Source organism: Sprattus sprattus (genome assembly GCF_963457725.1).
Source record: "Sprattus sprattus genome assembly, chromosome: 9".
Lineage (NCBI taxonomy): Eukaryota > Metazoa > Chordata > Actinopteri > Clupeiformes > Clupeidae > Sprattus > Sprattus sprattus.
In genome coordinates this window covers 21,752,938-21,897,116 of record NC_137928.1, presented here as the reverse complement: position 1 = coordinate 21,897,116, position 144,179 = coordinate 21,752,938, and the positions used below count along the sequence as shown (strand labels likewise).

Here is a 144,179-nt window from a genome sequence, read left to right as displayed (position 1 = left end):
AGTGTCTAGCCTAACAGTCTCCTGCTTTGTTTGATGTGCTCATGTGATCGCCAAGGAGCAAATTAGGCATAATGGGGTCAGTGTGATCCAACAGATGCAGATTCCCCAAATCTGACACCATATACACTTACACACACTCACACACATCAGAGGCTAACCATCTGTGCATACAATTAGATGTTAAGTTTCTTAACACATGCCTCTGTTGTGTCCTGTTGTGTGTCTTTGTTTACAGCACTAGCGTTAGCTTAGCGATGGTGTTATGCTTAATGAGCACATTGAGTTATGTAATGCTAACATATAGCGGGAACTAGCTGGGGACCTGGGCAAACAGATGCTGTGTAGGGAGGATGGGAGGCCTCTATTGTATAATTCCTGTTAAGATTTGAGGGGAGGGGGGGAGTTCTGTGCCTATTCAGTTCACTCACTGTTATATACACAGACTTTGGCCCCCTGCTGGAGAAGTCTGCCTTGGAGCTTAGGGAGTGGGTGGCGGTGGGCTTGAGTTTGCATGATCAACATGGTGTTACTGGATCCTGTAGCATAGCCACCAGCTGCCATCAGGGTCATTTCCTCTGGTCCTAAACCCTTGACCGCAAAGAGGGTGACAAGTTTAAAAATACAGAATATATGGTCAAATCTGATCGGTGGCAGGTGAAGCGCGCGTGTGTGTGTGTGTGTGCGTCTTATCACGTTTGCCAGATGTGCTGCCAGAATGATTCTATCAGAGTCATATCTGGACCAGAGCATTCAATCAGTTCTGCCACTTCAATCTGTAGTATAAATGGATATCTGTTTCTCACTACAGTCCTTTCTGTCTCCCTCACAATTAAACACACACATTATACTGGGCGATATGGCTAAAAAACACATATCTCGATAAGCTGAGGAGAAATAGCGATGTATACAATACATTACGATATAATACAAAAAATTACAATGTTAAAGTTTAAGTATTTATTTGTAATATCCAAAAGGATAACATGGCATGCTGGCCTACATCTAAATACTTGCATACAATTGAAATAAAAGAATAAAGACAAATTGCAAATTACAAAGACATCGTAGGCCTACACATAACATAGATAGAAAAGCTACAATCACAACTTCCCAACGATCACACTTGAAACTAAAATTTTTGCTAAGCAACCATACAGTTTACCATGATCACAGGGAAATATCTTTTAGCAACTGTGAAAGCAGTGTAGGATCGTAGGTTTCATTTATTAGGATTTACTGTTTTATGTGGCACTGTCCTATAGCATTTTGAGATGAACTGTCCTATAGCTGAGGTACATGGGTCCAAATGTTTCCCCCAATTGTGTTGGTAAATAGATCATTCCAAATTAAATTGTATGTGGGGGAAAAATATGCTTTTAAATGAAGGACCATTCTGAAAAGCACTTGTTCATGAAAGTTGGGCAATTTATATATACGGTATATATATATATAGCGGGATAAAGTTCCAAATAGATGATGGGGTATTTATAAATTGCCTTAACTAATTTATTTTACGTGTTTGATATGCCTTGTAGATTACTCGGTTGTATAAAGGTTGTGAGTAATTGAGAGGCAAGGAGAAACAGATAAGGCAGGACCGGGCGCCCTTGTCATAAACTGCGTGATAAACAGAATCGTTTAGATGGACCATATTTCCGTTTAATGCAGCCGTTACCATTTTTGTATAATGTTTGTATGGCTCAGAGAAGGCTTTAGCCACGGATGTTTTGAGATATTACTCCTGCCTTGTAGCAATAGAACAATTTGATGGTCACCATACACACAGAGGTTTATGCGTGCGACAGAGAGCTGCACTGTTCTTCCCTGTTAAAATGTGGTCAGTTTTAAACGCACACAGATGGTGACCTACATGGCCAATAAAAGGCATACTTGATATTACGAATATGGTCATTTCTTTTATCTTGTATAAAATAGCACTGTTTATATCAATATTTTTGATGTACCACCCAGTCTTAATGCTCACATTCAGATGACTCATAGTTGCACTATGGAGGCTAGGGTGGCTAAGCTGCTGGATCACTGCGCTTAAATTGGTTTGAGGCCCCCTCCTTTCACTAGAGCCAGCTGAAACTCCTGAGACCAACCCCCACCCCAACACCCCCAAAAAAAAATCCGTGTGCAGAGTTCTGGATAGTTCAATTGATGGACAGATAGAATTTGACATGGGGGAGGGAAGGATGACTTAACACTTCCATGAATGATGAAGGAAGGGCTCTTCTTTTCACCCTTCCCCCCTCAGACGTCCAGCCTTTCTTTCCCTGATGGAGGTGTTGGATGAAGGGAGAGAAAAGAGGAATAATTGGCCACGATGAGTGAAAGGAGGTGGGGTTGGGGGGTGGGGGGTCCATCCCTGACGTGCTGCTCTTGTTGTGGCCACCGGGGAGGGGAAGGACTCCCCTGAATGCAGTCCAGGCATCTATTCCCCACATGTGTTGGTTTTGCCTCAATTGTCTGAAGCATAATGGTCTTTACAAAGCAGAGGTAGTGCTAGGCTGAAAGGCGGCTTTAAGAAAGAATGGGGCTTTGCCCCCCCCCCCCCCCCCCCCCCCCCCCCCGACCGGTGAGAGGAATGGTCCAAAAGAAAGCACTCGAGTCCGTTAAAACAATGGCATTTTTGCGGAAGGGGGTGGAGGGTGGGGGGGCACTCCCCACTCATCCTCCAGAGCCCCACCCTCTCTTCATTCAGGACCCATAACTCTGGTGAACTCTAGCATGGCTCACTTGTTGTTATTGGCCTAAAAACACAGGCACAGGCCCCAGCTCCGGAGAGAACACTGGCCGCCAGTGGTCAGGCAGCGTCCCCTTAACACTGTCCTTGACTGGTGGAATTCAACATGGCAGGCTTGAGAGTGATGGACACTTCCATTATTACAGCCCACCCCCCTTATGTCCTTAAACACACACACTCTGTGTGAGCATGGCTGGATTTTATTGAATTCGAACTTGAGAAATTAGATCTAGTGGAGGCCCTAATTTGTCAGGTGCAATTAAGTAGTCACCATGGACCCTTTGGGTGGAGGGGTGTGATTGCATTAGACTGCATTGTGCTCTAAAGTGAGAAACATCACACGAGAATCCACGATTGAAATTCGCTTGAGTTCATCTCATCCCAGCCTTCAATTTCAGCATTTACTGCTATCCATACAAGAGCGGAAGCTGTTATTTGATGAGAAATTTCTGACTGTTTTTCTACAAGCACTGACCCACGGGTATAAAAGTATCGCACCAGCTCCTGTGCCTGCAACCTGGGTTTAAGCTTATGTCATCCACATATAGGTTAATACTGTTAATAAACCTGCCCCCTGAAACTATCCTGACCACAGTAATCAGGACACAATACCCCAGCCCCCCCTCCCTCTCCAAAATAAGAAGCAACCTACATTGTACTTATTCATTACTTAGGTACACGGAAACAAAGGCACAAGTGTTCTGTCAGGTGAAGGGAAGCCATGACAAAGGTCCACGCTCATCCTTTCTGGGGAAGTAACAGCTTGCTATTGCTTTTTGACTGATTGACTATTTTGATTAAAATCCAGAAGCTGAAGTCTCTTTTTAACGAGTAACATTGAATGTCTTAACTATTGCAGTGCAATGACATTGATGCTGGCTGACAGCAGTGATTGTGGGAAACAGATGACGAAGAATTTCAGTTGTGGTTACACAGGGAAAATGGGCATCAGCATCTCCCAAAACGTTGCCATTATGTTGATTGCACGCAAAAGGGATATTGTGTAACAATAAAGCACTTATATTATAGACAGTCTTTACTTTATAGTTTTTCCGAAGCATTTTCTGAGTTGAGTTTAGAGAAGCTTAGAATGTCTAAGCCGACTGACTGTGCCGCCTATGAGCGAAGGACACTTGCCTGTGGCCCCCAGTATTATAATTCTAAAGCTTTAGAACTGAAGTTATCAGTTTCACTTTCTCTTTTTTCGGAATAGTTCTTCAGGACCCCCACCTCTGTCTCTCAGGGTCATTCAATAGGCATCAAAGGAGGTGTGGCAGCCTCCTGCAGCTGGGACTGGAGCGCGTGCTGAGGTACTGCTGTGTTTCGTTTTTTGGCCGAGGTTGGGGGTGGCCAGTCCCGCGGCGTGCCAGTATGCAGTGGACAGGAACTGGAGCCAGCGCGGGCCGCCGTCTGCGTGCCTCTGCTGCTCCCATCCCCACTGTGTACACGAGTCACACAGCAGGGACCCGCTGCTCCTCTGCTTTAGACTCTACTGAGCTGCTGATTCACACACATAGACTCTCTCTCTCGCTCTCTCTCGCTCTCTTACATGCCCAGGATCCAGAGGGACTTTAATTATTCAGGTAATGAGAGCAGGAAGTGAAACAGTCATCTCCCCCCTTCTATCCTGTCTTTCTGCACTGGTGTGTGTGTGTGTGTGTGTGTGTGTGTGTGTGTGCGTGTGTGTGTGTGCGCGTGTGTGTGTGTGCTGTGTCCCCGAGTGCGCTGAAGGAGAGAGGGGGTAGTGATAGCTGATGATAGCAGATTGGAGTGACAAGAGGAAGCTTTTTTTCATTCTGATACACGGGTATTCCTGTTGTGTCAGGTCAAAACTCCTGCAGTCATTCTACATAAAATGGCCTCCATCCCTCCATCCACCCCCATTTGAAATTGAGCAAAGCGTCATAGAAAGATAAAACGAGTGCGAATCGTTATCATATATTATCAGTCGTTCTTAGCTCTCATGACAGTGAATGATTACAATAAGAGAAGAAGGTGAGGGTGACATGCGGAGAACAGAGAGTGGTGTTGACTTTTCACAGCCACGATAAGATTTATGGGAGAAAGATTACATGGTTTACCCATAACTGCAAGTGATGGATGAATGATGGACAGACACTTAAGAGATAGTCTGTGTGTGTATGTCTGCATGCATGTCCGTGTACTGGTCTCCATCGGCTTTTCCTACCATTCAAAAATATGCACCGCCATTCTTATAATATGGGCAATCCTCACAAGCTCTGCAGTTTCAGCCCACCCATAAGCTCCTGAAACAGATGGGTTCTTGCTCTCAGTAAAGGGCCCTCCTGGCCTGGATGTTCACGTCTGCTTTCACCCCATCTCTCTGTCTCCCTGGGACCTACGCCTGTGGTCTTGCCCAGGGGCACTTTCGCTTGCTCCTCCATGTTCGCTCTGACGACCATGTTTTATTCACAGTGTTTGTATACTGCTGGGTTCCTTGTTTGGTGTGTGTGCGCTTAAGCATGTGTGTGACTGTGTGCGCGTGCCTGAGTCTCAGGAGGAGATTGAGGGAAAGAGGCCAATCTTACTCTTCATCTCCACAGCCTTGTCTGGCTGCTCAAAAATCAAAGACAGATATCTCTTCACCAGTCCATTTTACCTCAAAACCATGCTAGTATGTACGACACAAAAAAATCAACAAAAACTAAAAACCGCTAGCTTTGCTCTATGGTGTTGTCTTTGACTCAACAACAGCACTTTTGAGTTTATTTGTAACTGATATGTGCTGTCTCCATGGTGACGATCCAAGTTTGGCATTGTGGGTGTGGTGGGGGTGGTAGACAGGTCATGAGTTCTGGCGCACCTGGCTCACACTTATTACCGGCGCATACACTCCACCTGCTCACACACTCAATTTGGAGCAGTGTCAGAAAGCAAGACCACACTGCGCTCTCCGCTAGACAGACTCAACTATACATTAAAATGTTCATGTACTGTATAGGTTTCAGGTGGTCCGAGAAATTATGCATCACAGATTTACTTTTAGAAACAAAAGCCTTTAGCCATTAAAGCTCGATTTGTCGTGACGTGAGAGCAATGCAAAGGTTATGGGTTGCATTTAGAGCTAATGCAAACTGTGAATTATTTATGTAATGCTCTAGCAAGTGTAACCAAATGGACGTAAATGGATGTAGGTTAAAACTTGATTCATGTATGTCCAACCATCAGTGGATCAAATATTTACGAAGAGAGAAAGCACACACATAGTCTACATTTTTGGGTAGGGCACAGGAGATGGGAACGTTATGTTCCGCCTAGTGCATAGCATTCACAATTCATTCAGTGTGTTATACATTTTGTTGTGCTTCTTGTCTAACTTAAAACACGATTGCTATTGCACTTCTACTATTTTTTTTCTACGGGCGTATGCGTCAGAATCTGTAAAATGCAGTGTATTCCCTGCTACCAAAACACGTCATCTAGAAGAGACGCACAGAAGACATTGGTTAATGCCCGAGCGCACGCTACACGCTACTTGAATGTATAATTACGAAACTAGGGGCTAAAATGGACGACACCTCTTAGCGTCGACTTTTTTAAAAAGAGGCCGGTGGATTGTGTAACTACAATGCAAACACAACATTTGTGTTGCCGTTACTGCTCCTGCAGCCGAGAGGAGCTCAAGGGCACTGCAGCATTGTTCTCTTCTGCACCACCAGATCTACGGCGATAAAACCGGAGAGGGAAAGAGAGGTTATTCATAGAAATAGGCAAAGGAGGAGGGAGCTAGAGAGCAAAAATGGCGAACTGGAATGCTCTAGCTACTGATGTGAAATGGAGGCAGAAAAAAGGTGGTTATTGATTGAGTGGGTGGATAGAGAAAAGGGAAGGAAAGCTTGAAACGAGAAAAGGAGGGGGAGGGAGAGAGGTTGGTATGAAGACAGAGAGAGAGAGATATCACAATCACTAGCTGTGAGATGCTGCAGCCCCCTCCTCACACACTTGCAAGCATGAAGCACCATCATTGTAACTGTCTTATCAATACTCTCTCTCTCGCATCTCTTCCTCTCCCTTTCCTATTTTAATGAAGCCAAGCCTCTCAGCCCCACACTGCAGGTTCTGTGTATATGTCAGAGCTCATGAAACAGACTGGCATATCTGCACATTAAAGTTTAAACGCGTACCAGTTCTGTTCACACAGACGGGCGGCCATTTTGCCCTCCCTGCTGCTCTCATGTGAGTGTGCCTGTAGAAAGAGAGCTTGGCTCCAGCCTCTGACCTGAATAACACTGAAGCCACTCCACTGGCACCCTTAGGCGCGCTGCCACTGATGCCCGCGGTGAAGGGGAGAGACTGTCTTGGTGTCCAGTATGAATAGGAGCGTTCAGCTACTTAGGAGGTAGATTACATTTGTATTGCCTTTGAAGGTATGAACTGTTAATCGTCTCAGTCTGTTAGATGTGTATGTGTGTGTGTGTGTGTGTGTGTGCTCTGCTCCCTATTGCTCCTATCCCTAAAAAGTGATATTGGGCTTTGTGGAGGTATGGCAACTTTGATTCCTTTCTGTGTGATCACTCTGTACGGTTAGTGATGAAACACCTAGGGCTGCATGCCTAAGTCCTTTTGCAGTTCCCCACCATCAAAGCCATATACATGACAGTGTTCTCATGGCAAGGCAGTTTTTTTCTGAGGAGTATTTCCAGAGGAAAAAGTGCCTATTGATTCATCTACTCTGGCAGAGTGGTAAGCCGAGGGCTGTGCTGCTGGGCGTGCGGTTGGAGAGAAGAGAGAGTAGGCAGCGTTCTGTGAGCGTGCCCGCAGTCTGGGCAATTGTGTGGAGGTGGCAGAGGAGGAGAGCTGGATCTATATTTATAGGCACGATCCATTGCCCTCAGGCACTGTCTTGTGTGTGTTCAACCCTTATTTCAGTCTATCTTTCTCGTTTCCTCTGTCAATGTCCTTATTTAGTGTGCTGTTGTTAGCTTCTGTTAGCGTCCTACTGGATGACTTCTCATGAAAAGAACAATAAAACACAAGGAAGGCATGGTTATTGATATGAGTAGTGTATTTCAGTGTTGTCCGAATCCATTTTGGAACCACTGGTATACACACACACACACACACCTACACACACACACACACAACCACAACCCCAACCCAACACAAGGACACACAGTACCCTGAGACAAATATTTTGCGGTCTGGCATGCGGAATCAGGTTTGGGAGTTTCTTTCACTGTTGATAACCACTGTATGAAAACAGTTTAAGGTGGGGGGATGCCAGCGAACAGCTGAAAAGAAACTGAGATGATGTAATATAAAACACATGGTCCTTACATTAAACAATACAGAGGGATTCTTTAGCAAAGACTTTTGCTAGCTGTTCTGCTTGCATTTTAAAGCATGCATGTAGAAGGCAACACATTGTGGTGCTATTTCCATGTTGCAAACAATGTGCAAGTAATCAATATCAAGTTAATCTTTGCACAATACTGGAATAATCAATGCTGACTTGAGCCCCACATAATGAACCTGCTCTTAATTATATGCGCTATTATTGAGAGCCTTCAGGTCTCACGACACCAGTCATCTTCCCCAGTCATCCTGTAAGCCTACACAGCTGAGAATATTAATAGAGGCACAGCGGTCAATCAGCCATATCTGAGCATGGTTTCAGTATTCGGGGGAGAGAGAGGGGTAGAGGGAGATGCGGAGAGAAAAAGAGGGGCACCTTCATCCTTCACAAACAGCACAAGGTGATCCTGTCAGGGGCTGATTAATCACCCAGAGTCCTCGGAGCAGAACGGGAGCTGGAGCGGCCAATAAACACTTGCGCACGCACACACACATTAATACCCACCCCTCCTCTTTTTTCTCTCTCTCTCTCTCTTTTTCTCTTTCTCTCAATCTTTTTTCTCTCTGTGTTGGCCTGTACTCTGTCTGTCCCTCTGTCTCCCCACAGTCCACCATCTTTTCCCTCTGTTGGTGTATCGGTTATTCTCTTCCCCCTTTCCCTCTCTCTGATACCTATGCTTTCCATCCATTTGCTTTTGTACTTTCCCACTCCTGCAGTCCTCATACATGTTTTATATAATATGTATATCAAATATTCTGTCACTTATGTTCTCTGTCTCTCGCTCTCTCTCACACATGTTCTAACACACACACACACACATGTATGCTCTTGTCGACGACAGGATTGATACATCTAGTGACAGGCATGCAGATTGATGGTGAAGCCTGAGACTGTGACCATCTGTACCTTTCCTTGATGGTGACTCTCCATTGGTTTCTGTTAACTGCTTTTTTGCCTCCACGTCCCAGAACCACTGTTGACTCGCTGGTCTCAAAAGTATTTTTGACGATTTTTAACTGCATCTTTACAGCCGACATCCTTTGTGTTATAATATGTGTCAATGAGGTAATTTCATATTACATTGCCATACTGTGTGCTTGACTTTTAACATGTACGCATATACTATATATGTCACTTTCATAAGTTATGTGTTGTGTGCTGTAAACTCTGTTTAGGTGGTGGCTGACATAGCCACTCTTGTAATTTGAGATGTATGGCCAAGCCAAAAACTCGGGCTGTCTCCAGAAGAGCTGACAAAGGCTCCGGAATGCAATCGTAGTGCATAGCTGCTAAGAAGTTACATAAGCCCCTTTCACATAAGAAAACCGAGGATGTATCAGATAAAAACAATATGGAATTATTATTATATGGAATATGGCAAATTTTCATACCTGCTCAGTCTTCAAGGCAACAGTGCTCGCACATACTCATACACACACACATTTGGTGTGTAAACTATACCATGCTATAACTGACCAAACGCAGTAGCAGGTGTTGCAGTAGGCTTCTGGTTCACACTGCTGGTCTGGTCATGCTGCTCCTAGCATGTCACAGTATCTGTATTGCTGTTTCCTCTGCAGTTCGATCTCTCTTGGCATCTCTCTCTTTCTTTCTCTTACTCTGTCTACCTAGTCCTTTCAATCTCTCCATACCTCTCACAATCTAGTGGGATGCTAGATTGCTATCTCTCATCTCTCTCTGACCTCATCTTTTTTGGCTGTTTTGTATGCCTGTCTATTAGTGTCTATCTATCTATCTATCTATCTATCTATATATCTATCTATTTATCGATTGATCTATCAATCTCTCCATCTATCTATCTCTCTCCCTCTCTCTCTCTTGCTATCTCTCGCTCTCTCTCTCACACCTCTCTTGCTTGTTTGCTTTGCTTTGCTGTTGTGATATGTCATATTGTTGTTTTAGCTTTTGCTGTTGCTCTGCTGTTTTTTGCCTTTTATGATCTGTCCGTTATAATCATGATCTTGCATCCGCTCTCTGTTTCTCTCTCTCTCTGTGTCTCTCTCTTTATCTCCCTGTCTATCTGTTTCTGTACTTCTCTCTCTTTCTCTCTCTCTCTCTCTCTCTCCCTTTGCTCCCTTGTTTTCTGTTGATCTCGTTGCTTTGGTTTTTATTTTTCAGATTTGCATATCCATTCCTTCTCCTCCTTCATTAGCCTTTCCTCCCCCCACTGAGAATGGCAAGCGGGCACCCCACTGACAAATTCACTTTCTTGTACCAACCAGACAGCAGTCAGAACCTGAAGAGGTTAGTGTAGTGCACGGCACTCCACCGCACCGCACCGCACTACACCACACACACACAGACCTCCACGCACACTCACACACACACAAAGCATTTGTCACTGCTGGTCATGATGCACTCTGCTGGATTGGTTGCTGGGGAGATAAATGTGGGTAGGGGGCTTTGGTCATGTGACGTGGAAGAGGAGGTGAGTCCAGACGCAGCCTCCAACCCTCAAGCCCCTACCCCATTGCAACGCACACGCACTCATTTCCACTGCACCAGTGCTAACTGCAAAGGGACAGTGTGAAAAAGGTGGAGTAAGTCAAAAGTACATTTACTGTATATGGGTTCTCTCTCTCTCACACACACACACATACTCTGTCATTCTCTCTCTTTTGCTTTTCTGATGCCTTGGTCCTCGCCCTCAAAAAACAGTATGAATTTATCCCCTCAGCATTGCTAAATTACCTTTAATTAATTGAATTTGATTGACTGGTTGAATTTATTGATTTAATTGCAATACCATTTGCAGACCTGCAGGTTATTGCGAGCAGGTCAGAACACAATCTGCACACATTTAGAAATCAACACTCTTAAGAGGTTTACCCAGGACCTTGGCCAATGGAAAAAACTGAACATTATCTGTACACTGATAACCTTGATTTCTCTTTGAGTTCCAGGCTGACTGTTGGGAACTAACCATTGTGTTTCAGATTTGGTCTTGGTTCATGTTATGTATATTGAATATATGTGTGGGTATACCTTTAAGAATGCCTCCCCTGATAATCCCTATTACAATGATGAAAATGTTAGCTCAAATATTTGTTCTAAAATACTTCGCAAGGTTGTGTGTTTGTTCGTATGTGTTTGTGTCTATTGTTCATGCTCTTTGACATATCACCTTGCCCACTCAAAAGTAGAGCTGACAGGATAATCATGTGACCAGCTGTGTCTCACCACCCCTGCTCCATATGCCCACCTCATGCCCCATGCTAGTGCCAGGGCCAGCACCTTCCATTGCCACATCCCACACTGACTCAAACACAGCTGAGCTCCATTCCTGCGTGCGTGCGTGTGTGTGTGTGTGTGTGTGTGTGTGTGTGTGTGTGTGTGTGAGTGTTTCTCTCTTTCTATCCCTCTCTCTCTCCCTCTCTCTCTCTCTCTCTCTCTCTGGGTTTTTAGAGTTCAGAGGTCTTGCCCTACATCAGCCCTACATTGCTGATCCTGAGCACAGGGCTTTTGCATGCAGGCTCTGCCTTGGCTCTCCTCTGTGTTTCTTCATTCCCTTTCTCCCTCCCGCTTTTTCTTCCTTCCTTGGGGTGCTGTTCTTGCAGCTACATGTGTCTCTGGGGTGTCAGCGTGCAAATACACACACACACACACACACACACACGCACACACACACGCACACACACGCACACAGACACGCTGCATTCACATAAATGCGCACATGCGGTGAACCCAGCTGGTTGCTATGGTGCCCCTGTGATAGCTGAGGCTTGTGGGATATGCCTTTGTGTGCTTCCTCTGTTTGTTTTCAGGATTAGTGTATCCTATTCAAAAATGAGCAGAATCCCCCCCCTTTGGCTCAGTTCTTAGATTGTTATTTAGCAATACGCCCAAAATCCAGTAGCATTTTCAGAGGCAAGGTATGCACATTTCTCCCTGAGACAATGTGAGGTGTGTTTGTGTTTGTGTATGTGTGAACGTGTGTGTACGTGTGTGAATCTATGCTTGTACGTGAGTGGTTAAATGCCTGAAGATGAATCTTTATGGATGTGGGTGTCTGTTTATGTGTGTGAGATTGGTGTCCATGCTTATATGAATGGTAGGAATATGCGTTTGTGTGATGCGTGGATATTGTGTTTTTTATGTTTTTTCCAGGTTATCATTTTAAGTGTCGGTACACAAAGGAGTTCCTTTGGAGCAGAAGGGACTTCAGCAGAGACTGTTCTGTTCTGTGTCTTTATTTGATTTCCCTCTCTCTCTGTCTGTCTGTCTCTTGCAGTAAGAATAGACTGTCTTCCACTATGAACCCCGTTTATAGTCCCGTCCAGCCCGGGACACCCTACGGAAACCCCAAGAATATGGCATATGCCGGTAAGTGTATTAAGCAATTTGCACACACAGCCAGACACACACACACACACACAAGCATTCATACATAAAAAGAGAGAGAAACCGTTACCAGGTACATTATCTTATGATCTTTCTTTCCCAAGTAAGTCACGCATCACCAAATGAATCCACCGAGATACAAGATTAATGTTCATTCATGTCTATTTTGATGCTATCTCTCTGACGTGGTGTAACTCAAATGATACCCACTGCATACTTATATTTTTGGCTTTTAATTTATTTATTTTTTGATTCTATTTGTGAGAACAGCAGTATAGAATGCATGCATAGAGGCAAATTAGACCAGCTTTTATGAAAGAGAATCAACTGATCACCATCTTAGTAGAGTCAACTTAGCTTGTTACCACATTATTTATTTTACCCGGCAGTATCTTAAGACTTTCTACAGTACTTCAATAAGAAAAACTGTGGCCACTGAGGGTTTGGAGGTGGTTACTGTAAGACTAACGACATTCAATAAATTCAATCAATCAGCTTTCAGTAGTCTCCCTAGATTAGTGCATTGTCATCATGCATTTGCGAATCTCCTGAGAAGGTCCCTGGGAAATGCAGACACCCAGAAGTTAATTGAATAAATACCATTTTGGCTGCGCAAGCCGAACACATGGCCTCATTAGAGTCTCTTAACGATTCTTTTTAGAAGTTCTGCTGAGAGGGGGAAACACACTGTGTGTGTGTGTGTGTGTGTGTGTGTTGTGTGTGTGTGTGTGTGTGTGTGTGTGTGTGTGTGTGTGTGTGTGTGTTTGTGTCTGTGTCCTTGTATGAACGCACCGTCCTGTTCCAGTGTAGCAGTCACTGGAGTGCTTCCTGTTTGTCTCCATGGCAACAGCCTCACTGCGCTCTCTTTTCCTCTCACCCCCCCTTGCTCCCTGGCATGCGTGGGGGGATCTCTTCCTGTGATTCAGAGCCTCACTACTTCGCTCCCGGAACCTCTCACACATCTCCTCACCCTTTCCTCCCCTCCCTACACCTCCCCTCCCCCTTCCCCTCCTTTCCTCTCCCTCTCTCCTCCGACCAACCTGCCACACCACGAGCTGAATGCCCAGAGAGAGAGAGCAAAGAGAACACCACTTCATTACTGTCTCATTAGTAGTGTTATTCTAATCTAATGGTGGAGAGGGTGATATTGGTGCTTTGTTAACAGGAAATTGGAATGGTGGGATCTGTGTGCACCTCTAGTGTTGGTAGTCTATGTTAAAGGCAGCTGCAATGACCAAACAATTAAGGCATCAGGACAGTTGTCTTATGCAGACCTCAGTGTCTACCAGCTGAGAGGGAGAATGACAGTGAACACACGCAGTTTATTTAGCTCAGAAAACAACCTTGAGAGAATAATAGCACGCCATGTCCATAGTCAAGTGATTCTATGAGAGGTGCTCACTGTAGGACGTATTTCTGGTGTTAAGTAGGCTCGTCATGTAGAGCTTTTCCTCTGATGGTGTTTGGTGGGCTGGATTAATTCTCAGGGTGCTCTTGAGACGGATGTGAAGGATGAACGATAGCGGCTGAGTAGAGTGCAGGTGGAGAGGTATAAGACCTGAACCGACACGAAACTACAGCTGAGTAGGAAAGACAGAAGAGGAGTTAGATGAGAGGGGTATCAGTAAAGCTGTTCCTCAGAAGATAAGTCAGAGCACATTTAGACCCCTGAGATTCTCACAGGCACTTGCTGTGAAGCCCCAAACAAAAGAAGATGATGGATGGCGAGAAAAGGAAGAATTTGATGGATGTTTAATTGATGGGGCTGCCTGCCTGTCTGTGTTGGTTTCGCCATATTCGGTACCAGTGCTAATCTTAGCCGGGCCTAGTCTATCAGAGACGTGTTAATCCCCGGGGCTACGCAGAGATGGGTTTATTTGTAGAGAGTGAGCAGACCCACATGGACACATGGCCAAACAGCAGGAGGCCTCCCCCCTCAGGCAACACATGCTGTCTGTGGTTCAGGCGCTGTTCAGCATCGCACAAAACATCATTTTGATGTTTCATGATTTCACCAAAGGCTATTTATAAATAACTGTGTTAGGGATAGACCACACTCACCTGCTCCTTAAGTGGTGATGCGTTGGGTACTGATAGGCCTTGATCCATCTGCAGTATGTTCAAGTGCCCCAGGGCTATTCGTTCAGCTCAGAGAGAGAAAGAGGACATGATGGCATTATTTTAATTCAAGGCTCAGGGAGGTGTTTGAAACATGCAAAACAGGCCCCCATAGTCATCTGAAGGGGACAGTTTTCCGGAGGTTTCCTCCATACAGTGCACGCACACACACACACAAACATACACACACACATACACACCGCGGATGCACTCAGTGAGGGGGAGGTGTCAGTGGAGTCAGCCGATTGTGTCATACACGGGCAGACGATTTGTAATTAACGCCATCTGTGCCCGTCCGGCTCCGCCCGCGCAGTGTCTTGCCCGCACGGCACTCCGCTCGCTCCGTCCACAAGGGTCCAAAACCACAGCCCGTCGTCCCCGCTCGCAGTGTGGCCTAATGACGGAATGAGGAAAAACGGGACCACTGGCTTTATTTGAGCTGGGAATTTTGAGGGGCCCGAAAACTAGCGCCAACCAATCAGAGATGAAGAATGACTTGGAATGAATCAAAACACACAGGCACACAGATGCACACAAGATGGCCGCCTAGGAAATCGATCGTGTAGCAAAAGAGCGTGCAGTGGAATGCCTGTGGTGTTGTGTTTTACAGCGACACACGTGCACTCTGTGTCTCTCAGACTTTTGTGTGTTCAAAAATCTATTTTTGTTTCTAGGTTACCCATCAGGCTATCCCACCGCAGCTCCTACCTACACACCTAACCTCTACCAGACAGGGAGTCCAGGGTATCCACCAGGTAAGAGCACACGCACACACACACACACACACACACACACATGCACACACACACACACACACACAGACCTGCATGCCATATATATAACATTTCATATAAATGTATACTTAGCTCCGAGACGACACAGTACAAACTGGCTTTGTATACATTCATGCCTGAGCCAGCTGGCATCCATAACATTAACAAGGTAAGACCACACACACACACACACACTCACAGAGAAATGTACCCACCCTCCTTCACCAGAATAGTCAAGATGTACACACACACGTGTACACTCTTGCTTATGTGCCAGTGTCATCGAAGTACATTGCCCAATGACAGCAAATTAGGTGTTTTGTTTGTAAAAAGAGCTAGCACAAAGGAGGCTAATATGTAGCAGCCAGATGGTGTGATGGTAATGCTAAATCAAGTATTTATATAGCAAATTTGTATATGACAAACACAGACTCAATGTGCAGCATAGACTCAATGCTCATTTACTGAGCATGCAGGAGTATCTCTGCAGCTACCTCAGACGCAGCTTGAAGTGAGGACAGTGGAGTGGATCAAAGCCTCTGAACTGTACAGCTATTGTGTAAACACTGACCTGTTTGATAATAGAATTGAACACTGCTAAAGTGCCAAATTTGAAAATACAAACCCAAGCAGCCCCTCTGGTACCAAAGTGACTTGTAAATAGCCATGACTGAAGTCTCGGGGCTAAGGGAGTCTAACTGAAGACCCGGCAATGCTGTGAGGTCACGCTGTGGCGTCTGGAGAGAGTGTCTGTAGCAGCAGGGCGTTTGGCTTCAGCCCTTCAAACGCTGTTCATCTCAGCCAAACAGATGGACCCTCAACTGCCTATCCTGAACTTCATGGTTGTAGACATGCTGCTGAAGCTCTGTCTGAGGGGCCGCAAACACACAGTTTCTACTGCATTTTATTTTCCTCACGTAGCAGTATTACCAATGAATAATAAATTATTGCACCATAAAGAAAGCAAAGCAAGAACTCCCGTACAACAAGAACATGATGGGAGTGGCAAGGAACATCTCTCTTTCAATAAAAAGAACATGGCAAACCTATTGAAAAGAAACATGGCCAATCTGTCCAGTGATGAGGAGAAAGACACAATAGGAGGACTGAACATGAAGTGATATATGTGATGACACATGTACGTACAGGAGCACAGACAGCCCTTTTTTATCATGTATCAGTAGTTGGGAAGTATTCATCATGACACCTTGCACAAAATCATGTTACCCAGTAAGCCTCGGCAGTTGTGAATGCCACATCTCTCTGTATCACCTTGTTGTTGTATATGTAACATCAAAGAGCTGCTGAAATCGATAAAGAACTGAAGTGAGATGACAAGTAGCTGAGTCAAAGGGGTAGGCAGGTGGGGTGCACATCGCCGTGGCTGCGTCCATCCGGAATCGCCCTTCTAGAAAGAGCCGACAGTAGACACCCTCATCCTATGCACTGATGCACACACACACACACAAACAATCATCTTTTACTGTGTGTGTTCCAGTGCTTCCCCTTTAAACATGATCAGTTTTTATGGCTCTCTTGATCTCCAGTAAAGTCTATTTGTAGGCTTGAAAGCCACCACAGGCAGATGTTGAAATGTGAAGCCGTAAAAAAAATGTTAAGCCTTTTTTATTAACTGGAGATTATGATCCAGCTGAGTTTAATGTAAGCTTGCAGCCGATGAGCTATCAGTACTAGCACTCAGCATTCATCACTTGGACACAGGCATTATGAAGAGAATAATGGCCGATGGCTCGCAACGTAAAGGGGAAGATGGACGAAGTAGCATTCTGTTCTCATCTTCTGCGTAGATTGATTGCTAATGGTGCTTCCCTTGCTAGCATTAGTGGTGCTGGCAGTCAGTGGATTCTGAGTGCAGTTCTCTCTGCTGTGGAAGTGATGCGTGAAGGAGGTGCTTGATGACGTGAGGCTAAAATGTTCAAAAGATTTAAAGGGGTAGTTCACCCAAATGCTCTCATTGTCTACATATCTACATGCCAGTAGAACTTTTGAATAGGTTTAATTTTATTTAAGGTTACATTTTCATTCTGCACTAATGAAGTGAATGATGACAAGTTATTTCTGTGAAGTTATAACACATTTTGGGCTATATTGTCAAGAATGTCATTGGGTGGCTACTGACATGTTGATCTTGTTAACATGAATCTTTTTGTTATAACCATACAATATATATTTTTCTTATAAAAGAAAAATATAAGCCCGTTGATGTATGCGAGCAGCTGGTTTTGCTGTGGGAAGCCTGCCAAATACGCACAAAAGCTATGCTTTAGTTATATGACTCAAAGGCTGTAATGGCGTAGTCTATCCTCTGAGTGTGCAGAGAGCACAGAAATGGCCCCTAGGCTTTGTTCCTTTCTTCTCGTGGCTGTTTTTTGTCTCATCATCAAGCAGACTGTGATGGTTGAAGGGCTCCCTCTGGTGGAAGACTTGGTAGTTGCACTGCACAATGCAGCCAAAAAGTGGTTCAAGGAATGAATGAATACATGCACTGCGCATTCACCACTTAATGGCTTAGAGAAGAAAGAGCTGCTTCACCTTAGAGAGGTGGGGGCAGGGGAGGGCCCGAATATTGATATAAGGAGAGAGTAGAGGAGAGGAGTGGAGGCAGAAGCTGTAGCGTGCCTTTCTGTGCTATGTGTGTAACCACCCTGCCCTTGTTCTGTTGTGTGTGTTGGGACAGTGCTGCTGGTGAAGCAGAGCTGGCCCCAGAACCCTGCTGGCCCCGGGGCCACAGACGGCTCCTATGACCTGGCCGTGGACGCGGGCTCTGAGAGCAGGCAGTACCAGGCCTCGTCTGCAGCATTCAGTAAATATAACCCCTATCTACTACATAACAGTTCCTGACGACAAGGCACTATCATCACAAAACACACACACCCACACACACTCACATTTGCCATTAAAGCTCATTTGCACTTGTGATTTGATACATGTAGGTCTTTGCATATCTTGGTATGCTAGTTTACTCCACCAATTCCACAGCTTGATTTCAGCACAGTGTAAATTGTAGATGGACACATGTGGGCAGATGAAGTATACCTATGATTGCTTACCTCCTTATTTATATCATTCCAACTACACTTGAAAAGCACAGAAGCACACATACATACATACATACATACATACATACCCTCAATGCCAGCAATAGGTCTCAACCACAGCATGCAGCGCAAGTACACCTCATGGCATATCACTCTGCTTGCTCCAGTGAAGAGTATTTTGGCAGCTTAACGTGCACACAAGCATTCTTTTTTTTCTTTGCTCTGTCATACTCACTAACTGACTTGAGTGAATGAAACAGCTCAGGCCTCAGGAGGCTTAAGTGGTTCAGATGTGGCCCAGTGGTCCTGTCTGACCACACTGTACTCTTCCCTGTTTGGCCAACAGATGCTTGAATGCACTTCATCCAGAACAAGACACTAGTGTAGCTGGTCCTCGGGGAGTCAGCATAGTGTACCGCAGGCCATTGAGTAGAGCTAATGTGCCACTCCTCAGAGGATACTATCAGCTGCAGAAACCTGCTGTCATCACTGGAGGACTCAGGGGAGGGGGAGCATCCATGAAATGCCACGTCCTGTATTATTTCAGTGGCAAGGACTTAAGCATTGTCGGAATTGACTCAGACAGTAAACTTATTATCAAAGCACTCAGTCAGTTAAATCAGGTCTAGTGGTATGCAGAGACAGAAGTCCACGGTCACCAAGGGCCCCTCAGGGAACACTTGAGAAGGCCAAAGAAAGGTCACCATGGCGATTTAATGTCATTCCACGCGGCATAACAGAGACGCATTAATCATGGACATAGAGATTCTCAGGAAGTGGTGTCTCTTTTGACTTGTGGACTGTGTTTGTGGGAGCTGATTTCATGAATGTTGTTGTTTTTTCTATAAACTGATCCATAAGCTACATTCATTGTTTTGTCTTAAACCTCATTAAGGCCATGCTGTAACCTAAATGTTTTTGCTTTTGTCTGTGTTGTGGCTGTTTGTGTGTGTGGGTTTTGACCATGCGTCTGTCATTCAATAAACAATGGTGTGCTGTTTCATAGAGATTGCATGATGGTCTTTAAGACATTTGTTGGCATGATATTGACATCTAATAGATCTAATGCTCTATAATGTGTGTGTGCTCAAAGTGCTGGCTCTATTTCAAAAATAACACTGGGCTATGAAAGAAAGAATATGGCGCTAAGAGTTTGTCTCTAATGGTTATATTGAGGCAGTAAAACAGCCCTTGCAGTATCCTAGCTGCTGAATGACAGTGCAGACAGCGCTAGACAAATTCAGATTGAGATGCTGAAGTTACAGGGCTCGCCACTGGGGGGAGCACATGATATCAAGCCATCCAAACATCCAACTGACCGGACATCGCTTGACAGCTGTGAGCCATCTTACTCCTGTCTTTATTCCTTTGCGTCCGCCGCATGAACTCACTCTTGTCTCTTCTCTCTCGTTCCCTCTTTTCCTGCGACAGGATATGCTGCAGGGACGCAATATAAAGTGCCACCCACCCAGAGCAATGGAGCCCCTCCACCTTACTCCCCCTCCCCCAACCCCTACCCCGCTACCATGTACCCCATCAGAAGTGCCTTCCCCCAGCAGAACCTCTATGCTCAGGTAAGTCACCCTCCTCTGCACTCTTATGGATGGATATATGTGCACATTCTTGAGAAATTCTTCTGATGGCCAGCATGAAGACAAACACATCTGTAGCTGACATAACATACACATTGACCCATGTGTATGCATATCATGACCAACTGTCATCCACTGCCTGTCAGTACAGGCATCAGGTCCCTGTCTCAGGTATTAATATGTCATAGAAGCAGGAGATAGTAAAGAGTACAGAACAGGGATCAAAATGTAACCAAAGCACAGAGCTTAAGGAGTCCAACACATTGCCACATAACCCTAGAATGTAACAGAATTATGTTTGCCATAGGGATTTAACTAGGATATACAGTAAATGTATTGTAAGCTTATAGTTAAATATACTGTACATTCTTGCCCTTGTCTTGTATTTTAAAACTCTATATCATGTTATTTAAAGCAGCAATAAGGAGTTCTGTTTCAAAACTAGCATTCTAACCGGATGCAAAACCGTGCAAAAAAACAGCCCAGCTGACACTGATAAAAGCTTGCCAACACACTAACTGGTGTCTTATGGCAGTATAGCTGTAAATGTCATGCTGTGAAAGCTTTTCTTCCATTTTTGCAAGGTGTTCCAGCCAGGAACCACCGAACTACATAGTGCGTATCCTGGATGGATAGTGGGAAATACACAGGTGTTTATCTGTCCTTCACATGAACATATGCTATCAAAATGAATGTGAGGATGTTACCAAAACTAGCTGCCTATAAAACCATACCACAAAAAGTGTCAAATTGTTGCATAGTGTTACTTTCAGCAGATAAGCAAGCATGGAAATGAAAACACTGCAGGTGCACATTACATGACTGGCTGGATTCTCACAACTTTGAAAAGAGATCCGTGCCGTTATTAAACACAATCACTCCAGCACTCAAACGCAATGTCTTTCTGAAAGGATCCCTAGGAAACAAACTTACTGGCACGGACTGGGCCATAATCAATCCCAGCCAATCAATACAGTGCTTCAGCAGCACGGAAGGGGTGTAATTTGAACAAACATTAAGCTGAAATATCCACAATTCCAAAACACATATATATTTTTCTCATCTCTATTCAACCTCTGTCTGAAATAGAGCTCCTGTGTATTTAAGCACCCCCCCCCCCCCCCCCCCAACAGGGTGCTCTGTTTGGTCTGCTAGGTGGACAGTAGGGACTGTGTTACTGGATTGCATCATCTTGTAACAAAGGAAAAGGGCCGGAATTCCAACAAGGTGTTTCAGGCAGCTGAAAAAAGTGGTTCTTGTGGAAGAAAGTTTCTCCCTCTGGCATGTTCTTTGGGCTTTGTAACTTCTACATGCACAAAAAATATATAACATACTAAAGGAAAGGGGAAAAAAAGCATAATGGCGTAAATAACTTTAATGAAATCCAATTGCTGTCCAGTCTACACCTCCTACACTTGAGATGGCTACACAGTAGGTGCTCCTTGTAAAAGGTATGCTCACTGATTAGCTAAATCCATCCACCTGGGGGAAGTAAGACCCAATGATGGTAATCGCCTGGCCAAAGCTCAACTTTATTTACAATGTAATCATCTGACAACAGATTTCCTTGAAAAGATGTTGGATGATCACTGACAGTTAAGCTCATCACTTCCTACCCTTTCAGAAGGAGTAGTGCGATACCTTCTGTGTAATCATCTAGCAATTGCATTTCATTAAGGCATTTCACATCTCTGACAGAAATGCAATGCAGACTGTTGATTGTCAGGTTAAACATGATACACAATGGAATGCAATGTGGCTTTGTTTGTTGTTTTACGAAGCAAGTTCTTAATACAGTGAAATGCAACACAGAGTTGATTAAATTTGTGTTTCAGCATGATTTCTGCACTTGATAACAAAACATTTCAGCTTGCACGGTGGCAATGCAGTACAGGTCATTGCATTTCATCATGGCACATTTACCGTGGATCCCTTCAGAAAACGACTTCCTGCAGTTGATTGGGCTGGGTATTGGCACAGATGCCCCGGTTTGATTTGATACTGATTTGACCATTTGATCCAGTCCAATTCAAGACGATTTGATATGTTGGGGGTGATAGTTGTTTAAAAAGCTCAAAAGTAGGGTGTGCAGTAGGTGTGTGCGGTACCTACATGTCTATTTGATCATCAGTAAATTATGTTACCATGCATAAACTGTGTACCCATACCCATCCCATCCGGTGACTCAAGTTTAGTCGGGCTTGGAAGTGCCTCTTCCAGTCGTCTCTGTCTTCCATGCAGCTGGCCAACTCCTGAGTGCTTCCAACCCCTGCATCCTTCATAAGCACGTCGACTAAGCTCATTTTGGGTCGACCTCTGGCACGGGTCCCATGAGTTGTTTGCCATAAGATGGGTTTCCATAACCCTTGTCTTATTGCTCTTAACCCTGTTATTAAAGTTTAAGGGAGAGGAAATACATGAAAATCCAATCTGATGTGCTTTAAATGGTGGCCAAAGACCAGGGAGGCTTTTTGGCAGTGTGTTGCTGTAAATTGCAAGGCTATGTTGTCTATGTTGTCAGTTTCATTCATATTTAATATGATTGAAATGTAAGGACATCTAGAATAGTCTAGCGAAATATGTAAAAACTATTTGGATAATTAAATGATAGCCTTCACATTGACCTGTTACTCACTCTTAATGAAGTACTTTGAATTACACTGTTAATTAAGTACTTTATAGTAATTAAGCCTCCTCCCTGGGTTTCATTTATGAGTGTAATGCTAAGGGGTGAAGAATAACTTCATTCTAACAATAATTTCAACTGCAACCCCAGTGGAAAGCGTACTGGCACCAAGTCAGGGTTAAATTGAATATGTTTATATCAGGTGGTGGGCTAAGGAGTAAGCCATCGCTAGGCCAATAATGGAGAGGGTCTTTGGGGAATCAGTTTAATTTGATTTGTTTAGATTAGATTCAACTTTATTGTCATTGTGCAGAGTACAGGCACAAATCCAATAAAGTGCAGTTAGCATTTAACCAGAAGTGCAAAAAGAGAGTATTATCTACAGATAAGTGCAGGAAAAGTTAGTACTACAGCATAAGTGATGCTATATCTTACAGCATGTACAGTGATGGACAGTGGAACGTTACAATATAGAAATATTATATATGTAAATATTTTAAATATGTTTGAACAGAAAAGAGGAGGACAGATTTAGAGAATAGAGAGTGCAAATGGACAGTTGCATGTACAGTATGAACAGCATATGTACAGTTGGTTATATGTATAGTAAGAGTGTATGTGGTTTAGACTGTGCAAAAGTGTGGTTGTAAATGACATGGTCATTAAATAGATTACTTTAAACAGTGCATCCCTGCCGGCTGTCTTGGATGCTCGGATCGCAATATTTTCATCAAATCGTGCAGTCCTAATTAGTATCAAAGGTCATTTGATATCCATGGAAGCAGACATTATTTGGATCATTAGTGAAGCCCATTTCCATCGGTCATTAGGTATGCATAGGTCCACTGGGGTGTAGATTATTAGGTGATCAAAGGAAATCAAAGGAAATGGGTGGATATTGGTCTCTTGCTGGGCTGAAAAGTGCATGAGTTAATGGTCAATGGTCAATGGTCAAGATGTATGTGAAAAACAGATGCAGCAAGTGATCCTTTGTTGCTTTCTCTCCGCAGGGTGCTTACTACACACAGCCCATGTATGCGGCCCAGCCGCATGTAATCCACCACACCACGGTGGTGCAGCCCAACAGCATGCCCTCTGCAATCTACCCTGCACAGGTCCAGGCCCAGCGTTCCAATGGCGTGGCTATGGGCATGGTGGCCGGTACCACGATGGCCATGTCAGCAGGTAACACTCTTGCCAACTGAAGCTCATGAAGACAGACACAGTCTCTCACACTTAAACACAAACACACAGACACTAAAACTAAACCATTCACACCTAGACAGTCTCTTAAATTAAAATATATATACACAAAGACAAAGTCTCTCAGACCAAAGCATATACACACATACTGTATGTAGACACACTCATACTGAGACACACAATCACCCAAATGCACGCACAATTAGATAAATGTTTGAAATTTAAACATAACAGTATAGTATTCTAATCTCACATCTGTAAAACGAGGATGAATGAGCCAGTTGTAATGAGCACTGTATGGACTGTGAGAGTGACAGGATCTTCCAAGTGGCAGAGGGGTTGATGGTCCTCTCTTCTCTCCTCCAGGCACTCTGCTGACCACTCCTCAGCACAATCCTATGGGAGCGCATCCCGTTACCGTGCCAACATACAGGCCCCAAGGAACCCCTGGGTACAGCTATGTGCCACCTCACTGGTAGAGCTCATCTACCATATCATGTAAGGATGTCACACACACTCATTCACACACATGATGGGAAAGTGTGAAGAGAGACTAACTGAGTTTGATTCCCTGCCATCTTTACATTGCAGATCTGGAGTCCAAACATCGTATGCAACTACTCAAGTCTTACATGGGCGCTCTGTGATCACCATGGAAACGCCACGTCTGTTTGCAAGAACAAAAGAAAAAAAAGTGCAAGGGTCACTTTATGCATTCTTGAGTGTTTTTGTAAAAGCTGCTTTTTTATTTTTTTATTTAAAGTTTTGTTTCTGAATTTTTTTTTTTTTTTTTTTTTGCCTATCAGTTGTTGCAGTTTATTTTTACAATCTTCATCATTATTTCCAGAGAAACTCCAGAATGATTTTGACCAACCACAACTCTTAAGTGATCTGTTTATGTTCCGTAATGACGCTTGTGTGTAGGTGTGTGCTAAAGCGCGCAATGTCATCACCATTATGGTTATCATCATAATCATGAACTTATGCTGCCAAATTTTCTAACTTTTAGATATTAGCACAGGTTTTTTTTTATTATTATTATTATTTTCAGTTTTTTTTCCCTTATTCTCTCTCAGAGTGGTCTGCGAAAGATTAAGGTATTTTGTTTTAAACCCATTTTTATTTTACGTAATTTTTTTTCCCCCCTCAGATTTCTGTTCATCTTCCAGTACCGATAACAAGGGTGTCTTCCAGCTTGTAGCTGTTTATTAGGTAGATTTGTATTGAATATATTCGCTGTCTGGCAGTGCAAATCGTGGTTTTCAATTTCATTAGGTATCGGAGTACTTAGTTTTCACAGAGTAGAAAGCATTTTTGAGTAAACCAGTTTGTTTATTAGTCAGCTTCTAAATTATAACGCGTATATATATTTATAATAGGTGTGTGCATGTGTGTGCTCATGCTACGCACGCAAATTGCACGTAGGCACACACATTCATGATAAAGACACACACGGCCCCCCACTCCCACTCTTGCTACACACACATTACACATAACATTCTCATGTGTATGGGTGTGCAGTGGGTTTAAGGGTTGAACATTAAGCAGGATCGGTGTGTGTGTGTGTGCGCGCGTGTGTGTATGCGTGGATATGTGTGTTTGTGTGTGTGCGTGCGTGTGTGTGTGTGTGTGTGTGTGGCACTTAACTGGACTTTCAGGTCTGATGTCAATCTAATAATCAAAAAAGTGAATTTAAAATGAGTGCCAAGCCCTGTGAGGACATAAGGGGGAGAGTGGGGGTCAGGTTAGATCCAAGAACATTCAGGAAAACGTGTCAAGGAGTTAAAGGGATGCCAGTGGATTTGGGGGTGTTTAAAAGGGGTTCAGAACAGAACAGAAGCTCAAGAACAGATTAAAGCAGAGGCCCACAGAGAGGCACTGAGGGAGACCCGTGACCCTGCCCCCTCTCCTCCTCCCAGGCCAGCCTTGCTGTTAAGACTAGTGGCACAGCAGCACTGACCCAAGTCCTCTGAGGGATGGTGGGTTATGGGTGGGCTTTGTTGCACAGGATGAAATGTGTAGCGGCTGAGATCAAACCAGTTCTTCAATGCAATAATAAGAAAGCCTGCCTTACTGGCCCATAACAGTAATGACATTTTGTAAAAACAAAAACAAAAAAAAAGCAGAACGGGGAGGGGAGAAAGGATAGCAATTCTGTGAACTATTCCAGGATATCCCAGTAGTCTACCATAATATACCCAGAAATGACTATAGTACAGTACATATCATAATAACCTTATTCAATATGTGTGAAGAAGCATTGCACAATGACAAATAAGACAATAAGTTCATACAGTACATAGGTACAAGGTACATTATTTTATTTAACGAAATGTTAAGGAAAAAAAAGAACAACTCTTTAGTACGGTACCCTTTAGTCACAATAATGTGTTTGTAAGTAATTCTCAGCGACAGCATCAAGTTTTCTTTTTAATCATTAAGGCAAATTAACCACTATTTCAATATCTCAAGCTCAAGAAAGTTGATGTTTCTCAGTGGAGTAGCCTAGGCGTACAAGTGAACCATATTTGTCTGTAACATTGCATGGGTCATGCAAAAGAATGCAGTATATATACTCACAAAGAGCACTTTTGTGCGCTCTTGCAAAGCATGGTTGCATCAAGTTGGATTGCAGCTTTGGGTTGTGCTTTCAAAAATCTTTCCCGAGCAATCACATTCCCTCTGAAGCTACAAGAGTAGGGTGGAGAGAGAGAGAGAGAGAGAGAGTGTGTCAAAGGGAGGGTTGATATAAAGAGGCACTATTATATATGGAGTATGTAATGTTTTAAAAACATTCCTACTGAATGGGAGCACTTTCCGTGAAAAGAAAATGGCATTCCAGTGGCTGAAGAACAATGACAGTAATGCAGTTTGATTAGTTAAATTCTTTTGTTTGGGTTTCTTTGGGGCCTCAAATTATTATTCTGTGCAGAATGGGTTTAATTGCGGGTGATTTCTTAGACTGTAGAGTTTGAGCTGCCTCACCACTGACGGTAAGGATTCTACTCCTACCAACTTGCGTAGATCTCGTGTAAGCATTCTTCATTTCAATGTTCCTCTTTTGCCTGAACTCTTTGACATCCTCTCTTGACCATTTCTACCCGAAATTTGGGGTGGTCAAAACCACGAAACAACAAAGGCATTCTCCTCTCACATCAGTATTAGAGGGAGCATTCAAACGTGTTTAGTGTGTCTTTGCTACTCATTGATTTGTAACACTAAGACTTGAACAATGCAATTGGTTTTTGATAGATTCTCTGGCCCAGTGACAAATACATGGAAGGGCCAGATCTAATTCTGGTGATCCACAGTGGATTTTCAGACCTCTAAAGATTCATCCTAGGATTTGGCAGTTGTCATCCAGTATATATTTTACACTGAGAGCTGAGATATATATAAAAAAAAGACAAAATAATTTTCAAATGAATAAACAGGTTGGTTTTAAAAAATTTGAAAGGAAATAACTTAGGATTTGCGGAAGTCCATTCTGACATGTGATTTAAGCGCTTTTTACCATAAGTGTTATTTAAGGTTTTAATGATGATTGATGTTTATTATTCTTAAATAGAGGATCTTTATGGTTGAGCTGAAGTGTGATGCGTCTGTGCGGTTCGTGGGCATTTCAGAGCACAAGTCTAAAGGGGTTCTCTATCTCAAGTACACTAGAGTCTTTCTTTGCCGTCTCTCTGTACCCCTGTAAACTTTAAGAGGGGAGGGGGCACCATCATGCTTCTATAACTCTAAAAAATGTAAGGGACTTCATATTATTAACTATATTTGCAGCAAGGCGATGATGTTTATTCACAGTTATATAAACTCAATTCAGTTAAAAAGCAACAAAGAAGATCTGAGCTTCAAATCAGCATTAGAATCAGAGCCCATTTAAACATTAGCCATTGCCTAAATTGAACACTGACATCTGGACAAGATCCAAATGTCTCTGCTTCAGCTTATTCAGTCATACATATTTCAATATGACAGAGTGATAATAAACAAGCCAAGGTGACGTTTATGAACCTGGAAAACTTGGCCAGTCATGGGTCGGCTATTGATTGTTGTTGGCAGGAAAACCAGGATGCAGGTATAGAAACGTATTTTGTGTTGCCATGACTTTTGCCAGAGTGGTAGATTTTTTTTTTTTTTTTTTTTACCCCATTTGTTGACATCTGTTCACATCACATTCCATGCCACAATTAGAATTTGAAACCAACACACAACAGAAAGTGGTGTGACGATCTTGTGCTTGGTTAGAATCAGAGAGAAACACAGTGTTTCCACTAGCACCAGTCCAGTGCATGATGGCACAAAACTATCTGAGTCATTCTGTTACAGATCAAGGGGGCCCTGAATTGACAAGAACATGATTTGATTTGACTACATTGACATAATGTCACATATGAGAATATTGGATTTTGCATACATAATGTTTCTTGCTCCCACTTCCTTCTGTCGTTCAAAATGTTTAGATGATCCCAAGACTGAGGTTGAACCCTGTAGTTTAAAAACGCTACTGTGAGGGAAACAGTGAGTTCATTGTTAATAGGAGATTTTGATTTCAAAGTGTAGGGAAAAAAAAGAAAATGTGAAACACTAATTGTAATGTAAGAGTCCTTGTCTTCCAAGATATATCCTGAGCATTTATAGGGACATCCCCCACCTAAGAAAACTGTAACCCAGCTGACACTGTGTTCTGGTAATGTTCCTACAATGTTGTGGTTAGATCTGGGCATGTTTTTCACCAATGTTTTGAGAATCGTAGAATGTCCAGCATCACCTAATGGGCTTGTGGAGCAGGGAGACCCATGTCAGGCTTGTGATATGAAGTGTAAATCTGTTTTTTTTTTTTTTTTTTTTATGTTTTTGTTCATTTTTATTTTCTTTTTTTTTGAGGATCAGTTAGTGATCTCTGTGACATAATTAAGCCAAGTTTGTAATTGTATAATATTTACTGTAAGATGTAGAACATTCAATAACTATTAAAATCTTTCCCAAAAAAAAAATTAAACCTCTGTCATAATAGAACATGTTGCAATACAAAAACAACAACCACTTTTCCCTCTGACGACTCAAATGACGCCCATGTTGTTGCGCAATATTTGAAGTCTTCACAGGCTTCCTGCCATCTGCAGGAAAGGTAATCTGCAGAGCTTTTCACTTCTCTGTCTGGGATGGAGACGTCCGGCATTATGAAATCAGGCCCACACAACTCATCACCGCCCACTCCACCAGAGCTGTCTCAATCACTGATGGCATATATAGAGCATTTACTCTCAGTTGAAGACACAGCGTCTCATGGAATTATGGGTAAATCATCTCAACCTTTTCCTAAGCCTACCCTTACTATGTGGACGTATATAGACTAAATATGTCCATCATTTATATCATGCATGCAATCTTATTGAGGTGTTTTATAGCAGATGCATGTGACTCATTCCAATAGCACTCCTTTGAAAGCCACTGATGAGTCATGTCAAGGCTATACAGCCAGTTTCCTGCCTCCTCTGGTTCCAGGTCTTACCAGTTAGCCACGCCCAGGACGGATCCAATCTAATTTGGGTAGGAGTTCTGTGAAAATCAATTAGCCAGACCAAACATATAGTCCTTTGGGAAGACCTGGCTGCCAGTGTGATGTTCCAGAAGCTATGAACCAGCTTGAATATTGGAATTGAGTCTTGGGGATATTTGACTGTTCTTCATTCAAGGACTATGCTGAGGATAGCTTATCCAAGCTACAGAACTATGCAGATGTGTAACATACCTATGCAACTGGTGTAACCTCCTCAGTTGACTATGTCATGGCTTATGAGAAAGATGAGATAAAAGTGGAGGACAGACAGCAATGCATCAATGGTGCTACAAGAGGATGCTTTGAGATATTCACCATGAGATTTGGCATCATGTAATTGCTCCATATGCACAATGTGGAAGATCCCAACTTCCATTTGGAAAAAAACTGATAGGTGGCAGTTTAAAGTCAGTTGGTTCAGCTGTTAAAGAGTCTTAACCGCTAAAGAATAAACAAAGTGACGGGCCAAGTCTGTTCTGATTAATGCTGACTTGGTGCTAATCAGGCCAGGAAACCTTGAAATGTCACATCCAAAAGCTGGGGGCACTCAAGTGTACAGAGGAAAACAAATAAAGAACTGGAGGAAACCTGTCTCCAAAATACCTGTTTGGTGGGATATGACTTTTACAAAAAGAGGTAAGATAGATTGGTACATCTTATATTTTCAGCTCAGTTCCTTACACTGCTCAATACAGAGACGCACACACACAGTTATGCTTTACAAGCAAGTGAGAGATGAAATAAGAGATGTTGCCACAAGCTGTGACTCATCAGAAATGGAACACTTAAACAGGTACTGCACACTTAAATGTGTTTTTTGAGCTGTAAACTTAATGTGACTGAACTGTGATGAAACACATCCATACTGATGTAAATATTGACAAAATGGCTGTAGCTATGAGGAGAGTCAAGGCTTCTCGTTGGTACTCAGGCTATTTAGTCGAAGGAAAACTTACCATATCCAGAACACACAGAGCAGTTCACAACTCATCTCTTGATTAGGCGTGTCCTTTTTTAATTTGCATAATACCGTAAATGGAAACACACATTTTTGATTTGACCTGACTTTTTTGCTTTCGCCGTATTTTCATAAATGTGCTTAAAATAAATAAATGAGTTGGATGGGAACCCAACTTAGTACTAGTGCTATTTCAGATTGGTCTTCTTCATAATGTCGAATTCGCAGGCATTGATGTAATAAAAATGACCATGGGAATCATGTGGGATACAATGGTTATTACTTCCATATTTTAACATGTATTATTAAAATAATGTGTGTCAGTCAGGTGTGAACTGTCGATCCCACATTTAATTACCTTTTGGTGAAAGTTAAGTATAGGCCTCCCATAGGCTACTGATGTCCCTAAGGATACAGTGCCCTCCACAAATATTGGCACCCCTAGTGAATATGAGCAAAATAGGCTATGAAAAAATATGTCTTTGCTGTTTATCCTCTTGGTCTTTCACTCAAAATATTCACAAAAATCTTTTTTTTTTCATTGAAGTAAAATTATTGAAAAAAAAAAAAATGTAGACATTAAATAAATATTTTCCCCCAAAACATGTGTGCCACAATTATTGGCACCCCTAGAAAAATCTTGTAATATAAATCTAACTGAAGTATAATTCCAGTCATGTTTTACATTTTTAAGTTCACCTGTTTGATAAGGAACTCCTAGAGGTCAACCATGACTTCCTGTTCCACTGGCGTACAAATATGAGGTTATACAGGCCAAATTCCATTAGTCATTCATCGCTATGGGAAAGACCCAAGAACACAGTGACGATCTGCGACGGAAAGTTGCTGAGCAGCACAAATCAAGAAATGGACACAAGAAAATCTCTAAACAGTTGAAAATACCCATTTCCACTATCATGGAAATAATTAAGAAGTTTAAAGCGACAGGAGATGTAAGGAATCAGACTGGAAAAAGGACCTGTCTGTAAATTGACCCCACGCACCGTGAGGAGGATGGTTTGACTGCTAAAATAATCTCCACGGATCACAGCTGGAGAATTGTAGAGGTTAGTTGAGTCTTGGGGTCAGAAAGTCTCCAAAACTACAATCAGACGCCACCTACATCACCAAAGGTTGTTTTGTAGGGTTGCCAGAAAAAAGCCTCTGCTGTCAATTAACAACAAACCAAAGCGCCTACAGTTTGCCAAATATAAGTCAGACTTTCAATAGGACCGAGTTATGGTCAGATGAGACCAAAATAAAGCTTTTTGGCAACAAACATCAATTGTGGGTTTGGCGTCGACAGAAAGATAGCCATACATAAGAGCACCCCATACCCAATATGAAGTATGGTGACGGATCTTTGATGTTGTGGGGCTGTTTTTCTTCCAAAGGCCCTGGACATCTTGTTAGGATATATGGTATCATGGACTCCATCAAATACCAGCAGATATTAAATGAAAACCTAACAGCCCCCTCCAGTAAGCTATAAATACGATTAATTCGCTGATTGATTCACGGGTGCTGAGGTGGAGAGTTCCATCAGGAATGAAGGGGCGAAGTATGTTTGTATTTATTTTTGTTAACTTATTTTGGATCACTGTAAACAGCATCCTAGAGATTCGTTTAAACTTACTTACTGCAGGTGATCCCTTACAGAGAGCAGCATCAGACGTTTGAGCCAGGAACAGCGACGGCGCTACACCGGGGCTAAGGGGTGCTATAGCCCCGGCAAAAAAATGTGTAGCCCCAGTTAAGCCCCTCTAGCATTTAAGCACTGTTTTGCAAATGTCGAGGATGATTTGAGAAATGTACCAAGGCGACTGAGAAAAACTATAAAGGTTCATACGTAACGTATGCATTCTGTTCCAATACAATCCATGCTTGCGTGTTTGTACTGCGCCTGTACCCCGTTTGCCCTGTGCTGTGTGTGTGTGTGTGTGTGAGAGAGAGGGGACAAGAGGGGGGAGTAGGCCGTAAGGTGAACACTGTTTTCGTTTCAACCCGTTCCACTGTCTGGCATCTACACAATCTTTAGCTCATAAAAAAGAACGAGTCCTGCTAACCTACCAAAAAAAAGTTCGTCGCTGAAGTTCCAGTCGATTGTCGATACGTCTTTGTTTTATGCAGAACTAGAGTCTTCAGAGCGTAATACGATTCTGGATGTCCAGAAGATCCAGAAGATCATGGACTCATTTGCACTTAACCACAGCAACAGACGCATTGTCCTAGCCTACTGTAAAACAACTCTGGTGATTTTTTTTTGTTTGTTTTTAATCATTCAAACAAGCTGTTCGCACTTCTCGTTGCGGCTGCACTTGTAGCCTATGTTATGAGTTTTACTATTAATGTAATGTAAGTTATGATGTTGTGATCCGAGACAATATTGTCAATGCATAGTTGTTTGTTTTCATTTATTATGCATATGGAATAAATACTTGTTGCATGTTGGATGTATTGTCTGGTTATGGGCAGGCGCATGGTCGCTGTCCGGAGCTGAACCTTTGCACGCACGTGAAACATTTCCGCCATTGCCGCTTGTATTACATTCTCGTGCTGTGTATCATAGCTGCTTTTATTGGGGAAAAAAAACAAGAACCTCTTAATAAAGTAAGTGACGTAATGAAAATAAATTATTTTCTTAGCTACCCCACGTATCGGTCAAGCCCCCCCTTAGCACCGGGAGAGAAAAAAATCCTGCCGCCGTGCATGGCCAGGAATAGACTCAGAGTAGCCACACACACACCCACGCACACTCAGACACACACCCAAACACCCATCACTGACAAGCTCTTCAGGTGATTGACACACTGTACCAAACCTAAGTCAAATGAATGGCTTCGCACGGATCAGATTTTGGATACCCTTTAGATTGCTTCAAGGTTTTATGCTCTGTATAGGAATTGCATTTTCAAGATTAATGACTGAACTATGTCATTTGTGGCATGTGGTTCAAGAAAATAGGAGATGCACCAACTCGTCTTACCGCAGCGATAAGGGCAATCTTCACGACTGATATGCAAGGTGCGGAAACTGTAAACACACTCTGCGATATAGTCCCACATCAAATCCTTACATCAACTCTGTCTGCCACGCTGGCTAGCAATGACAGTCAGCATTTGCGCACAGTGTTAAACCTACTTGAGGTGTTGCGAAAACTAGCTTGCGACAACGGTTACCCGCAAGTAAGCCGGGGGCGTTTAGAGAGTGATTTGGACGTGGACTTCAACGCGGGAAGGCAAACTAAAAGCAAAAGAGGAAGCAGAGTGTTTCTAAAATACTCACTCAATGTTACTTGCTTACTGAAGCGTGGCACACAACAGCGTGGTACAGTTCTAAAGACAGTGTTATTCGTAATAACTTACTTGTTGCGTGGTGTTGGTGGCATGTTTTGCTACACTACTGAGCACAACGAGAAGCCCTTTAACTTCAGGTCCAATAACCCAAAAGGTAAGCAACAAATTCGCTCGGGATCAAAACTAACCCAGATCATAATATAGTGAATTATCATGAAATCCATCTGACTCGAACTACCAACATATTGTCATACACATGCTACAGCACTTTAAATAGCACTCATGTGGCTCAGTTGAAACTGGATTCCGTTTCGTTTGTGGATCTTATATGCATGTTTTGTTGAAGCAAAATGTTTCAATGCCATGTGCAGAAGGATTTAGGATGGAATGCTGTTTTTGACGTTGACTAAGTTAATTTCCATGGTCTAATATAGTTATTTAAATATGTATAGCCAAATTGTTGCAAGCCTTAAAATAATTTGAGTTAGAGTTATTGCTCTGACTCAACTAAACAAACGCTTTCTTATAGCCTACTATTTGTTTATTTTCTTTCAAAAAGCGCTGCTGTTGCTTTACTCCGTGACTATGTTTTGTTTGTCAGGGATTGTTTCACCCTTTGCAATGATCACCTCAACATAATTTATGTGGCTTACAGTTTCAACTTCGGTACAGTTTGGCATCAGTTTATGTAAGCAATGCATTGTTTTCATATTGATATTAGGCTACTGCGACTCTATCCATTTTTAAAAAAAGCTGGACCTAAAAAACATCATAGACTTGGGTCAACAGAGGAGCCCATTTGCTATTTAAAAATGTAGGCTAAGTAATGTGGATGCTAATGTTGTATGTTAAAAGCAACAGCCACAGTCACATACCTTTAGTGTAACCCACGGTGTCAGTGCTGACATTAAGCTTTGTCTCATCTTGCACGGCTGAATGCCTGTGAGCTCAACTGGTAATTGGTTGCTTTTGACAACAAGGTAGGCACCGTCAGAAAGGAGCTCTGACGATCTACAGCATATTCTTTTGAAGTACTTACCTTTGCCTTGATCCAGACCATGTGGATGTACTACAGAAATGTTAATTGTGCATCTGGAATGTTTTTTCAGCATGTATTCATTTGATTGGAATGGACCTCTGGGTGTGGAATTCTGGATAGTCCTGATGAACACTGTTTTCTCAAAAGATTCCACTGACTTAGTGATGCCAATGTGAATGTCCTCTGGTTGCTATGGATTTAATGGGTTTCACTGCTACTCTACAGTGATGGGACTAAGAAAAAAGAGTGGTATGGCAGAGTGGTCTGTTGTTCATCAGTAGCTACTTGAGACAAGATTTAGGAAGAATTGAACAAGATGTCCATGGGAAAAAACACGTAGATTTGTTTGTTTCAGACACCGTTTACCTTTAAGGTACAGCAGTCTTTTCTTTGCAATCTGCCCGTACAGGATTTTGATACATCCAGACTACATCAATCTGATCAGCTGATTAAACATGAATTATTCCCTAACATGAGTGTCGAAGGGCCTGGGCATTATGGGCTATAGCCTATGGTTATAATATAATAGAATAAAAATACATTCAAAAAAGTCCCGACTCTGACATCTGTCATTCCGATCATGCATTTAAATTCCTCAGAAATTATAGCATATCGTGCATCGGAATCGCAAGTACTGGGTCCTCTGTGTTTAATTCAAGCAGCAGCCTAGGCTACTTCACATTAGCTGGCACGCGCGCATTTTGTGTGAGGACGAGAGAGAGGGAGAGCGCGCACTGCATAAAGGGCTTGACATTGTTCGCATCTGGTGGTAGGTAGCTAGCTAACTGACTTGCAGGACTTGAAGGCTATGGATAATAGACGTTTTTCAAAAAGAAAAAGAATCAAGGCAACGCATGCAAGACGGAGGAGGAAGAGTTATCTCCTGTTGCTGAGCATTCGGGAAAGAGCAAGGTAAAAAGGAATCAACTTTAACATCCCCCAGTTTAAAATCTGTCACCAGACAACACTATACTAAAACTCGTTTAACCAAACAAGGGCTGATATTCAGACAATATGATGTTCACATGTAAATTCTGTGTAGAGATAGCCTACCTCGTAAATGTTTTCTTCATTATCAAAACACGAGTTTATGGGTAACCTTTGACGATGCCCATGTCCCGTGTCAATGTTATCAACAGAAAAAGTGTTTTCATACAAGCAGTGTGGTATAATGAATGTGGTCATGTTCATGCGAGTCAGACGACAGGTCTCGGATGCCATAGCCTGTCTTCAGGCGTACAGTTGCTGTCTTGAACTGCATGAAAACGGTGCCTTTAGCTGCCAGAATTAAGAAATGGAAGCCCCGAGGATGCCCCCGGACCCCCAAAGGTCTGGTCTGGGAGAAACCCTGACCGTTTTCAACTGCTAGCAGCGCCCCTGACACGATGAGAATGAGTGATTGATCTCTGTTGAAGAGCATGACAACCCTTCATAATGTATTGATGCTGATAAGGGAATCACTTTTAGTCTCTACAGTCTACATGATCATACAAATAGACAACATGGACACATTGTCAGATATATGCTGGCAAATTTCTGGGATTTCATATTTTAAATGGTATTTCATATGTACTTTATATTCCTTTTCTATGAGTATAATATGATTCATATTCACATAGTTTGTCATTTACCAGGTTATGAGGTATCTTAGCCATGTCTAGAAATTCAACTGCAGAAAAATTAGTTTGCACAACATTTCATTTTCAACTTGTCCTGTCACTGGTAGTCCTCTAAGGATTTTACTGCACCAATAAACTAAGATGCACACCTCTCCCAATGTATGGTCAGGTGCAATGGTGTCATGGTCAATCTCAAAAACGAGGAAAAAAGAAAATGACCCCTGACTTATTCTAGCAGTTGTTTGTTGCAAGTCAGTGTTTGGCCAATCTCATTTATTTCAGTTATCTACAAGAGGAAGTAAGTATTGGGGTGAGAGATCTTTCTTCAGGGGAACAAAGAAGAGAAACTAAAATGCTACAAGTTAAACATTTTGGCATAATAGCTGTAGAAAATGACCAAAAGTACTTTGCATATCAGATGTATATTTAATGGGGGGGATTGATTAAGTTGATATTTTCTACTGTGATTGTTGTGTATTGTTTTTTAATTAATAGTATTACAATCTTCATTGAACATGTCAGTGGACCACTAGGCTTATAGATTCTGTTTCTGCCCACATATTCAGTAACAATCCACTCTATTACATTGAGAGGTTGTTAATCCTTTGATTTTCTTTGTCACTGTTAGGTGTTTGTGAAGGATTCCACCCTAAAGATAGTGTAAAAATCTATTATCACCCTTTATCCGAAGTTCCTGGTCACTGATGGCTATAAATTATTATATTAATTAATCATTATCCTTTTATAAGTGTGCAGTATTGATGATCAGATTAGATATTGTGGACATAATGTGACCATTGTCTATACATCAGTATTTCTCTACAAAAACAGCGCTAGTACTTGATAAAGTGGTTATCCTGCAGGATCTGAGTAACCCGTCAGATTGTGCCTTGGCCTTACTGTTATTGGTGTCAGTGTGGCTATGATGTCAAGACAGTGAGTATGCACATTCAGGGGAAGCATATATCATAGCCTGTCTACTGCCCAATCACAGAAATGAATCATGAGGGGGGAGTAGGGCTCCAAGTTATTACTGCACAGGAGGCTGAGGCCTCTCCTCTCTCTCTCTCTCTCTCTCTCTCTCTCTCTCGCTCTTCTGTGTGGTGTCCTGTTCCTGGCACATCACCGAGCACCAAGACAGGGTGACAGGAAGGCAGCAGGTTTCTAAATTAAGGCCCTGGCTTCATATGCCTCACACTTGGTGGGCTGTAGCACACGTGAGGAGAGGTTTCTCTGGACCAGTATTTACGTCTCAGGTTCTGAAGAACATGTTCCCACACTAGTTAGATTTTGAAAGGTCCATCTATTCCATCTACGTATATCCACTCATGTCACTGATACCACTCATAAAATCTCTAATGCACAGACACACACACACACACACATTACACTATCTATCTCTATTCTACACTATTCTATCTCTCTCTGCCTGTCTCTGTATGTCTCTATCTGTCTCTGTCTGTCTGTCACTCTCACACACACACACACACACACACACACACACATCCTGGATAACAGGACAATGCATGTATAATTATGGACACACAAAAAAAAGAGAGCAAGGTGATTGAGACCTGGTTAGCACTTTATGGACCTGGGTGCCGATAAGCTCCCGGGCCACAGTGATGGCTGTTTGTTCAGCCACATGATAGATATCTGCCTCCTCATCGTCCTGCTGTGTAGCTGACTTCATGGCCTTATTTATGGAGTAGGCATAAGGGCCTATAAACTAATCTGTCTGTGTCTGCTACTAGAGACTCAAGATACATTTAAGGGAAAGCAAGTTCAAAGAAACAGATGGACTGTGTACCTTGTAAAATAAATAAAAAATAAAGGTCCTTTGTACACCCAGTGTACTTGTAGTGCTCAAACTCTATGGACATGTGCTCTCAATGACAGCAGAGGGCTTAATTTACTGATATTTAAATGGAGGAAGTATTACAGTTTTTCTCCATTGCTTTTGCCCAATTGTTGAAACAGAAATTACATTCTCAAAGCTCTAAGTGCATTTGGCAAAATAGCCTATATGGTTCAGCATAACTACATAGATCACCTTCAAAAGGTCATATCTCACCTAAAACAGTTAGCCCAAGCTTCAAAACCAATTGATTTATTCATATGAATTGTCAATGCCCCAAAAATGAAAGGTTCCTTCTCGATTGTTGTGGCTCAACTCTTGAAAAAAAGAGCACATCCTCAAAGCTTTAAATACATTTGCCAAAATGACCTAGATCAGGGATGGGCAACTGGAGGCCCGGGGGCCACATGCGGCCTGGCTCCTCACTCAGTGTGGCCCTTAGATAAAACATAATTAATTAAATAAATAAATAAATAATGACCAGATTTTTCAAAACACTACTGAATTAATCCTTTGTAATTATACTGTTGGCAGATAGAGAACACTCCCATTCCTTCCGAATCAAACCAAAATATCGGCAGTCAGTGAGCAACGAACTGCATCTCAAGCTTTGTAAGTTGCAGTCTGATCCCTGGTCATGTGGCTCACCGATGGTGGCGATGAAAAAAATGTGGCCCTCCGTATCATGAAAGTTGCCCATCCCTGACCTAGATGGTTTAGCAAAACACTAAGGCACACCTGCAAAAGGTTATATCTCTCCTAAAACAGACAACTCATCAGTCAAAACTAATTCCTTTCCTCATACAAATAGTCAGTGCCCCCAAAATGAAAAGCCCCTTTGGCATTGTTTAAACTCTGCAGGTCAAAACGATTTGATGTTTTGTCAGTATGGCAGTGGACCATAGAAATATCCCTCATGTGCACATTTCAATATTGGCTCAGTCCTTTGACACTGAATGTTTACTGCAGTAGATGTTTTCTTTCCAGGATAATTCAAGAGCCTACAAGGTAGCACTCATACTGCCATGGAAATTGTTACAGTTATTGCCATACATCGTGGTTACAGTAACAGAAAATGTGTCATACAATAAGCACATCAAATATAAAATGATGTATAGCCTAAACTAACAACACATACAGTAAGAAAGTAAAGCAAAGCTGGAGTTTCACTAGTTGTTGTCCTCACTCTCCTGCTCATCCTCACGCTCCTGTCTGTCTGGCCACAGATTTTCATCGACATCACATCTCCCTCGAACTCCTCGACTGCACAAACTCCTCGATAGGATTGAGTATTTGGGGAGTAAGGTGATAAAAGCAACATCAGGATTCTTGGATGGGCAGTAAACCACGCCCTGATGAGTGGGCCACGATGGGAGCTTACATTGTCCCACACAGTGACAAATGTAGGCAAGTGTGGCCCTACCAAACCCAAATAAGATCAGAGTGCAGGCAGTCCAAAAACACCTGGAGCTTCTGGGTATTGTATGCGCCAAGACTGGGAATGTGGGTGACTACATCATTCTCTGAAATGGCACCACACATGGTGATGTTGCCCCTGTGCTAGCCTGGGACATACACCGTTGCTCCTATTCCTCTTCTTCTTCCTCCTCTTCCTCAAACAGGAAGCATTTATACTCCTGGATAGGACCTATCAGCTAACTAAACTTACTGTGTGGTTGGTGATCGGATGTGTGAATCTTCCCCTTGATTAGTAAAGTTCTACTTGCAACTGAAAATTAAGCTGTTGATCCAAGAGATCCATATTACAGTATATAGCATGATGTTTTTCATGGTATTATGTGCCTGAAAGATTTTGACAGTGGAGTGAGCTATTGTGCAGGCAATGATGTACACAAGGACATTATGCCAACATGTTTTGCAGAGAACAACAACTTGACTGAGAAGCAACAGTCAGTTTAGACCAGCAGGATACATTCAATTTGTAATTGGGCTAATGGAAGGCAAAATATGTACTACATCATTTGAAATGTGTGCAAACTGTAAGCAATTGTACTTGTCATTAACAAGGATGTGCTAATACAATTGCAATATGATTAAAGGAATGAGAAATTCCAATCGGTTGTGAACAAGTGCCCAGAGGTTTGGAGGCTTGCACGTGTTGTTTTGAGAATGTCATTTCTGTTTCGTGAAATGATCCGAAGCAATGGAGAGAAACTGTAATGTGAAATTGCAGCCATTACATAATGCAGTGTTAAAGAGTTTTAAAATGCATATACTGCATAGTTATGGAGTCCATGCTTCTGCTTATACCCTGGCTGCTACGCATTCATATGTTAATTTGCAGACATGAGTTCTATATTTTTCTCACTAAAATGTTTGTATTTTTAGAATTATCACTTTCACCAGTCCCTCACCTCTTTCACAAATTCAGCTTATATACAAGTAATGACGTAAACCATAGACTGCCGTTACTCAATCTCTTTACCTAGACAAGGCTTCTGCAAGAAAGATGTTCTTTGGATAGACCTGCTCATTTGATTTGATCTTAGCAAGCCTCTGCCTGCTAGCTGTCTGCGGAGCTGAGGTGAGATTCCTTCTGGTTTCATAACTGTTTTCTGATTGTCGATTGTAACAATACATCCCCATTTTCTTCTAGTGAAACTCACTTGATATGCAAAGGTAGTATAGTTATCAAATCTGGAGCTTCATACCCATGTCACTTTATGGGAATGAATAGACATTCTGACAAATATGTCACAGATTGTTATTTAACAAAGCTGTTGTGTATATATAGCAAGATAAAAACATTTATTTCACAATCGTGATGATGAGTGCTCTATGGCGTTCAACAGACAGCTGGGAAAACCAACATAACAAGTAAAGTGAGATGCCCTGATATTTAGTTTCAAATATTTGCAACTGAAAACAGTAATTTCACCACTAGCTGCCTGTTCTTATGAAAAATAGAAAAAACATCTGGGTTCCCATGGTCAAGGAAATCTTTAAAAGTTCATTGGAGATAAAGATCATAGAAAAACATCTGGGTTCTCATGGTCATGGGAATCTTTAAAAGTTCATTGGAGATAAAGATCATTGAAAGTTTAGGAGTAAGAATTTGTTGTGTGGAATTCTGAAGCTTGATACAGTTTCCACTTGACATAGCCTAACTAGCTTATAAAAATAATGGAAAAGGTTTCATTCAATAATTAGGCCCAACCTGTGGTGTAAGGTATGCAATTTTGTGTACTTGTAGGTATTAAAAGGTCATGGAAATTCACTTAAAGGACCTTGGCAAGTCATGGAAAAGTTTGGAAATGTTGTCAATGGAAGTGGGTGGGAACCCTGAATAAATTACCATGTGTCAGCACTATGTGTTCAGCAGACACAGACCATTTAGCTGACGTAACATTGCTGTTATGAAAACAAACTGTATTCAGTAAGATTGTATGGCCAGAACTAACTTGCATTAAAACTCATTATAACTGATAGAGCCGTAGGTAGGAACTGTGTCCATGGTACACAGAATGGTTCATATAGTTCCTCACCCTCAGTACTCCTTACTCAATTACTTGTTTGCCAGATACACATTGGACTAATTGAGACTGCCGGTGAAACTTCTCATTCAAACTGAAAATTAAGCATTATGTTCTTTTAACACTCATGGCATTTAAATGAATGGCAACTTCAGTGGAACTTGATGTGCTGAGCCCTTCTTTGGAAGGCCTAGGTGTTTCTGCTCAGACAGCATTTCACAACCCCGCTGAAGCATGACCGCTGTCAGCCCCCCCCTGTCTGTCAAACCTGCCCGGACACATAAGGCACGTTGTCCCTGCAGATCTGTCAGGAATGAAGGATTTCATTGATCTTTCACACACATGTATAATCATTAATGTTTCACACATTAAGGAGTGAATTATTGTGAAAAAAGGGTGTGTGTCAGGTCTTACACAATATCAGGGTTAATCAGTGTCTAGATTAAAGACAATTGAAAATAGGACTATAGTTCTGCGGATGAGGAAACAAAGGAGATTAGAAGTTCCTAGAAATTAAATTACAGCAGCCCTCAGACACGTAGAGTTGTAACAACAAAGATTTGTTAAAATTAACTGTAATGTATATCTGTACTCTAAGGAAGACTCTAGTGTGAGGATTCATTCAGTATGTCAGGATTGACAAGCATCCTCTGCATTTATCAGTATGTGACTAACTATGAATTACATGCATTGAAGAGGACTTGATAATAGTGTACCATTAATATTCTACGAATGGTGTCTTATTATTGGTCGAGGCAGATGTATTAGCAATGAGAGAACATAATGGTAGCTGTGATTCACCTGTGAGAGGTGTACAACAGTAAGCCATGGCTCCTACCTTGGGGTGTTGAGAGGTGAGTACAACAGCAATGAGTAACATTTGGTTTACACTGGAAAATCGTCACGCAAAATCTTAGTATTGTGTGCACGTTCTGTAACTGCCCAACCTTTAAAATGTACGATGACTCATAATTCTATCATGATATTCGACACCAATTTTATGTGGGGGAAAAAAAGGTCTGCTTAACAAGCCCAACATTGTTCCTGTTCTGCTCTTGACAGTGTTGAACACTGTATACATATCTTCACTCAAAGTAAATATTGTCTTTGACAGATCATTTTATTGACTCTGGAAAGGGGTGTGCCTCCCTCCTTTGGCTTGTCAACAGTCTGTGGTTCAGACCGACGGCTGTGGAGCTCCTCTGACAGGGTTTCTTCTGGTCATCTACCAAAGGGCAGGTTTCCTGCTCTGAGCTTTGGCCAGCTACTCAGGAAGCAATCAGTAGTTCTGCAACTTCCTGACATGCTCCTGATATCTCCAAGCGGGTTATGGCCCATTAACACCCCCCTTAGGGTTCCTCTTCTAGACGTTGGCTGGAGTCTTGTGAGTCTGACTTAGGACCTGGCCTTGAAGAAATCAGACTGAACTCAAGAGCTGAAGCTGAGAGTTCTGACAGCCAATAAGAGTTACAGGCTGCCAGTGGTGCTGCAGTGAATGATTTACTTGTATGAAAAATGGCCTCTGTTCCTTTGCCAAATACAATTACATGTCTTGCATACGTACATATGCCAACAATAGGACTTCAGATTCTAGAAATGTCTGTTCTCTGAATATCTATATTCATACCAGTGGAAATGATAATTTACAAAATGGTTTAATATGCAGATGGTTCATTTGGGATTAGATATTGGTAATGTAAACATATAGTTAAGGAATGTACATTCATAGACATGTACAGCATAGTAAGTGCTCATTGAAAATGTATTGACGTATGCAACCCACTGCCTGTACTCCCTGCAAGTTCTTCAAGCGCATTCTTTGTGTCTGCCTCTGTTCCAGAATGTGAGAGCGTAGCTGCTGTATAGATGGCATCTGGGGATCCCATGTTGACCGAGACCCTCGCTTATGAGGTCTTCTTTCAAAATACCACATCTTCCTCGCCCTTTCCCGGCTCTTCATCGACTGCACTGCCCTCCTGCACCTACAATGAGGACTTCAAGCGCTACCTCCTCCCTGCCGTCTACAGCTTGGTGTTCGTGCTGGGACTCCCGCTCAACTTTACCGTCATCCTTCGCATCTGGAGGACCCGCAAGGCGCTGACCCGTAGCCAGATCTATATGCTGAACCTGGCTGTGGCCGACTTCCTGTACGTCTGCTCCCTGCCCCTCCTCATCTTCAACTACGCCAGCCATGACTACTGGCCCTTCGGGGACCTGGCCTGCCGCCTGGTGCGCTTCCAGTTCTACGGCAACCTGCATGGCTCCATTTTCTTCCTCACGTGCATCAGCTTCCAGCGCTACCTGGGCATCTGCCACCCCATGGCCACCTGGCACAAGCGAGGTGGCCGCCAGCTGGCATGGAGAGTGTGCATTGGCGTGTGGCTGGCCGTGGCGATCCTCTGCTTTCCCACCTTCCAGTTTGCCTCCACGGGCACCCAGCGCAACCGCACCGTCTGTTACGACCTGAGTGTGCCCAATCGCTCGAGGGAGTACTTCCCCTACGGCATCGCCCTCACCTGCCTGGGCTTCCTGCTGCCCTTCCTGGGTGTGGTGATGTGCTACTGCTTCATGGCGCGGGTGCTGTGCCGCCGACAATGCGGCGGGCCTGGGGAGGCCGGGCAGGAGCAAAGGGACAAGGCAGGCCGCATGATCATCATCGTGGTGCTGGTGTTTGTCATCAGCTTCCTGCCCTTCCACATCACCAAGACAATGTACCTGCTGGTGCGCATTTTGCCCCAGGCCCCCTGTCAGGTCAGGAACCTGTTCTCCGTGATCTACAAGTGCACGCGGCCCTTCGCCAGCATGAACAGCGTGCTGGACCCCATCCTTTTCTACTTCACGCAGCCCAAGTTCCGCCGCAGCACACGCTCATTCCTGCTCAGGATGACCACCCTCAGAGAGAAGAGCAGTTATGTGTGATGAGGATCAGAGATTGCGAGAGAGTTCAAAAGAGTTCAAAAGAGTGCAAGAGAGTGCACCCGTAGGGGAAGAGGGTGAATCGCTGTCTTTCATCGCTGTCTCTTTCTTCAAAACTCCATGGACATAGCATTATGACAGTGGGGAGCTGATTATTTAGTCTCACTTCTTTTACACTATCTACAGAGTCTGTTGAGACTCTGTAAACCACAATTTGTCGTTAAGGTTAGGGGTTGGGTTGGGTTTGGTTACGGTGATGTTCAGTGAAAGACTGAACTTGACTTTCAACAAACCATCTGTAGAGTTTCTGAAGACAGACTACAAAATAAACTGTTACTGATAATTCTATGTGATCACACTGGATAAATATGGTCAGGAACAGAAACGATATATGATGTTGATGTATATGCACTTCAGAATAACCCCCAACTGCTTTGGCTTCAGAATAACATAGCATTTACTTGATGGTATGCTGTCATACCAGTAATATCATATGATGTCTGCTTGTTTGCACACTGAGTATTATGAGAACTGAACTTGATTAATCTATTAACTGCAGTTTGTAATTTGTTGTGTTTCATTTTTCACTGTGAGATTTGGTTTCTTTCAAGTTTGCATAATTTCCATTATTGGAGAAACCACTCTCTCCCTCTTGTGAATAGTTTCTTGACTAACATTGTTTTTTTTTTGTGGTTTTATATGTTTCACCACTAGATGGTGTATGTTGCAAAGCAACTTGTTCTGTACTTGAATGCCTGTCTCATTACTCTGTATGCAGTAGTGCACTATTATCTAAATGTCTCTAAATTTCTGCTGTCCTTTATACAGAATGACAGTGTATATTGTCCAAATGATTCGATTACAATCTCAATAGAAAAAATAACTACCTTGAATTACAAAATGTGAGGGCATAATTGTATTAATCAGTGTTAAATTTAACTGAGATGAATGCAGGTCATACATCTTAATGATGGAATGACAGGACATTGATGCATGGCTTGAGATGAATAAAGATGTCATTTGTTTACAACTTTTTATTTAATCTGTCTCTAGCATGTAATGCAAAAACAAGGCAGCAGCGAATGTGATAACAAATGGTTGTATGCTTTACAGGCCTGTATAGTATGTCTGGGTATATCAGTATGTAATGTCATGCCGGTGTGATATTTAATGCTTTTCTTCTAAATGTGTTCCTGAATGTGACAACTGTGTGTGAAACCAGTGCTAGTGGCCACCATTAAATGTGTGTCTTGTCCACTCTTTTGTTTTGTCAAATTGTCTTACACACAACATTGTGTGGCATCTTCGACAACTAGATTCATAATATCTATCACTTTTGCAAATATTTTTAACATGCAATAGGCTATACAACATGTTTTTTCAGCAGTTCATTTAATGTAGGTCTATATAATTGAATGTAATATAATGTCTATGTAATTGAATACAATGAAATAAAATCAGTGTTTTGCTTTAATGAAAACATGAAATGTGTACGGTATGTTTGTTTCACACTCTACCTGCAACACTCAGGTTCCACGCAAAACCAGAGCTATGACAAAAAAATAGGACAATCCACCAGTAGCCTGCATCCACAAGAGAGCGCACTGTTTACTTCATTCCTCAAGGAACATCGTAATAACTCAAGAACAAAGAGCTAGTTAAAACTGTGCTGTCAAAGAAAACCCACAATGGATGGCTTGTTTATACGCGGGGAAAACGTTGAGCTTTAACACAAATGAAGAGAAGAGTATATTTAGCCCCAACTAACTTGTATTAGATTACCAACTTGCACTTTCAAGATGTCAATCAGCACCCGAAAGTGTCAGGACCACCTTTGTTATAAGGAGCACCTTTACCATAAGAATAGAAAATGAACATCCCTTGAATGGTTGTTTGCATGATAGATCTAACTATGGTTGTCCAGTCCTCAATATCAGCTTTCTCACATCAAAAAGGAAAAGCTTTTCCCCCCATACCCGAGGGGCTATGACTACCCTTACCATGTTTAGTCCCGCCCACGCTAAGCATTTGCATGTAAAAAGACAAAAGTCACGGAAAACTTATTTATGTCAAAATAACAATATCACTTCATCAGGCAGCGTTTACATTCAAGGATGCGTTTAGTGGGATACACAGTGCTTTGGATATGGCTGCTTTTCAAGAAAATGGTCATTTTTCCAACCTTGCTGGAGGGGCTGCAGAGTTGAACAAGTTGGGAGAATTTTTTTGGCCAAAGTTTGAGCCCTTTCTGCGTGCATGGATGGAGGTTGAGCGGAATCGAGGTGGAAAACATGCTGAAAGGTCAGAATGCAACTGGGCACTTTTTCTTGCTTGGGATAGTCGTTAGCTTATTCAATTGTTGTCGTGTAAAGTTTCACCTCTTGTCATAAGTTCTCAGAAGTACCGCCAGCCACTTAAACTTAATGGAGTTGTGGTAGCCTAATTTTCGGTGGGCAAGCGACCACGGAAGAAAGACTGGCGTCAACATTATCAATGACACAGAATTAAGAGAGAAAGACAAGATATCTGCACAATGGCAGAAAAACAGTCTCAGAGGAATGTATACCGGAGCGTTTCCTTCAAAAAGCTGGAAAGTTGGGGCGCAAATACATTTCGATCTGGAACCGGAGATCAACACCACATATCTAACGATTTAGAGAGCGGTGCCCTTCCCCCTTCAACTCGGAAGACAGCAGCCGAAAAAGCGCAGCCTTCGGCTACGCGTAGTGTTACTGTGTCAAGAAAAGTTTCCAAAATCTCAGCAGCCAGCCTCTCGACCGCAGAGTTAAAGAAAGGCACTCCTCACTCGATTTCACCATCCGTTCGCCAGCTCTCAGAGAAGTTCAGGGAGAAAACAGAGCTGACGCACGGCTCTGCTTTTGTGAGCGCTGGGACTGTGAGAAGTACAACTTTGCCAAGGACTAAATGCAAGGAGGATGAGTCCCCACAGGATTTTTTATTGGAGGAAAGAGCGTTTTTACCAACACCTAACAAGGATTTAGAGCTGCATTTGTCTGAAAAATCATATGAAGAAAAGTATTCAACGCAAGAATCAGTATCCGGATCGGATTCTGACAGAAGTCAGAAACTGTTAACAACGAAATCTGTGGATGGCTCCAGCGCAGGTAAGAGAGATTATTCTCAAATCGCAAGTCACTCTGACATTAGAAATCATAAAAACATAAATGCAGAGGACGATGTTTTTATCACCGGCGCTCCAGCTTGTAAGTCTTATAGGGTCTTTGTCTCGGCCCACGGAGACTCCGTACACGTTGATTCATCAAACTGGCCAAGTGTCACGAAAATTAGAGAACTATTTGGTGATAGAAAGCACCACAGGTCGACTTCTGACGCAGACGACTTAAAATTCGCAAGCCAACAGCACCATTCCTCTAGCTCAAGAGAAACCAGCTATCTTTCTGACCGCAGTGATAGACATTCACCCTTGCAGCCAAGAGGAGCTTGGCAAGACACCAGCAGCTCTGACCATGACATTAGTGTGTCCTCAACAGAGCGATACAGTGCTGGTCTGAGTTGGAAAACGGACAGATATAAAATAGAGTCTGCCTCTGGCACTGCAACACATCCATATGAGTCTGAGTTTACCAGTGGTCGCAGCTGTCTGAGAAGTGAAGAGTTACCTGACGTTTGCAAAGTTCAGAGCCCCTGCATAGTAGGTGAAAACTGGTCAGAGAGGTCAGACAGTGACCCCAGACCCTCTCCCCCAGCACCACCACCTCGCAGTAGCACTGTGGCTCGCCCACTGAGGGCCCAACCCTTGGCCTGCGCTCGCCAGCAGCTGAAGGAGCAGAGACAGGGGGCAGAACAGCCACAGCCACCGGATAGTTTACATTCCTCACATAGCTCCTTCAGACCACAGACAGCCCCCTCAGTGGCACCGTCCAGCGCACGGTGGAGACTCAGCTCTGGTGAGGAGGAGTACGACTCAGAGGGGCGCAGCAGCAGCACTGGAGGAGGCAGGAACACTCTTCCATACGCGTGCAGCAGTGGAGGTATCGGCACCTACTTCTCCCGCAGCAAGAATGACTCCCGGGCCCGGGCCGGCAGATCATCTGGCAGCGAGGAAGACAGCCCAGCAGCACTAGCCCACAGCCGCGACAACATCCGGCGACGCTCTCTAAGGAAAAAGAAGAAAAGCAGCTGCAGTCGAGACAATGGCGAATCAGATGACAGTGACGGCAAGCCTATGATGATGGATCACTTGGAGCGCTATCAGCAGTCATTGGACCCCCAGCAATCGAGCAGGAGGTTTGAGGGATCAAGAACAAGGCCCTGTTTCACAGCATGGGAGCGAGGTGCAGCCTCACCGGGCTCCACTGTAAGGCCAGAGGGCTTCAGGCGGTTCTGCAAAGGAGCAGCGGATGGAACTGCTTCACCATCAGGAGCTCCTCCTGTCCCCGTGGTGTCACGGGTGTCAAAGGTCAATATTCCCTCATTTCTCTCTAGCCCGTGTGGGTCAAGGACCAGCAGCCGATACTCTAGCACTGAGACTCTGAAGGAGGAAGAGCAGCCCCTCAGTGCCTCCTCCTCTGTGATGAGTAAGACCTACCGTGGGAATTTCACCATGTACAGGTCACCCAGCTTTGGTCACTGTGACAATTTTTCTCGCGCCCCTGTTCGTGTCACGCCAAGAGTAGTTCCCAGTGTAAGCCCAGCTGAGGCAGATACAGCCACAGGAGCGTCCGGCAACAGAGTGCTTCGGCGCCCTCTTAGCAGTGAGAAGGACAGGAATAGAATGTCTATGTCCAATCCAGACATTGCCTCTGAGACTATGTCTCTGCTTAGTTATCTGAAAAAAACAGACTTGTCAGGGCTGAAAGTGGGTAAGAGGAGTCTAGCTGGACCAGAGACAGGTGTAGATGGAGCCACCTCTGGATTTCAGCCTGTGACTGGTACCCCCCCTGTGTACAGGATGGGTTCCAGATTACATGGAGCACACTCTGGGAGGCCATCTTTAAAAGACCTCACAGCCACACTGAGGCGTGCCAAGTCTTTCACTTACTCTGAAAAGACACCAGGGCGGCACTACTCACCTAGTAGTCCTGCCTCAAGAAGTTCCTCTGAGCAGCGCCTGGACTGCGAGGGGGATGGTGAAAGGATTGTGGTGTCTGACAGGGAAGTGGAAAGTGATGACTGTGGTACAGGATATAGATATGAAGAGCCAATGCCCAGCACTCTCCATGATCGTTATGTCCAAGAAGCTCGCCAAGTCATACAGGACATTTGTCAGATGGGTGCTGGTGAAGATGATGATAATTTTGGATATGGAGGTGATGATTCCAAAAACAAGGGAAAAGGTGATATTGAGAGTGAAATAAAAAAAGAGGATGAGGTGGTAAATGAGAGGGAGAGCGAAGATGCACAGAACAGTGTAACTGAAAGTAGAGAGGAGGAAACTTGCAGTGAGCATGAAAAATGTGTACAGAAAGGAAATTCTGATGAGAATGTCTTCTATGATAAGTCGTTAGATGAACTCTCTGGACATGAGTCCAGTTTGACAGATGAAGGAATTGTAACAGAGCCCGAAGCTGGCCCCAGCCGTGGTCCATCCTCAGGAAAAGACCTCCTGGGTCAGCCTCTGACTGTGTGGAGTCAGTCTGCACTGTATACGGAGGATCTGCCTGATCTGGCTAAAAACCAGATTTTGTCCTCTCCACTACCAACTGTAAGAACAGAGTATGAGGCTGTAACTATTGGCAGTGAGACCAGCTGCATCAAAAATGTAAACCAGAATCCGCTGGAAGCTCCCTCAACCCCCAGTGCTATTCGCAGACGAAGAAAGTTTTCCTCTGCAGGCAATAACAGTTCAGATTCCAGCAATGGAGAGTCGAACGGGGAGTCTGCCTACCGTTCCCTCAGTGACCCCATGCCTCACCGCAGGCGCTCCGTGGTCGAGGATGGCAGCAACAGCTTCTCTGTCGACAGCAACCTGCTGGGTTCCCTTACCTCTAAGGTGGGGGGCAGCAGCCGCCAAGAGTCGTCTGCGGCAGACCTGTCGGAGTGCACGGGGAGTGCAGCCAGTGACCTCTCTGGCTGCAGTGACAGCCTGCGGGACTACAGCACAGTAATAGAGAGTATTGTGCGTGAGCCAGGAGCCATGGACAAGGTCATTGATGAGAAGGGCAAAGGGAAAGCCGTGAAAAAGAAGAGTTTCAGTGATCCCAGCAGGCGGAGTGAGCCGACAATGCTGCTCCCGGACAATCAGACCCACTCAAGCGAACCCATCTGTGAACTCGAGCAGCCCATACCTCCCTCCATCAGCGAGCCCATCCTGTCAGAGCAGAGGGATGAGCTGTGGGAGCTGAACGACAAACATCAGCGGCCGTCCCGTCCTGGCGGAAGACACCGCACCCAGTCAGAACGCGCCCTGCCCTCCCACTTTGAGCGGAATGGGGAAGCAACACCTGACGGAGGGCCTCCGATATTCCCCTTTGACCCCAAGCTTGCCGAGGTGCTGTCGCCCCGCATGAGCCGTCGGAGCTCCAGGAAGCGCACCAGCAGGACAGCCCAGCAGCAGCTCAACGAGGACACGGAGCAGCTGGAGGAGCAGCCAGAGGAACAGGCCAAAGGCGAAGTGGACGATAAGCCGCCTGAGGACACCCTGGACCCTGCCTCCTCCCTGCCCCAGCTGCCTCTACCAAAAGCCAGGCCCAAACATGTGCGGCATGCCAGCGAGCCTGCCACCTTCGTGCCCATCATCCCTCCAGCTACCCTTTCCTCCCAGAGACGACAGGGAGTCAGCATCAACGCCCCAGCTCCCATACGCCCCCCTAAGCAGACTCCAGGGGATGAGGCACCGTCCCTGGAGGATGTGACCAAGCAGTATATCCTGAACTCGTCTGAGGGGAGCGCAGACACTCCCCCTATGCCCCCAGTGGGGGCTTCATCAGGGGGATCCAGGTCCACTCCTGCCACCCCAACCAGCACCACAGAGCCGCAGAGGAAGACCAGTGAGGACCTGAGCCCTGCACCTCTGAAGGCTAAACCTCGAGTGGTGAGTGAAATCCTTATTGCTTCATCTCTTGTCTGTTGTTTTGGAGTTGGCGGTCATGTTGCATGCGTGTGTGTTCAGTTTGTGTGTTTTGTTCTTCAGCGTTATATAAGTCTGAGGTTTCAGTGTCTTTGGAAATGTAATGCTTTTAGAATTGTTTGAATGGAAACAGACATGAAGGCTTAGTTGTCAAGTTGAGGTTTCTAAATTGGGAGTGAAATTGAGATCTGTTTTTTTTTTGCACATGGTTTAGTCCTCGCGCTCATTTGCACATGCACTGGTTTTATGATATGCCAAAGTAGCTTGAGCTGAAGGGGCATTTTGATGAATCATCTTTGACCAAAAAATAAGTCGATTTTCAACCTTGCCAAAACCCCAAGTATTAAAATCTGGGTGCCTGACCAAATGACTGTGTGTGTGTGTGTGTGTGTGTGTGTGTGTGTGTGTGTGTGTGTGTGTGTTTCCCCCCGTGTTGTCTGTGACACATGGCAACCCAGAATTCCAGGGAGGTGAATTTATGGTCTGAAGGCTCTTGCTTTTGTCTGAACGTGGTCACTGAGTGTCTGTTTCTGCAGCTTTGAAAATAAAGAACAGAGGTTTGGCTCGGCACCACTCTGTTTCTTTTCTCCCCGTATCCCCCCGCCCATATTTACTGCAGGCTTACCTTTAAGTTTGGCTTCTAGTGCGGCATTTCTCTTGCTCTCTGCTACTTACAAACTCTTAGATGTGTTGAAGGCCACACATTCTCAAAAGTCTCTGTGTTGAATACCTCTCTTAATTCATAACTAGCAAAATGGTATTGCATAACAGTGCAAATTGAGTTAAAGCAGCGAAAAAGCCTATAGCATACTTGCCCACAAGTATTTCTGATGAGCCCATCTTGGCACTGTACAGATTAGCTGTGGATTCATCTGGACAAAAGAAGCTGTGGAAAGAAACCAAGGAGAGGAGCCAAGAAGTCGTAGTGCTGCGTTGGCAGGCAGGTCTATGTACGGTTATTGTGAGCCCCTATTCCAGCTCCTTTTGGTGTGCTTTTCCCAAGAGTTTGCTTGAGCATAATTGTCCAAGGCCCATTTTTGGCCTGAATGTTTTGATTTTGCTCATACCAGTGCTATGGTGTGGCGACAGCCTGGCCTGATTGACAGGAGCCTGGCATGAGTTTGGAAGTGCTTGAATTCCTGGTTGGTCTTTTTTTCCAGCCTAGAGTCATTATGAAACACACAGCAGGGAAAAATGCCTGTTCTGCTTCAGCATTCAGCCCTGATAATTCAGCCTAATTCGTGCCCTGGCTCCCAATCATCCACAGCGTGCTCAGGACAACACACACTTACACACAGTCACACACACTCTGTCACTCTCTCTCACACTCACACTCACACACACACACACACACACACACACACACACACCACCACTGTAAAATTGAGAAAAGATCAAAAAGATGGCTGACTGTTTCCAGGCATTGCTAATTTTGTAGCATTTGTAGTCCTTGATGTTTGTCTCTGGTGTGTAACTTTTAGTTTTGTGCAACACCGCATTTTTTCGCCCCCCCCACCCCCCCCCCCCCTAACCCTAACCCTAACCCTAACCCCCCCCCCCCCAGGTATTGTTCCGACCAAGTTAAAAAGGACCTATTATCCACTCCCCCTGTACTACATGAACTCTGATCAGTGATCTCTGATCTCGGGGGCTGCTTTTACTTAAATGCTGACAGAATGAGTGAAAGGCAAGAGCTTTCTTAGGTCCAGAGAGCTCATATTTTGTTCCCTTGCCCCTAGTGACAGATGAGAGGTGATGACGGATGGTTTCTTGGTGATGGTAGTGATTACGGTAATGCGACTTAACCACTCTAGAGAAAACCCTCTCCCTTGAAGGACTTAATGAGTATTTTGGTGCTAGGCTAGCAGGGTGAGCCGGCTGGTTTGTTACCCCCTCATTGGAGCTAACGCCTGGGTTTTAGCGCCAGGGCTGTTTTGCTTTCAGCTGCACGCCTCGGCCTGTGTGCTGTCTAAGCGCATATGGTGAGCTGCTGCTTAAGCACTTTCCAGGGCCTGTGTGTAAAGCAACAAGGGTGTGCTGCCAGAACTGTGCGCACACGCCCAAGTTAACACACCCAGGAGGACATACAAACATAGACACACACATACACACACTGATGCGCATACCAGGAGTGAAGCGTGAGCAACAGATGACGGCCTTTTAATAAATTAGAACTCTCCAATAGTTCTGCTCCTTCGCTACTTTAGTGAAAGAGGGGCGTGACAGCTGGGGAAGTTGGGGCCTCAACTGGACACACACACACACACACACATTCACTTCCACCTATTCACCCATAACAACTTCTAACACCAGCAACATTATGCATTGGAATGGGACCACTAATCCACTAGCCTTAGATGAACTCTAATTATAGGACTCTAGGACTGTGTCTGTATCTCTGTGTGTGTGTGTGTGTGTGTGTGTGTGTGTAAAAGAGGCCAGGGGTGGGGAGGGTGTGTATTAGTGGGTGAAAAGCCCCAGGAATGAGTGGGGTTTGGGGGAACAAAGCTCTCCACATGGGGGAATGGGCCCAAAGCACCACAGGCCCGTTATAATGGTGTGGTGGTGACAGAGCATTCAGGATTAATATAACACTGTGTGTTTGTGTGTGTGTGTGTGTGTGTGTGTGTGTGTGTGTGTCCAGTGTGTGTGTGTGTGTGTGTGTGTGTGTGTGTGTGTGTGTGTGTGTGACCCAGCTTATGGTTTCTGTAGCTAATTTTCAACTGTGTTAAGTGATCATGTAGACTTTCAGTATTTCAGTATTTTTGAATTATGCATTAATTTATTTGTGTGCATTCACAAGACTCTGTCTGCCCGAGCGATCACCTGCTGCGGCAGGTCTGGTAGAGGTAGAGAACATCCAGGAAAATCAAAGACTCTAGCCAATTGACTCCTTCTGACAGCACATTTTTGAGGGGTGGAATTTTCACCCAATTCATAACAGGGCAGCCCACTGCTATGCAGCTAATAGTTTGATAAACATCACTACTCGCTAATTGCTTTTTTCCGGTCCCGATTTCAAGTTTTTTTTTTTTTTTAATGGACTGTACTCCACTTGGAAAGAAACTTTTACAGATTGGGTGTGCATTGAGAGAAGACAGCTGGAGAAAATGGCAACGGGCAGGTAACTGGTTTGGTTTCTGTTCCTGCTCCAATGTGCTTTGTGCCAGCTGTTTTATAACCATTTGAATTGACCGACTTAAACAAGGATTCTTTTGGAGTCTGACATTGAGCCTAGTGTAGAAAGGGATCACAGTGATGCCTTGTTGGAAGTGTTTGTTTGAATGTGTTTGTGTGCACTATCCAAAACCAAAGCAAACAGGCACGCAGTGGACCAAACACATACACACACTCAAGCACACACACACATTGGCTGTGTTTGAATGATGTTGAGGTGCATGACTGAGGGCCGTGCTTCCCTGCAGACTGTCCGACTGCAGCCTGGCGTGTGCACTCTGACAGCGCAGCCTGATCCTGTGCAGACAGGAAGCGTTGGGCGCAGAAACAGGAAGTTGTTGTGGTTACTAATGTGTCTGATAATAGCCAGCACGCCATCGTCCACTCCTCTGGCTCGTGAGCTGTGTTCCAGGGCACACTTAAACAGCCGGCCCTGTCCAGCGGTGCCTTGCCAATCTCCTCGCTCCGTGGCAGAACACATTCCCAGGGTGCGGCACCGGCCCTCTGGCGGTCCTGGACTGGATTGGCCCAGTCTGCCTGTGTGTGTGTTTGATATTTCAGACTGTGTTTGGGCACGGCAAACAGACGCTTTGATGCTGATGTTCCTCTCTTTGCTGTGTTGTGTTAGGGCAAGGATTAAAGGCTTACTCTAAATGAGGACATGTGTCCACTGTCCACTCGTGTTTGGAGTGCTGCTGTTGAGAGGGACCAGCTATGGCTGTCTCTTTTGGAATGCCGTCTGACATCTTTGTGTTTGTGTGTTGTGTGTGTGTGTGTGTGTGTGTGTGTGTGTGTGTGTGTGTGTGTGTGTGTGTGTGTGTGTGTGTGTGTGTGTGTGTTATGTTTGCATGCATGTATGGGAGAGAACAAGGGTATGCTACAGCCATGTGAGGGGGACATCTGATACCTGCTAAAATATATCAGATGGCAGCCATTTGAAACTGTTCCTTTATGCAGAGGTACCTCGCCCAGCACTTGTTATTATAATCCCTCTGTCTCCGGATCTCCTGATTCTCTATGTCCCTCACACACTGTTTGTCATTGTCACAGTATATTAATGTCTTTCAGGCATCTCGTATAATCTGTTGAAAAAGTATTACGATGTTTGTATGTTTATTTCGGAGCTCTCACTTGAGAAAAGGGGGTATTCGTTTTTCTTAGAAATACCAGCTGTCTTTGTATGAGAAGACAGATCTGTAGGTTTGGTGAAAGTGCACCTTTCCTGGGACTTGTTTTGGTACGGCATGGCTAAACCGGTGGATACCTTGTACAGCCCTCTTTGTCTTTTGTGGAGAAGAGCCTTCTTATTTGACATCTCTTTCATTTTCTTCCCTCTCTTTCTCTCTCTCTCCTTCTCCCCCATTCCCCCTCAGATACCATCCATTACGTTTTTTCACACTCCTTTTCCACTCGGACGACATGCTTCTCAAACTCCCTCCTTCTATGAAATGACTTTGCCCTCTTTTTGTGGATAGTTCCGAACAGGAAGCATTGCAGGGAGATGAGGTCATTACCTTCATGCTTCTTAAAATGAGATTCAGTCCAGATATCAGGTACACCAACATGGGGGAGAGAAAGCGGGAGAGCAGCGACGGAGAGAGAGGGAGGGAGAGAATGTGGAGTATCTGAGACTGAGACTGAGACTGAAAAGAACTAGGAAAGGTAGAATAATCCACAGCACAAGGAGGAGGACAGGCTGCCATCATGGGAAGAAGAAGGGTAAAGTTGGAGTGTGAGGGGAGATGTACTGGAAAGCCACAGGGAGAGGCAGCGAGCAAGTGAGTGGGAAAGAGCTTGCTCCCTCTTTCCATGTTGTTTTCACTTAAACAGGCAGGAGGAATGTGCCCTATCTTCCCTTGTGCTGTTGCATAATGGCCGAGGCCGGCCCAGAATGACGGGCGTCTATGAGGGGGAGAGCTCCACCATTGTCGGCCGACTCCGACGCGGAGCAGTTTAAATTTAGAGCTCCGGTGACATGACATGGCTTCTGTCATGGTGGTGTCCCCACCATTAGCTAGAGCAAATACAATAGTAAGGGCTGACAGAGTGCTGCCTCTCAGCTGTGTGTCAGAGCTCTGCTTTCTCTTTCTTCTGACTCGCTCACACTGAGCATGAGGAGGAGCGGAGGGCTGTTATTACACACACACACACACACACACACACACACACACACACACACACACACTAATACACAGAACAGTTACACAGAACAGAACACTTGGTGTTTTTAGGCATTGGAAGAACTTCACCATAATCCCATGCAGCAGTGGTCTTCAGGAGTGCTGAGGATGGGGTCGTATTGGAGATGGGTGGCAGATCCAGAATGAAGGAGTGGGCCATAAGTTTAAAAGATGTTTGGTATAGGAGAGGAGACTGGGGGCAGCAGAGGGGCAGATTGAGGTCCTGAGGCCCTGATGGAGCGGTTTATGTGGCTCTGGGCAGAGCCCTCTCTCTGTTAACAGTACAGCCCATATTATTTATTTCATTAATCGGACCACCCGCGAGGAGAGAATCCTCCATAGGAATGGCCTCTTTTTCCTCCTCTCTCTCTCTCACTCTCTCACTCTCACTCATTCACTCGCTCACTCACACTCTCTCAATCTCTCGGTCTTTCTGTCTTCCTCCCCATTCCTTGTTCTCCATTTCACCTTATTTTCTTTACCAGCCCTCTCCATAACCCCCTTTCCAGTCCCTCCCCCCTCCAACTTTAAAATATCTTCCCTTTAGTTAACCTTTAGCCATTTTTCGCAGACAGTCTGCTGAAGCTGAGTGCTGGGGTGCTCAGAACAGGCCGTATGTTTTCTGTTCTCCAGCTCTGAAACTCTATATGCCACTGATGGCGAGGCGCTCTCGGCTGAGGTCACTGGGAATGTACAGAGCCGCGGCGGGTCAGCGGTCCCCTCTCTTTAGGGGAAGTGCATTGTCTGTGGAGAGCCGAGGGGTTGGAGAAGAGAGTGGAGCCAGCGGGTGGAGGCCGGCGGGCAGGCAGTCAGGGGTAGACGGAGGGGGCCAGTGCTGACTAATTTGTGAGCGGCCCTGTTTGGGTTATGCGTGTTCACGGTGTGTTTGGAGACGGTGTGTCGTGCAGATAACATAAATACATGGCTGGAGAGCCTGTTATTCTTAGATCCGCTGGCTTTGCTGCCAGATTTCTCTGCTCAGCTGTGTGTGTGTGTGTGTGTGTGTGTGTGTGTGTGGAGCAAGAGAGTAAGAGAGTGTTTGTGTTCTTGGTGATGGACATTCTCCTAACAAGCTCACAATTATGGAAAACCATATCCATACACTACAATGGAACATAATCAGAGAAAAGGGTCTTGGCTGTCTCTCTCTCATGCTCATTCTCTCTTGGCTGTCTCTCTCTCATGCTCATACCCTCTTGGCTGTCTCTCTCTCTCATGCTCATTCTCTCTTGGCTGTCTCTCTCTCATGCTCATACCCTCTTGGCTGTCTCTCTCTCTCATGCTCATACCCTCTTGGCTGTCTCTCTCTCTCATGCTCATTCTCTCTTGGCTGTCTCTCTCTCATGCTCATACCCTCTTGGCTGTCTCTCTCTCTCATGCTCATACCCTCATGGCTGTCTCTCTCATGCTCATACCCTCTTGGCTGTCTCTCTCTCTCATGCTCATACCCTCTTGGCTGTCTCTCTCTCTCATGCTCATACCCTCTTGGCTGTCTCTCTCTCATGCTCATACCCTCTTGGCTGTCTATCTCTCTCATGCTCATACCCTCTTGGCTGTCTGTCTCTCTCTCATGCTCATACCCTCTTGGCTGTCTCTCTCTCTCATGCTCATACCCTCTTGGCTGAAGCCTATTGCTCTTGTGCCTGTATATAGATCTAGTCATATAGTGACAGAGGTATGTTGTTTACATGAGGTAGTTTTGACTTGTTATTGATTAAGCTTGTTATTTTTAGTCTTTTTTTCCCTTTTCTTCTAGTAATTTTGCCAACACTAAAAGCCTTTGTTCTTTCATGCACTTTCCATCTTTTGAGTGTATGAATAATGAGCTCATGGGTGCACGTTAGCAGCTGACTCTGAAATCCATGGTGAGTGCTCTTGTCTGAAACATAACCCAGATAAAGAGGGGAGATTGTGCAGGCAGCTTTCAAGAACTTTTCAAGAAGAACTGACATCGCTCGATCGAGAGAGAGAGAGAGAGAGAGAGAGAGAGAGAGAGAAGGGTCTGCTGCGCTGGCTATGACATGAAAGAGAAAAAGACAAGAGCTTCAAATGGCCCCCAAATGACTTCACTCTCCCTGGAGTGAGGTTAGGAGTGGAGTGGAGAGGAGAGGAGAGGATCTTTGTTCCATTGTCTGCGTCTCTTGAATCAGTGTTCCTTTCCAGGGGTGGAGCATAGGCCCGGTGACACGGACCAGTCCATGAGAACAGGGTCTGGAGTGGGGGGGTAGGGGGGCTGTTGGGGGGTGTTGACACAGCAGCAGGCAGGTTCAGTGTTTCCCATGGCATCCCTGGCACAACTCCAGAGAGGGCCTGGCCAGGGTCATGCAGAGGAGGGAGATAGGCTGAAAGAGGGGATTGATGGGGACTGCCCCCCCCCCCCCCCCTCATCTATCTCTCTCTCTCTCTCTTTTCTCGCTCGGTCTCTCTTCTCTGTCCCTCTCTCTTCTCCCTCTCTCTCTCTCTCTCTCTCTTTTCACTCTCTCCCTCTCTCACACACACACACACACACACACACACACACACACACACACACACACACACATACACAAATCACAACCCCCACCATCTCCCTTCCCCCTGCTTCCTGGCCAGAGCAGACCCCAGACCCCAGGGGAGAGCATCCCAGTGTACACTGGACACACACAGACAAACAGTAGGCAAAGTCACATGCTGAAAGCATATACAGGAAGCGAGCTGTCCATTTACATCCGCTAGTTCATGCCATATCAGTTTGTTTGCCATGTATGTTCAGAGCCAGGGCTGCTATCTTTTCACAAATGATTCAGGCTAATCATGTCATCTTGAGCAACAAGAGCCATTTGAAAAGGAATCGTTTGTGATGTTGGAAATTCACAAGTGGCCTACTTTGGCCATGTGTTAAGTTTATAAAAACTTAAACTGAAAACAGTTCGTTAGAAAATAGATTTTACTGACAGAATGTGTATATTTGCTCTTCCTTGACCTCAATATAATGTGTGTGCGTGCGTGCGTGCGTGCGTGCGTGCGTGCGTGCGTGCGCGTGTGTGTGTGTGTGTGTGTGTGTGTGTGTGTGTGGGTGTGTGTGTGTGAAGAGATTCTCCAGGCAGCTGTATAACTCCGGGTCCCCCGTGAGGAAGAACGAATTATCAGCATTTCCTAAAACATACTTTCATTCCCTTTTCATCTTCCTAGCTATGATTTGTTCCGTAGCTCTCACAGGGGAAGGACATTTTATTTCCTCTCTGTGTTGACATGTTTGCAGCGTAGCTTCTATTTGTGTCCTTAGTTATAGTGATAAAGTACGTGTCAAATGTCAGAGTGCTGCTGTCAGATTAACATGCCAGAGAACTAACAAACTTTTGTTAGGCTCGTGTTCATGTACATTGCTAAATAGATGGAAGGGTACAATTCTCAATACCAACAGTACCTAAATGATCCACAATCCCAAGTACTTGTCTTCCCCAGCTTTATTTAAATATATTTTCACATTTTAAATTATTTTGCGAGCCCAAGAAATGCTTTTGCCTAAATATTTTAGGAATGTAGATGTGAGTAAACAACGCTGACACTGAATCACTGAAAGACATTATCGTTATAGGCATGACATTGCTTACAGCAGCACCCTTCAGTTTGTCTGTCAATCTCACCCAGACTTTTCTGGGGCTGAATAAAGCCTTTGTTTAGAATTAAATGTTACACTAGAGTTACTTTTTTTTATTACTGACGTCTTTGTGTGTTTTACTATCCCTGTCCGTGTGTTCCTCTTTTCCCCTGTCCGTTCCGCTTCTAGCTCTTTCTCTCGATTTTCCTTCCCTTGCTGTCTCTCGTCCTCCTGCTCGTTTTCCCTCTCTGGTCTCTCTCTCATTATGATGGAACCACCCTTCCTAATTATAGCGTTGGGTTTGCTTATGTAAGGAAAGTCACTCTGAAACAGCACTTTTCTGAAGTTCCTCGAAGCAAGCAATTGGCCATGTGTGTGCATGTGTGTTTTTATCGTGTGTGTATGTTTGTTTTTAATGCACCTCACTGAGGACCGTCATAACACCGTCCTATACTGTCTGTAAATGTATCCGCTAGATCTGAAGAAGGGCACTTCTTGGTGGCTGTGATGTGGTTCCATAGTCCAGTCTGACTGTCAAAAGCAAACCTTCTGTCTCTTACAGAACAGAACCTAGTCGTCCATTTTTGGTCCATTTTTGGTCCTTTTTGGTTGCTTGTCCATTTGTGCAAATTAGGAGCAATCCCACAATAGGACAGAAGTGACCTGTTCATGTAGGAGAACCTGGGCATGAGCATGCTGTCAACCAAAGAGAATAGTGCGTTGTTTAAGAGGAGATGCAGGGGTGATTGATGTGGGCTGTAGGGTGGGGGGGGGGGGGGGCTGGGTCTTGCAAAAAGGCTGCCATACACAGAGAATAAAACCCCATCCTCAGTCTTCCGGGGTTTCCTCATCGGGCCTTGCTGCCCACTCCACTCGCCTGACACAAAGTGAGCTCTGTGGTTGCAGGCCGGCATAGCTGGGCGCGTGGTTGTGTGCCGGGGCCTCTGGACACTGGCCGTGGGCAGGCTGGCACACAGAGAGAGAGAGAGAGAGAGCGAGAGAGAGAGAGAGAGAGGGAGCGCGACCCCCTTTTCGACAGGCGCCTGGCCGACACAGCTACCGGAATGACCAAGAACGTTCCTGGAACCAGCTCTGTCACTTCTCTTTGCTTTTGTCCTCTCCCCTCATTCAATGGGATCTGTCCGGCGGTTCAGGTCAAGCTGCCGTGTCCGCAGCAGTGCAAGGAAGGCCCACGTGGACCAGAACTTGGTTCCTCCGCAGAAGGCCTTGGACCGGGTGGGCCAAGCATGGGTAGGGCTTCAGACCAAGACAGGTTTCTCTTCTCTGTTGATGGGAATAACTTCACTTTTATCTAAATACTGTTTGTCTTAAAGCCATTCCAGGCACGAGCGTCACAGATGTTTCAGATGCCAGGCTCTGGGGTATTGTTATTTTTCCACTGGTATGCAGTTGTTGTCATTTTGTAGATTAGAAAGTATATTTCCCCCCCTGTCAGTAGGGGTTCTGTTTTGCTGAAAACCACAAGGCACTCCAGATCCAGTGACCAGCGTGGTGGTGTTTACCCCCGCCTGTCAGTGGAAGGGCTGATCTGGCGTCAGTAGTCTAACAAGCCCACTCTTCAGAGGCCCTGAGAACAGAAATGCTTTTTCTTGTGTTGAGTTTTTTTTTAAGGTCAGGCTAAAAAGGATGTTTTTTTGTGTAATGGTCATTCTATCATCACGTTGTGAAGTATCTTTGAAAAGAAAATTCCTTCAGAGGAAAATATCCCCTAGCAATGGCAATATTGTGCTTGGCAGTTGCAGTCTTAAGCTTGTTTGCATGTTATCGCTAATAGTATAACAAAAGTGATGTTGGCTCACATACACATGGGTTACGTATATGACCTCACATGTATGGTGATATGATGTCTGTTTACTGTTCCATCTCAACTGACTGGCTTGCCTCATTAGGCGTTTATCATCACGTGGAGCCCTTTGCAGTTTATCCTGCCTTAAATAGATCAAGACATGAGTATGGAGCAGATGATCTCATACCAACCTACCTTACCACTAAGCAAGAATAAGACGGCATGCCGCCAACATCAAGGTCCAGGGGTTAAGTTTGCCAGCCCCTTCTTTTTGAGGAATGTTTGTTGTTTCTGTCTGTGATATAATTCCTCAAAAATCTTTCAATCAGACTGAGGAGAGAACGAGTCCCCCGAGGCCTAATAGGGCCAAGGCTGGCAGAGCTTTTGACAACGTTTGACGCAGGGCTTGCAGTCCCCGTCCAGGGAGACCTGGCACCCAGTCTGCTGTCTATTGGCCTTTGTCCTTAAGCTGGCCATCCCAGGGCAGAGCCTCTCTACCAGCCAGCTGAGCCAGGCCAGGCCTGGGCTGCCAAAACGGCTAGCCCTGGGTTGGTGGAAGTTCACCATGTCACATGAGGTCTTGGGAAATGGATGTCCGGCTCGGTGTGTTGTTTTTGTTTCTTCTTTTCTTTTTTTTCCCCAGATGGTTGTGTTTTTGCTACTTGATTGGTCTCTGTCCAGCTCTCTCATAGCAGGAGGTTCTGGATGCTCCCTGAGATTTAAGTGGAAAGATGCAGGAAGGGTTCCGAACTGAGGAATGGGTTCTCAGCCCAGTGATCCCGTAATGGCAGGTCTGCTGGGGATTGGACTATGTGCTGGCCAGAGAATTGGTGATCCTCACATAAGCCACAAAAGTCTTGCTCAACACTCAGAGTGGTGTGTTAAGTCTGACTCTCCATGTCCATAGCATAGCTCTACACTTCCTCTTGTACTTTTTCTCTCTCTCTGTATCTCTCCATTGTTGCACTGGTTGTGTTTGTTTTCCCACCCTGCCCACCGCTTTCCTTGTGTGCCCCTTTAATCAGCGCGATAAGGGACGCTGCGCTGGGTGCTGCATATGCCTCGCCACTTCAGGCTGATCAAGGTCACCTGGCTGATTACAGCGCCAAGCAAACATCCGCCGTGCACCTCTGCGGCCGGGAGTGGGAAGCTACGTGCCCTAATAGGTCAGATACCACACGGACCTGGCCGCTGCCTGATTACACTCCCTCGAGTACAGACTTTCTTATACGATACAAAAATAGGAACACAGCTTTCATTTCAATCTTTAATGCTGTTGTGTATGTGCCCATGACTCCCTACGACGGTAAGAGATCAGCTGATCTAATCGGTTAGTGGCGCGATGCACAGAACAGTTGATCTGATCGGTAAGTGCTGTGGTGAACAGGACAGTTGATCTGATCGGTAAGTGCTGTGGTGAACAGGACAGTTGATCTGATCGGTAAGTGCTGTGGTGAACAGGACAGTTGATCTGATCGGTAAGTGCTGTGGTGAACAGGACAGTTGATCTGATCCGTTAGTGGTAAACAGGACAGTTGATCTGATCGGTTAGTGCTCTGGTGAACAGGACCGTTGATCTGATCGGTTAGTGCTTTGATGGCATTCAGAGGTTAGAGGAAAAGGGGGGTCGTGTGCGGTGAGTCCTGGTCCTCAGCTCTGCTTTCCAAGTGTGTGTCCTCACAGAGAGGGGAAGAATCCCACTGTCCTCTGGCTGGACCCTCTCGTCCCGGGCCCCTGTCGAGGCCTGCGGATTACGCGCTCGCCAATCATAATAACGGCAATTACCGTTGGTAATGATGATTGGAATGATGGTAATGACTGCCGTTTCTGTGGTGCTGGGAGGGAGGGGGAGGGAGGGGGAGGGAGGGGGAGGGAGGAGGGGGGGGGGGGGAGGGAAACGAGGGGAGTGGAGGAGAAACCAACACTTACTCCTCCCCTCCCCTCCCCTGTGGCGGCTTGACAGCTGTGAGACAGTGGGTAAATTGTGTCATTATTCTCAGACGGCCCCAGGTTGAATGAGAGGCTTGTGTTTTATGGCTCCTGTAATAGGACTCCATAGTTTGCCATTAAAGAAAGGGGCTCATCTGAAAAAGAAATCGCTAGGGCTGGACTTACTGGCATAAACACAAAACAGGCTCTATTGAGAGGTTAGGTGAGGTAACGTTTTTAAAATGTGTATTATCATTCGATGTTGTCTCCCACAGTTTCTTTCTCAAACACATACATCGCACATTACCCATATTCCCATATTTTGACATTTTCCCCTCATAACTCATAACATGACAGCATAGCACTGTCATGTACGTTGTCCTACAGAAGGGCTACAAACAGGCATCTGTGGCAAGCCATTTCCCTGGAGCTGATCTGTTGGCTCTCTGCCTCTCATGTGGTTCCTCTGTGTGCTCAATGTTGTCATGTTTTCACTGGGAACATTTTTGCTATCATATTTTCACATAATCCTGCTTTCTTTGGGTTTGAACACTCGTGTCGCTCATCTTTGGCCCAGTGGGAGAGAGAGAGCGGGGCCTTTTGGCCTGGTCCACGGGGAGTCGTGTCCCCTATACGTCACCGGTAGATCAGCTTTACACTGGCCTTTCAGGGGAGTCTTAGCTTTCCCACTTTCTCACTTCTGCGTATCCACACCCATGCTCGCATTTGATCCTGTGTGTGTGTGTGTGTGTGTGTGTGTGTGTGTGTGTGTGTGTGTGTGTGTGTGTGAGAGAGATGGAGGAAGTGAGGCAGAGGGAAAGAGAGGTTTAGTACAGCGCTGTAGTCAGAAATAGTAAAGCAGATGCAGCTGAAATAACAAGAGTTCTTTGGCTGCTTTTTCATTTATGACCCCAAGTAGTTTGTGTCGTGTGTGTGTGTGTGTGATGTGTGTGTGTGTGTCGTGTGGTGTGTGTGTGTGTGTGTGTGTGTGTGTGTGTGTGCGTCTGGTGTGTGCTTTTAAATGGGCGATCCCAGCCTGGAGTCATTTAAAGGGGTGGTGATCATTTGGACCTCTGAGTGTTAAGCAGTCTCAAATCTAACCCCATGCTTTAACAAGCCTCCTGCTGATCTGAGGGCTCCCCTATAAGCAAGTGTCAAGTGTGTGCTGTGCATGCTGTCTGGAATTGTCACTGAATGGAGGATGGGTACGACCAGCCCCGCATCGGATCTGTTCCTGGGTCAGCCTGAACTAAGTGTCTGTGTGAGGTGTTGGAATGGAAGGATTAAGGGTGATCAAGCTGTTGGCCTGGTTATGGTGGTGACACTCTTCAGGGTTCTCATGTATCTGCTAATTGTGACACCCTAGAACAAAATCACGGGAGCTAGGTTTGTGCAAGTGCATTGGAGAATTTACCATGTGTGTATTTGAAAATGGTGTTGTCTTTGTGTGTGTGTGTGTGTGTGTGTGTGTGTGTTTGTGTGTGTGTGTGTGTGTGTGTGTGTGTGTGAGGATGGTGCTCGGAATTCATTTTAGTCATGGAGGGGTGCAGTGGGGGCTTAAGAGAGGCTCCTGCTGGGCGTGTGGGAATGGGGTTCTGCGGAGGGGCACACGCCAGCCATCCAGGCTTGGGGGACGGGGCCCCACATTGGGGTACAAGCTAAGGTTTTTGGGGATGTGGAGAGGTGGCTCTGGGGGGAATAGAGTGTGTGACTCTCCCCAGGAACCCGGTCTCCCCACATCACTGGACCCACCCGGGCCATTAATCAGGGCCTATTTATATCCCCTGAATTCTTCTTTGTCCTCAAGCACACATCTGGATCTCATTCACGGCCATGGCAGCCATTCCATAAAAGACAAAGTTGCACTTAGCAGGGGAGAAAGAACAACGCTGCCGATATGAACACATAACCTCCCTCTCCTGCTCTCCTCTCTCAAACACACACACTCAGACAGTAACTAACACACACACACACACACACACACACACACACAGACACAATGTTCCTTTAAGTTTGTGTGTGCGTGCATGCGTGCGTGCGTGCGTGCGTGCACGTGTGTGTGTGTGTGTGTGTGTGTGTGTGTGTGTGTACGTGTGTGTGTGTACGTGTAAATGCCCTTTAAAGATCTTTTTTTAAATGTATAAATGCTTGTAAAATGTTTCTCCCTGTTTGCACTGCTGGCACTGCTTACAGTGAATGCCTCTGGTGAAGCCTAGGCTCTCTCAAACTCTCATCCTTGAGCATGAATTGTTGTTGTGCCCAGGGTCGAGGTCCCAGTGTGTAAAAATAGCCTTGCTTGTGCTGAAAGGCCCGTGCTGTACATGTGTATGTGAGAACTGGACAGAATGGCTACAGTGTGTCAACCAGCAGCTGTAACTATTGGTTGAGCCCGCGCCCTCTTCCCATTAATCACCTGACTGGAATTGTCTCACTCAGACACATTTCAACACACACACACACACCAGTGACGATGAGTGTGTGTGCGGGTGTGTGGTCAGAAGCACCACTCCTCCCCAACGCCCTCTGATCCCTGCCTCATCCCTGCAGCTACCACAGGTGGGTATTTACTGCCCTGCGTGGAAGGGAAACTGATTAGGTGTGGATTGAGTTGGGGGGGGGGGGGGGTGTTGCTGAACCTTACGCCCTTTGACTTATCACTTCTACACCTCAGGTATTCACCCATTCTGATCTGCGGTGGCATGCAAAAGTTTCAACATTTCTGTTGCTGTGAATAGCAAAGCCACTAAAAGAAGATCTGATTTCCAAAAGGCAGCAAGTTAAATATTTCTTCAATATTTTTGAGCAAGATTACTTTTTTCATTTCTATATTTTACAGTTTCAAAATGACAAAAAAGGAAAAGGGCCTGATGCTAAGGTTTGGGCATCCTGTGAGGTCAGTACTTATGATGCACTTCTTTTGAACTGAGTTCCCAGTCAGAGATTTCAACTGGAATGCCCCTGGGAGCATCAGATTTCCGACTAACTCCGATACCAGATTTCCGACTAACTCCGATGTCAGAATCCAAAAAGGAACCTGCACACCATCAGTGTGAACGCTGTAGTAAAATACTTTATCAGCACTTCTGTCTTATTTAGGTCTCATTACATCAGTCACACACAATACTGTCCACCGTCTATCTGCAAACATGTTGCTACAGTGTTTGTTTGTGCAAAATACAGTGTAATGCGATGTCATCACCTGGTATTGCTAACATCTGGTTACAATTGCATACAACAATTGCAACAATTTGTTTTTTTTTATTTGTTAAACTGAAGCCATCCTCTTTTTATCTTCAGCTTGACAGTGTGATGTTTGCTTCCAGAATTGGCTGGTATTTACTGAATCCATTCTCCCCTCTACTAGTGAAATGATCCCCGTGCCACAGACTGCAACACAAGCCCAAATGAGCCTCATCTAATTGCAGCCAAAAAGTTCTATTTACACTTCTTTTTAAAATTTGAACATCAGTTCACAGAACTTGTTTCCAAAATGCACCCGGCGTGTTAAGGTGCTCCTTTGCAGACGTCTGACACAGAATAGAGAGAAGGATCTGCCCTCTGTCGGGTTTCAGCAGCCAGATGAAGGTACCTGAGACACCTGTATCACCTCCATGTCCCAACACCAGCAGACACCTCATTATATAGGAGATGTCAGGCCTGTAGATTTCCATGAGCAGGAGAGTGTGTGTGTGTGCGTGTGTGTGTGTGTGTGCGTGTGTTATTCTCTTGAGTTGTGGTTGTCTGGCGGCTGATTTGGCTTTACTATGACAGCAGCAGTCTAGACGGAGCACCGTCTAGCAGGAGAGTGGTAGGGAGGGTGTGTGTGTGTGTGTGTGTGTGTGTGTGTGTGTGTGTGTGTGTGTGTGTGTGCGCGCGCGCGCGCTCTGGTGATGAGGTTTAAGAGGCCGGTTAAAGAGTAACTCCATGCGGGGGGGATACACTTCCCAGCACAGCAGTGGTCTAAAGGTTACCACTCGTGTCATTACGCTGGAGCACAGGCCAATGGCGGAGTTGATCTCCCAGGTTGGAGACCAGGTGTGTGTGTGTGTGTCTGTGCCTCTGTGTGTATGTGTGTGTGTGTGTGTGTGTGTCAGCACACCTTGTCTGTGTAGTGCAGTGTAATCTGGGCTGACCCCAGTCCTGCGGTGCTCTCTGGCTGACCCCTGTGCTGTGCTTGGAGCGCTGGCTTCGTGAGTGGGGGAAGACTAGGCCTCAAGGCTCCATGAGCCCTCACCTCCCCTCACCTCCTCTCACCTCCTCCCACTCCTACCTGCCGCCCCCTACTCCACTCCACCCCTCATCAGTGACCCCGACACCCAGACTAATCCAGCCTGCTCAGGGGCTTCAACCATCCGTAGCTTTAAATGCCAGAGTTAATGCTTACAAGCAAGCACACTTACATGCACTGAAGTAAACACGCAGTGGAGAGATACACACACACACACACACACGTTCTTTCTCACTCTCTCAGTCTTTCACTCTCTCTCTCATCTCACTCCCTTTCTCTCTCACACAAACAGACACACATGCACACACACACACAAACACACACACACACACACTCAAATAAACATGGGGGAGAGCCACAAGGGAGGAGCAGTCGCTCTGTGTTCCTCCTCCTGCTGGCTGCCCCTGCCCTTTTAAGAGCCCCTTAGACAAAGATTAAGCCTTTTACCCAGAGCCAAGCACAGACACGGCCTCAAGAGACTCTTCCCTCTCATTGACTTCCACTTTGTTGTGGTGATCATTGTTTTTAACGCTGGGCTTCTGGAGAGTTCACCCTTTTGGTGCATGAAACCTTTGTAACCCCAGATCTGTGTGTGTGTGTGTGTGTGTGTGTGTGTGTGTGTGTGTGTGTGTGTGTGTGTGTGTGTGTGTGCGTGTGTGTGTGTGTGAGAGAGAGAGAAATAGAGAGAGAGAGAGGTACAAAGAAAAAAGACAGAGAGAGAGAGAGAGAGAGAATGTTGGGGGAACTGATACGAAGATAGTGGTTGTGGTCTTCCCCTGTTTATTCCCTGGTTGCCGTGGTGACGGTGGGCAAAGGGAGGTTTGGAGGGAACAGGCTGTTATAGGAGGCCCAGCCTGCAGCACTATAAATAGGAGGCCTAGTGGTACAGCCATGGGAATACTGCTCAGTCCCAAGGCAAGAAACAAACTTCTGCTTCCGCAGGCCTGGGAGAAAAGCTCACACACACAGACCCAGAAAGAGAGAGAGAGAGAGAGAGAGAAATAATGGCGTCAGTGGAGCTATAAATCTCTGTCCTTTATTCATGTTCTTTAGCTGTAGGCTAATGCAGCTGTGTTATGAAGCAGAGCGCTTGAGACACCGGTTGATGTGGACAAGCTTTCAAAACTCTCTAAGAACAGATATCAACCTTTGCGGCTCTTACACACACACATACACACACTCATACACACACACACATACACACACTCATACACAAAAATGCACTCTCTCACAGGTATGTAGACCTGAGAGGCTGACAGCAGAGAATGAGTGGGGCGGGGTTGCTGAAGTCCTCATCACTGCAGCTGTTAACTAGCAGCCGAGTGGCAAACCTCTAGAATGTTCTCTATCTTTTCCCTCCTCACTCTTTATTCATCTATAACCTCAGTCTTTTTTGTGTTCTTTTCTGCTGTTCTATCTCTCTCTCTTGCTCGCTGTCTCTCTGTCTGTGTGTGTGTGTGTGTGTGTGTGTGTGTGTGTGTGTGTGTGTGTGTGTGTGTGTGTGTGTTCAGTACCAGCTGGATTCCTGCATTTCATTTTTGCTCGATGGGAGATCAGCCAGAAATCTTTAGGGAAGAAGAGTGAGTCAGGAAGAGAGAAGAGGTTTGACGGAAATGCACCCCCCCCCCCCAAACTAAGATTTACTCCCCCAGACCCACTTCGTTGTGAACACACTGGTTTATTTTTGTCCCCTGTGACTCTCCGTATCTGTATAAACAAGCAGAGTTTGATATAGCCTCCTGGCCCTCCTCCTCTTCCTTGTTTAGATGTGCTCTGTACATCATACAATCTCTCTCTCTCCCTCTATCTTTCTCTCTCTCTCTTTCTCTTCTCTATCCTCTGTCTTTCTCTGTGTGCTGGGGTGTGGTCCTGTGCAGGGTGCGGAGGTGTGGAGGTGATGGGGGGGGTTCGGGGGTGGTGAGGTTGGGTAGAGTCGGGTCTGGGCAGGGACAGCGAGAGAGAGAGAGAGAGGGAGAGAGGGAGGGTAAGAGGAGGGGCTGTGATCTAATCACACACAGGGAACAGAGTGCGGGCCAAAGCCCACATGGCTCCAACTGCTGCACAAACCTTCCATATTAGGACAGAGGGAGAGAGAGAGAGGGAGAGAGAGAGAAAGAAAGAGAGGTGGGGGAGGCTCTTTTTTATCTCTGACTTTTTCTCACTCTCTACCTCATCTCCCCCACCCTACCAATTCTCTCTCTCTCTCTACTTCTTTTTCTTGTTCATTCTTTCATCTCAGGTCTCATTCACTGAATCACTCCCATTTGCCTTTTTTAGTGACTCACTGGCAAAGCCCTCCTTAACTCTTCAACTTTTTGGTTTCCTGTTCTCCCTCTCTCTCCCTCTCCCTCCCTCCCTCTCCCTCCCTCTCTCTCCCTCCCTTCCTAACAACTTGCATTCCCTCAGTGTTCCATGTAGCATAAGATCTTAAAGTTCAAGGGCTTTAATTGTATCAATTGATTTCCTTCCGGGGCAGCTTTTAAGGTCTGCAGAGTCCTGTGGCACACATGTGGCAGTGGTATTACATCACTGTACTTACAACAACAACAACAATAACAAAATCATATTTTTTCTTTGTGTTTTGACACCCAGGTTAAAACCCTACAGTGAAAAGCGATTAGCGTGGCCCATTCATGGAATTCAGCGTATTTACAAGCACAGCCCTGTCACAAGATTACTGTCCCACATCTCTCTCACACTCTTGCGCTCTCCCCCTTTCTCTCTCTCTCTCTCGCTCTCTGTCTCTCACCTTCTCTCACACTCTTGCACTCTCTCTCTCACACTCTTGCGCCCTCTATCTCTCTCTCTCTCTCTCTCCTTCTCACTCACACTCTTGCACTCTCTCTCTGTCTCTCTCTCTCTCTCTCTCCTTCTCTCTCACCCTCTTGCTCCCTCTCTGTTTCTCTTCTTCTCTCTCACACTCGCTTGGGCTCGCGTGCCACTGCAGTGCCACAATCCCCCCCCCCCCCCCCCCCCCCCCACACACACACACACCTCCCATGGCCCTCCAGGCGTTAACTCTCCTGCCAAACACTCCACTATATTACCAAACCAAATATAGAGGTCAGCGGTTATTTCTGCAGCACACCATCAGTCGCTCATAACGTTCAACTCATTGTGTGAGTGTTGGCGTGGCTTACTTGATTGTGTTTGTGTCTGTGTGTGTCAGACAGCGCTTGCTTGTGTGTGTGTCTCTGTGTGTCAGACAGTGCTTGCTTGGTGTCTGTGTTGGAAGAGAAAGACTGATTTTCTCCTGTCTTTTTCTCCCTCAATATAGTAGATTTTCTCCTTTAAATGTTCTCCTTTACCATCAATTTCCAAAAATTGATCTCCAAACTGTATGAAAGTAGAGTCTCTTGACTCTTGACAAAAAAGGATTCTGCTCCACCTCCCACCCTTTCTCTAAAGGGTGTGTGTGTGTGTGTGTGTGTGTGTGTGTGTGTGTGTGTGTGTGTGTTCGCGCTGCGCCTGGGTGGAAATGTGGGAATCCACTTGCTTGAGAGTATCCGGTGTCTAAGGCCTGGCTGAAAAGGCAGCGTTTCCCTTTTTTAGTTCGCTGTGCATCAAGTCACACGCTCCGTTCCCATCCGCCACATGCTCTCACTCAGGTCCTCTCTGACTCACGTGGCTCCGAGCTCCTAGTGAGATCAAAGATAGTGCTGAGAATTGGTTTATGTCATGACTGTGTGCCTCAGATCAGGGCAGGTTGTGTGCTTGATGTTCTGTATATCCTCAAAACTGCATGATATTGTGTGTGTGTGTGTGTGTGTGTGTGTGTGTGTGTGTGTGTGTGTATGTGTGTGTGTGTGTGTGTGTGTGTGTGTGTGTGTGTGTGCGTGTGTGCGTACGTGTGCGGACGGGCGGACGGGCATGTGCATAATATAGATTTACTAATTAATTCTTAATGTAACCACCATCTGTTACGGTTGATTGATGATTTTAAGACACAAGGTTATGCTTTAGTTGAGCTGTTTTATTTCCCAAGTCACACGGTTTTGTAATACCCACTCCAGTACCACACCCATCCTGCCCCCCACCCCCCATCCCAGTCTCCTGAAGAGGCTTGACTCTGCCCTGGCCTCAGGGGGTGGATGTTCCGAGGTGCGGATGATCTAATAAAACGCCGACAGCCAAAGCAACACAGTTAGGCTTCAAAAGGAATATATGAATTTCTTCACAACCAAGCGTTGGGGCAGCAGGTTTTTCAGTTTTTTTGTTATCGCTTTAAAATACCCCTTTTTTCGAGCAATTCTATGTCTCTTCGGCTGGCAGCCATTACACTAGCAGTGGCCTCGGTACAGTAACCCAGAAGAAGTGAAGCCAAGCCTCTTACCGGCAGGGTTCTCAGATGGAGCCATGACTTTTTTTCTAGGCTGTTTGAGAACTTTCCAGAAATGTTTTAGACCTGAGCTAACGATAGCCTGAATCACGAAAGGACAGATATTGTATTACAACACTGAATTCATTGTACTTGTACTAGAGCTGGGTGGTATATCATCTTTTTAAGGTATATCGATATATTTCCTAACAAGATATACTGTAAGATAAGATTGATATAATTTCACGTTGGGTTATATAACCTATTTCTTCCGTAAAGCCGTTCCAGTGTTTGCATTTTTACTCTCTCACACTCTCTGTGCAATCCCTGCCCCCCTCTCCCTCTGTGTCTGCAGAGGTCCCTCTAGACCCCATAGCGGCCAGTGACAGCAGTTCTATATTTCACTGAAATGGCCGCCAACGGCCGGCATGTTCCCATGAATGTAAAGAGTTGTATGTATAGACCTAAAGACTACTTTAGACCCTTGTCAATAAAGTTAATAAGCTGTTAATGTGTATCTATATATTATCATGAATAATGTTCATGTTTTTACATAGTACTGGTGTAACCTCTGCCATTCTGCATATGAGAAAGTGGAAGTTTCATTTGGTAAGACAGCCATCTCTGTGAACCATTTGCCTACAATTTCTTTTGACACAGTTTTTCTCTGTATTTCCCACCACAAAACAGCTCAGATTCTATAATGTTGCCATCTCTCTCTTAAAGTCAACTATTGCCAAAATATCTGCATAGAAGTGGCTGCAGTTGTCCAGTCTAGAAGGATCTCTGATGCAGCTCTAGCCTAATCCCCAATCAGCCTGGGTTCCATTGTAGTTCTGTTTTGACTCAGTGTATTGTTGCCCAGTCTGTGCCAAAGGCTGTGGTGCACTGGTGATGTTATGATGTTTTTTCCTCCACAGATCGTATGTCTGTTAGCTTATATACCTTCCCAACCTTTTATTTACCTCCTAAATGTCGGATGCAGGCCTTGGATGCAGCTATCCATTTAGCCCAAGATGATTGGTCACAGGAAATGTCATCTCAAAGAACCCTCCCTTTTTAGGCATGACATGATAATTCCTGTCATTGCTTAGCCAGTGGAGCCGGGGCCATTCCCTCAGTAGAGCGTTCCCTAAGTCTTCCTAAGTGTTGTTGACACAGACCTCTGTGGACGGAAATTATTCCCTGCTCCTGGATAACCTGCAGAGATAACATACCAGGCCATTCCATCAGTCATCCCACAGCCTCGCCTGCTCCCCTCCCTTCCCCCCACGTGCTGAAGGTGGTGATGAATCAACCTGTCAGCCGCTAACGAGACACCTCATCTCCTGTGATTCACGCCTGGCCTCCCTCAACCCACATCTTAAAAATGGAGTATGAAACTCAAATGACTTTTTTTCCACTTTGCTGGCTCCAGTAATGGGGGTTCTGTTTTCCAGGCCAGGTAGTGAAGTGAGGGCGTGAATCGATGGCCTAGTTTGTCACCCACCAGCTCCTGCCTGCAGTCAGTCTATGTTGTTGAATCTCTTTAGAGGGTTAGTCTGTATTTATCTGAAAAGGATGCCATGGTTTGGTCAAGGGCTGATTAGGCAGGTTATGCTACTCATGTAGCTTTCTCTCTCTCTCTCTCATTCCTCTCTTTGTGTCTCTCTCCCTCCCTGTGTTGGCCCTCTATTTTACAGTCACGTTTGCAAATTACCCCAGAGGAAGCTAAAAACACACATTTTGTCCAGCAAGCCTGGCCCTTGGGTGTCCGAGCGACGCTTAAGGCTTCGGCCGAGGTGAGCAGGTCAGGGGAGCAGGAGGACACCAGGACCCTGCAGGGCTCCAACACAGCACAGGCGGGCGAAAGGTCCCGCTTACTGATAACCCCCAGAGAAAGGCTGCACTAGGCAACCCGAGGCGGTCCCCAAAGACCCGCTACGCCGAGGAGCCCTGCAGGCCGTCGTCAGAGTGAGATTGAGTCATGGCAGGCGGAATCGCACTCATAAATCAGCTTGTTTATACAAACTGAACAGCATGGTCCTGCCAAGCGTTCAGTGTCCTCGCTAGATTTATGCCTACGATTAAATGCGATCCAAAACGGTATTTTGTAAGCAGCAAAATATGTTTTTGAGTCATAATGTTTTATGTGTAATGGATGACATGTCGTGAGGCCAAAGGGGAAGTTTCCTCACACACGATGAAGGATTAGAGACGGAAAATCACTACTATTAGTCTTTGCCAGGCTATGCTAACGCTAGTGTTCTTAGTCATGTGCTCTACTACTGGTCTTCGCCAGGCTATGCTAGTGTTCTTAGTCATGTGCTATGTGACACTGAAGTGGAGTGGTTGCCTTTCTTTTCTGTGCTTTCATTCCTCTTGCCTTCTCAGTCGCATCTCTACCAGGGAGCTGTGTTGGCAGGAACATTGGCAAAAGAGAAACATTGTTTGAATGTTTATGTGAAACGAACAAACGACAAGTTGATGAAAAAAGCATGGTCTCTTTTGCCTGCACATATATATTCAGACACACACACACACACACACACACACACACACACACACACACACACACACACTCATATGCAGTCCTGAACTGTCAATTACACTGTTGAAGAAATATCCAAAATCTGCCTTGACTTATGATCCATGTATCATTTTCAACCCTTCCTCAGGAGAGGGAAGCAAGAAGTGAGTGAGTGAAATTGAGACTGGAAAAGGGGGGGAAAAAGAAAGTAAAAATACGATATATTGTAAAGATAAGATATAAAGCAGCCTGTCTCGGCATCAGCTTTCCCCTCCGGGCCGGGTCAGGTGAGAGTGAAGGCCTGTCAGAAGGGCGTTTTGAGAGGTGGGGAGTTGTTGTAAAGGGCTGAGGTTAAAGGTGAAAAGGTCAGGAGGGAGCACCTCACACCCGGGACTGAAGATAACACAGTAATCTCAACATCATCCCACCCTACTAACATACTCACCCTCCCTCTCTCTCTCTTTCTCTCTCTCTCTCCCTCTCTCTCTCTCTCTCTCTCCCTCACACCCTACTTGGACAGGGAGGTTGGTGCTCCAAACTGAATAATCCCATCACACAAAGAGCAGAGAAACATTCAGAATATTTCAGTGCTTGTGCAGCGCTACTTATGAAGGGAGCACACCAGAGAACAGGAGCTTCAGGTGGAATGTTTTGCTAGCCATTCACAACCTCTGTTGAAGGGTAAACATGCGGTCTAAAGACACGGAGCACTGCTGATGGGCCTGTTGTGTGTGTGTGTGTGTGTGTGTGTGTGTGTGCGTGTATGTGTTTTTTTGTGTCTGTTAGTGCCTTTTGAGTAAGTGTGAAGATCTGCTCACAGGCCTGTGGTTTAAGGCCTCTTTTAGGGGAGAGGCTTTCTGAAGGGAACACTTTCTGGGAGCTTCTCCTGTTAGACGCATGGGTGTAAAAACCCTCCATTGTGACCTGATCAATGCAGAGGTATCCAAAAGAAGTTAGATAGCCATGGCAACACATTACTTCTCAGAGAGAGAGAGAGAGAGAGAGTCTGTGTGTGTGTGTGTGTGTGTGTGTGTGTGTGTGTGTGTGTGTGTGTGTGTGTGTGTGTGTGTGTGTGTGTGTGTGTGTAAAGATCTGGAGTACTGGGGCGGACAGCGAGTGGGGAGTTGTGGGCTTGAGCTGCTGGGATGAGCCGAGTGCAGATGAAAGGGCGGCCGTGCGGTTCAGGAGGATATTGTGGTTTTGGGGCTCGTGTTTACATGGCTCTTCTGCTGCAGGTGCTGGAGCCACTCTTTTTCCCCAGCTTCCTTCCCGTAATCAGCCAACGCTCTGGACAGCGTCATTTCTGCAGTTCTCTCTCTCTCTGTATCTTTTAGTTCTCTCTCTCTCTCTTTCTTTCTTTCTTTCTTTCTTTCTCTCTCTCTCTGTTTGCTCTCTCTCACTGTGTAATCTTCCTCCTCACCTAACATACAGTTTACCTGCATATTAAACATATTAGGCGTATTAGTCTGCCTTTGGACCATCACACAGAGGGGAACTCAACAGGGTTCATTTCTTGGTTTTTGAGTTGGGTTTACTCATTTTGATTTGTTTCCAAAATTTGATAGGTCTTCAGTGTTCTCTCCTTCTGTCTCTCTCTCCCCAAGCATAACACACTAGGGGGCATTACTTAGAAGCCCTCTACACACACACACACACACACACACACACACACACGCATGCACATACACTTACAATCCACCTCCCTCTCAGGTGTGGTGCATTCCTCTCGCTCCTTTGACCAAGCTACCCACACTAATTCTGGAGTTATTCATTTGCGAGACTGGAACCAGTTTCATGGTCGAGGGAAAGAGGAGAAAGCAAGACGGGCCGAGAGCACACCGGCCCCTTATTAGCTCCTGCTAGCTCAAATATCAGCTAATGAAATAAGCTAAAAGGCATGTAATGTCATTAGAGATCTGGTTTCTCCGTACACACACTGCCCTGGTGCTCGCGCTTTGGGGTGAATGCTGGCTCCCCACCAGCCCCACTGGAGTGCCTGACTGCATTTCAGGGTGCGCGCACACACAAAGACACACACACACACACACACACACACACACACACACACACACACACACACACACACACACACACACACAGACAGACACACAGACACAAAACAGGCCCATCAGCAGTGCTCTGTGCTTTAAGACCTCAACACTCCACCTCCACCAGCACTCAGAAATACATATGCACACAAGTGATGCACAAACACAGAATCACACACATACAGTACACACTAATATTTGCCCCCATTCGGACCTTTAAACCCAGACACTATTGCGCTCACTGTAGTAAAGACATTGGAGACGGCTCCTGGAGCAGTACCTGTGCTGTTGAATTGGCCCTGGGTCTGCAGTGTGGCCAAGGAGCAGGTTTTGAGCCATCACTCACCTGAAATAGACCCTGTTTAGTTATTAGTGGGAAGAAAAAAGAAGCACTTAGCGTGCTCTCTCAGCTACTTTGTGTGTGGGAGGGGGTGAAGGGCCGGTTGAATGTGAGTTTGTGAGAGCGTGTGTGAGACTGTATGTTTGAAAGGATGAGGGGTGAGTGTGTGTGTGTGTGTGTGTCTGTCTGTGTGTGTGTGTGTGTGTGTGTGTGTGTGTGTGTCTGTGTCTGTCTAAGTGTATGTGTGAGAGAGTGAGCATATGTTTTGAAGGTATAAGTGTGTGTGTGTCTGTCTGTCTGTGAGTGTATGTGTGAGAGCAGATGTTTTGAAGGTATAAGTGTGTGTGTGTTTGGGGCACACAGAGGGAAAGGGGGAGAGACACAGGGAGGTTACAGGGCGAAGAAGTCAGCACAGGTATGAGTCATTCCATTCCTCCTGTTGGCATTCTGGAAATGGTTAGAGCTCAGGGAGCACAAAATGAAAAAAGGAACAGAAAAACATTCACGAGTCCACACACACACACACACACACACACACACACACACACACACACACACACACACACACACACACACACATGCATTCACATACAGTCTGTGCCCAGACACACACACACACACACACACACACACACACGTACTGTAAAACATAAAAATTCCATACGCTCCCAAAGTCTCCCTCCTACACAGAAAGCACATTAAACTCACAAACCCACACATACACACACTCACGCAACAAATACACAAGCTTTATCAACACACTCGCAAGGTTTTTGAGCCTACTTTCCAGACGCAGTTTGACTGAATTCCATTAAGATGTTTCTGTGGCAACTGGTGTCCCATAGCAACAGGCCCTCCAATGGCGGCACGCGTTGAATGCTGGAGGGCTGCGGAGCAGAGCCAGTGGCTGTGGAATGCAAGGAGGAGTGGGAGAAACACGGCCAGTGAACCTTAACCTTGGAGGTTACACTCTCTGTTTCTCTGTTTTTCTCTTTCCCTTTGTCCCCCTCTCTCTCTCTCTCTCTCTCTCTCTATGTCTGTCTCTGTTTCTCTCTGTCTCTCTCTCATTCTCAGTCTCTCTTTCCCCCCTTTTGTTTTTCCCCTCTTCTGCAGACTTTGCACTGTCAGTCTGCAGAGTGAGACTGATTGTGGGGTTTTAATAACATACAAACTGAGGTTGTTTAGGAAAGTGCCTCACCAGTGCATACAGTACAATAATACAGTAATTCTCTCTCACTCACACTCACACACACACACACACACACACACACACACACACACACACACACACACACACACACACACACACACTTATGCTCACTCCCACTCTCCTATCCACCTTCCCCTGTTCTGTTCTTCTTTTGGCCACTCTCTCAACCGGTCTTTTCCATATACCATGTTTATAATCCCTCAAGTGTGAGTGCATTGATCTCTGCTCACAGGTCTCAGCCAAAACAGTTTGTACTGCTCTCTCCGGGGAGCTTAATATTACCTTTTCACGCGGCACCTCCATTTGAGCAAGACAGTAAAGGAGCAGTATTACACAGTTTCTCTCTCTCTCCCTCTCCCTGTCTCTTTCTCTCTCCCTCTCTCTCTATATATATATCTACCTACCTACGTATCTATCTATCTATCTCTCTCTCTCACACCCTACTTGGAAAGGGAGGTGGGTGCTCCAAACTGAATAATCCCATCACACAGAGTGCAGAGAAACATTCAGAATATTCTAGTGCTTGTGCAGCGCTCCTTAAGAAAGGAGCTCACCAGAGAACAGGAGTTTCAGGTGGAATGTTTTGCTAGCCATTCACAACCTCTGTTGAAGGGTAACAAGCATGTTTTCTGTGTCCTGTGTGTGTGTGTGTGTGTGTGTGTGTGTGTGTTTGTGTGTGTGTGAGGTTGTGTGTGTGTGTGTGTGTGTGTGTGTGTGTGTGTGTGTGTTTGTGTGTGTGTCTGTCTGTGTCTGTCTGTGTGTGTCTGTCTGTGTGTTTCTTTTGCATTTGAGTAAGTGTGAAGATCTGCTCACAGGCCTGTGGTTTAAGGCCTCTTTGAGGGGAGAGGCTTTCTGAAGGGAACACTTTCTGGAAGCTTCTCCTGTTAGACGCATGTGTGTAAAAACCCTCCATTGTGACCCGATCAATGCAGAGGTATCCAAAAGAAACTACTGTAAGTGTCAGAAGTAGCTGCCAAGTTACATAGCCATGGCAACACATGACTTCTCAGAGAGAGTATTCGAGTTAGACTAGAATGAATGGAGGGAGGGAGAGCGAGAGAGAGAGAAAAGATCAAAGAGGTGGTTTGTAAGTGAGGTGCCCTGCGATGTATGGAGACAGCTGAGCAGCAATGCAAGCAGAAGTATATTACCACTCACATGCAAGCATTAACACACACACATAGATACTTACAAACAGGCATAAATACACAGATGAAGACACATATATCAGTGCTACTTCGGATTATTCAGTTTGCATTGCAAGCATACTTCATTGATCCGTTCAGTATATACAGATATGGGTACACATGCATATACACATACACACACACACACACACACACACACACACACACACACACACACACACACACACACACACACAGACACACATCTGGACTGTTACTAGTAGGTGCTGCCGTGGCAAAGCTCAGATCAGATACGTTCATGTGTTTTTCTGGATATAAGGTATAGCGAGATGACGTGATGTAGCCCTCAGTAGGATGCTATTGTGTCTGTATCTCTTTAACTGACCCGCTACCTAGACCCCCTGTCACTATTAACCATATACACACGTATGTGTGTGTGTGTGTATATGCTTGCATGTTAGTGGTAATATACTTCTGCCTTCATTGCTGCTCAGCTGTCTTCATACATCGCAGTGCACCTCACTTACAAACCACCTCTTTGATCTATTCTCTCTCTCCCTCTCTCTCTCTCTCTCTCCATCCCTCCATTCCAATCTAACTCAAATGCGCTCTTTAAAAGAGGCCTTTATAAGGTCTTGCTTTGTTCTCCTCTGCTGTGTTATGTCACTGTAAGATTTATTGTCCCCCCCACCCCCAGCCCTCTTTGACAGCAAACCACTACATGGCCATGAGTGCAGACGAATGACTCTGCCTTTTATCCTCTCAGCCTTTTCCTTTGCTTCGGTCCGTCTCACTGCTCCACCCACTGATGTTCACTTCACTTGAGGGGGGGACATGGTATTGGCACCAGTACCAAATGTGTCGCTGGCCCATGGTTTCTGGGAGGAGCTCTGCTTGGGTTGCCATCTATCCAGCAGTCATCAAGCCAGGTGACTACAGGTGGAGTGAAGTGGCAGGACTGTGAAGTGGAAAAAGGTCTGTTCTCATGGAGCTTGTTTTAAGGTGGTAGGCTTGCATGGCATGGTTTTGGTGCGCCCTCCCTACGCTGAAGAGAAGAATGGGAAACATCTCTGTGGGCTCGCTCGCGGTCGGCCCAGCCCAGTGGCTCCATGGAGCTTTCACCGTATCCCTGACAACAGCTGGCAAATGGGCATCTCGGCAGCACCTCTTCATGCGCAATTACCGCAGCCACCGGCTCCAGCGTGAGGGCGGCATCTCTCCATGATGTCATTGTGGTCAGCCTCAAATGCCTCCTTGCCTTTGAATGCAACTTGCCTGAGTGGTGTACTGTCAGTGATGGATGGAGGCGTGGAGAAGGAGCTTTTTCCATGAAAGAAGGGCTGCATGGTATCCTCAGTCATTGTTTTATTTTTTTAATATTTTTTCATGTAATAACTTGTCGTTGGAAAACACAGTCGTAGTACAAAAGGTGGAACTGTTAGCCACATTGTCAGATTTGGCTTTGTGTCTCGCAGTAAATTCACTTTCAAGGCCACTAGTGTCAGTGGAGTTCACTCGGTACTATGCTCACAGTGTTAGACCTTAAGTGAATCCTACGGTTGCCATGGAAACTTGAAAAAGGCAGATAATATGGTGGACATTAGATTGACCACCTGCAAAACCTAACCAGGCATCGCAGACCTCCAGCCTGATCGGTACAACGTGTGTGAAAGCTGTCAATAACCAGTCAGAGGGAGGAGGAAATGACCATACTCAGTGGATTTGAGGGAGCCGTGATTGGTTGAGAGAGCCAGAGAGGCATGGCTGGTTTCAGCTGATTGATTTACAAAGGGGGAACTAACAAGCACTTCAAAGGCTCATTTATTCAGTACAGTTTCCCACCGGTCTTTATCAGTTTGTGTTCTGATTTGATCCAACGTAATAGTTCCTCTAAATCAAAGAATGACACATGTGCTGGTTTATTAGAGCTTATTAAAGCTTACGGAGACTTATAGTGGAGGCAATTAGTAAAAATGTGAAGATTTGCCCTGTTTGTAATGCAGAGGCTAATCTTTTAAAGACTTTGAATGAGATTTCTTGGGCTTTCAGAAGCTGGAAATCTCCTTTTCCTACCTCATTATTGGACTCCTGTTTTGTGAGCACTCCATTGCCCATGTGGGAGTGAGTGTGTGACTTTGACTGCGTGTGTGCAGTGCTGTTTGTGTGTTTTTAAGTGTTGAGTATAAGCTGTGTTGTGAACTGGTAGCTAGCTGCTGATATGCTCTTGCAGCCCTAGAAGAACTGTAGGCTTCACTCTGTGAATTGTTGTGTGTCAGTGTGTGTGTGTGTGTGTGTATGTGTGTGTGTGTATGTGTCTCTCTCTCTCTCTGTGTGTGTGTGTGTGTGTGTGTGTGTGTGTGTGTGTGTGTGTGTGTGTGTGTGTGTGTGTGTGTGTGTGTGTGTGTGTGTGTGTGTGTGTGTGTGTGTGTGTGTGTGTGTGTGTGAGCGCCTGAGAGGCGTGCTGATGACAAGATAGCCCACTGCAGAAATTCATGGAAGAGCTGAGCGAACGAGAGAAGATAACTCTCCAAGTGAAAAGAAAACAAGAAGAATATGACTGGGACACATTCCCTCCAAAAGTCTCTGGTATTTGTGCGTGGACTAAAAATAGCTGACTGTTTTCTCATGGGAGACATGGGGGAGAAGGAGAGAAGAAGGAAAGAAAAGAGGGACAGAGGGCAAAAAGTACAAAAAAGAGAGGGAAGCAGAAAGGACACACAAGAGGGCAAGGGAGAGAGCGAGAGAGAGAGAGACGGAGGGAGGGAGGGGGAGAGAGAGAGAGAGAGAGAGAGAGAGACGGGAGGAATTTCCGGCATGGCATTTAGGTTAAATGCACAGTGAAGTATTTCTCTGGCTGATGGGTATCAGACTGAGCCACGTCACATGAGATGGCCCCAGAATCTCTGGTCCGCGGGCCTTTTCACCAGGGCAGACATGATAGAATGGCATTCATACGCTTATCAGCCACACCTGTTAAAGAGGACAAACCCTCAGCGATGTCCAGACAAAGAGCAGTGTGCCTGCGACCTGACTGTGCTGTCAGCGGTTATCCAATTATGTTCCCCCCGCTAGAGATGTGGAAGGCAATCAGAAAGAATATTGACCTTTTGAAGACTAACTTTAGAACTCCATAGCTTTGACTCCACTTAGATAAGAGTTAATCGATGGGCTTGTTTAGGGAGTTTATCCTGGCAGGAATACAGCAGGCTTGGCACCCTGGGGTTGGTTGGTGCGGGCACAGAGCTGGAAGTTGGAGGTGCAACTCTGAGTTTGTGGCAGACTCTAAAACACCCCCCCCACACACACACACACACACACACACACACACACACACACACACACACACTTTACATCTGCTGCTCTGGTTGTGTGTGTGTATGAGAGAGAGAGAGTTTGAGTGAGAGACATCTAGAGTGAATGAGACAGACATGGAGTGAGAGCGAGAGAAAGACATGGAGTGAGTGAATGAGAGAGACATGGAGTGAGAGAGAGAGAAAGACATGGAGTGAGGGAATGAGAGAGACATGGAGTGAGAGAGAGAGAAAGACATGGAGTGAGTGAATGAGAGAGACATGGAGTCAGAGAATGAATAAGACTGGGGGGAGACACCTTCCATCTCCTTTGCTTCCTGTCATCATGTTTAAGGACTATATCTGGAGTCGCCCAGAAGCACGTTCTGTTGCATAACTGAATCAGGGACATGTTGACTGGAAGTTATTGTTCTTCATCTTGGAACTGAGGTCTTTCCAGGAAGTCTTGTTGCGATTCCACCTTTAGCCAAACTCATATCCGATACTCAATAATGTCATGATTATTTCTCAAGATATCATATGGTTTATCCACAGACATACACACACTCTCTGTCTCACACACACACACACACACACACACACACACACACACACACACACACTTCCTCTCTCAGCAACCCTAACTTGTAATAACTGTGGGATTGTTTCGTCTGTGATTCTTAAGGAGGATAGGATAGGACAGGGTCAGCCTTTATTGTCTCCCTTAGGACAGGCGTCAGTAGCACACAGCTTCTCCATATACTGTATATGTGTATACATAGTCAAACTACAGCTAACATTTTATTGCATATTGCCCCCAATGAAAGCCCCCCAGTTGAAAAAGTTGTTGTTGGTCTAATTGTTTCTGCAATCATTTGTATATATTGTGAAAAGAAGGGGAGAACTTATACAGCCTTGTTAACTTTCACTTGCAGCTGTCTTTCTATGAGAAATGCATATGCAGGCTGGAGGTAGGAATGCTGCCCCCCCCCCCCCCCCTCCCCCCTTCGCTCTCTCTCTCTACCTGTCTCTATCTGTTTCTGTTCCTCTCCTCTCCTCCCTCTAGCCTGCTGTGACAATAGGGCCTTTCACCTGGAGCGGCACTGTAGCAGTCTCAGCCCAAGCACCTCCCCGCCTCGCTGTGATTCCCCCTCCCCAGTGCTGTTTCACTGACAGGCGGGCAGCACCCACACCACTCACACACTCCAGCAATGAGCAGCTACCAGTGAAACATACCTCTGCCCCTGCCCCTGCCCCTGCCCCTGCCCCTGCCCCTGCCCCTGCCCCTGCCCCTGCCCCTGCCCCTGCCCCTGCCCCTGCCCCTGCCCCTGCCCCTGCCCCTGCCCCCTTCCCAGGCTCAAGGATGACAGGAGCTTGTGACTTGTTGTTTGCAGATGAGCCACCCCAAACCTGTTCCAGAGCTCACTGGCTCCTCCTGGTGTTTAGGCAAGGGGCCGTGAAGCTCAGTCTCTCGCTCTCTCTCTCTCTCTCTCTCTCTCTATTTTTTTTGTGTGTGTGTGTGTGAGAGTTTGATCTAAAGGTTAATGGCTAAAGATAATCAATCTCAGTCTGTGGACTGTGGACAGGAGTGGAGCAGGACTGTGTGTGTGTGAGGGTGCCGAGGCGGGCACGCTACCCTCAGTCCCTGGACTAATCTGTCAGGATCTCTTCAGTTAGTATGAGCACTGACAGGACTCTGCGTGGCGTGAGCGGACGCATGGCCTCACACGCCGCGCACACACACACACCTGGCCAACTGCAGATGATGGTCTCTGCTCTCCCACACGCCCATCCTTCAGTGCTCGCCCCTATTTCTCCCTGCTTTGCTTTTCTCTGTTTTCACTCTCTCTGCTCTCAACACTCCAGTAAAAGTCTGTGTGTGAGTGTGTGTGTGTGTGTGTGTGTGTGTGTGTCTGCTCACATGTGGACTAAGAAGAACAGCAGGTGGGCTAGCGCAGGTGTTCACACAGGTGATTGTGTTTTGTGTTGCGTACGATGAGAAACTGTGTGAAAAAGACCAGAATGTTCCACGCAGCAGTGCGTTTACCCATAACAGCTCAGCCCACCTGTCAAACACCCCGATGTGTTTCAACCCAAAGTGTACCCCCAGACTTCCACAACAGCAGTGCAGTGTTTGCCAGCACTCTCCCCAGTTTGTGGTGTGTGTGTGTGTGTGTGTGTGTGTGTGTGTATGTGTGTGCTGGCAGCGCCACCGCTACGTGCAGCTGGAGCGAGTCTTGCTCTGGCGGCCCCCAGACAGCCGTGACCAAGCGGAGCTGCAGCGACACGTGAAACCTCAGGCATATCTGAGCTGGGTGGGGAGGAAACCCGTAACCATGTTTACTGGGCTCTCCTGCCCCGTCTTAATGAGCTGTGCTCGGCCCTTTAACAGAGCTCCACAGGAGAAGTAATCCTCACTGGTCGCCTCAGAGCGCTCAGATCCAGTCATTTCCCCCTCAAGCGCCGTTAACGGTAATTGGGGAGACCGCTGCTTTTTGGTGTGGTTGAAATTTTTTATGGTGGTTTGGAATAGGAATTTTTTTTTGTCAGTTGGAAATTCTTATGCAAATCCTTCAATGCTTTTTTTTTCAATTTTTCAACTAAGAGGTTGTCTAAATGCTCATCTTGTCTTAAGATGTAATGTATCTCATTTATAAGTCAATCTGCGCTCTCTTTACAGGAAGTATCATTCAGAAAGATTACAATTATTTTTTGCATTGGACATTTTGGTCTTTGCCTTTGTGTTCATGCTTGTGCCTCAGGCTTTGTTATTTGGGTCAGGTTTTGTTACCAGGTTGCTGTCACATGCAGCAGTAGTTTTGGAGATTTCTGAGTTTGCTCTGGCCATGTTAGCTCCACCTGGCAGACTGACTTGAGGAAGATGGTGGATAATGAACAGGTGCCCAGGTTAAGCACAGCTCTTTGTGTGTGTGTGTGTGTGGTGTCGTGTCGCTATGGAGACAGGATTTGAAATGATATAGCAAACTGGGCAATGGTAGATTTGCTGGTATGTTCAGTTTATAACTCTGGTGTTGATAACTCTGGTGTTGATGTGACTCAGTGATGATTCACATCTTAGGTGGTTAAATGCCCATTTAAGACCATGACCTTTAGTGGCCCTTTCTCATGTTCAGTTTCATCGTCATGTAAAGGCAAGAATGCAGCGGAGACAACCGTCTACCCATAGTCAATTTCTCTTCTCCGTTTTACATCCTTGCTCTTTGTAGTCTTGGAGACGAACAGACCCTTCTTAAGACATGGGCCTTAGCTGTCATTTCTCTTCCTCTGCTGGCATTCTATCAATAAGAACACACCATTCAGATTATATTTACACAGCAGTATTCATTCCAGCATTGAATGGAGTCCAGCTTGAATAACAGACTGGATATGTGGTTAATCAGAGCCATTAGGTCGGTATGAGAAGTGAGTTGAGGGCTAATATCTAAAACCCTGTCTGCTCTGGGCCAGCTGACGGCTGTCTACACTTTTAGTGCTTCTAGCTTATTGCCAGAAAAAGCTGACTCTCTCTTTCTCTCTGTCTCTCCCACCCACCCATCCTCTTTCTCTCTCTCTCTCTCTCTGTCTCTCTCTCTCACCTACTCTCTATCTCTCTCTCTCTCTCTCTCTCTCTCTCTCTCTCTTACCTACTCTCTCTCTCTCTCTCTGTCTCTCTCTCTTACCTACTCTCTCTCTCTCTCTCTCTCTCTCTTACCTACTCTCTCTCTCTCTCTCTGTCTCTCTCTCTTACCTACTCTCTCTCTCTCTCTCTCTCTCTCTTACCTACTCTCTCTCTCTCTCTCTCTCTCTCTCTCTCTCTCTCCCTGTGTTACTCAGTTGTTCTCCTCAGTGACTCTGCGAAGGCCTCTTGCACTCTTCATCTCTCCTTCTCAGGCCTGTGAGTGGTTTCACCCCTCTTTCCCATCCTCTCCTGTCCTTCTCCTCTTGGCCTCTTAAATCTTCGTAGGGAGACAGCTTGCAGCACCGCACCCTCCGAAGAGCACTTCCCAGGTCGCGACCTTTCTGATTTACCATCCCCAGCAGGCCTCGCCAGGAAAACATTGTTTCTCTTTGGAGGGGGGGAAAGGATGAAAAAAACGAGTCTTAAGTGAAAGACATATAGAGAGGAGGGAAATCCGATGCAATCCCCAAGACCCAAGCTTATTCTCATTGCTTTCTCTCTGTCGAAAGGCTTTGAAGTCGATACGCAATCACTTCAGGTTCAAGTTCTTGCGGTTCACGTTCACCTCACACATCAGAAGACACAGCTCTGCTGAGAAGGCCATCAGAAAGTCGTACCAAGCAATTGTGATAACAACACCAAGTTTGTTGAGAGTTAAGTGCTGGTTTGCTGCTTTCGGGTGGACTAACAAGGAGTGTGCACTTAGTTTGTGAACTTCTGAGGTCAGGAGTGGAGGTTTTCCTGCTTGAGGGGGGGGGGGGGGGGGGGGGAACCCCTCCCTGCACTACCCTTCAGATTCAGACACTCTCCCCACAGAATGCTTTTGAAGTGAGGCAGGGAGGCATTCTATGGCAAAATGCACAGCCCGTGATTGGGAGGGCTTGGCCAGTGGCGCTGTGGCTCTTGGCGTGCGGGAGAGAGGGATGCCAGAGGATGCTGGAGAGGATGCTTGCCTGATGATTGGCAGTAATCCCCCAATCCGCCGAGCCTGAGCACTCTTTTATTTTCTCTTATCTTATTTTAAGCTCTCGCTTCTCGTGCCATCAAGGAGGATGTTCTAATGAAAAACACGCATCAGATGCCAAAAAATCCTCCCTCATACCTCTGTCCTCTGATCTGCCCTGGCCCCGGCAGCTCCTCTCATTTAAGGGAAGCCAGCGGGTGGATTTGCCTCTGGAACGGGACTGGAGTCGGCCTCAACCCTCCGGCCCTCAATCGCCAGTGCAGCCTCGGCTTAGAGATGAGGCCCAGCAGAGCTTACCCAGGACGAACCTGCTCCTGCTCCTGCTCCAACTCAGTGTGTTTGGAAGGGCTTGCTTTTATCAAGCTGAGAAACGGGCTACCTTAGATTGCAGCTGTGGTGAGGATTCATTGGTAACCATGCTGTGATTTCTAATCAGCAGTCCTTCAGCAAGTTTGTTTGGGACGAAGTGCAGGAATTATAAACACACACACACACACACACACACATCCCACTCAGAAAGCCGTGGCTGCCAAAGAGAAATAAAACTTGCGCCTGCTGACCATCATCACATCAGTGACATGTTCGACAAATAGGAAGAACTTGTTTATGGTTACCATAATGCTGCATGGTCTTGGAAGTCCTACTTTTATGTGTGATGCCCAGACAAACACACACACACACACACACACACACACACACACACACACACACATACACACACACATTCACTTTGATGTGTCTCTCTCAGGTGTGCTGTTTGATGTTAGTGACGCATGGGTATGCTCTTTGTGGGTGATATCTAAAGAGTCGGCTGCAGAGACACTGTGGGGACTTTCTATGTCGCAGCCAATTGATCTCTGCTGCCATGGTTTAAGAACTCTTGGGCTCCATGGCAACACCAACAGCAGTCATTCTCTTTCATACCCAGCGTGCCCTTTCAGGTGCCTCTGATGACCCTCATATGACCACTCTAAACCACTCTAGCATGGTCAATAAACCACCCTGTGAAAGTGAACAGAAAGCAGTTCATGTTATGGAATCCACGAATGTCTGATTTTAAGTCCGCTATCTCCACCGTACCACGAATGTCCGTACCATTGTGCTAATACTAGTATAGGCCAAATATCCAAACATCCAGTAACTCGGGTACAGTTTTTTGCATGGTACTCTGCCCCATGATAAACGTTTATGTATAACTGATTTTATAACTTTTGAATAGGACCCTTTCTGAAGCATCCAACTGACCCACTTCGTAGCCTCACAGGAAACCTAAAGGTTCCATCCAGGCTCCTCAATAATGCACCGCCTGCTTTGCCGAGATGGATAAGATGGCTGGTTGACAAAGCAGGGGACGGCGTGAAGCCGAGCAACACCTCCTCCCCTACAGCAGAAGCACTGAATTGTCATTCCAGAAGATGTCGGGGGAAAGAGTTTCGCCTGTCACATCTGCACTGGGCTGTGGTCATCAATACAGCAACACCTTTTTTGTCTTATTTTTCATTTTTTTGAAAGGCAGCCACCCACCCAGAGAGCTCTTTAAAACTGGAGGGATGAAAGCATCTCCCTCTCCGTGTGAATAATGCATCCATGTGATGCACCACACTGGCACCACTCTAAATATAGCCCCTCTGAGCCACACAAGGAAAATGCAGATTGGCTTGAAGCGTGAAAGGGGCTGAGGATGGTCCTCCGTCGGCTTCATGGAGGCAGCCCTGCACAGGTTGGAAGAGAAGGGTCTGGATGGAGTATAGCTACGCAGCTAATCACAGTCATTGATTCAGGGAAGAGAAGGGGCTGGATGGAGTATAGCTACGCAGCTAATCACAGTCATTGATTCAGGGAAGTTGTCAGAATGCTGCTGCTGGTCTGGTGTTTGGAGCAGGGCATAGAGAGAGGGCAGACATTGTTGTGTTACAGCCTGATTTCATCGATCCATTGGTCAGAGTGGGAGGAGTGTTTTTATTTAATGAACTATTATTGATGCCATTTCAGCTACAGCATTTCATGCGGCCCCTTGAATACCTATGCTCTCATCTCTATCGTTAAGTCTTTATCTTGGCCTCAGGCCCCTGATGAGGTCTTGTGTTTGGCATCCATCAAAGTGATGCTGTGTTATTAAATATAGATTTAGGGGCTGTATGAGAACGAAACTGCCCATTGATCTCACGCCGCCGTTCTGTTCCACCTCTGTGGTTTTGTTTTGCCTTTCATGTGCCTGTGGATTTTTAAGTGAATCACTGAAGTTCCCACCTTCTTGTTGCCGTGGAGACTCTCTCTCTCTCGCTCACTGTCTATCCCTCTCTCTCTCTCTGTCTCTCCCTCTCTCCCTCCCCCTCGCCTCCCTTCCCATCTCTCTCCTTCCCTCCATCCAATCCTACAGGTTAGTGTTGACATCCCCTGCCTTAGCCAACACGGTGTGCTCTGAGAAGTGCTAGTGTTGTATGCTGAGGTGGGCGGGTGGATCTGCCATTGACTGGTTGAGCCTGGCTGTTCGCTGGGCCACTGGGCTGCAATCTGTGCTGTTGTGTGTTGCTGAACTGCTGCTCTTAGCCGCTCCCCCCTGCCTTCTGTGTCTCATTACTCCCTCAGAAGGCAAGCGCTGCATCTCTCTCTCTCTCTCTCTCTCTCTCTCTCCCCCTCTCCCTCGCGCTCACTCGCTTACTCGCTTACTCTCTCTCCACTTTAGCTTGCTCTGTTGCGCACACACGCTCGGTCTCTCTCTCTAGCGCGTTTGCTCTCCCTCTCTCTCTACCTGCCATAGAGGGAGCAGGGAGGCTGGAGCTCAGCAGAGAGACATAGAGGCAGTCAGGAAGGAGGAGAGAGCAGCTGAGGAGGACTAGACGAGCAGCACCATCCACTCAGACACTCTGTGGATTTAAAGGGATTTTCTGGTTTTGCGCTGCACTCATCAAAGCAGGGGCAGAGACACATAGAAGAAAAGCCCCTTTACTTGTGGATCTCGTTGTTTTGGAGGGGGTGGGGGGGGGCAGGGGGATTGATCGGGGGAAGGGGACGGGGGGACCTGTTATCTTCAGTCTCTCCTCGAGTGCTGGTTTTGTGGTGATTGATAGCGTTGGATCTGTGCGGATCAGTGGGAGGCTGAGTCCAGGCTGGGCGGCACGCGTGTCTGCGAAGACAGACTAGCCGGGCGTCCCGCATGCTGCACATGGTGCGGACCCTCGCACAGTTCTCCATCGCCCTAGAGGAGATGCAGGAGAATGGGGAGAGTGTCAGCGACGACAGCGGAGGAGGCGGAGGAGGAGGAGGAGGAGGAGGAGGAGGGACAGGGGACGAGGTGTCGGACAGGGGAACGACAGGCGAACCTGGCGGGAATGGGAATGCCAACGGGGGCTCGGGAGTCATCCAAACAAGTAGCGAGGTAGCTGTGTTTGTGCTTGGCATGTTGGCTGTGATGTTGTGCCTCCATGATTTGCCTCCTGAGATTCCATTCACAGATACTTTTATGTAACACAGGGAATGGGGAATGGGGAACTCTTTCTCATCTGCTTGGTCATGTCTTGGCTTTTCTGTTGTCATGTGAACCTCCTCGTAGTCTCTCCTTTTCTGTTGTCATGTGAACCTCCTCGTAGTCTCTCCTTTTCTGTTGTCATCTGAACCTCCTCGTAGTCTCTCCTTTTCTTTTGTCATCTGAACCTCCTCGTAGTCTCTCCTTTTCTGTTGTCATGTGGACCTACTCATATTCTCACCTTTTCTGTTGTCATCTGAACCTCCTCGTAGTCTCTCCTTTTCTGTTGTCATCTGAACCTCCTCATATTCTCACCTTTTCTGTTGTCATCTGAACCTCCTCGTAGTCTTTCCTTCCAACACCAGGTTGCAGCTCAGCCATCTCATCCTTAATCGAATTATAGGTGATCATAACGGGCCAGCGGTGAATCAGGGGATTACTTCCATTGTTTCCAAGCTCCACATCCTACCAAGCACAACCTGCTCTAATGTGTTCATCTGCCTGTGTGAGGGGTTTGTGAGGAGTACTGTGAAGACAGACGCACACTTTGATATTTTATTCTCATCCCCACCCTTTACCTTCCCCAGTCCTGCTGCAGTTTATGTTTTCTTTTCTTTTATGTGTCTTTGTCATAACTACTCCCTTCATCAGAGTGATACCGCGTGTAATATCCATCATATTCAGAGATTGCATAACTACCCCGGCTCACTCATTTTGTATGCTGAAGTTTTATCCATTAATCATTTGACCATCTGTTTGAGTGGTCAGTCACTGTTGGGGGTTGTGTTGGGCTGATTGACTTGGTTTTTGTGTATGGCGAGGTTTTGCTTCTGACATTCTTTTGGAGGCATGGCCCTAGCTGTTGTTTCTCCATTCATGTTGGCTGTGTACATGTGTGAAGGTGTCTATTAGGAGATACGGAGTAGCCTGGATTATATGTCTCTGCTGTCTCTTCTGTCTCTGCTCATACACACACACACACACACACACACTTTGTCTATGTAATCTGAACGCACAGACACATAATCTCTGGAGGGGATTTACCTGTCTGTGTTGAGAGGTAGGGCTTGATGAATCTGAGGGGGCCTGTGGGGGAGGGACACATTTATTCCCACTGTGTTAACGAGGGTATTAATACCATGAAAAGAGCTTGAAACAATCTGACCCGTATGTTTGTTGTCGTTGTTAAATCCCTAATACCACCTCCCCCTAACCATATGCAACAGACATTTCCTTCTGTGAGGTTTGAGTGCTTTGTGAAGTAGTAATGATTCGTCTGTTTCTCCTGTAGGTAAGCGTTTACATGTTACAGATAATCTGTATACACGTTTTATTTTTCTTCCAGCTTCTGGATTTGTATCGGTCAGATTCTCTGCCTCTTTCCTGCATCTTTTCTATTCCCTTGGACCCAAAAATAGTAGTTTAGCCAAAGTCGTGTGACTGCTGTTGGAACAGGGCACTTAAGTGGGTGAAATGCCATTAGGCTGTGATGGCCTGTTGTGTTGTGTTCTGCTCTTGCAGAGTGTTAGGAATACATGGCTCTTTTTAGATTGAAAGGAATATTAAACCTTGTTGCTTTCCTCAGATTTGTCTTGCATCAGTGCCAAGAAGTAACCTGTGTTTGGTTTTCCGGTTAATATAGCCACTGTAATCCATTGGTTTAAAACGTATGCAGTGATATTACTCATATAGAAATGGTAGTTTTGTATTGCCCGAACCCAAAGCCTAGTCATGGCCCTGGCCGATGAGATGCTCTAGGACAGTTGCCCCGCGGTTGACTCTTGGTTACAGTGCTCATACAGTAGGTGACTAGATGCCTCAGGTCGATCCTGCATGCCTGGAGAATTCTCCTTGTCCCATGATGTGCATATGGAATGCTGTGGGGATTTTTAGTGTTTGCTTTGGTCTCCTGGGAATTGGTCTGACCTCGGGGAAATCCAGGCACACCAAGGAATGTGGGATGAGAAAACAGGGATGCCAGATTATGTGTGATGGGGATTTGATGAGGGATCATCCTGTCTCTGTTTCATCTTGTCCATGGGGGCATTACCCTCCACCCCCACATCACTGGCTCTGCCAGCCTAATTGATCCTGCTGGCTCGTTGGCTTTGGGGCCGGCGACAAGTGACTGGTATCGATCAGTAAATTAGATTTTTTACAGACCGCACATGCAAGCGCATATGCTGCTTGTGTCTATTGTCCAAACACGAAGCCCTACACAAACACACACGCATGCACGTCACACACACACTGGTCACATGCACACACACATGCACACTCCCACTCTGTGTGCCTTTGTCTCAGCCTATGGCATCATCAAATTTATATAATGCTGATGAAAGGAACTGCAGGGCGGCAGCGTCATGGCGGCTGCCTCGGCTGCTCGTGAGGCTGCTGGTTGAGCACTGTTGAGCACCCAGAGACTGTTGAGTCCGATGCTGTGGCCTGGGCTGGAGGATGGGGCCTGGACAGGGGAGAGGATGTAAGGACAAGGGCTTGGAGATGGAGGGCTAGCATCCATGCTGAGGCAGGAGTTGTGGCTGCAGCTAAGACCACGCAGTCATCACCACGAGTGGAGAGGAGAGGAGAGGAGAGGGGAGGGGTGTGATGTCGGACCCAGGTGCTAGGCAACTAGCTTCCCACATTCCCAGATCACCTTTTCTCTGGTTTCCAAGGTCCCCAAGGCACCACAGCAGGCAGTCAATGACATTTAATGTTCTACCATTTTCTGTGCTCTGATTTTTGTTCTTTTGTTGAATTGTTTCTCCCTTTCAGATCCATCTGTTCGGTAGTTTTTACTGTATTATGAAGCAAATTATTGTTGAAGATCAAGTGTCCTTTCGGCAGTTTTCTGTGATTACAGTTTTAATCCATGAGGTGGATTTTTAAATTCTTAAAACAATCTCCAAGGCTTAAATCTGATAGGAAGAAGCTTGAGCAGGTTTTCAAGGATTTGTGATGCGGTTCCCGTTCCCATCCAAAATTCCACCTGCTCCATCCAGCGCATGGCATTAATAAAGCCTCCATGGCATAAGGGGGCTGTGTGCGGGGGCTAGACAGACAGCTTGGCAACTTCACTAAACGGCCTCGTGTCCTGCGGGCCTTCACCAGACAGCTGCTCCACAGAGGGGAAACCAGATCCGAGCCCCCCCCACCACCCCTCGTACACTGCATGGCTCAGGCCCCAGAGCCAACAACAACCAGGGGAGCGCAAGAGGAGCCAGACTTCTGCCTGGCCGACCTGTCCCTCTCACTCATTAGTCTTGAGGCTGGAGCCTGAGTCCCAGCAGCCAGCACTGTGTCATAATGATGCTCAGGGGTGGGAGAGGAGAGAGCTGGCGACTGGGCACTGCAGGAGTGTTGGGTTTCATGGGCATGAGGGCAGTGAATGCAGAGCCAGTTCCGTCTATCAGAGCTGCACCAGCATTGCAGTTATAGGTGACTTTAGGGTGGGTTGAGACATGGGGGCTGTCCAGCCCATCTGCCCAGCCTGAGTTGAATCAACGTTAACTTTCATGAATTGCGCATTAGCTCAAATAACACACAACACAGTAAAAGCAAACTAAGGCACAGCAACTCCACTCACAGACTCATGTGTTCCACATTGACTGCTTAGGGAAAATAGGAATGAGGGGAACACAATCTGCCATTGTCCCTGGTGCTAACTTGGTTACCTTAGTGTTCCCGTGACCAAGATGAAACATCGAGACTTCATTCCTTGCGGAACATTCTAGGTTGTGAGTGATGCAGTAAGGGACCTTCCTCAGAATAAGAGCGCATAATCCAATAAGAGTTCTACGGTCTATATTGTGAGAACAAGACTCAGAGGTTTGCAAAGAGCCTTGTTTCATTCACATTATCAGCCCCACCCCCGTTTGGCTACGTAGGGCAAGGGCTAGAGATGGTTCTCACTGGTCAGCCAGTAGTAAGGGATGACTAATCGATTGTAGATTTCTAAACTGCTGCCAAGAATAGTTGGCAACAGAACAAAGCCAGAAGTATGTTTTTGTCTGGTGTTGTAGGGATGAACAAGCAAACTACTGCACATTAGAGTTAAAAGACAAACTCCAAGACGCGGCTGTTTTTTAGTTATTCTCCAAAAAATAGAATAGAAAAACAGTCTATTACTGTACTTGTACTGTTCAGTCACATTGTGGATATCTTGACATCCCACACTCTCATTAATACTGTACAACTCCCCATGAAGGGGGATTCTTTTGAAGGTAGAGGCTTTGAGTCCCTCTGTTCCCTAAGTCCTTGAGAGAATAAAGAGCAGTTGCTGACCTGCATATTTGGCTTTCCTTGCTTCATTTGTGATTAATGTTCCTCCCAGCTGTTGAACTGAGCTACTTAAATGCATCTCTTTATTTAATCATGTGTTCATGTGCTCCACCTCTGTGAGTTCCCATGCCATTTTTGTTTCTCTTGGGTCACCCAATTCTGATGCTCACCTAGCGGAGGCCCAACCTTCCCAAGGCTGGGAGGGGCACGTGTGTTTGCTTATGCTTGTGATTCTACTCTCAGTACAATCTCCTTTTCACCCAAACAGGATTCGCTGCCTCTCATTTCCTCTTACTCAGCACACGTTGCCCCTTCCGAGGCGTCTCTCCTGCCTTCACCTTACTGCCACATTCCTCAGTGCCCCACCAGAATTGAAGGCATATTAGGAGAAAGAGATGTTTTCATGCGTGAGGGGGACCTCAGGTTTGCTTTTACACTGAGGGAAACAGTCAGGCTTATGGTGGGTAGGGCATCAGAGAACTCACCTCAGTGAGATATAGGGGAAAGGGTGAAGGAGCTTATGTTGAAGCTATGTGCTAAGGTTGGAGTGTGTAAGACTCATAATAAAATATCCAAATGTGTATTGACTCCTATTAACTTCTAAGCCTTTGCCCACATTTTCGGCCAACAGTCACGAATGCCACTAGCTAGCCAAGTGTTCTCATGTATACAGTCTGAATACATTGACTGTAATGTGTACTGTAAACAGAAAGCATACTCAAGTTGAGTGTATGCTGTGTAATTAAGTATCCTACAATTGCTGCTTTTTGCACTGTGGAATTACTCGTGCTGGTGTTTGTATCTGGTCTTGCTTGGAACACAGTTCTATCAGTGGCGGTCCGTGCATTTCACAACTAGGCCTTCAGCGATGTCCTACACGATGTTAAACTGAGTGAATCCACCTCCTAATACCATCATTATGACGCCATGGCTCTCGAACCAGTATATTTTATACAGAAAGGCAGTATAAGTGAGCATTGCATCACCTTAACATAGTCGAGTAGGCTACAACAGACTTTATTAATATTTCCGGAGCATTTCAAATCAATACACCCGTATTAACAATACATTAAGAGTAGTAAACTCTAAGTTATATGATCGCTTGGATATTACTGTCACAACTTAAAAATAAAAGGCGATTTTCAGGGATTAGTCTACAAAGTTTTATTAAGTCCACCAAAAGTAGCCTATGTGACTCAATGTGAGGTTTAACAAGTTTAACAAGTAACATCGCATTGTCCCACCTGCAAAGCAGTTTCATTAAACTTCCCATCCTCACGATATCCAGTTTTTCTTGAAAGTTCCGTCTTGAAAATGGCGTTGTAATTGTATCAAAAACTGGAATTATCAAGTTTGTGTAAACTAATTTATTTGAGTTGGTTAATGTAATTATATTTAGTCTTACCAATTGAAACAACTAGAAGAATAAGCATTGAAACCGATGTACGTCGTTTTAGCCAGCTAAACTGAGCACTGAAGCACTGCACCGGTCTGCCTCAGTATCCAATCAAAGGACGTTTACGTGTCACGTTCAACGCGAGGAAAGAACTCTTCCGGGCCTTCTAGAAGGCCCAGTGTCGCCAACTCGAAATCTGATTGGTTGTCACAACTGTCTGTTTCAGTTCATTCAACTTAAATGAACTGAAACAGCAAGTTGTGATAGCCAATCAGATGTACACGGGCCTTCAATGTGAATTCTGAAGGCCTCAGGGAAGATTTCTGTTCTCTGGGAAGATTTCAAGGAGCGTGGCAACACATGATAGCGGAAATATGATTGGATGAAAGCTCTAACATAAATGAACAACGCTGGAAGCATGAAATGAAGATAATGGACTATGGGGAATCATTTAATACATATTTATGAAAAGAAAATATTAAAATTAAATTTATTTTATTACATTTATTTTCTGATGATGTTTAGGCCAGCAGAGAAGGCCTTGAAGGCCCTGACGGACCGCCACTGAGTTCTATAATATGCTGTCTACCACTTAATATCCTATCTACCACTTACCATCTACCAGTCTCTTTCCCTCTATGGCCCCCTTCAAGATTTCAGATAAAAAAATTGTATTGTCTATCAATTAATAATAGAAAAATGGGTTGGGTTATGGACTCACAAACAAAACAAGCCAAATTGCAATAAACGATTCACAAAAAATGACATTCAAACACAATTAGTTGCCTAAATGGACACCCATGCCATTTGCCTGATGGGATCCTTACTGATGGAGTCGGCTTTTCTATTCACTCGGTAAATGTAAAGGTCTGAGAGTTGGGCCTGAGTTGTGACAGTGATTTTGGTTGCGGGCTTGATGATTCAGAGTTGGGCCTGAGTTGTGACAGTGATTTTGGTTGCGGGCTTGATGATTCTTGTGAGTTTTTCCTTGCTTTTCTTTGTCAGGAAGTTTGTTCCCGGATGCAATGTTAAATTGTGAGGACTGATTCGCTGAGTGGCTGGTGTACTGCTGCTTGGATGTCCTGTCTGACATTAAAACCCTTCAGCCTCCTCAGAACATGCGCTGTGGTGCCTTCAGATAGATTTGAAACTGTTCACTCTGACATGATGGGGTCTGTCCTTCAAAAAGTTCTTAATCCATAAAACCAGCGTTGTGTTGACATGAAGTCCTTGGAAGCAGTGTAGAAGTGTGTATTAAAAGCTGGAGAAAAGCTGATGAAGCTCATGAATAAAATCCTGAGTTTGGAGGGCAAACTGGACTGGGTCCAGACTCTCTCACCCATTGCATTTACAAACGGCTTTGGTATGGGGCTTTTAGGTAACGATGATGATGGTCGTCTCCTCCAATGCCCCAGGGACGGAACCTGGCATTCCTGAAAAGCTGAAAAAGCTGTGCCAACACACACCGCCCAGCTGACCCCCACAGTCCCTCAGTACACGGCCCTTTGAGCCCCTCGAGTCCAGGAGCTTTCCTCGATTAGACCTTATAGAGGATGGAAACGATCTTCTGCTCCACCACACTGATTGGTGCAGGGGCGAACCTGGTGTTGGTTGGGGTCCAGTCCTCCATGAGGTCAGTCCTGTTGAACCTGCTGTAGAAGTTGCTCTGCTACAAAGGGGGCGAGGATGGGGTACTGTATCTTAGCAATGCCAAGCCTCCCTCGCATTTTCTCTGGTGAGCCTCTCCTCCATCTTGTTTTTGTATTGTAGCTTGGCCAGCTTGGTGGTGTTTCAGATCCGTTTTCAGTACTTTTTTTTGTCTACCTGTATAATTGCCATTTTTTTTAAGGTTGAGCCAGTGTTTTAACTCTCTGGTTCCTCAGGGTTTGTTATTAGGAAAGATCCTGACCTATGATAGAACTGGAATGGAACTGTGACATGTATGAACAGATGGAGTCGTTGAGTATACTCTGGTCGCCTGCACTCCTCTGGAAGAACATCTCTTGCCGTCAGTGAGCTCCAAAAAAACCTCATAGTCTCATTATTGCTGACCTTAATGTTTTTTTGATGGATCTTGTGTGTTTTCAATTGTTTTCTGTTTTTTGGCAGCTGTAAGAAACCAAAGCAGGGTTGGGGCGAGGAGACATATGCGCCACAGCCTACGGTCAAGTCCCGTTGGAGATGCGACATACAGCTCCAGCTTTTATTTTGTAGTGATTGTGTGGACGGATTGATTTGTAGTATCGTGAGCAGTCGGTTTCACGTACTGTGAAGTTGGTTGCCCATCTGTCATTTACAACCATGCAAAGCACACACCCCCAATTGATTCTCCTGTTTTTCTAATTTGTGTTTTCGTAGTCAGTCAAATTTGACCAGCACCCTGAGGTAATTTTGTAGTGACTGTGCATTTGACACACTTGAGTAAAACCAGGTAGTGGGAGCTTCTAGTAAATGGAGCCTATCCACTCGATGAGCCTATGCCATGTTCTCTCGAACAGTAGAAATATCTGTAATTTCCACCATGAAGTCAATTTCTTTCTCAAGGGTGGTCGTGTCATTTAACCCTGTCTTTTGTCAGAAGGCCATCAGAAATATTCCACTGTGTAATGGAGTAGTTGCAATGAAGACTCCACCTACTACACTAGGCCATTATGGGCATGAGTAATTAAAGCGCACAAAGCACCTTTTTAGGTTATGGAAGAGCGAACACAAAGAATTATGGCTGGCCTTGTTTATGTTTTGTCAGGAGCTAGATGTGACCTCCTTCATGCTGTCGTGAAATGAGTGTTTTCACTAATACACTATCGCGCTGCTGTGGGTGGGGACCAGGGCCGTGGGACGCTAGCAGGCTAAATTGCGGTACAATTATGTGTCAAAATAATCGTGCCATTGTGTCAGGGGCACAAGGAGTGAACAGTCACAACAGGGACCCCCTAATAGACACTGGGGGCCGGGTCACATGCCTGCACATGTGCCTTTCATGCCATAGTGCATGCTCTAGACACAACCGCAGGTAAGAGGCTGGCAGTCAATCCCATGTTGTTTTTGTAGCGCTGGCTTCAGGTTAGATAGCCCTCATTGTGTTGGTTTGAAATGAAAACAAGTGATCTGTCCCAGACATGTTGTCACTCAGGTGAGGTACGTGGCATGGCCCTTTGGCTGCTGACGAGGGGTTACCTGAGGAGATTTATTTTGGTGTCTGGCCCACCACCTGCTGAGGCCACTGGGATGGCATCCCACTGGAAGTGGAGTCTTAATGTCATCTTCAGTTATTTTTAGGTCAGAATTTTGTGGTTGTTAGGTGGCATGGGAGGAAAGAATGCAAAACACTGCCCAAAGTGTGTGTGTGTGTGTGTGTGTGTGTGTGTGTGTGTGTGTGTGTGTGTGTGTGTGTGTGTGTGTGTGTGTGTGTGTGTGTGTTTGCCAGACAGACCAGAAGGCTAAGGGAACAGTAATCAGCAGGAACTCTAAGATTGTTGTTTGTCTCGCTGGTGGCCCTACTTTTTTTAGGTCTCATTTGCAACCTGGTCTCCTCAGGATATACATGCCAGTCATGTTGCCTCATCTGCAGTGTTTATTTTAAGTAAATCATTACCCTTATTCAGGTCCACATCAGGTTCTGGAAAGTTCTATTCCTGTTTGCCTTAGTGCAACTCATGTTGCCCAGATCACATAGCAGTCAATAAACCTATCCACCCCCTAACCCCCCCCCCCCCCCCACCCCCCCCCACCCCACACACATTTTCTCTCTTTCTCTTTTCCTCTCTCTCACATACTCCATCTGTTTCTGTCTTGTTTCTGTCCACGGCATCTTTTGTTTCTGACCTGCGTGTCATCGATTCAAACCGTATGACCCTGTCTTGTAATAACTACATATTACCTTTTTCTTGGATGAAGTCTGCCAGCTTTTTTGTTTATAGGCCTGGCTAGCATTTGGGTGCTTTGGCCATGTGAATGGGATGACTCAGCCGTGTGAAGTCAGACTGAAGTCAGGAGGTATAAAAAGCCGACCGTCTTGGGGGCGGGGGGCAGGGGGGGTCAACAGGTTCTCTCAAACAGGGAAGCATGGCACGTGCCAGATGTGGCAGCGCACCAATTATCATTATTATCTGCTCAGCACTATGCTAGTAAAGCAGTGGTTCAGGAGGGCACGTCTGACTGTGGCAACAATCACGACAGACACCAGATTGGTCGTCTCTCTCTCTCTCCTGGCCGACGGCGTGAGGGAGAAGAGAGAGCGGCCTGGGCGCCTCTCAGCATGTCTCCGTCCGCCTCGTCGTTTAGGCTCCTCTACCTCCCGCTGCTCTGCTGGGTTGTCGTGACTTCCCTTCATCTTTTTTTTCTATATCGTCTCTATCCCTCTTTCTATCTCTCTTTATTCGTTGTCTGTCCTCTCCGTTTGGTTTGAAATAGCATTGGTGCTTTGCTTGAAAATAAGGAGAATTTTTTCCCCCTAGTCAGTGCTGCTTAGGATAATCTGTTCTCAGCCCCAGAGAGTAGCTCCAGTCGCCACAGTCTTCTCTTTCCATGACACCAGACGATCCGTATCAACAGAGGTCTCAGGCGGTGTGTGTGTGTGTGCGCGTGCATATGTGTGTGTGTGTGTATGTGTGTGTGTGTTTGTTTCTGTGTGTGTAACCTGAGCAAGGAGAATGAGGCGCCTCAAACTACCCTGGAGTCTCCGTGCGTCCCCAACCGCAGAGCTCCGTGTGACCTGTGCGCCTCCGACTGAGCCCTGGCTATTTTTTTATTTTTACACACAAATGCCACACGATGGCTTCACCTCATTCTCTCTGACCTTAACAGCAGCTTAATGCCAGAGAATGTCATTATGGTTAATAGGAGATTCCCAGGCCTCTCAGAACTGTATAGTGCGCCCAGCTCTTCCTTCGTAGACTTCCCCAATTAAGTGTGTTGTATATGGCTGGGTTGTCAGAGGGAGTGATTGCCATTCGCTCGGTTGGGTACAATTACTGAGTCTGCTCGTGGCTTGCTGAAGACATATTAGGGGAGTCCACCCCCTGTCCTCTCTTTACCACGTTCAGTCTCAAACCTCCTTCGCTCTGAGAAAGCTGCCTGATGTACAGCATGCCATGCATATAATGCAGTCCTTCATGCAACCACTAAGTGTAGCTTCATGGCCCCATCGTGTGTGTGTGTCAGTGGAGGCTTCTCCATTGAGGAGAGGGAGGAAGATCCTCCTTAACATTTTGAGAATAAAAAGTGTACTTTGCCCAGACTACTGTGATTAATTAAAACCCTTAAATAGGACTACTTTAATACCTTTGTATATGTAATGTTAGTTTCCCTGGGTAAAGATGACATTAGCACCCCCTATCGCTATCGAAAATTACTGCCGGAGGACCTTCCTCCCTCTACCCTCCATTGACTCCCATTCATTTCTCTGCCTGCGCTGGCGGCTCGTGGAATGCGTTGACTTCAATGGCAGAGAGGAGGACGATCCTCCTCTGAGAGGGTGTGACTAGTTTAGGGGTCTGGATAGCGCTAAAATCTATTAACGAATAGGCTGGAGTCACGTCTGCGCTATAAACCAATAAGCAGAGGCCCTGGATATGGTGGGTGGGGTTATCCCCTCAAATCTAGGCTACGAAAGATAATCTGCTCAGTCTAAGAGACACAGTTAAGCAAGAATATCTGATCATTTTAATAATGAGAACACATTAGCAAATTAGCAAATAAAGTAAACTATGGAAACCGAGGACATTGTTCATGTTTTATTACAGAAACCATTCCATGGGGTGAGTTACAATGACAAGTTGGCCATTAAAGCAACAGGTAGACCAATTCCAAAGATTGAAATCACCAAAAGCAACGGCAGAGTCAGTGTCGTGAGTGCTACATGGTTTGCTAGGTAGGCTACTCGTGGGTGACTGGTAGCATTACCAACAATCGGTTATATTGCTGGCCCTGTTTACTAATGAATGTCAACTCTCCAACGTGGTCTTTTCATCGATTTACTGATATAAAAAATATTGACAGGGCAACCAAGCGCCACGACAAATGTCAAGACCACGTTGGTGCTGCTATCCGCCTTTCATTGCTAGGCGGCACCATGCCTATAGAGCGGTTAGTGGATGAGGGTGTGCGGCTGCAAATTCAACAGCACAACGCTAAAGTGCGTGGCAATAGGGAGGTGGTAAAACGTCTGTTAGATGCAACGGCTTACCTAGGCATGCTAGAGTTGTCTTTCAGGGGGCATAACGAAGGGGAAAATTCTGACAACAAGGGCAATTACAGGGAACTTGCGGAGGTGATAGCGAAGTATGACCGTGTTCTGGCAGAACATCTGGAAAGCCCCACCGTCTTCTCACAGGCATGTCAAAAACAATCCAGAACGATCTAATTGCAGCCATTCACCATTCGATTGAAACAGAGCTAGAAAAGGAACTTAACAGGGCACACTTCTTTTCCTGGCAAATTGACGAGACCACAGACATTAGCTGTCATTCTCAGCTGTCTGTCATCTTGCGCTATGTTGATGACCACGGTACAATTCAGGAACGCCGTTTTTCTAGCCAATAATACTTGAGAAAAAGGATGTAAGTGAATGATTCAGAGCATGATGCATTTGAAATGGCATCAATTATGGTCTTGTGTCTTCATTCTTCTTAAAACAATTGTAGCTGAAAATAATCAGACATATTACAACCAATAGCTTCAGTCATTGAGTGGAAAAAATAGGCCCAATGATTGGCCCAGAATCTTTTATTTAGTTTTACAAATCAAGAGTAGTCCTGATTTGACTAATTGCCTTTGCATCCTTTCCTTCTGGCCTGGACTAGTCCATCAAAGACATGCTGCCCACCAGCTTTCAAAGTACAATGCTGCCACTGGTGAATTTATCAATTTTATTCACAAAATTATCCCTCCCGGCTATTTTGTGCTGTAGTTCACCAAATCACCCTGAAACAACTTGAGTCTCACATACTTATGCCACCAACAGTACAAACGGGCCAATGGCAACCAAGCGCGCAGTCCTTCCTCCCTCACTTTAAAAACCACCAGCCGCCACTGGTGTGTGTGTGTGGGGGGGGGGTGTGTGGGGGGAAAGACATTTGAGAGCGAGAAAGACAGGATCACAGCAGAAAAGTACAGGCTTTTATCTCATCATTTGAGGAAAGACACAGTTATTTGGCCCAGTGTGCAGATACAAACCGGTAAACAGGAAACTCCTATTTTGATTAGGGCCAAGCCAAATTGCATCACAGCGTGCTTTGTGTGTGTGTCTGTCTGTCTCTGTGTGTGGGTGGGTGGGTAGGAGAGTGAGAGAGAGAAAGAGAGAGAGAGAGAGAAAGCAAGGGAGGGAGAAAGAGATATAGGGAGGTCACTGCTTGCTCTGAATAAATGAATTAGCATGTATGGTTCTAATAATGCTGATGCTCATCTTTTAGTGATTGGTTCCTTAACTGATATATAATAAGACTTTAAGCTCTATGCTTGTTTTGCAAACATTGTAATTGCCCTGGCTCTAACATTGCCCTCTCCCTCTGTAGGACATGAGAAGACATGTCGTGAACACCCTATTGGACACTGAGCAGTCTTACGTGGAGTCTCTGAGGACACTAATACAGGTGAGACAGTTCTCAAATAAAAGACACTGAAGTTCCGCCATTCTCTCCATATATGAAACAGGTTCCTTTCACAATTAAGTCAAATTATGACTGATTCTCTGATCCCTGTCCTACACACACACACACACAACACTCACAATCAGATTGGAAGACTGGAGGTCACTCCTTGGTGGTCGGCCCTCTGTACTTCTCAATCCCCATCGAGTGCTGTGTGTGGCTTCATCTCCTTTTCATTTAGGATTGGATGGCCCTAGTGCCCGTCTGCGAGGCCTTGATAACGCATGTTGTATAACAGCAGAATCTCTAACATGGCTCTGTTCTGTGTGTGCATGTGTGTGTGTGTGTGTGTTTTGTATGTGTGTGTGGGGGTGGGTGAGTGAGTGACGCGAGTGTGCGTTTTCACGAGTGAGCATATGTCGACCCTCTCATTCCCTATGCATTTGGAGCAGCGGAAAAGGGATCTGACTGGTGTTTTTAGACGCTTGTGATCCAGCAGAAGAGAGGAGGCGAGAGCCCCCCATACGTCTCAACTCTCATCTCCTCCCCTGACTCACTCATTGCCAGCGATTGCGTGCGCAGAAAGTGTCTGGTGCTGCTGCTGTTGCTGCTCCCATGTCGCCATGGCTACAAGGTGAGCAGGGACTGCAGTGAAACACAGCACCGTCCTCCCCCGCCTCCAAACGCAACCTTGTTCGGCAAGCAGTCCTATTGGTTGTTCACAAGCTGGAGGCTCATCGTCGTGTGAGCCGATTGGTTATGTCCGTGTCTGTCTACGTCGTTAATGGCTGCTCCAGTCATCATTAACTCATTTGCATTCGCCGCTCCAGATTGTCCGACCTTAGCAACAGTGTTGTTTCAAAGAAATTGACGAGTCTCCACACTCACCCACAGGGAAATGACTCCTGTGTTTGTGGTGAGCGCATTCCTCTTACGCTGGGACGGACTTGAGCAGTAAGCATGCTGAAAATGAGCCCCATGACATCTGGTGGTTCATGTTTAGTGCTGAAGATGAGTGCTGGGGCACTGATTAAGGTTGTGTGTGTGTAGTTGTGTGTGTGTGTGTGTGTAGTTGTGTGAGTGTGTGTGTGTTGTGCTGTGGCTGCTGCGGTGGCCTGTGGGAGGGGAGGAGGGTGGTTGTGCCTGGAGCGCTGAGCTCATCTGCTTGTCCCGCTTCTCCTGTTACACACACACACACACACACACCAAGATGAAGCAGGATTTAGGAGAAATTTGTGTTTTAAGAGAGTAAGGCACTGAGAGGGGGAACAAGCAGGAAAGAAAAAGAACGCCCCAACATGTAAATGTGTGTCAGAGAAAGGGAATGAGGGAGAGAGAGAAGAGAGAGAGAGAGTTCATATCCTCCGCTTTGAAAAATGAAAGGGCAGATGCTTTAGGCCTGATGTGCCTCAGTGAAGGCCCCATGGGGGGTGGGAGGCATTTCCTTTCATCAAGGCCCAGAGCTGCACAAGTACGAGCACACATGCACACAAACACACACACACACACACACACATGCACACAAACACAAACACACAGAAACATGTATCCTCTAGCATACTGTTTATCACACATACCTGTTTCATATGTGGAGCTGGCATGTAGACATAACAGTTACGACCTGTTTCTAATCTCTTCAGACTTCTTAGGAGTTGGCATGCTTGTAATTCTCTACCATCTAATACGGCCTCAAGGCCTCAATCAGTTTAAAGCTGGAGGCATAGTGTCTTCCCCTACACATAAACACAAACATAGCCTCAAGCACTCTCTCACTCCAGAGTGTCCAGCTGCTATGTCCTAATACTGTTCTGTGCTGCCGTTGGTCTGCCGTGTGTGTGTGTGTGTGTGTGTGTGTGTGTGTGTGTGTGTGATGTGTCAGGGCTACATGCGGCCCCTAAAGCAGCCGGAGAACTCTCCCCTGGTGGACCCCTCGCTGGTGGACGAGATGTTCTACCAGATCCCCGAGATCCTGGACCACCACGAGCACTTCCTGGAGCGGGTGATGAGCTGCGTCAACGACTGGCACGACAAGCAGACCGTGGGACACCTCCTCGTTGAGTCGGTGAGTGTGTGTGTGTGCGCTCGTCTCTGCAACACTTGCGATGGCAGATCAGACGCTTAACGCCAAACCGTTGTCAGACCTGAGGCTTTGGGCTGGCTGATTCCCATACAAGCTGACTTCCTGTTGGAGCTGAGTCTTTTGAGTCGTGACATCATGACATTGGTTAACTTGTTAAAAGCACTTCTATCCTTCCACCCACATATTATATTCATCTGTAGAGAGCATAGTGTCTAGATGATACCTTAAATGATGACTTAAGGAAACTTTTTGACCATTTTAACTAAAGCATCTTTATTCATTCTCTATTATCCTTGTCGTACTCTTTGAACTTTCTACATGAGATGTCACAAGCAAAGCCATGATATACATTCAACTTTATTACTTGATTGATCTTATCCATAGTAAAGCCAAGTCCATGGTTACTTTTCAGGTGCCAACATGTCAGGTAGATAGATAGATGGATACTTTATTAATCCAGAGGGAAATGTAGGTCATCCAGTATCTTATACACTTAACTCACAAACATACATACATAAATCACAATAAGAACAATACACAAAGGACAAGTGACCCTGGTGTTGCAGTGTGAGGTGTTCTATGTTTCTTATATTTGTCTGAGAGGATGCCAGAGCTGGAGCCAGACTTTATTTATGATCCAGCTTTGTTCAGGTTCAGACAGCATGTGTGTCCGACAGCTTTTGTCAGACGCAGAAGCCCAGGGAAAAGCCCCCGCTGTAGGGCTGTGCTCCCGCTGTAGGGCTCTGCCCTCTGCTTTCTGGTCAGTGCACTGGCGGGCGCAGCTCTCCGCGGTGGGCCTCGTCACAGGGTCGTTAACCACCCGCGATACCTCTAATTAACGCCAGGCCTCCCTGACAGCAGCGGGTCAGTGGGGGAAGGGTGGCATCGGGGGCACCGCGGAGGCGTCAGACGGGAGAGGGGAGCGCCTCTGTGTCTGCCAGGGTGGAGGTTTGTGCCATGCACATTGCCCATCACCCACCACCCCCTCCATCAACCCGCCCCCAATCCCTGAAGTCTCCCCTCATGTTTATGTCTCCTCCCTTCCCCAATGGCAGCCCTCTGTTTCACCCCCAAATCCACACCTCCTCAGCCCCCTGTGCCCCAGGGAAGAGGCTGGAGCACCCAGGCGGGCAGTGCGGCTTATGAAACAGGCTTATAAAACAGAGGCCTGGCTGGAGCCTGCTGACCGCACCCTCACTGGCTTGGTGTAGCTGCTGGTGTGAGTATTCACCTGAATTAATCTTATCTTCCTTCTGGTGGCTATGGAAGGTGCCGTCAGGCGATTTATCTGCTGGGTTTTGGCCTAGATCTGGCCCTCATCTGGCACGGTTCTGGCGTCAGATCCTGTCTAGTGGTTACCCCAGCCATATTTCATATTTCCCACTGTCCCTTAGGGAGTGCTTACTCTGTGTCCTCACTGTGTGGAAAAGCCTCCCGCTCCATGGGGCCCTACCCAGTGGTTAAGTGAAGCTCTCCTGATGTGTGACAGTGGTGTCTGAAACATCTCCAAGGAGTCTGCTATCTAGACAGTGAGCCCTCCTCCACATGGCTGGTCTTTTAGCGTGAAACTCAAATTCTGTGACCCGAGTGTGCTTTTTTTTGTCCTAAAGAAGTAGGAAACTGTTGATTCGTTGTAGTTCAACAAGTTGTCCTTCTTTCTCCTCTTTGTTCTCTTTGTTCCCCCTCTCTTCATCCCATAAGAGTGGAATGTGTGTGTGTGTGTGTGTGTGTGTGTGTGTGTGTGTGTGTGTGTGTGTGCCTGTGTGTGCCTGTGTGTGTGTGGGTCTGTGTGTGTGTGAGTGATTCTGTAATCCCCTTTGACCCATGTAATCCGTGTGTGTGGGGTGAAGGAGCACTCAGGCCCTGTGGCCCTACACAGTTTTGACATGGCTGTCAGAGAGTGCTGGGGTGAGAGAGAGATGGAAAAGGAGCAAGAAATGGAGAGGGAGAAAGGGTGATGACGCCTCTGTCCTCAAGGCTAGCTCAGCATCCATCATACTGGTTATGTTTGTTTATATACCCCTGTTCTCTTTTCCCCTCTCTCTCTGTCCACACACACACACACACACGCGCGCACGCACACACACACACACACTCACTCGTGCTGCAGTGCATGCTCATTGTATCGGTGGAGCAGCAGTTTTTTCCGGCAGTACTCATGTACTGATGTATGATTATGTTGAGGCAGAGAGAAAAGAGGGTGGGCTGAGAACACCCACCCATTTCTATCCTTTTGTTGTTTTTTTTCTTTTCATTCTCTTTGTCCATACTTTCTTTCCATGTCTTTTCTTTTGCTACTTTCCCTCTTTTTTCAATGCTTATCTTCTACTGATTTTGTTCTTCTCTCCCCTTCTCTCCTCCATTCCCTCTTCTCTTTTCCTCTCCTCTCCTCTGCTGTCTCTCTGTACCTGTGATGTATGCTGTTGTGTAAACTGCCTCCCACTCGCGGTGACAGCAGGGGCATAAAAGATGTCAGCGGCTCCGTAACGAGCGATTGTCCGCCATTCTGGGGCCAGACTATCAGAGCGCACAGACGCACACTGCTCTTTAAAGAGCCGCTCGAGTCCACAGACAAAACACAGCAAAGCCCTCACCACGCACACTACTCCTGACTTAACACAGATAAAGGGGAAAACAGGCTATGATGGATCTCGCACTACATGAACCAGGCGCCCAGACACAAGCTAAGCGCCATCTTTTCAGCATTTTCAGCAGTTCTGCGTGACAGCCCGCGTCATATATTACATAACAGCGTGACCTTTAGAAATGATGCACTAGCATGTGTATGTCATGTTTTCATTGTGCTGTCTCTATTTCTTTGTCTCTCCCCACCACCACACATGTAGTTTTCCAAAGAGTTCCTGGCCAATATTTACTCTGCGTACATTGACAACTTTCTGAACGCCAAAGATGCTGTGAGAATCGCCAAGGAGGCCAAACCTGCATTTCTCAAGTTTCTGGAGGTAAGTTCTTTGTGTTCAAAAGTATGCATGTGTGAGAGGTCAGTTTATAAAGGGCTGTTCTATCTACCCCTCTCCCTCTCTTTCTCTCCCCCCCCCCCCCCCCCCCCCTCTCTCTATGTGTGTGGGTGTGTGAGTTGTATGTGTGTCTACTCTCATCCACAGTGAGAGTAGATGGAAAGAGACCATTGATCTGGGAGAAGGAATGTTTGGCAGAGTTCAGTGAATTTCGATTCAGCTTGGCATTAAACGTCAGACATTTCTCTTGAAGGATTTCGCCATCTTGCGAAGAAAAGTATGAATCAAGACTGGGGGGGGGGAAAAAAACATTCCTGTAGACAGCTCATATTTCATGGATGTAGAAAATGCCTCCAGACATTTTGTCAATGACACAGTCTGGGCCTCATTTAAATTGGTCTGCGTCTCAGGAGGGTTTGCCGCAGTAGGGTAGAGAGGCAGCGAGACGCATTAGGATTGGACTTGCAAAAACAATTCACAAGTGTTTTTGGCTCAAACCTCTCATCAACTGAAAGTGCTCAGAATTTCGGAAAACCATTTATGCTGTTTGGGCTGGCTCTGGCAATAGCATGAGTCACTGTGCCCCCAGGTGGCCATGTTGTGATATGCACAACAGGAGGCACAGACAGCTTCACACACATGACTGTGTCCACTTCAAGACATGGGTCATACAGCAGAATTGGAGTCCTGTGTTGGCTAAGTTCCGATGCATTATCATTTTTAACACGTGCTTGCTGTCTCTTCTCCACTCCTTTCTGTTTATTTTCCTTCCTGCCTCTCCTCTGTCGCTCCCCCTCGTCTTAAATTATTCCAGCAAAGCATGCGTGAGAATAAAGAGAAGCAGGCCCTCGCTGACCTCATGATCAAACCGGTCCAGCGCATCCCTCGCTATGAGCTTCTAGTCAAGGTAAGTCTTCTGTGTGTCAGGATGGGTTCCTGGTTATCTGAGCCTAGGGCTTGTGTTCTCTCCATACTGAAATATGTGTGTTTGTGTGTGTGTGTGTGTGTGTGTGTGTGTGTGTGTGTGGCAGGACTTGTTGAAACACACCCCAGAGGAGCACCCTGACCACCCGTTCCTGCTGGACGCCCAGAGGAACATCAAGCGTCTGGCGGAGCGGATCAACAAGGGCCGCCGCAGCGCTGAGGAGGTGGAGAGGGAGACGCGCGTCATGCAGGAGATCGAAGCCCACATCGAAGGAGTGGAGCATGTGAGACATGAGACACTAACAACATTATAAACCTGGCTGGCATCAGATGGAATAACATAGTACAAACCTGGCTGGCGTCAGATAATAATAGCAACAATGCCTACAAAGCATAGAACACAGTGGTTGTGAACAACAAAGAAAAAAAGGCTAAGATCTCTGAATGAAAACACATCACGTAGTACTGCCATACCCAACACACCACAGCCTAACTGATATCTAAATGTGAAGCTTCCTTGATATGTTGCATGCAGCACAGTGCAGTTAGACTGGAGGTTTTAGAGCTGGAATGAACTGGTATATGAAGTTAGTAGCGATGCGCCAGCTAGTCTGATGCAGCAGATCTGTTCCCAGAGAGCAGGATCCATCCCTGGTTCTGCCAGTCAGCCACTGGGTTGATTTTAGTGAGACTGATCCTCCCTTCTTTTTCCCTTCTAGATCATGAACCCTCAGAGGAAGTTCCTGCGTCAGGAGATGGTGATGGAGGCGGTAAGAGAGCACTATTTCCACACATGTAAATACACAGAGAAGCTTGAGCGCACCCTCTCCAGGGGTCTCTGTGCGTCTGAATGGGTTTGGTGAGAACACCCACCCGCACCCCCTATCTCTCACTGACTCTGCTTTCCTCCCTGGTCCTCTGCAGAAAACAGTGGGGGGGAAGAAGGACCGCTCCCTATTCCTCTTCAGCGACCTGCTCATCTGCACCACGCTCAAGAGGAAGTCCGGCTCTCTGCGCCGCAGCTCCATGAGCCTGTGAGTGTACACCCACACACACACACACACACACACACATACAAAAACACACAAACACACACACACACATTTAATAACTCAAACACACATTACACACACATGCATTCACCAATATTCACACATATTCACCTGCTCATACACACACACATTAGACGTTATAGATATCTGGTTGTAGGCTATATTATACTATATTACAGGACTGGTCTGCAAGTGTGCTAATAGACAAACATGAACATGACCTGTTTTCCTGCTGCGGTCTCACAAGGCCTATTTTAGCATCCAATTCTGGAAAGCTTGAATAAGAGTCATAAACAATTAGAATAAATGTGAAAAACAAGAAGTGTTGATTTCATTATTAAGCGGGGGAATATGATTACCAGACCACTTGCCCACTAATTGTTTGTCAAGGGACACATTGATGTCGTAGCAGAAGCATCTCTCAAAAAAACATTACCACTTTATTAACAAAGAGCACTCCAGTGTACTTTCGAATGAGGACTTTGTGGAAGGTCAACAGGTATAGCAGAATACATAACCAGCACTCTTTGATAAACAATTGTCATTTTGTATTGGTGCGGTGCTAGTTAGATTTTTAAAGCAACACTATGCAACAATTTTATACTTTTTTAGGTATTTTTTTTGTAGGCAACTCATTTTGGTACCATCCTCAAATTTGTTTTGATAGCATATAGTCATGTGAAGGACAGATAAACACCCGTGTCTTTCCCACTAGCCATCCAGGATATGCACTATGTAGTTTTGGAATAGAACTACTGCTTTAACACATTTGAGTTATTTAAGCACTCACCAGTTTCCCTCCTGTCTGGATCCCCTCAGATACACAGCTGCCAGCATTATCGACACCTCGAGTAAATACAAGTTCTTGTGGAAACTGCCACTGGAGGATATGGAGATGGTGAAAGGTGAGAGAAGTGGAAGAACTGATTGGTCAAAAACAGGGGTTTGTGGGAGATTGAGTTTTAAGATAGATTGTCGTCTCATGGTTGGCTCTTATTTCCTCTCACGAACGCAGGTTCTAACCAGGCCACCAACAGAGAGAACATCCAGAAGACCATCGGCCGTCTGGATGAGGACTTAAGCACACTGGGTCAGATCAGCAAACTATCAGAAACGCTCAGCTTCCCCCATCAGGTGAGGGACATAGGCCTCCATCAAATACGCATTGATAACCACAAACATGCTCCAACTCTCACACATGATTTAATCCTATGACACTTATCGCTGTTATTCGTTGTGAATTTTCCTCTTGAACTGTAACTGGTTCCTCTGCGCCCTGCAGAATCTGGATGACGTGATAAAGGACCTGATGGCGTCGGTGCACAGGGAGCTGGCTGAGAAGCAGTCTCTAGCCTTCAGCATGACCTTCCTGCCCACCAAAGTGGAGCTGACCACCGCTTCGGCCGAGAGCACCTTCATCTTCGAGTTCAGCAGCCCGGAGGCACGCGGCCATTTTGAGCAGGCCTTTGAGGACGCTAAAAAGAAGCTGGGTAAGAGGGGGACCTGCATCAGTGGGCTGGTACAATAGATGTATATTATTATTGAGAAGTTCCAGAACTTTCGGGTTTACAAAATCTCCCTAACTTTCTACTCAGAGATTCCAGAGATTGTATTTGTCTTACCACCCAGATGTAAATCATAACATTATCAAGTCAGCGATAGCACTGTGCTTTGCTAATCCAATGTAGTAGTATTTTCTGTTTTGAATATCTTCTGTCATTCTATATGGGATATATGTTTGAGTGTCGATTGTTCTTTATCTGTTTGTTCTGTGAAGCCATGAACAAAGACCAATGGGACCCCGAGTTCCTGAAAGCCATCCCCATCATGAAGACCCGCAGTGGGATGCAGGTGAGACGAATCATCCACTTCTCTTCTCTACCGAAGATATCCACCAAGACTAGTGACGCTAACCCTCTGCCCTGTCTCCCCAGTTCTCGTGTGCGTCTCCGAGCCACAGTTGCCCTGAGAACACCTACGAGGTGTGGGTGTGCAACAGCGACGGCTACGTGGGCCAGGTGTGTCTGCTCAACATCCGCGACGAGCCCACGGTGGAGGCCTGCATCGCCGTCTGCTCCGCTCGCATTATCTGCATCGCAGCCGTTCCCGGCCTCAAGGGCAGGTCCGTCACACCCACCTTCCAGCCCTCCCAGCATGCACCTGACCTGTTATATTTTCAATATACCTGAAGCTTGACTTTAGGTGCCAAATATCATTATACTTGCATTTAAGTCGCAAGAAGATTCAGGTTTGGGTTTCATCATTTAAAACCAGATGTGTTTGCATGAGACGTATGTTACATTAGTATTACATCCCTTACAGGCTTAAGGACTAAAGTATACTGTATCTATGAACACTTCCAATGTGGTTGGTGTGGCACTGTTCTAATGAGTTGTGAATGAATGCTGTCCTCTGTGCTGTGTGGAGCAGAGAGCGTTTGGAGTGTCACCCAGCAGCTACGGCTCCAGAGCCCCAGGCAGCCCCCGCCGTCCCCTCTGCCCAGCAGCAGCAGCTGCACATCTCCATCTCCGGCTCATCCCTGGAACTCAGCGAGCCTCCGGCCGGAGCCAACAGGGAGCTAGTGCCCTTCGACAGTGACGACACGGATGACGAAGACTCACCCAGCCCCTCGTCCACCCTGCAGAGCCAGGCCAGCCACTCCACCATCTCCTCCAGCTTTGGCAGTCAGTTGTCCCTCTGGACCAGTTACTTGGTTTTTTGCAATTGAAAATAGGATCTGAAGATATATATCTGTACTAGGATATGACAATATATTATACAATCTGTTTTATATTAAGATATGAACTCCCCCTTTTAATTTTCACCTTGGATGTTTTTCTTTGCTTATCTTTAATGAGCACATTGTGATTAGCTGTGTCTTGTTCTTGGCAGATGACGAGGGTGCGGGCTCCAAGGACATGGCCACGGAGACCACCAGCTCTGAGGAGGAGCCCGAGTTCCCGGTGTCCAGCTCGTATGGGCCGCCGCGCATCAGCAGCGACAGCCCCATGGACGGCCGTGCCATGCGGCGCTCCAGCCGCGGCTCCTTCACCCGCGCCAGCCTGGAGGACCTGCTCAGCATCGACCCAGAGGCCTACCAGAGCTCTGTCTGGCTGGGCACCGAGGACGGCTGGTAAGGACCAACCCAGCCCAACCCCACACCCACACCCCTCCGGCGCACTGGTTTTCCTGGTCCACTTCAGTTTCAGAGCGTATTTCCTATTACTCAACATAGAATTGTAGCGCTTCCACTATTACCAACTGTCTAACTATCTCTTCAGTTCCTGGGTCATCTGTTTCCCACCTGATGGGTTATATATGAAACTGAAAAATGTAAATGTTTCTGTTGTGAAAGAACAGTCATGGAAAAGAACACTGCCCTGAAGCAATTCTGAGTTACTGTGCTGACGCTGACTCATCTCAAATGAATTATTGCTAAGCGCGGATGTCTCAATACACAACTCGTTTACCAGAATCGGCGGCAGAGCCCAACTTTGAGAGAGATCAACCTGATTGGCTGTTTAGCTTCTTTATCTCCAGTTGCCTCCAGCTCTGGACACAGTTTAAGGAAACCCCTTCGAGCCCGTCACTGGAGCATCAATGATTTCACCAATTTAGTGTGCTTCCTCCCTATTGTTCGTCTCTTCCTTTCTTCTTCCACAAGACCAAGGACCATTTGCAACTTCTTATCTTTAATAAATAAGTAAATAAATACATTTTTTCACACATAGGTGCAGATTATTAGGGTGCTTGTTGGCCGTTGGCTGTAGTCTTTTTGTCTTTTTGTGTTCAAGGGAAACTTTTTGGCCCAGACATGGGCGACTCGAGACGATGCGACAGTTAGCCTTGGTCGCCGCTAGTTCTTTGATGTTGGTTTGGTGCTATCTGGCTGTAGGCCTCAAAGCGAAGTGCACAGGACTCAACTCAGATATGAAAACATAAATGTTGGTCTGGTTGTTCGTGGATCTAGAAGATTTAGAAATGCCTGCTCAGGCAAATACATTTTCAATCCCAATGAGACTGTGGAGAATGAATATCCAAACCACACTGTGTAGTTATACGATATGATGACACAGTACCTCATCCTTTGCTCCTCGCAGCATCCACGTCTATCAGTCTTCAGACAACATCCGCAACCGCAAGAACAGCATGAAGATGCAGCACTCTGCGTCCATTTTGTGCATCCTGTGAGTATCTCAGCCAAGCATAGCTGTTGTCATGGTGACCACTGCCGTCGAGATGTGATGTGTGAGGGGAACTTCTCTCTCCTCTCTGCAGGTATCTTGATAACAAAGTCTTTGTTTCCCTGGCCAACGGTGAGGTGATAGTGTATCAAAGGGAAGCAGGTGGGTGGAAACAGCTGCTGTCTGTTGTGTTGTCTGCTTTGTCTTTCATTGAACGTTTAAGTGACGATTTGGAATGAATTGGGAATTATTTGACCTGGATGCTTCAGACCTGGAGGCCCTTCCGTCCTCTCACCTCTCACCCTCTCCCTTTCCATCCAACAGGAAGTTTCTGGGACCCCCTGAGCTCCCAGACCCTGTGCTTAGGCACTCCCGGTGGCCCTGTGACGAAAATGGTTCCTGTGGCAGGAAAGCTGTGGTGTGGCTGCCAGAACCGGGTCCTTATCATCAACACCAGCACACTGGTCCAGGAGGTGAGACCCTGGAACCCAGCAGAGAGGGAAGTGGTCGGTTGGGTTCTAGAACCCAGCACAGTGGTGAAGTGGTTGGATTCTAACCACTCACTGATCTCTTCCAGTCAGGTCATGAAACCCAAGAGGATAGATAGATACCCTGAAAGATTTATGTCCAGTTTTACTCAACAGTGTGTCTGCATTAAGCATTACTGGAGATAAGTGAATGGCGTCCGTATTTATTCACTTACAGCCATGTAATTACCAGATTTAGAAGTGGCTTTACGGAGCTCTCCAACACATGGCAGACGAGTTTGAGCTCTTTCACAAACCACCGGCACAACCAGTAACGGGTGCAGGGCGAAAACCGCAGCTAATCAAACGTCATGGGCTCGGGGGAGTTTGCATTTTGGTTTTGTGTCTGGTCTGTGTCAAATATTTTCCCACTAATCCCGCTGGGTGGATCGCTTCTGAGATCAGAGATTTTATCTCGATGAAGCAGAACAAATGAGTCTGACTCACTTTATTGTGTGTGTGTGTGTGTGTGTGTGTGTGTGTGTGTGTTCAACAGCACTCGTTTCAGGTGGGGCAGGACAGTAGTCGGTGTGTGACCAGTATGGTGAGCTACGGCCAGGGCGTGTGGATGGCCCTGCAGGGCAGTGCCCAGGTGCGCCTCTACCACGCCTGCACCTACGAGAGCCTCACCGAGGTGGACGTGGCGCCCGCCGTTCACAAGATGCTGGCCGGTCAGTCACCACTCCCACACTTTAGCCATATCTGAGGTTGAAAGAATAATGACTCCAAATAGTCACAGCCCTCTCTGCGGCCTAGTTTTTGTCTTCGTGAGGAATTGGGGAATAGGTTGGAGTTCTGCTTAACAGTGTGTGGTTCACTTTATTAACGCATATTGGGATCTATTTTCAGTGTGAGGATATCTTCTATTGTTCTAGATCTAGGGCACCTGTTTAAAAAAAAAAAGGTTTGGACCTGTACGGTATGTCTTAATTAGTTACCAAAGAGAAAGTGTCTTTTTTTAACTTTCCAGCAGTTAATTTGGGTGAGATACACGAATAACATCATCTTGTCTCTCCATCGCTGTTCATTTAGGCTCTGATGCCATCATCCGTCAGCACAAGGCGGCGTGTCTGCGGATCACGGCCCTGCTGGCCTGTAAAGACCTGCTGTGGATCGGCACCAGTGCAGGGGTGGTGCTGACCCTGGCCATCCCCCTGGTCTCCTCCAGCACGGTCTTCAACTCGCTGCGCGGCCCCCTCCAGCCCATGGGCTCTGCGCACGGACACACGGGCCATGTCCGCTTCCTCACCTCCATAGAGCTGCCCGAGGGCTTTGACGTCAACTTCCCACAGCAGGCAGACACAGGTATTGGATTTACTCTTGCACGCTGTCGCCCTCTGGTGCACAACCGCTCTCATTGCTGGCCATCAGTGCTCTTACCAATGGGTTCTGATTTCTCTGGTCTGTGAAGTATGTATTAAATGGAAGGTGTTTAGGCTGTATATTATCATGGCTGTCATAAGGCTCTTAATAACTTGCCAAAGAGTAATAATTACCAACTATTTCACTTATCTCCTTGCCATAAGGTTACAAGCTACTGTACAGCTTCTATTAGAACTCCACAACAAGCAGTGTCACAAATACTGTTATTCTGTTTAGCAGTCAGATACATTATTAAGAAATAATTGACCTCAGACTGCTTCTGTGAACATGAGTATTCAAAAAAGTGAACATTGTGGGCTTGTGTCGTTCTGTCTGTCTCCATTTTGACCTCTGACCTAGTGTACTGTATCCTAGGTAATGCAGCTCAGAGTTTAGAGGGCCAGCAGCACCGAGACTCAGCCCAACGACGTGCCTCCGCTCTCCTGCCCGTCAAGTCCAACCTGCTGGTCATCAGCGGAGGGGACGGCTACGAGGACTTCCGTCTGACCAACAGCAGCGAGACTGTGGGGAGGGACGACAGCACAAACCACTTGCTGCTCTGGAGGGTGTGAGCAGTCCGGCCCCTCCCCCCAACAGAGCTCCGCCTCCTCCTCAGTGCCAGCCGCTGGACCGCACACTCCCATCCCCCAGGCCCCGCCCAATCTCCTCTCACTTCCTGTTCCCCGACATGTCCTCTGCTCCCACATCTGGTTTCTCTGTGCATAGATTTGTCAGATATTGAAGGGAAAAAAAGGGTCGCTTCGAACCAGGTTTTCTTTTGTTGTTGCTGTTGTCGTTGTTGTTGTTTGGTTTTGCTTCTCCCTCTGTTTTGGTTGTTCCTCAGCGGGTTGGGTTTGTTTTTTTTACCTGTCGTTTTGTTCCTCTTGATGTACAAAGTGAATCTTGCTCTGCTCGTGATGTTCCCCGACCCGCTGGGCTCCATGTTGTGTTGGACCTCTCCAGACTTTCACCCAGGAGCAGGAAGAGGACACTGCAAACATTACAAGAGGAAGAGGTGGACCGAGAGTATGTTTTAGGAAAAGTGTGAGTTTCTGAGAGATTAAGAAACGAAAGGAAAGGAAAGTGAAGTCTGTCACAAGACTTGAAGAAGAGCCCTTTTGCCTGGGCTAGGCCACTTCTTCTCACAGTGGAGTGAAGAAGCCGACGGTAAACACTGAGTGCCTGTAGGCAGCGCAGAGTGACAGATGGATGATGGGTAATGTTGTGGGTTATGTGGGGAAGACGAGCATGATTCAAGCCATGAAAGAACATGTGGGCATTGAGGAGAAGAGAGGAGTTGGTCTCCTCAGCTGGCCTCTCGCACTCCGTTTGGACAAGGACAAAAAACAGAGGAGTCCGAAAGAGATGGTCGTTTCACCTCAACTGTCAATAGAGTGGTCAACTACTGGTCATTTAAGACTGTGATTTGAGTCTACAGACATGAAGATGCATTTTTTTTATTTGATCTCAAATTGAATCTCAAATGACAAAGAGGAGCGTGATTTAGAAAAAAGACAAAGTTAACATGAAAGAAGTAACCAATGTGCAATATAAGGTGAGGGTACCTGCTTATGATATTACACGACCACACACTCACGTATACACATTCACTATCTGTGAGGGGCACAGCCAATCTCGCCGCAGTCACTCACAGTCACATCCAACTGTTTTCACATAATCACTTTTTCATTTATCATCCTACTCCAACAGGAGACGAAAATGAAACGATTCAATAGAATGAAAGCTTAGTTTATGAGGCGAACAGAAAAAAAAAGAACATTCCTTATAGATATTGTGTCCATAATCTTCATGTACAGTATTTATGTTTTTTGATTTTAGATTTTTCATTTTACAGCACTTAATTTATATTTGTGTTATTTTTTTTCCCTCGTGTTTTGTGCATCTGAAGTACACCAGCACACGATGGTTACACGAGTGAGTGGCGACAGTGTGTCTTATGGTTTTGCTAACAAGGATTGATGGCTGATTATCTCTTGAGATGTTCAAAAGAATGTGTATGTGTGAGACAGATGGAGACATAGAGTGTGTGAGAGAGAGAGAGAGAGAGAGAGAGGGAGAGAGATAAATACAGAGACATGGAGAGAGAGACTATCAACTTCTCAATTCAGTAGGTGTCAGTGTTAGCTTGTGGTAGCTTGTGGTAAAATGAGTAGCTGCTCCGTGTGTGTGTGTGTGTGTGTGTGTGTGTGTGTGTGTGTGTGGGAGAGAGAGAGAGAGGGAGAGAGAGAGGACTTGACTCTCTTAAGAGACACATTTATCGTAGGAACAGATGGTGCAGCGCCCAAGCCCTCCAGCTTAGCGTGTGCACGTGAACGTTGGGAAGCATATGAGAGGTTGAGAGTTTAAGATCCTCATCGCTTGGCCTCAAAGCGGCTCCTTTGATGTCAGCAGTTTCAAGCAGATTGGCCTGCCAGGTACTGAGCATATGATCGGGTTGGACCTGAGACCCAATTCTATGGTGAATGGTCCTTGGGCGGATTAGCCAGAGAGACTTGAGACCTTGGTTGGGTAGATTTGAGACTCTCTGTCTGTCGCCACACTGCACACACATGCCGACACATACATAAACCCATAGTGAACCAATATCATCAAGACCAATGTATAATGACCACATTCAGACTCGGATCGTAATGTGTAAGTGAACAGTATGTTCTAATGTCAGTCCTGATGGTGTCGACTGCTCTCCGTAGAGGCTTGTGTTAGCAGACAGTGTTGTTAGAGGACATCGACGTCGAAAAAAAGAAGATGTATTCGTGTTGTGAGGAACCACTTTCCAAGCCAACGACGGAATTGGGAGTGCGTGAATGTTTCTGCGTGTTCGTCTCTCTGCGCTTTGCTGACATGTAATATTTGATTAAAGGACCTAATCTTTGCAAATATAATTAATCTGACTCCACTCAATTAAGGAAATGATTCAGCATGTGTGGCTGCTCTGTAAATGCACTACTATTACCCGTTAAGCAGGCTGACCTTGGCTGACCTGGGTCATTTCTGCTGGATAACTACAACTTGTTATGACTAACACCTCCCTTACTCTTTAATTGTCTGGTTTATTCTAGGGATAGTATCGCTCAGGATTTTGCCATGGTCGTATTCTATTTCTGACGTGTTCCACGGAACCATCCTGTTACTAGTCTGGTGTACGGCACAGAGGCATGCAGTGCTGCCGTTGCTTCGCTCTCAGTTTGTCTGTCCAAACTGGTGCAGGGACTGAGTGGCTGGAGGCTGCGCAAGCTCAGTTTGACCATCCGATCCAACGCAGAGGCTGAAAGGCAATTTTCCGCTGTATAACAGAATGTGACTGTTCTTCTACGGCTTGCCCTACCCAGGTGATTGGCCATATACCTGAAGGCTGACATACCTTTGCTTTTTGGTTTCGAAACTAATCCTAGTCATATGTTGCGGTTACACCGTTACCTGTAATAATTTCAACAGAGGCAAAAGTGGATCAAAACAGCGCAATATATTGCCAGGTGCAGGTTACTTATTCCATTACACATTTAAACTAATCTAAAGTGAATAATCTAAAGTTAGAAGTACCCAGAGAACCCACATTCAAAGGGTATGAACATACCTGGCTGCTCAGGTGATGGCTGCACACAAAAAGTGTGGGAGTCTCTGGCTACGGATTACTCAAAGTGGTTGTTGCTCTCTGCCCTTAAATACCCCGTTTAGTTACAGATGTAGGTTAATTGATTACCAAATGGAATGTCTGTGTTTGCACTGCTAGGGATCACCTAATGAGGATTCATGGATGGGGCACTCTTAAGTTATTTATGGATGGAGGGGGTGCAGCCTGCAGGACTAATCTATTCATCTGCAGGAGTGAGACCACTGGACCACCTGCACTGAGACCATTCAGATGAAACCAAACATAACAAAGAAATCATCTTGCAAAAAAGTCATACATTAGTAAACACCATTAGTACCAATTGCCCTGCCCTTAGGTTAACCCTTGTGTGATGAAGCACAAGGAAGCAACAGAGACATAGGGTGGAGATAAGAGGGTCAGGAGGTGTGTGCTTTAAACACATGTTTAGCAATTGACCCCCCCCCCCCCCCCCTAATTTCTGCAGATTAATGTAAATTAAAAATCCATCTGTGTTTTGAGATCCAATGGTTATCGGGCCGAACAGTCACTTTGAAACTGTCCAGACCTTGGTTAGCCGTTCACATTGCCAAACCCATCCACATTAATGAATTCTTTGAGTCTACAACTTGTTGGATAAATGTAGTAACGACCCAGTATGGATTATTTTAGTGAATGTACAATTCTGAAATAACACACTGATATCCTCTCAACATGGCAAAAATAATTAAAACCAGATCCATCAAAAATATTCTGAAATATAAAATACAATCCTTGATGTAAGTAGCCTTCTGCCCTTTTGTGAACAAAGTCCTTAATGTTTGTTGTAAATATTGGTATATATTGCCTTCTTTCTGTAAATAGTGCTCCTACGGTCCTTAATTGTTGATATGAAGCTAATGGCATATTTTTATATACTTGTTTAAGTTTTTTCTTTATTATTTTGTTTTCCCCTCTGGCACAGCCTGTGTGCCATTGCCTTTAACTTATGACTATTACAGTATTTAAAAAAAAGAAGTTGCAAGGCCGGTCATGTTAAAGTTGTCATGGTTATGTCACTATTCTTCCTGTTATGGTTCTATTTTGTCACTGTGGGTTCTTTGTAATTAAACATTTCACTGGTGCCAGATTGATTAGCTTGGATTTCCATCATTGTACAATGTCTTTGTGATCCTTCTCACTTGGGTTTTGAAGCCATCTTTAGTATACTTACCAACAGGCAGAAGGTATTCCATCTAATGGTAGAATCCCCCTTATTCAACCCTAGTTATTTTCAATGTATGTCTAGTATAGAACACATTATATCCATGTCTTGGCTTTCTTTTACCCAACAGAATGAGTCATTCACCCAGTTGTACAAACTCCCATGTGTCTCTTTATGGGCTATCCTGCAATTGCAAGTGTTTGTGAGTCACAGTGGAAGTTTTGAATGGATACTCAGTGACTGTTGAATGCATGATTGATTGACATCCAGTCCACAAACCCTTCTCTGTATGCCAGCACAATATAAGCTCTGTATGACCTAACAAGCCGTGGGCAAGTGAGTAGAGCAGAGGTCAATATCATTTGAGCTTAAGTTATAGCTGGTTAATCAGGGGAAAGCCTTGCCTATCTCAGCATCTTCATTCACAAGTAGAATAATTGGCAGAGACATTTGCCGCTTTGGTGAGTTCCTGAACTGTTACTAGAGCAGGACCAACTGGAAATGTAATTGCCAATACCAGAGCCCTGGGAAGTCCCAAGGATAGGCCTATACTATTTATTCTTAAGAGCATCTATTTTTGCAGTAGCTGTCCGATCATGCAGGATACCTAACTAGGGTAATCCAAATAAATGGCAGCTTTAAACACACTGCAGCTTTAAACTGTTGTGTGTTGCCATGATATCACTGCACGTAAACACAATGCTATCCATTTGTCTGCACGCGTCTAATAGGCCAAACATCCTTATAAAGGGATCACAGAGTGACCCAGTGAACTGGACAAATGAAAACAAGTTCATGTGTGCACAGCCTACCCTGAGGAACCTTTCTCTCTGGCATGGCCCACACTAGATGAGCCCTGAATTTACCCAGAATCCCACACATGCTATGCAGTATGCTGTGTCCTGAGCTAAATCGTCCCTCCATGATACAATCGCCTTCAATGCACAGAGGGACCCCCTAGACCAGCTGGGTCCAGCAGCTGCCAAGGGCAACACTGAAACAATGTTGGGAGATTCACACAGGGAGAATAACCCTAGCATGGTCAAGGCTGACATTTCATAAATTCAAGACATAGCATCCACGTATACTGCATTGACAAAATACTAATTTTGACACCTCCAAAGTAAAATGCTGACGGGTACATCCCATTGGGGAACAGTGTGGCAGTAGCCTACTATATGACGAATTCATCCTATGTGACAAACTTTATTCATTTGTCCTTAATAATTCATAAACCATGTGCTTCATTGTCGGAGCTGCTGACTAAACCTGGTGACGAGACCGGATGATTCCGGCCCGGCAGACAAGCCCAGTGTCATCGCCCGCGAATGGTGATTTCCCCGCATTGACTCGTGAGTTCTGGCGGAAGAGTAAAAGGGGGAGGGCTAGCGACTCTCTCCGGTTTCAGCTGGTGACGTCCCACTCGCTGAACTAACCACTGAGTTGACTGTATTTAAATTTTGGATCACAAAGAGGGGACCTCGCGAGGGTACTTCCAACTGGCAGATTTTCTTTTACTATATATATAGTAAACGTATTTTAAGAAAAAACACAACTATGATTACATCCAGCAAATGATTTAACCCCTTCAATCCACCAAATCAGGTAAGTTTTCGACTTGTTTTATTTCAGTTAAACGTTCTAGTCTAGCGCATCGCTTTTGACTCTCGAGTTAGGTTTCTCTGTCCTTGTGAGTATTATTTGGAAAAGACTACTTAGCCTGGGTCGATGAAATATCCATCACACATGTATCCTATTTGTTAAATTATTGTATGATACTATCGTGATTTTAGATGGTATTGTATTACTCAATGTCCGGAGCCTGGATGGGATTATTAAGTGTTTCGTCCCAAATGTACGGATGTTTTAAGCATGTTTTCATGTTGACATAAATATAGGCTATCAACTAGCAAGCAACCTAGTCTGTGTTTAGTATAGTTAATGCAGTACCACAATACGCACGGAGATGGCCTGATCATATCTGTAGTTAAAGTTGGCAATTATGGTTGACAACAAACAGTTGAATCCAAAAATCATGGGAAAGTTCGTGAGTGAGGTCGAACATAAAGTTGTTAAAATTGGGATATGCTACTATGTATCTATGCGTTAAACTGCCTAAATTAAAGGCCAACACCGGCTGCCACAGGAATAGCATGGTGCGTAGACGATTAAGGAAGTAACGGTAAACCTTATATACCTTGCATATAAACAACTATTCCGATTATTATGGTTCTGCATATTACCATCATAACTGTCATCACTCAGTCTGGCTTCATGTGGCAATACACGGCTAGCACGCAGTCTGATGTCACTCTGTTTTAGGATCAAGCTCGAGAAGTGTATGTTTTAATTCACCTCATGTCAACACTGAACCTAACAGATTAGGTGTAGGCCTATTAACACTTGGCAGCAGATGCGGAAGATTTTTAATTAAATTCGTGTCACTCCCGATTCCTCTCCCGTGTCAAGTGCTGGAACTAGTTGGATAGCGTATTAAGCGCAGTTACGTTTCCCAGTTATGGATACTGTGTACGGCAGCGATGTAATGTCTATTCTAAATGTGTACATTCTATGTGGTCAGGTTGTGCTTGCTTTGACGCTATGCGATGAGAAATGCGAGCAGATGAGGTAGCGTTAGTGCAACCAAGCACGTCATGCCATTTGCTTAATGTGTGCGTAAGTAATTGAATTGACCTGAAATTCTGAGCAAACACTGTTCCCTAAATACATGCCCACACATAGGCTTTGCTGTCATTACACTGTTAATAAACCCAAAGGCATGATAGGCACTACAGTTTGTAATAACTTTATCACCACTGCCACCATGATGCAAGTCAGTGTTTGGAAGAAACTGACGTTGTCTTAACAGAGTGAAATCACGTATTGAAAATGGTTAGGCTACTCGTATACCTGGCGAGCAACATTTACAACTGTAGATCTGTTGGTATATGTAATCCTGGACTTAATGAATGACATTAACCGTGTACATGTTTGGTAGGACCAATTGTTTTTATCAGGTTGTGTAGAAATATCTTAGTTAAGACACAAATACTCCGTCTGAATTTCACCTGTAATTTACGAGTTGTTATAATGCAGTCATTGCAACACATTAAAAAAATGTATGACAGTTTAGTGAGTTTCTTTTCATTCTATAGGGAGGCATTAAAAAAAATGATGGTACCCCTAATCTGTTTTACTAACGTTTATGCACACATACAATTCTTCTAAACTAGTTTTTTAGGCAATACTGTGGAGAAATGAACGGCATGACATTTAGTTTAGATATTGGGACTGTTTTCTATTTTCTGGATTCTCAGTCTTTTTTTTTTTCCTTGATAAAATGTCATGACATTGTAAGCAATGCCCCCCAACTGAAGCACTCACTCACACTCACCTGGCCTTGCAGTCACGGTGCCAAGGAAATACATTACCTACAAACCCCTTTACACCATGAATACCATTTACATTTCTGGAGGACTCCTACACTTGCTTCTTAGTCATGTCACTAGATACATTTTCACATCTGGGCTCAACAATAAAGCCGTCTCCAGGTCTGACTGTAAAATGCCAGTCTGGGTCATACTGTGAGATTCTGTGTAAACTCCATGCTTGTGGCACTCTTGGCCTTTGCTAACATTCCAACAGCTTCCTAGGCAGACCATTGCTTCCATTGATATCTGTCTGCAATCACACAAACACAGGAATAAAAAAGACATCTTTTACAATCATGTGTCCACTGCCATCATGAGATTTCATTTCAATTTTCTGTCCAACATTTTTAAAGTGTATGTGTTCTCATAGTTAGTGGGTTTTTTAAATGCCATTGGTTGACCCAGTGGTAACTAAGAATAAACTTGGTAATATGCCCTCTGACCTTAGGCTTTGATAATGATCTTTGACTCCAAAACCCCTAACAAGGGAAACCTTTGTTATCTGCCCTGTTCCGATGGTTCTATAGTTAACACACATACCATGCAAGTGTCTGAAACATAATAGTATATATAATAAACTTTATTTTATGATACACAGTATCGTACAAGGGCTTCAGGCACTTGTGAAAAACGGCTGTTTGTGAGGATGCTTTCAACAGTAATGACGTGAATTGTTTTTACTTTTTACAAATAACAACAAACAGTGCGCAGTAAACCAAATAAACAAAATAAAATCAATATTGGGTCAGGGTGTGACCCCTTTGTCTTTCAAACACCATCAGTTTGCCTAAAGGTACACTTGTACAGTTTCTTAAAGTACATCCATTTCCATTTTTCCATCCATTTCCATTCCATTAAGGTTGTTTCAAGCATTTTGGATAAGAGACTTGAGTCTCTTCATGTTATCCCAAGTTACACTGGTTTCTACCATTTCTAAGCTGATAGAAAATAACTCATAAGAGACAAATGTTTTGTGAAACAACTGAACAGAACTGTATGCATATTTTTGTATTTAATATTTGTGCAGCCCCATCCAATGCTCCATTCAAAGTCGTGCAAGTTCCAAGATTGGGAGTCCTTGGCATATCGATGGCAATATAATGGCTATTTGTATGTTGTGTCTAGTCTGCAACATGTATTTTTGTGCTTACTTGTGTGCTTTCCAAAACAAGCTTCTGCAACCTTATATTGATGTAGTTATTCTGAGAAGCCCATTGGAAAGTAATCTTTCTGCTGTGTCCAGAATCTGTCAGGGTCACCCTCCTGCTCCAGTGCAGTCCAGGGGTGAGACAGGGAGAAAAATACTGTGCTGGGTGACCGAAGTTGTTCTGGGCTGTTATCTGTAATTATGGTCAGCTCCACAGCTAAATACCATCTAAACCTTATGTTTTCAATAGGGATGCTCACACAGGGAGTATACCCATAAGGAAAATTAAGGAATACAGTGTTTCGTATGGTCACATAACCACAGAGTTAATACTTCAGAAGTGTCCAGCTGTGGTGGTATCAGGTTTTCCCTAATCAAAACACCAGAATTCACAATTTGGTGTTGTGATTGATTGAAAAGGACTTATAAACTTTCATTTGAACATCATATTGCACATACGGCAATTGTTAATTATTTGTCCATTTTCTCTTCATTCATATACCAAAAGCTTATGTTCTATTCCCAGTGGAAACACAGCATTTAATTATCTTTGTCCACTTAAGACTTGCTGGGCTCCCACTGAGGACGTCCCTTTAATACATGGCTGGAAGCAGCCACAGCATACTCCAGCAGCTATTGGTTTCCATCCCTTGTCACATGACAGACCAGTTTTTGTGGCATGTCTCGTCCATCCCAAAGCCTTGTGGGTAATTAAGCATTCTTTCGGAAGATGTTAATTACAGATGTTGGGTAGTGAAAGTCAACCGTAGGAATTTGGGTGGCTATCCAAGGGGCGAAGGTCACGCCCCCTTCAAGACGGCTGGCTCCTTTGCAAAGGTTCGATAACTTGCACCCACACACCAAGAGGCATGCTTCCTTTGTCAAGGGAGAAATTACAAACCTAGTCATATAGATTAAAAATACGACTCACGTTAAGCATACTTTGTCATCTGTCTTACCAGATTTTCTTGGTTTAACCAAATGGGTTTATTTGCAGTCCACATATGGCTACAGTTAACATTCCTGTCATTACACGGCATCTAACATACATCCTACCCAGGTGGAATTCCCCAGTGTGATCTGATTATTCCGCACTCCTGGAGAGGATATTTTATTCCATGGTTCACTTTATGGCCTCGCTAAGGAATCGTGTTTTTGTATTCTCATTAACGGTAAGCCTACATTCTATTTCTAATCCAGGGCTTCACTAACCGGTCATTATGATGTAGCCCTTTGCAGGGGCTCAGTAATGGTTTTCCACTTGAGCCCTGGGACCTGAAGGCCATCAGAACATTTCTCTAGTAAACACATATAATATAATTAACACCCTGTTTGTTTCATCCGTCATGGTCTTGGGTCATAACAAAGAAAGAGGTGTTTGGCAAAGTTGACATAATTGGTACCTCACAACAACTAACTGAACCATCAAAACAGGCCCTGTCTACATCATTTGTTTTTGGCAGTTTCTTTCCATATGACTTTTTTGGACGCCTTTGTCCTTGTAAGACCTATGACAGGGGTAGTGTCTTAACCCCGATCGGCACAACCTGTCATTTGCCCTCTCTGTTAAGGGTTTGATTTTATTATTTTGCAAGTTTTTTTGGAGGTGTAAATGTATTATTTCCAATTAACAATTACAGCCTTCCTATTTTATACTTAACCCTTTCGCTGGGTTTTGGATTGTAAATCCACATTTTCTTGAAAATATTGTGTTTTCTCTTCTCCATTATAAACCTTTATGATATTATCTTTGAAGTAGCACAAGTACATCCATTCGACCCTGCTAAAGCAGTATCTGTGCCAGACAGAGCCCTGACACTGGGACAGGACAGAAAGTCCAAGGGCTCTGGTTCCCTCTTCCCTCTTATTGCATTCAGCCTTTGTTTTCCGAAACACCATTGACGCGAAACTGCCGGCTGTGATCCTTTTTAAGGTGAAGCAGGTAAATGACGTCAACCTAATCAGTGGAATTTTACACCCTGTGTTACCCTTTGCAACTGTTCCAACTTGCACACACGCCATCCGGTTGGTCTGACTCTGGGTTTGTGTTTGGCCTGTTGTAGGCCTGAAACATACCTACCCACATCACGCTGTCTGCTGGGGGCCTAGCAGGCAAGACAACACTGAGGGGGTAAATGAATCAGGCAGCAATGACAATACTTATCTAATTCAACCAGCATCTCTAAAAACCCTGCCCTCAAAGTGGCTCAGGGCTGCAGTTCAGTGTGCTCACCCAGTCTCCCAGCCAGGCCTTATAAAGGCTGGAGCCGCTCGGCTTGCTGGTATGCTCTGTGGCTGCTGCCTCTTTTCTTCTTGTGTGGTTAGTGGCCACACAGGAGGCTCCACTGGGCTGTTAAGTCATGACATCAACCTCCTCAAATAAAGGCCTGAAGACACTGCAGCTGATGCAGCTAGTGGAATCTCCTAAAACATTTCCCTATGTATTACTGAAAACCGCACGCCACGAGTGATGTCCACGGCATTTAATCCTGTTTTTGCATGTCGAGGCCCTCTTTCACGAGACCACGGACAAACAAAAACGTGAGCATCTCCCAAAAATACACCCTGTTTGTTTCATCCGTCATGGTCTTGGGTCATAACAATCTTTGAGAGGCGTTTGGCAAAGTTGACATAATTGGTACCTCACAACAACTAACTGAACCATCAAAACAGGCCCTGTCTACATCATTTGTTTTTGGCAGTTTCTTTCCATATGACTTTTCTGGACGCCTTTGTCCTTGTAAGACCTGTGACAGGGGTAGTGTCTTAACCCCGGCGGCACAACCTGTCATTTGCCCTCTCTGTTGAGGGTTTGATTTTATTATTTTGCAAGTTTTTTTGGAGGTGTTAATGTATTATTTCCTCTCCCCACACGCCGAAAGTACGATGGCTGTCATCGGGCACATGCTTGGCAACGTGCTCGACACTAGTTGGGTATGAAAAATGAGAATAAGATGCAATAAAGGGCGACCGCAGTCAGCTTAAGAAGGAAAGAGACATAAAGGATTCAGACACAGACGGATGGAGGGCCAGATGCAGAGGGCAGGCTGCGGAGGACATTCAAATGTGTGGCTATTTTGAGGAATCCATTGTGAAGGGGGTGTAAAACATAAAAGGACGAGAAGGAGGCTGAGAAGGAGTGTCACACTTGTCTGGTCTTCGGTTCCAAACCAAAGAACCCAGTTAGAGAGTTTTACACGAACTTGGTTCCCTCCACATGTGACTGGATTAAGATCAGGACAGTAGACTAAAACATATTTTCATTTACTTTTTCATTAATTTTCATCATTAAGTTTGATCTCCTGGTTGTGATTCACTGTAAAGTACAGCAGGTCAATGAGTTCATCTTGTCCAATGTGCTGTATTTGGTCCTCGGGTCAACTTTGCATCTTTAAGGTTTCTGCTCTGTCTTCCAACAGTTCCCCCTATGAGAAGTGATGGAACTGGTCAGTTGTATGTCTGACAGTACTTGGTCAAAAGCATCAGATATGTTCTTTCACAGGCCAACTGATGTTTTGTCACCATCTGATACTAGCGTAGGACCAATATCAAAACCTGTTTGAATTTGGATGTGTCCCCTTGAGAAAAGTGTAGTCCCCAAACGCCACGCTCACAAAAGTTAAGCCAGGACAACCTCTGAAAAAAATCTAAGAACCTCTCCAATTTGTTTTTTGACAGTTTCCAAAATAACCAGTCTTAATTGTAGGATATGATTGTTTTTTTTATTTATTTTATGCTTTTTTTTAAGGCTTCCAAAAGCCACAAAATAAAGTTGAATGGCTCAGAGATACAGCTGACAGCTGTAATTACTCTTTATGGTCATTTAATGAAGGGGCCAGATTTAACCCAAGTCTGCTAGACAGGAGGTACATACACTCAGATGCTGATCTGTAAAACGCAGCTGAAACGTGAATGACAAGCCAAGCACCATTCGCCTTTTTTTTTTCAATGGGACGTTGTACAGGAGGGGGTTTGGTGGACACTTCTCATTTTCCTATTCCCTGAAATTACACAAAGTGCACATTATTGCCCAGAGCCCTGTCATTTAACTTTGAGGGCATGTTTTGGGCCTGCCGGCCAAAACCGTCAACTCGTTTGTGTTGTTATTTATTTATTTGCCCGAAGAGAAGCAGCGCGTAGCGCGTCCAGTTGGCCTGCACGTAGGTATCAATCTGCCCCAGTTGATCTTGGCTCGGCGTGCGGCTCTGGAGGCTGGAATCCTATCATTTGGGCTGGAATGTGTCAGGTTGTCCTCCAAACTTGTATAAAGTTATTGAGTTTTCGTGAGCAACTGCTAGCCAGTTGGGTTTGTCTTCCCGACACAGCGTGGGCGACGCAGCCATTGCTCCTTCTTGCCGTCGCTGCTGCTGCTGCTGATACAGTGCCGAGGTCAACAGGACACCTGGCCCGGAAGCATGCATCCAAACACACCATGCACACACACTCAGCGGACTCCATCCAGACAAGCAGACTGTGCAGGCCATCACTATACGATCAGTCAGAGGTTAATTGCTCTGGTAAGGCATATGTTTTCGTCTTCAGGTCCTGTAGTGCATGCCGTCAGAGAGTTTACTATTTCTCTTTCTTTCTCTCTCTCTCCTGTATTTGTTTGTACCTCAGCTGGGTATGTGGCAGTATTGTGAATTGTATGTCTTAGTATTCACGCACCCATGCTTTCATGCCAAAGGCATCAACATGTCCTCTGCACTTAAACCAAGTTTTGAGGTCTGTGGTGGCCACACACTCCACAGTGACCCGTGCTCCACCCCGGTCCCATCTCAGGGTGTGTGTGTGTGTGTGTTGGGAGTGTGTATGTATTGGGAGTGGATGGTGCTGGGGTGGGTGGAGGAGGGGCCTGAGTGCTGTTGGTAGGATGGGGTGTGTCTGTGGTTTAGAGTGGTAGTATAAGGGATGAGAGTCTGTCTTGGACAGGTACACTGCGGTTCTCTGCCTCTCCACTGAAGCCACTGCCTTCCCTGCTCTAGCCTCTTTCCGTGTTGTGCTCGCTTAGCATCCTCACTCTGTCGCCGGGGCAACCCTGTCATCAGCCAACGCCACACTGGGGTAAGTAGAGCTCTCGGGCGACACCTCTGTGACGCCAGGCTGCTTGCTCTCTTACTCCTCCATCCCCCATCAAGGGGCACTCAGGAGACAGAGAGAGGGCTGCCATCTTCACTTGAGCTGGACCTAGACAGTTAGTCCAGCATCTCTGTCGTCTTCAGGGACAGGGCATGGTTGAGAATGCACCCCGAGGAGGCCCTAGTCATTTAGACCTGTTTTGTTTTGGATGCATCTCAGGAATCTTGGGCTGAGTCATGATTCATGGAGTGCGGTTGGGGTTTCTTTTATCTGCTTCTTCTGTTTTTCTGCAGTGCAGCACAGGCAGCCTTTCCTGCAGGCTCTACAAATGCTGCAGGATTTTGTGTTGTATGAATTTATGGCATTCTGTAAATGATTAGCCCACTCTCTCATGCTCTGGAGACACTATCAGTAAAACTTACTGTAGAGCTGATCAGTGAAAAAATACCTGGCAGGTGGGATTTTATGTCCATTTTGACTGTTATATGTTATACCACACAGCATGTGGTATAGATTTATGTATATTTAAGGACTTTTACAGAATTGTTCATTTTCATGTAATTTACAGGATCACAGCAGTGTTCAGAACTTTCCTCCAATGTTTTTCTTTCAGAGCCACAGATTAGTAGTTCCACAGCCAGTCAGCCTATGCATTCATTCTCACCTCTCATTTGTTATCAGTATCTTGTTTTTAGTATGATCTGCAAATTAATATAATACCTTAATCAGGATGGCCTGGTTATGTGTCTTGTGATTTGTGTTTATGTGTGTGTGAGAAAAGGGGGGGAGCAGAGAGGGAAACGCTGGCTGCTGATAGGGCAGATATGATGTGGAACAGGGACTGAACAGAGGGAGGAATGGGAAGCTAAGGTGTAAATACTCTTCAGCCATGTGTGGGATAAAAATACATGGGAATGCTGTGGCTCGCCATGCCCGCTTGTTCTACAAGGGACTATTGCATTCCTAGCAACCCTCTCTTTCTCTCTCTCTCTCTCTCTCTCTCTCTTTTTCTATCTCTCTCTCTTTCCCCCTTGAGAGTGTGATGTCAGACCTGAACATAGGGGCAGCAGCTTATGAGGTGATCAGCACAGCGCCATGGAGGTGATATTGTCTGTGGAACGTTACCTTCAGCTTTGTGGCTTACTGTTGGCCTCGCGTAGCCTGTTGGATGCCTTATGCTGAGGGGCTTTGGATGTGCAGACACTTGTTGAAGGGCGGAGAGGAGAATAGAGTTGGGTTTGGGAGGTCACTGAGGGACCTGGGCAGTGTGGCTCTGGAGCTAGCGTAGTTAGGAAAGAAGAGAGGGAATGTGTTGTTTTCTTTTCTCTTTTTTTCATGCTTGAGTCTGTTTCTCTGTTGCACATATTTCTTTTAATTGACCCCCCCCCCCTTCTTGCAAGGACATCTTACCTGCCTCTTGTGTCTGTACAGTGAAGTACAGTACGTAGGCTTTGTTGTAGTGCTTAAACTGTGTCCGAACAAAGAGCGCAAATCCTGAAAACCACCGGCCCATAGCTCTATTTTTACACTATTGTGGCCACACAGTTACAAAACATGTTGGAGTCACTAATTTACAGCCAGTCATTTACGGTAAACGCTGTTTACCTGTTTGGCTGCATTGTTTTCCCCACCGGTGCGTTTGAGGTTTGGGAGCAGTGGCAAGCAGTGGCAAGTTTCCCCTCCAGGTGAGAGAGGCGGTTCAAGTCGTGCCAGTACAGAGGGTTTAGGGGAACTTTTATGTCCTTCAATCTGTGGTGTGTCTTTCATCGTGGTTTTACTCACTGAGCGTGTCCTCAACTCACCTCACAGTTTTTTTCCTCTCTGTCTGTCGCTCTGTTTTACAGATCATATGTTTATAGAAGAATATCTTGAAGATGATGAGGAACCACCTCTGCTGTTCAGCTCCCTTCCTTCTTGTCGTAAGTCAGTGTGTGTGTGTGTGTGTGTGTGTGTGTGTGTGTGTGTGTGTGTGTGTATGCGTGCATGCGTGCATGCGTGCCAAAGGAGTCATTATCAGCAGTGATTAATGGGTCCCTGCAGATTGGCTGAGGACTGTGGTACCAGAGTCTCCTCTCTCCCTCCGAGAGCAGCAGCATCCCTCAATATCTGCCTGCCCCTCCCTCCCACTCTTGTGTGTTTTAGCAACCGGACTATTGAGTCTGTAATGTAACGACAGCGTAACACTGAATTAGACTCTTTTATAAAAACGTGTAATTTCCTCAGGAAAATGTCATACTTAGACACAACATAGCATTTAATAATGGCTTAATGCATCATTCCTTCAGCAACTGCAATGTATGACACATATTGATTTACACCCATCCTTTAAAAAGCCGAAACCAACATAGACACACAGTGTGTTCTGCTTTCAAGTGTTGCCAGCCATTTGTGAGCATGAACAAATGAAACGAGCGCCGGGGTTTTGACGCATTGGAGCTGTTGCTGGCTGCTGCAACAGGCCTGGGGGTTCCGAGCCAAGGCGATGTTCCGCTTTCATCCTGATAACTGTGCCGCAGATCCCCCTCCTCCCCTCCTCCGCTCCCTTTCAACGCCCCCGGCTCCCCACCCCACCCTGCCCCATCCCATCCCTCAGTCTAATGGGTTAGCAGCGGAGGCATGCGAGTGCCTCATGAGTCGAGGCCTGGCACTGGATGAGCCCCCGGAGCACATCCTCCAGGGCCTTGCTGACTGATTGAGAGGGTGGGCCAGGTTGACACTTGGAATCGATTCCAATCAGCCCCCGTAACCAAAGTCCGCGGGGATGTGTATTGTGTTTTTGGGTGTGTTTCAGTCTGTGACTGTTTGTGTTGGTGACTGGCAGTCTATACATGTGAGTGTGTGTGTTGTTATGTATGTTTGTGGTATCTTTGAACATGTCTATGAAGATGCCAGTATGTCCTCCATGGTAACCCTGGGTGTATGTGTGTATTGTCCCATCAGCTGCTGGGTCTATGGGGGGCGCTGGCAGCACAGTGTGGCGAGGGCGAGGGCTGCGTGTGTCAGCAGTGCCCAGCAGGAGAAGAGCCCACCAAGGTGAGAGACACCACCCACAACCTGCCTCCTAAACTTCACCCTCAACCAACCGCAGCCACCATGAACATGAGAGCTCCACACTCGTTTGAGTTTATATAGTAGTAGAGTCCACGCCTCTGTGTTAACATCATCCTAGCCATGGTCTCTGAGCAGTCACACCCATCTCTTTTCATGTATTGTCAATGTTCTGCAATGGCACCCACTTGTCTCAGAGTCTCTGAGTTTACTTAGTTTACACACTATATGTTGCACAAATATATCAAACCAAGCAAGACATTTTAGAATGAGTACAGACCACACTCTGTGGTCTCTTATGTCAACTGCAGTTTTGTGTATTGTTTATGTCCTTTTGACATGTAGTTGTATTTTTATTTCACAGTCTTCTAAAGTTGAACGTGCTCTCCTTTCTTAATCATCAGGCTTGTGTGGAAGTTGAGGGACCTGTGGTGGTGGGGTGCCAAGCCTGCCCGGCGGGCACCTTTTCCAACACCCACAACGCCAATCAGTGTCGCCCCCACAGCTCCTGTTGGTTTCTTCACAGAAAGGTGGTGGCTCTCGGCACCTCAGCCATGGACACGGTGTGTGGAGGCTGCCTGCCTGGGTAAGGACCCCTTTCACCATGTTTTCCAAAACTTCACTCACCGTTCACGTAAGCAGTTACAGACCATGTGCGCTCAACGGGGGAGAAATAATTTGCCCATTGTTAAAACACTTTACTGCGGCGCTCGTAAATTCTACTCCCATCAACCTCTAAATGTATTTTATTTTTATACTTAATGGGCCTGTGCCTGGAGGGTGTGAAATGTGTGTTTTTAACACCGGATGGTTTCTTCTACATCCAGGTTCCACCCAGCTGCAGCACAGAGGGCCTCCACCCTGTATGCCTGTGCGAGGAGTAAGTATTTACCTTTACTCTGTGTGGACACACTGCGTTATCTCATTTCCTCTGTGGACATGGAAACCCATTTGCCATTCCATAGGTTAGTGGTGGATGGTGTAGAGTTTGTAAAGCTTTCTTATTATCACTCTCTCTCTCATTTTCTTTCTCTCTCTGTATTTCTTTCCCTCTGTGTCCTAGCGGTGGCAGAGCGGCTGGTGCGTGTGCCGCGGACGGTGGGGAAGAGCTCCACCCGGGGCTCGGGCATGGCGGCAGCGAACGCCACAAACGTGCGCGGCCCGGAGGAGAAGACCACGGAATATGCGGTGTTTGCGCTGGTGCCCATCTTCTGCATCATGGGCCTGCTGGGGATCCTCATCTGTAACCTCCTGAAGAAGAAGGGCTACCGATGCACTGCCGAGAAGGAGGGCGGCAGCGAGGAGACTGCCACACCCCAGAAAGAAAGTATGTACCCACACACACACACATAGGGACATACAAATCCATACATACATATATAATATTGTGCAAAATAGCAAGGCAGCACCCTCTTTACCCTGTCAAAAGTAAACTTTTCAGGAAGTATAAGGACGAAAAATATACATCTAAATAAACACCACAGGTCCCAGATCAGGCACACACAAACACTCCACCCCTAGTAGGTAGGGTCTGTTTGGGAATGCAGGGCAGGGTCTGTCTCTGGAGACAAAGCCACTGTGCTCTATAGTTGCTCTTCATACAGCATGTTCTTGACCTAGAGGGTGGGATAGATCTGTGTGTGGTTAACCGAGATTACTCTCGGATGGGTCTCTTCCTGGCACACCCACTGTCTGAACCACAAGGCCCACAGAAGAGAGGCTTATATTCCCTTTGAGGTGGGGGAAAATATTATTCCCTTTGTGACTTTGTGTGGGAGCAGAACAGCATGTACAATTGCTTTATATCAGGTGAATGCCATTGTAAATCTGCAGCTACCAAGAGACGAAAGTCCCATTGTGTGTTCCTGTATTTGCAGGAGGATAGAACTGACTTACCTACACAGTATAAAGTTGCTGTGGCCACGGTGAGCCGTAGTATATTGCCAGTGTTTCGTTTGGAGAGCGACCGTTTTAATTAGAATCAACAGTGGTGTTAAGTCCGACTACTATCTGTTCAGATCTACTGAAGACGCCTGCGATTCTGTAGCTCCGCACTCTATCCACTGTCATTCTAGTCTCTGGTAACCGTCATGTTGTGAAATAAAACTCTCACAACTAGGTTCAGGTCCCTCGCACTCCCCTCCACCTCCTCTTACCTTCCTCTTTGCGCAGCCAGCAACCCGACACCCCGTCCGTCTCTAGTCTCCCAGATCAATAATTCAATTAGGCCGCGGCGGCCGTGTGTGGTCATCCCTGAGGTGTTGTGATCTGGGGTTACTGTGGCCAGACTGTTTGCACGCAGAGGTTTCTATGCCAATAACAAGCATCATCTCATGCCGCTGAAGGTCTCTCCTAAATGCATCCTTGACCTTTCAACCCTACCCCACAGTCATCACTTGATGTAGACTTTGAACAGTAAGGGTTTACATTGTGAGGGACAACACAACTCATTCACACATGTAGAGCATCCCCTTCTCACTGATACACACAAATCCCAAACCAAACTAACTATAGAAATCAGTCCCTCCTCAACCAAGCATGAAATAGCAGAATGATTTGCTGCATTGTTTGAATATTTATGTCTCTAGTGACTTTGCTAGTCAGGATAGCAGGCTTGAATGCCTTAGTGTGGATTTGGAGGTTGTTGCAGTGCAAATGGGCAGGACCCATGGGGTCTGCTGAGGCCGGTGGAGAGGGCAGAGCTCCCTTGCGAATCTGAGGACGTTCAGGACTCTGAGAGTGACTGGGCCGGGGGTTCGCGTGAGGAGATCGTCTGCAGTGCTCGCTACTGCAAGCTGGAAGACACAGTGCAAGAGCTCTGCGCGGAGGGGGCTGCTCCCTAGCAACCGAGGAGAGTGAGAGTGGAGAGGAAATGAGAGGGCAGTGAGGTGAAAGAAGAGAAATCTTTTAGAAAGATGAGTTTCACAAGAAGTACAAGAGCTGAGGAGAAGCCCATCATGGGAGATACAGGAATACAGCAAAAAAGGCAGGGAGAGAGAAAAGGGAATAGGTGGAAAAGATACCATCATCGCAATAGGCTTGTGCTCAGGGTCAGCACGACACCCCTTACACTTTCTTGTGTTCTCCAGGCGCCATTTATGTTCTTTCTGTTTTTGGCAACACAGTTGCTCTCACATAGCAGGCAGGTCCCTATAGAGGACACAAAGAGCCCTGTACTTCAGCACAGCACCACAGTCAATCTTTACCTCCTCATGAAAGAGACTGGAGCTTTATGGCACCTTCTTTAAGGGCTTATGTAACTGTTCCGCTCTGGCAGCTTCCTACACTGGTGCTATCCTAAGTGGGTTTTTAAGGGAGACATCTTACACTGGCATTTTTCCACGTCCTTATTCTGAAATGTCAAACAGATGAGTTGTTACACAAGCGTACAAGTGGCCCAGTCTTAGTGGCCCATAGTAAAAAAAAAAAAAAGTCTTCTTTGTGGATTTTGTGATTCATTGATATTATATCATGGCCATAGAGAGGACAAAGTCTTCTTTGTGGCTTTTGCAATTAATGTATGTTATATCATGGCCATAGAGGGGACAAACGAAGAAAGTCTGGCTGATTTATTTTGAAACAAGAAAGTAAGGCATGAAAGTTAAAATGGGTTGAGATTGTACAAGTCTAACTAAGGTTATTCTGATAAAGTGAAGCAATGCTGCTGAAAAAAAGTCAGCAATTCTCTTTGGAGCATATCTTGTGTGTTGAACATACCTGAAGATATTGCAAGGTATTGTAATACCTAAGTAGGGCAAATAATGAATCGAAAAACCAGAATAATATTGTGATTCTGTTTTCATGTTTGTTCCTGCCTGATATAGGCAATATGTCGCTTTGATAGCTTTTGGCTATCTATTACTAGCAACACTCTGGTTAAAGAGGTCCCCCAGGATGAATTTCCCATAACAGTATTGCTGAGTTAAAGTTAACAACAGACCAATACAACATTAACCTGTTTAGCTCAGCAACTTGCTAAAGTGAATACTGTTTGTATTGTTCTATCTGTAGCAGTGTTAGCACGTTCTGCGAGGTTTCAGCAATGGGCTCTGTGATCAGGGATGCACGTTTGAGCTTTGAGAATGGTCAGTTGGTCACAAGAGACTAAGGCACTGTCCTCTACCCCTAACCTCCACCAGTTACCACACTATTCATGCTGCCATTCTTAAGGTACCCCACCCCTGCAACGCCATGCCATACTAAGCTGGACTGCAGGGAAAGACATTAAGGATTAAAAGAGCTGGATCTTAATTAGAAGCCTGTACTAAATGTAGCAATGTTCTGCCAGCTATTTGAAAGTCCATTACGAAGGCAATTTATAAAAGAATGGATACAGCTGACAGTGGCATTGATTATACTTAGCTGTCTGAATCTGCCAAGTAGGCCTAATAACAATGCTCCCAAAGAAAGGTTTCAATGAAGTGTAGCTGTCACTCTCAATGTGACGATGTCGTGGAGAGGAAGTAGATGCTTTTTGTTATTTATGGAGTTATAGACTAAAATCAAATGTGACAACGTTGTATAATGACTGCGTGATTATATGAATTTGTTTTCGACAGTGCGCTTGTGTGAGTGCTTCCCCATATTCACATTTGATTTTGGTCATGAAAATGGTCTCAGGCAGACAATAGATGCAGGCAGATTAGCATGACAATGCTGCGAGGGGCTGCCGTTCCACAGTGTGCTGCACTGTGCTCTGTGCAGCAGAGAGCTGAGTGAGCTATTCTTGGGCTCCCCATCTGCTCTGAACCGGTACTCTGAACCTGCACAAAGACAGAGAACCTGATCTGAGTTCAGGGCAGAATCATGTCATGGTGCCCCAGACAAGTTTCAAACGTATTCCTTTCTCCGGACTCTGAGTGCCTCGTCTGATCTCATGCCGCTGATATAGAGTCTCATAACCGTTGGTTTAGTGTTCCACACTGGTTAGTTTACAGAACAAAGCTGCATTCAAGAGCATGACCTAGAACCAAGAGCAATAAGTAGATATAGAATTGACAGTTTAATCATGCCATCCTTTTCTTGTAACATATACAGTATATACATCATCATTAACATACATTATATATACATCATCATCAACATAAATGTGCCATCTGTCCTTCTCCAGGTAACGCCTGTCCCTACATTGTAGATGACCCTAATGAAGACACCATCAGCGTTCTGGTGCGTCTCATCACTGAGAAGAAAGGTAAGATGTCTCTGCTGGTCTTGGAACTGAATCTGATATGTCAGTCATGGTGTCTGTCATGTCTGTGCTCCGATAGCTGAGATCTCATTGGTCTGTTCCATTGTTTCCGTCTAGAAAATGCTGCTGCCTTGGAGGAGCTTCTGCTGGAGTATGAGAGCAAGCAGATGGCTGTCAACAAGGCCTCATCCATCAAGTAAGAGCAGTCTCTGTCGTTAACACACACACACAATAATAACTCACTTGCAGAGGTCGATAAGAGGGTCTCTAGATGGGGTGAGATTCAGGTCAGGTTAGGTCACCTGATAGCTGTATAGAACTGCATATAGGTCACGTGCGTAGGTGAGGTTAATGTTATTAGCCATGGGAAAACACTCAAAACAGAGACTGGCCTAAACGGACACAGTTGTTGCATGCGCCACCGTTTGGGACAAATCTGGCTCCTCCTAACATTTTGTTCAAGAGGGACTTCTTAAAAATATAGTGCCTTGTGCTGTGGTTGATGATAGGTCTTGGTGTGTACAGATAGGCACTCTGCTGTCCTCTTATCAGGCAGTAAATTGAGGGAAATGGGACCCGGCCATCTTTCAAAGGAGATATGCTTTGACAGGCAGAAAAACCCTGACAAATTGGTGCAGAATGTACGGTATGCATGAGAACATTTTATTGCACTTGAACAGGTTTTTTTTTCTGGAAGAAAATAACAGGCCCTAGTCTAGATGAGCTATATGAAATCATTACGCTTACGTAGCAGTGATTCAGCCGTCAATCAATCTTGAGCATTATTCATTCTCCCTCACCACACTTGACACACTCACTCTACTTTACCCAGCTGCCCCTGTGTACTATGCATCACTGCAAGCACACCTCCCCTGATGCTCAGGGCAGACTGAGCACACTCTCCGGTGGCAAAGTGGAAAAATACTGTGCCAGCGCCGTGTCGTTCCGTGTGGGCGCGCGCACGTGCGTTTTTTTTTTTTTTTTGCTTCCCTCATCACTGCTGCCCGTCAAAGGGCTGCTCTCGGCAGTGCACGTTGGCTCTTAGTTCTAGAAATCTTTTAATGCCAGACCCTTTCTGTGTGGCAGGCGAGGGTGGCAGCCGCATTCAGCTGACACACGCCTGTGGGCTCTTTCAGCCCCACACAATGGAACAATGAGCAGAGTGGGTGTAGGCAGTGGTAGGGGGCGGTTCTGCGGCAGGAATCTAAGCATGTGGGTTTACATTGGAACAGGTGGGACTGGCTTTTTATTCAGGGAGGGGGCAAGGAATAGATAGGGGGAATGAGGAGGGCATTGCACCATAGCAGATCTGCTTGTCCTACCATTAACATAATCCCGTCAAAAGCACTCACTCAGTGTTATTCCGCATAAAGGAAGTAGAAGAAAAATGAATATCAGATGTAACACTCCTCCCTTTTTTGTCTTTTTCCCCTCCTCTCCTCTTTCTGTCTCTCCATGGCTCGCTCAGGTTCGCTGGGCTTCCTAACCTGGCTCAGTTCCACTCTCTTCCACAGATGTGTCCTCATCAGCACCATCACACTATAAACGGACTGGCCCCGCGCTCCGGGACCTGCTGCTCACGCTGTAGCCAGAAGAAGTGGCCCGAGCTGCTGATTCCGCCACATATCAACACCCACAAAACCTCCAGCCCCCCTGCCAGCACTCCCCTGCCCAGGGAGGTCACCATCCTCTCTGTGGGCAGGTGAGAGTGCACTATGTTCTACACTGTAATGGTAATTCAGGGGATTCTCGGGATAACACTGGTTGCATGATAGTGAGCAGGAGACTGTAGTTTACATAGCTTTTATGGTATTAAACTATGCTGGGTATATGATGTCCCCCTCCCTCCATGAAACAGATCACTCTTTTGGTAGTAACCATCTGCACAACAACCTACATGGTAATTACCTGTGTTTGATGGATATGTGTAATTGCAGTTCAATCAGCGTCAAAGCTCACAAATCATACAAATGATTTGTTACAATACACAGCATATGAAACACTAAAGTCATAATTTCGATATCACCCACAAAGCTCAAGTCCTGAAAAACAAAATGTATGCCCTTAAGTGGACTAGACGTTGTTTTGGATAAATTAATCAAAGGTTGAAAGGACAAGTATAATTGCATAATAAGTAGTTATGAAGTTAGGAAAGCTCCCTTCCTCCATGAAACTGATCACTCTTCTGCTTGTAACCATCTGCACAACAGCCTACATGGTAATTACCTGTGTGTGAGGGATATGTGTAATTGCATGTGTGTGTGTTTACATGCAACAGACAAACTTCAACTCTTAAACTCTTCCCTTATCCCCCTGCTTCACGGATAGGTTCCAGGTGGCTCAGATCCCGGAGCAGAAGGGAGTTTCTGTGGAGACGACCCCAGTGGAGTCTAGTGACACGGACTCGGTGGACACGTCTCACACGGGCCCGGCGGACGAGACGTCCCTGCTGGGCCTGTCCTCTGCCTCAGTGCTCTCCAGAAGCAGACAGGAGGTGAGTCACACAGGCAGCACCTGCATGCCAGACACACACGCACTCTCAGGCAAACTGGAAGAAACTAGAGTAGGTGGCACTCTGTTGTCTCTCTCTCTCTCTTTCTCTCTCTTTCTCTCTCTCTCTGTCTCTCTCTCTATCTCTGTTCTAACTAACTAGCTAGTCGTTTTTACTAGAAATAGCTGTTCTACCTAGTTCTCCTTCTCTGTTGTTCTCTCTGTCTCTTCTTTCCACTCCTTTGCTTTGCTCTCTGGTCTTCTCAATGTAACTCCTTTTTGGGACTTATTCTAATAGTTGTGTCTCCAGTACTTCTTGGTATCTGTGTTGTCTCTCTGCCATTCTCTCTTTCTCTCATTGTTTAGCCCCACCTTCCCTGTTACTTGTTCCTTAACTCTTTGGGCCTCAGGGGTGCACTGAACTTCAAGAAAATTCTGCAATGTCTTCATTCTAACTGGGAACAGTGGAGTGATTGTGTGTGTGTGTGTGTGTGTGTGTGTGTGTGTGTGTGTGTGTGTGGGTGTGTGTGTGTGGGTGTGTGTGTGTGTTTAAGAGAGAGAGAGAGGGGGGGAGAGAGAGAAAAGAGGACGCCCTCTTAACACAATGAATGGTTAGTTGGGCCCCTGGTGCTATTTCAGTATCGCTTCATGAAACCGGTTTACCAAAACCGCTCCCTGTCACCACGGCCCCCGGCCCCTGTCAGCTTTCCCCCAGTCCCCACCCATCCCTGTGGGAGCCGTGGGACCTTTATAGGGCATCACTCCCACTTATGTACCCAGTGAACATACCGTGCCTGACTGACACTTTGTCCTAAACGTTGGTCATTTCAGGAGCCGAGGCTGATCATTAGGCTTGGGGAGAGCAGTGTGGCTCTGTGACAGGTAAAGATTGATGTCCTACGCCGAGCCGATTCTGTCTGTCTACTGACTCCAGTGTTAACCCATTAACTAGCATGCTTGGCTAGCACTGACACTCTGAGGCTGACTGTGTCTGTGAGTGGGGGAGCATTCAGGCGTGCTGTGTCGCTCTGGGGCGCGAGGCTATCGCCTGGGTTTGGGGGAATCAGGCTGGAACATGTCACTGAGTTCTGAATCCCGATGAAATATTCATCAGCTCAAGTGTTTGGGGTTTATGAGAAG

The 144,179-nt window shown here is 45.7% G+C and overlaps 4 protein-coding genes across 5 annotated transcripts; all 4 read left to right on the top strand.

The window, feature by feature from the left end:
• Nucleotides 1-10,260: 10,260 nt before the first annotated feature.
• On the top strand, nucleotides 10,261-24,405 carry fam168a (family with sequence similarity 168 member A; the record flags this gene model as incomplete). The annotated part of the gene is made up of 8 exons (XM_080845167.1): nucleotides 10,261-10,331; nucleotides 12,319-12,410; nucleotides 15,221-15,301; nucleotides 18,018-18,143; nucleotides 19,810-19,952; nucleotides 23,607-23,781; nucleotides 24,166-24,297; nucleotides 24,391-24,405. The coding sequence occupies 7 exons, from the start codon at nucleotides 10,261-10,263 to the stop codon at nucleotides 24,276-24,278; spliced, it is 801 nt and encodes a 266-aa protein (XP_080701293.1). The 3' UTR covers nucleotides 24,279-24,297; nucleotides 24,391-24,405.
• A 9,109-nt stretch (nucleotides 24,406-33,514) lies between these two features.
• Nucleotides 33,515-45,916, top strand: p2ry6 (pyrimidinergic receptor P2Y6). 2 transcript variants are annotated; one of them, XM_080844456.1, is made up of 2 exons: nucleotides 33,515-33,773; nucleotides 43,470-45,916. In XM_080844456.1, the coding sequence occupies exon 2, from the start codon at nucleotides 43,496-43,498 to the stop codon at nucleotides 44,546-44,548; it is 1,053 nt and encodes a 350-aa protein (XP_080700582.1). In that variant the 5' UTR covers nucleotides 33,515-33,773; nucleotides 43,470-43,495; the 3' UTR covers nucleotides 44,549-45,916. The 2 variants fall into 2 exon arrangements, with proteins under 2 accessions (XP_080700582.1, XP_080700583.1); XM_080844457.1 differs by lacking the exon at nucleotides 33,515-33,773 and adding an exon at nucleotides 35,476-35,570.
• A 325-nt stretch (nucleotides 45,917-46,241) lies between these two features.
• On the top strand, nucleotides 46,242-122,583 carry arhgef17 (Rho guanine nucleotide exchange factor (GEF) 17). Its single transcript, XM_080844760.1, has 21 exons — nucleotides 46,242-51,560; nucleotides 104,661-104,738; nucleotides 106,615-106,797; nucleotides 109,662-109,778; nucleotides 110,608-110,700; nucleotides 110,825-111,001; nucleotides 111,437-111,487; nucleotides 111,642-111,751; nucleotides 112,589-112,674; nucleotides 112,785-112,903; nucleotides 113,052-113,259; nucleotides 113,547-113,620; nucleotides 113,704-113,891; nucleotides 114,200-114,453; nucleotides 114,662-114,902; nucleotides 115,870-115,956; nucleotides 116,048-116,115; nucleotides 116,278-116,426; nucleotides 116,977-117,151; nucleotides 117,513-117,785; nucleotides 118,218-122,583. The coding sequence occupies exons 1-21, from the start codon at nucleotides 47,079-47,081 to the stop codon at nucleotides 118,412-118,414; spliced, it is 7,410 nt and encodes a 2,469-aa protein (XP_080700886.1). The 5' UTR covers nucleotides 46,242-47,078; the 3' UTR covers nucleotides 118,415-122,583.
• Nucleotides 122,584-134,187: 11,604 nt separating this feature from the next.
• On the top strand, nucleotides 134,188-143,918 carry relt (RELT TNF receptor; the record flags this gene model as incomplete). Its single annotated transcript, XM_080844754.1, has 10 exons — nucleotides 134,188-134,232; nucleotides 135,254-135,346; nucleotides 135,766-135,947; nucleotides 136,189-136,241; nucleotides 136,425-136,688; nucleotides 140,472-140,552; nucleotides 140,667-140,745; nucleotides 142,018-142,251; nucleotides 142,878-143,043; nucleotides 143,871-143,918. 10 exons carry the CDS (start codon nucleotides 134,188-134,190, stop codon nucleotides 143,916-143,918), a joined length of 1,245 nt encoding a protein of 414 aa, XP_080700880.1.
• Between the last annotated feature and the right edge of the window lie 261 nt (nucleotides 143,919-144,179).

Excerpts from the sequence above, each read along its gene's own strand:
- p2ry6 (XM_080844456.1), top strand. The coding sequence starts at position 43,496 with ATGGCATCTGGGGATCCCATGTTGACCGAGACCCTCGCTTATGAGGTC.
- arhgef17 (XM_080844760.1), top strand. The coding sequence starts at position 47,079 with ATGGCAGAAAAACAGTCTCAGAGGAATGTATACCGGAGCGTTTCCTTC. Across the intron at positions 51,561-104,660 it reads TGAAGGCTAAACCTCGAGTG|GACATGAGAAGACATGTCGT; the intron begins GTGAGTGAAATC and ends CTCCCTCTGTAG. Across the intron at positions 113,621-113,703 it reads AGACCCGCAGTGGGATGCAG|TTCTCGTGTGCGTCTCCGAG; the intron begins GTGAGACGAATC and ends CTGTCTCCCCAG.